At 42.2% G+C, this 144,179-nt stretch overlaps 3 protein-coding genes across 10 annotated transcripts; 2 read left to right on the top strand and 1 right to left on the bottom strand.

Moving 5' to 3' along the window:
- The first annotated feature begins 5,170 nt into the window (after nucleotides 1–5,170).
- Nucleotides 5,171–49,113, top strand: neurl1b (neuralized E3 ubiquitin protein ligase 1B). 3 transcript variants are annotated; one of them, XM_067384886.1, is made up of 6 exons: nucleotides 5,171–5,263; nucleotides 5,352–5,387; nucleotides 39,970–40,536; nucleotides 43,215–43,928; nucleotides 44,424–44,546; nucleotides 46,820–49,113. In XM_067384886.1, exons 2-6 carry the CDS (start codon nucleotides 5,381–5,383, stop codon nucleotides 47,065–47,067), a joined length of 1,659 nt encoding a protein of 552 aa, XP_067240987.1. In that variant the 5' UTR covers nucleotides 5,171–5,263; nucleotides 5,352–5,380; the 3' UTR covers nucleotides 47,068–49,113. The 3 variants fall into 3 exon arrangements, with proteins under 3 accessions (XP_067240987.1, XP_067240968.1, XP_067240977.1); XM_067384867.1 differs by having other exon boundaries at nucleotides 5,207–5,387; XM_067384876.1 differs by lacking the exons at nucleotides 5,171–5,263; nucleotides 5,352–5,387 and adding an exon at nucleotides 25,318–25,895.
- A 1,533-nt stretch (nucleotides 49,114–50,646) lies between these two features.
- On the bottom strand, nucleotides 50,647–120,719 carry LOC137019393 (ovoinhibitor-like). 6 transcript variants are annotated; one of them, XM_067384815.1, is made up of 30 exons: nucleotides 120,596–120,719; nucleotides 119,987–120,012; nucleotides 119,720–119,829; nucleotides 119,553–119,610; nucleotides 119,296–119,405; nucleotides 119,154–119,211; nucleotides 118,893–119,002; nucleotides 118,752–118,809; nucleotides 118,492–118,601; nucleotides 118,355–118,412; nucleotides 118,094–118,203; nucleotides 117,953–118,010; nucleotides 117,695–117,804; nucleotides 117,558–117,615; nucleotides 117,297–117,406; nucleotides 117,156–117,213; nucleotides 116,897–117,006; nucleotides 116,760–116,817; nucleotides 116,494–116,603; nucleotides 116,357–116,414; nucleotides 116,087–116,196; nucleotides 52,642–52,699; nucleotides 52,294–52,403; nucleotides 52,141–52,198; nucleotides 51,793–51,902; nucleotides 51,639–51,696; nucleotides 51,291–51,400; nucleotides 51,159–51,216; nucleotides 50,918–51,015; nucleotides 50,647–50,826 (listed from the first exon to the last, which is right to left on the bottom strand). In XM_067384815.1, the coding sequence occupies exons 1-30, from the start codon at nucleotides 120,633–120,635 to the stop codon at nucleotides 50,763–50,765; spliced, it is 2,412 nt and encodes an 803-aa protein (XP_067240916.1). In that variant the 5' UTR covers nucleotides 120,636–120,719; the 3' UTR covers nucleotides 50,647–50,762. The 6 variants fall into 6 exon arrangements, 5 of the variants coding, with proteins under 5 accessions (XP_067240916.1, XP_067240943.1, XP_067240933.1 ...); XR_010895012.1 differs by lacking the exon at nucleotides 51,159–51,216; XM_067384842.1 differs by lacking the exons at nucleotides 118,355–118,412; nucleotides 118,492–118,601.
- Nucleotides 77,751–81,359, top strand: LOC137017494 (uncharacterized). The gene is made up of 3 exons (XM_067381830.1): nucleotides 77,751–77,823; nucleotides 80,295–80,765; nucleotides 80,855–81,359. Exons 1-3 carry the CDS (start codon nucleotides 77,751–77,753, stop codon nucleotides 81,001–81,003), a joined length of 693 nt encoding a protein of 230 aa, XP_067237931.1. The 3' UTR covers nucleotides 81,004–81,359.
- Nucleotides 120,720–144,179: the final 23,460 nt, after the last annotated feature.

Here is a 144,179-nt window from a genome sequence, read left to right on the forward strand (position 1 = left end):
ATCTATCTATCTATCTATCTATCTATCTATCTATCTATCTATCTATCTATCTATCTATCTATCTATCTATCTATCTATCTATCTATCTATCTATCTGTCTGTCTATCTATCCCCTCCATCCCTCCTTCCATCCTTCTATTCATCAATCCATCCTTCTATCTATCTATCTATCTATCTATCTATCTATCTATCTATCTATCTATCTATCTATCGTCCATCCATCCTTCTATCTATCTATCTATCTATCTATCTATCTATCTATCTATCTATCTATCGTCCATCCCTCCATCCATCCTTCTATCTATCTCTCTATCTATCGTCCATCCCTCCTTCTATCTATCTATCTATCTATCCATCCTTCTATCTATCCATCCATCCTTCTATCAATCTATCCATCCTTCTATCTATCTATTGTGCATCCCTCCATCCATCCCTCCTTCTATCTAGCTCTCTATCTATCGTCCATCCCTCCATCCATCCTTCTATCTATCTGTCCCCTCCATCCATCCTTCTATCTATCCTTCTATCTATCCTTCTATCTATCCTTCTATCTATCCTTCTATCTATCTATCTATCTATCTATCTATCTGTCCCTCCATCCATCCATCCTTCTATCTATCTATCCATCCTTCTATCTATCTATTGTGCATCCCTCCATCCATCCATCTGTCCCTCCATCCATCCCTCCTTCTATCTAGCTCTCTATCTATCGTCCATCCCTCCATCCATCCTTCTATCTATCTGTCCCCTCCATCCATCCTTCTATCTATCCTTCTATCTATCTATCTATCTATCTGTCCCTCCATCCATCCATCCTTCTATCTATCGTCCATCCCTCCTTCTATCTAGCTCTCTATCTATCGTCCATCCCTCCACCCATCCTTCTATCTATCTGTCCCCTCCATCCATCCATCCTTCTATCTATCTATCTATCTATCTATCTATCTATCTATCTATCTATCTATCTATCGTCCATCCCTCCTTCTATCTATCTCTCCATCCTTCTATCTATCTATCTATCGTCCATCCCTCCTTCTCTCTATCTATCTCTCCATCCTTCTATCTATCTATCTATCGTCCATCCCTCCTTCTCTCTATCTATCCCTCCATCCTTCTATCTATCTATCTGTCCCCTCCATCCATCCTTCTATCTATCTATCTATCTATCTATCGTCCATCCCTCCATCTGTCCCTCCATCCTTCTATCTATCCATCCATCCTTCTCTCTATCGGCCATCCCTCTTTCCATCCATCCATCCATCCATCCATCTATCTCCGTCCGTCTGTTTCATTAGAATTTTAAACTTTTAGTAGTTTATTATTATTTAATGTCTGTAGTTTTTTTTCTCCATTTTTTAATTTAGTATTTTAACTTAATGTTGGATTAACAAGTAGCTGAACTAAAATAAGTTTACATTTTTCATATATATTATTTTATTTCATGTTTATTGTGTTGCAAGTAATGAAATTGTTTTTATGCTTTTAGATTTAGCTCATGATAATAAGTGTACACTGCGCATACTTGACTTGTTAAAAAACAACAAAACAAACTATAATTTCCCTACAAAACTATATTTGACATCACAGGTGTTCTGACCTAAATACATAAAAACTATAATATTAAACAAAACATAATTTATCTTTCAGGAGACCATTTTTTAAATGTTGGCATAAAAGCACATCCAACATAAAGAAGGTTATTATGATATGGTCATATAGGGACTGCTGTGAAATGTTGTTTACCAGAGAAATCCTGCTGATTTCAGTGACATATGCTCTCCTCACGGCCCAGACTGATCTTTTGTGGCTGTGAAGAAAGGGAGGCCTGCTTGTTGTCCATTAGTGTTTTGGGGGAAGGGGAAGAGTAACCTCCCACCTTTGACAAGAGCTCGAAATAAATCTCCCTCTTCAGCACAAACAAACACACAAACAGCACTTTATTTGCTAATTACTGTTGCACATATGGCTAGTGATATGAACAATCCAATAATCCTCCACAAGTATGATAACTATAATGATAACAATAACGATATAGCTCAAAAATCGTTCTAAATATAAAAGTATATCAGAGACAACACCACAACTATAATGATAATAATGATATTGCTGGTTTTTTTTTTTTTTCTAATTTATGAATGATAAAAACATTGACAGCCAATCAGAATCCATCCTGCTTCCTGAAGCAGTGTTTTGAAATCGGCCATCACTATATAAGTCATTATTTTGTTTTTTTGGCGCACCAAAAATATTCTCGTGACTTTAAAATATTAATATTGAACCACTGTACTCACATGAACTGATTTAAATATGTTTTTAGTACATTAATGGATCTTGAGAGAGGAAATGTCATTGCTGGCTATGCAGGCCTTACTGAGCCATGGGATTTCATCAAAAATATCTTAATTTGTGTTCTGAAGATTAACAAAGGTCTTACGGGTGTGGAACGACATGAGGGTGAGTAATTAATGACATTATTTTTATTTTTGGGTGAACTAACCCTTTAAGGAAAGGTAGGACTAAATCGATTTTGTGTAAAATCTGTTTTTATTTATTTTTTTATGTGTTTTGTGTGTTTTTCACGGCATTCACACTGAAGATGCTGCCACTCAGTGGGCGTGGTGTGAACTCTGCTATTCTTTAATACTGAAAACACTTGTAGAAATATCTTTATTTATCGTTCTTGGTGTTTAAAACGACAGACGACAAAACTGCAGCGCTTAAAATAAACAGAACTGGTGTTTATTGTAATATTTATTTATCATTCTTGGTGTGAACAGGCCTTCACAGTGGGTGTCATAATACTCAAAGGTCACTAATCGCAAAATGTTTTGCGTATAAATACAGATGGTGTAAATGACGTGTTGTTTTGGTTGTGTTTGTAGGTGCTCTTTATCCAGCTCTGTCTAATGCTGCTGTTAATCTGTCTCTGCATGTCATAATAAAGCAGCTTGAGGTGCTGCTCTGATGTCACAGGGATTCATTTTCATATAATACAGACAGAGTGTGAAATGAATGAGCATGACCTTAAAATACTTGAAAAACAATTTTTACATGGACAAATCTCATTGTACATATGCCATATCATCATAATAATAACATTTATAACTCAACAAAAGGTCAGACACTTCATTTATAGGCTTTTGAAATTGCTTGTTGGATTAAATGTAGCTTCTGTGTTTTTAAGACGCAGACGCCATTTTACACGGTCCAGGGTTTGAAATTAAATATTCTGACATTTGTGTATATCCTCTGCGTCTACAGAAGAGGGCTCTTAAGTTTTATTGTCTCATATATTAAGAAACATATTGCTGTAAAATATAAAAATGGAAAATTATCTTTATTATCAGGGCATGTTTGTTAAGGATAGTATCATTAAAATAAAACAAAAGTTCATTTGTATAAAAACATGTTCAAAAACGATTAAAGAGCGCCCTCTTGTGATAATCGGTAAACTTTAGGCCTATCTTTATTTTTATCTTTTTCTTTTTTTATTTTAATGTCACATGTTTAGACGTCCATATCTTGTCGTTAAATAACACAGTATGATTTAATGACAACAGGTGGACAAAGTTTCAAACCAAAATTAATATTTAACTAGAGTGTGATTTTGCTGATGTCACGTGTAATGGAATTTTACCGTAGCTTCACAATACTTCAGCAGATAAATTTGATTTTATTCACATACGCATATCGATTACAATTATTTATTTCATCAGTGCTTATCATATTAAGGGTATAACTCCAAAATATTAACTATAGGCCTATAAATTTAATTCTAACACTCAACAGAAATCAACAAAGTAAGAAATGCAACCTTCAGTATTGCAATAAATTCCTAAAAGTGGAATTAAGAGCATTACAACATCATTTGTTTTCAGAGGGCTTTGACCTATACAAACTACACAAACCGAAAACAGGGTGAAATCATGGTCAGATCAAACGAGTTCTCAGAAGAGAGGCTGTTGATGAAGGAAAAGGTCTTATTTCCATTTTAGACACATTGGCGGTCGATCGCTCCATGATCAGAAGAGAGGCAACAAAAGAAAATGTCAAACCCATTATTTCGTACCAGCCCAGGTCATTCAGGACACTGAACGATGATGCAGAAATTCCCTTAAAATCCCTCGATAACATCTGAGGAACCAGTTGCCAAATCCGCCGTTTCCACGCAGCTGTTTCCGCGGGTTGATTTTCCCGCGGATTAAAGGTTTGACATTTAGCATAAATAATATTTGACTGAAATTCTTGAAATAATTTATATTGCTAGACGTTAAGTTTTGTGAAGTAGGGCTTCTGAGCCTTATCACTATAGTGGTTTTAATTTTAACGTATGCCTATTTTAGGTATGGGGATGGCATATTTTGATATTTGGGATGTGGTCACCTAAGTGAAAAAATACTAATACTAAAATAATATTATTTATAGTAAATAATAGTGTTTTTGAACCATACTATAGTACTTGAATTAATGTATTGTGGTAATTCTGTAGTTGTTGTGGTAATATAACAACTATAGTAATATAAACAAATAATTTTACCCAAGTTTTCTACAACTGTAGTAAAAATTAAAGTATACTACAGTATTTATAACGGTTTATCAGATCAATACTACAGTATGCTTAACGCAGTGTTGTAAATAGCCTACTATAATATATACAGTATACTACAATTTACTATAATATGTTTCAAAAACACTATAGTATTTTTTCACCTGGGATATTTTTGATTGGCCAGTTTTGTAACGCAGATCTAGTAATCCTGTCTCTGAACTGTTTGATGTACAGAGACATTTATTTCATAAATTCCTCTGTTATTGTTATTTGTTAAATTAGGTCAGCTTATATTTGGTTAAAATTGAGATTCAAGCTGAACGCTGCATTTATAAGGAGAACAACAAGCGATTCTTTTAAATACCTTCACGATTGTTGTCTATGGTCGATTAAACCGACTTTATGTCAGCTTTAAGCAACATTAATATTAATTTTCGCATGAAAAGGATAGAAATTACCTGACATACGGAAGCTAAATGACATTCCCGCACTGACTGAAGCGATGACGCGCGCACCCGCTGCCAGTCAGGAGGACCGTTGGGGCGTTCACGTATGCGATTGGACAGCGCGCGAAAGATACACACAAACACGTGTAAGGTGTTTATAGCTTTCAAACTGAATTTAGGCGGGTATTTTTCGGTTTTCCTTCACAGACAGTGTCAGACTCCACCGCAGCCCATCTTGGGACAGTACTGTGACGACTTTTTGGAACAAGTTAGTTGCATTAGATTCTCACACTGTTGAATTGCAATAGTTGTTTTAATGGGGAATAAGGGATCTAACGCCGTGTTTTCAATTCAAGCGACACGAGTTGAGTGGCAAAGCAGCAGTATGCAAGGTGAGTGTCTCGCTTATTCGTGACTATACTAGTAATATAGGCTTTGTAAATAATTATGACGTATTTGATCAGTTCAAATGTTTGAATGTCACGGCATTAGATAAAAATATCAGAAGTGGCAACTCATCTCAAACAAATGTTTCTATAGCTTTTCTCAGAAAAAACTTTTTTTGCAATAACTTTTAGCTAAGTTACTTTAGTGGATGTATGACGTCAGTTCCCCTCAAGCAGAGTAAACACAGGTGAAATTAATCACACAACCACTGGACATGTACCTCTAACGGATTACAACCACAAAATGTCACAAATTAACGGACACTTTACTATCCCAAGAGACCACGGGAGAGAATTTGTGAATAATGGCAGTGAAGCGACTCAACTGACGATGGTAGGTCACATGACATTGAAAACAAGGCGGATATAGTACATCTGGATTACATTCATACTACACACATTCATACTATGGGCCTATAGAACTTTTTTTTGTTTGTTTGCAAAGTACTTTTTTGAAGATTACCTACTCAGAGAGGTCTGCCAATTTAGCGCTGTCAAATTAGCGATTTTGTCGCTAGATTTAGCGACTTCCCCGCCCCTTTTGATACTTTTTCAGAAGCCTAGCAGCAAATCTAACAACTTTTTGGACAAACCTTATCTAGATTCTGTGACCTGCCTACTGATTTATATATTAATATAGATCAGTGGACCCGCCAGTATGATGTCATCTAGCGATATTTAGCGACCAGTTTTAGCTACTTTCAACTGAAAGTATTTGTCAAAACTCATCCTATCTACCTTATTTTTAACTTAAAGTTGGCATGAAATCAAAATTAACCCTATTTACTTTGTTAGTGCATATTACTTGTCTTGTGGTGAACAATTAATCCGTGCAAGTTAATACACCGAAAAAAATAGTTTGTCGCGGTAATCTTTTATCAAAATCTGAAAAGTTATTTCCGGTCTGGAATGGTGTTCCTTCTCTGATAACGTCAGTTTAACGGCTTGTGTTGAAAATGCTTAAACCACTCCCCTGTAACCGTTAGTCTGCTGTGAGCGAGAGAAGAAGAGGAGGAGCACTAAAGTAAAACTCTGCCCTCTATTCAATATTCCGTTTCACTTGGAAATATGTCACAACACTGGAGAAAAGTCGTTTGCAACTTCCGGTTCCGGGACTTTAAGAGCAGACTTGACCATCATAACTTGAATGTGTGAGGGTACTGGTTTCATTCGATTATTTAATTTAGCTGTGCAAAATTATTTACGATAATTCCAATAGCATGTGACGACAGCATAACTTGTTTAAAATGTAAGTTATTCTGTATATAAACTGTGTTAAAGCAGTATCACACTTACAATTTTGTGTTGGCCTGAATATTATATATAATATAATAATTGCTGACCAACGCCAACAGACGCCAACAGGGAAAACCCACAAAACCCAACGTAGTGTGTGTTGCAGTCCATTGGTGTCTATTGGTGCATTGTATGTATTGTCCTTTACAATGCTGTCAGAAAAGCTTGTTTTGGTTAGTATTTATTTATTATATTTTTGGGAACACCATGAGAGAGAACACTGTTCCAGAAGTTTTCGGAGTCAAACAGGAAATGTCACTCCCACGATGAGAGAGGGGTGGCCACTGGCTTCTGAGATATGCAGAGTTGGCAAGGTTGTGGCTTTCCCAGGACCTTGATGAGAACAGTAGAGAGGGAAATGAGTACTCTGAGAAAGATCCCTTTCATTTAACATTATATAAGATTACATTAAATGTGATAATCTTTCAAAAAATAATTAAGAAAGATTATCCGCAATTTAGTATTAAGAACTTTCGAAGAGTAGTGCGGTCATCTCTTGATGGTGGCTTGATCTTTTACCCTACTATAGTTTGCACTTGATGACACAATCTTACCAGCAGATGGCAGCTAAGATCTCACAAGTGACTGTATAATAAACTCTTTATTTCTGTTGGATGTAATGAAAACAGTAATTGTATTTCTTTAGCAAACAACAACAATTAACACAAACTGTTTAAAACTAAACTAGACTAATGGTGTTCATTTTGAACCCTTTCCTTAAGACATCTTTTTAGTGTCCTTCTCTTTGAATGGTTGATAACTAATGCAGCATTATGCTTACACAAATTATAAAATACTATCCTGTTTACTTTCTCCAGCTAGACACAGTGCAACATTTCCTGTTGACAGCCACAGGTGCGGTTCTCGAACATGCATTCTTTACATACGTTTCTTTTCTTTTTTTTTAAACTCAGTAATGACTTTGAACGTACATTGTTTAAGGCTCTTGGCTCCAAGTCAGATGAGTAGTTTGTCTGCATTCCATCATCCATGAGTCACCAGCCAACGGCGCAAAAAACAAAACAAGAAAACCAAAAAGTGTGTTGAAGAATAAAACTGTTTAAAGAGTAACGGATTACATAGTTTAAGGGAGGATATATATTTGAATTCTTCAAACAAATAAATCATGCAAGACTTTGGCCAGCTATCCTTTAACGGTCCTGTTTTGTAGTGGTCTGGTTTGTAGCAGCCATTGTATGATCGCCAAGCAAACAGTCACATAGTTTAGAGAGGATTAACACATCCTAGATCAGGGGTCATGAAAGTGTCACCCAGTGAGTGTTAAAGAACAGACATCATTGTAGACAGCACAACAGGAAACAATGCATGGAAGAGTCTCATTACAATCTTTAAAATAAAGGTTCCAAAAGGGTTTTTTTTTTTGCAGTGATGCCATGGAAGAACCTTTTCTTTGTATGAAGAACATTATAAAAAATCTAAAAAACCTTTTGTGGGTTTTTTTTGGATGTTAAAGGTTCTTCATGGAACCATCAATGCACACGCACTACTGACCTAGCAAGGATTTAACTTCACCCATTCAGAAAAAAATATGTTCAAGACTCTGCAGTTTTCTTTTCAGTTCCAAACAGGAAAACTGGTGTGAAAAGGGACGTTCACACTTTCAGCAGGGGCAAAGCAAATAGAAGTGTTGTCGATTTGAAGCATGATTAGCACTGATTATTAACAAAGTTGAGCAGACCGTATTGCAAATTCATGTAAATGCACAGCGACGCAACTTTCCCGCGGAATTGGCGTTAGGGTTGTTTTTCATGTCCGTCAGTTGAAGCGACCCCAAATAACATGATATTTAGCCCCTGGTATGCAAACGTGGATTTTACCCACGGAACGCAATTTTTACCGGGGGACCGCCCTGAAACGCGATTGGGCTAGTTTTGATTAGCAATTGGGGTTTTGTTGTGAAAACCTGACAACCTTGCAGTGCGGATGCATTTTAAGAATTTAAAGATAGCTTACTTCAAAAACCTGTTCTTCTAATTTAGGATGATACAAACCTCAATAAATAATAGCTGATAATAAGGAAATCACTTACAATATAGAAGACTTTTTTTCAATGGTCACGGTACAAAATTTCATATTCTAATCTTGATGTCGATTATTGCATCTAAACAAGACTTTTTAAAAAAACAACATAAAATGGCATACATAGCCTATTTTAATTCTGTAATGAGTAAAACAGGATATTAACAAGAAAAAAATGTAGGGTAGGATGTTATGCATCAGAAATAGTTTGGATTTTGGGTGAAACAAGTGGGTCAAACCTCTATTATAATAACAGTATGCATCAGTTTCTGTTAATTAGGCCATGTTGACTGGGACATACAGGGTGAAAAGTAAATAAGGTTAAATGCATGTTGACTTTAAGCTCAGATAAAGCAACACAAAGTCTTCTTATATCCTAGACTTCACTCTTGTTAAAATGCATTTGTTCCTCAGCTGTCCTTACATTCCTAAACTTAAACAGAGTAAGGAAACGGTCATAGCACACATTCAGTTTAATATCATTCAGGGCAGCTGGTTCGTCCCAGTTAGTAATTTATAAAGTCAAGCATATGGCAGCACGGCGTACTGTGCTTGAAGCTTGTTGTTAATAATGTAAAACGATCCTTTGAGATATGAGATACCCTTAAACAGAGGAAGTTCCCATATTTACAGCTTCTTAAAATAGCCCCTGCGCACAGCACTTGGCGTGTATTAGTGTCCCGCTCTGAAGTGAGGGGCCCAGAGTTTTCCCACACATGGCTGAAACTGATGTCATGGTGAGCAGCAAAAAGCTGAAGGGAAGAAGGGCATGTATGCGCGGATGTTGAGCCCGGGCAGAGGAGCAAAAGGTGGCCAGAAACTCTGAGAAACCAAAGGCTCATTTCCCCTCATCATTTAACCAGTCTGCTGGGGAAACCATTACGTAATGCAAAAGAAACCATGACCCCGCTATTAACACCCTGTCAGCCTTTCATCTTTGCAGTTGTGCTGGGAAAACTGTGTTGTTTTTTCTCGGTGGGTGGACTCGCTACATTTATACCTGTTGTTGTACTCTCCCTGTATGGCAGGGTGGATCTTTCCTCAACCAAATACTCTGTGTGTTATTTAATTCTCCATATTTCACATACATTTACTGTAATACATGGCTTGGCAGTATGATAGCAGAAATGTATCATCTGATAGAAATTCTGCTTTACCATTTAAATGTAGCAGGACTGATTTACACCGATCAGGCATAACATTATGAGCACCTTCCTAATATTGTATTGGTCCCCCTTTTGCTGACCCGTCAAGGCATGAACTGAAGGTTTGCTGTGGTATCTGCACCATGATGTTAGCAGCAGATCCTTTAAGTCCTTAAGTTGCGAGGTGGAGCCTCCATGGATCAGGGAATTTGGAGGTCAATTCAACACCTCAAACTCATTGTTGTGCTCCTCAAACCATTCCTGAACCATTTTTGATTTGTGGCAGGAGCATTATCCTGCTGAAAGAGGCCACAGCCACCAGGGAATACGGTTTCCATGAAAGGGTGTACATGGTCTGCAACAATGCTTAGGTAGGTGGTAAAAAAGTAACATCCACATGGATGGCAGGATCCAAGGTTTCCCAGCAGAACATTGCCTAAAACATCACACTGTCTCTTCCGGCTTGCCTTCTTCCCATAGTGCATCCTGGTGCCATGTGTTCCCCAGGTAAGTGACGCACCCGGTCATCCACGTAATGTAAAAGAAAACATGATTCATCAGACCAGGCCACCTTCTTCCATTGCTCTGTGGTCCAGTTCTGATGCTCACGTGTCCACTGTTGGCTCTTTCGGTGGTGGACAGAGTTCAGCATGGGCACCCTGATTGATCTGCAGCTATGCAGCTCCATTCACAACAAACTGTGATGCACTGTGTATTCTGACACCTTTCTATGCAGCATTAACTTCTTGAGCAATTTGAGCTTCAGTAGCTCGTCTGTTGGATCGGACCACACGGGCCAGCCTTTGCTTCCCACGTGCATCAGTGAGCCTTGTCCGCCCATGACCCTGTCGCCAGTTCACCACTGTTCCTTCCTTGGAGCACTTTTGACCACTGCATCTCTTGTGGGGTGTTCCTGGTCTGCAGTTTTGGAGATGCTCTGATCAGAGGTATAATGGCGCTGGTATATAAAAACAGTATCCATGATGGACTGGCCATCTGTCTGAGGTGTTTTCCCTGCCTGAGACACTGGGATAGGCTCCAGCATACCTGTGATCCTACAAAGGAATGGATGGATATTGCAATATAAACAGTATATACTGTCACTGTGTTATGAATATGTAAATGATTTTGGTCATTTCACTCATCTTAATACAAAAGTTGGTGTTGAAATGTCCCTCTGAATACTGAATAGTCCAATATCTACGTGACTAGCATGACTTGGAAGCAAGGTTCTGAAATGGGGAAAACAGAGCGCTGTATCTAAATAGATCCTTCCTCTGCCTTTTTTGTGTTTGAAAAAGTCCCCTTCACAATACTTTTGTGTTAGGGAGGAACACTTCAAGAGGGTGCCAAAATAAGCAGATTTAATCGCAAGAAAACAAGCAAGCTATCTTCAGACTTCCACTGGTGCACATGCCGCAGCTGTTTCAGCGAGTCATGCGACAGTGATGTGCCTTGGAAACCGCCAAAACAGTAACGCTGACATGCACGATCCTATTGTTGGCCACTACAGCCATTGTGTTCCCCTCTCCAGGAGGCTTGTTCTACGAATAGGTCTTACAAGTATTTGTTACAAAGCTGTAGTTGTCCGTTTTGAATCAAGTAGTACTGTAAATGCTCACTAAAAATCAATCTATAAAAATCAATCTGTATAAGAAAGATAAGGTAAAACAGTATAGTCAATGCCAGAGATGAGTTTGAAAGTTTTTGACTCATTTTATCAACCTAGGCTCATTGAAAATACGAGAATATGGCGATTATTTTACGTTGCTTCTTGCATGTTTACTTACAAATAGTCAGTGAGTTGCACTAAAAGCGTGTGCAGTTTTATCCAAAACAGATGAACATGATTACGGTATGTCCAGTGAGTATTCCTAAAAGGTTAATGCTCTATTGCATTTGGCAAAAGCATACAACCCACACTAAACCTGTCCCTCAACCTTAAACGATAGTGTTAACAAAAACAAACATGAGATGCAACCATGCCATTTTAGCTGCTTCTTTAAACTCTTTTATCGCAACTCGTGTTTTACGGGGCTCAGTGCAATGCTGTACCAGGTGATCTGCCGAGTAAGTTTACTACATTAGATAGGCCACATATGGAGCTGGTCATGTGATGCAAACATCAAAATGTATTTGTTTACAAAACATGCACTATGGTAAAAGTGTTTTGAGGTCATTACATAGTATTTCACAGTTCCTTGCACAATACTAAGTCTTTATTAACTGATAATTTGCTCTCTAATCATAATTTGTGTGAAAAGGAATAAAAGTTGTTGATGAACAAGTGCAAAAATGCAAAATTCACTATACTTTTGCAATTTCAGAATAGAGCCTTTGTTAGGGTGTTAGCAATGTGAATTGTTTTTCTACAGGGTTTGGACAATGAAACTGAAAAGCCTAATTTTAGACCACAATAATTTATTAGTGTGGTTTAGGGCTTCCTTTTGCAGCCAAATACAGCACCAATTCATCTTGGGGAATGACAGATAAAAGTCCTTCACAGCGGCCAAAGGGATTTTTGATCCATTTCTCATCCAGAACAGTGTCCAGGTCAGTATGTGAAGCTGGTGGAGGAAAACGTTTTCTAAATTGCTCATAAAAAAAACATCCCAAAGTGGCTAAAAATATTTAGATCAGATGACTGTGGGCCATGGGAGATGTTCAACTTCACTTTCATGTTCATGAAACCACTCTGTCACAAGTCTTGCTGTGTGTATTGGTGCATTATGATGCTGATACACAGCACCTCCTTCAGGATAAAATGTTTGAACCACATGGTCCTCAAGAATGGTTTGGCAGACCTTGGCAAGCTCAGTAGGGAATGCCATGATATTGCAGCCCAAACCATCACTGATCCACCCCGTGCTTCACTCTGGGCAGCAACAGTCGGGTGTTCAGCCTCTTTGGGGCTTCTCCAAACTGTAACTCCTATGGATGGGGGAAAGACGGTGAAGGCGGACTCATCAGAGAACAATACATGTGTCACATTGTCCACAGCCCAAGATTTCCTCTGTTGGCACCATTGAAATCGATTTTTGGCATTGGCACAAGTGACCAAAGGTTTGGCTATAGCAGCCCAAACCATGAATATTGACTCCCGACGAAGTTCGAGAGTCAGTGTGTGCATTTAATTCTGCTGTGAGTTTTGGCAGCTGTGGTTTTATGTTTTTTGGATACAATCCGGGTTAGTACCTAGACATCCCTTTCCTCTTGCATCGACAGTTATTCCTGTTGGATGTGGTTCGTCGTCCTATGCAACGACAATACCCTGGATAACATAGCTCTCGATACGCCACAAAGACTTGCTCTTCTGGTCACAGATGAGCCAGCGTATTCTAAACTTAATTGGCAATCAATTGTTGAAGCTATTAAGGTGTGCTGACCCAAAAATCTTTTACAAACCTGGGTCAAGATTCAACCAGTAATCAGGCATCACAGCTGGCAAAGGGGCATGTCTGGCTTTGACATATTTCCATTATGATGTAATCAAAATGAAAATTATTATGGCTGGTCCTCAATGATAATGTCACTTTAATGTATTTGCACCAAAAAATGATAAGGATTTATGCTGATATCATCCAAAACCACACTTTACCAGGGGTGTTTCCAAACTTTTGGAGGGCAGTGTATGTCTTCCATTATGTTGTGTGGATATTGCTGTTGCTCTGCCAATTCAACCTTCACAATCGGCTCTTACTGATGGAATGTATAGTCAGTGAAGATTTGCCACTAAGCCGCACATGTATAGGAATGAAACCTCCAGCATTATATTGGCCAGTGTTTCAGTTTCATTGTCCAACCCCTACTTGTTATTGTTTGGACAAACAGGTTCATTAGAGTCCCAGTATGTACACTCTGCAAGAAATCAAGCCTGCAAGGCTTGCTCCTAGTACAACAAACCAAGACAGTACAAGTCATTTTAACACATGACACACATCACCTTCATTGAGAGCAAATTAAATGCCAATAAAAACTGATACTAGACTGTTTTAACTGCCAGTAACTGGTGCCGTAACTGCCAGTAAATGGTGCCATTTCTCACAGTTCCATTTACTGGCAGTTACGGCACCAGTTACTGGCAGTTAAAACTCTCTAATACCAGTGAATGTTATATGAACTGATTCAGCCATTAGTAGAATGAGATCGTTCATACACTTAGGAGCAAGACCAGCAGTTATACATCCTTCATGCCTGAGCCCCAAGGTCAACAAACAACATTCAAATGGGTGCTTTAGCCCAAAAATATCCTGCAATGTCTCTTTCCCATGGAGAGTGGTATGGCCCACCTCCCCTAAGGGCCCCAGTGCTCTGGTGACAGCTCTCGGGGTGTTGTTAACCTTGTGCAGGAGAGGTGACATGAGGCCCCGCGGGCCAGTTTGGAGTTGCTTTAAAGGGTATTAAAATAGCATTCAAAGGACAGAACAGCTGTGTTATCTAGGGCTTCTGAGATAAAGACTGTACATCTGTAAGTAATGACATCACTGTTCTGTGGATGCCCTTGTTTTTAAAACATTAAACATTCATAATCTGATTGTTCTATTGTTATAAGTTAATAAAAAAAAAAAAAACACCTATTGACACATACATTGAAGCAAAGGGATTAAACCAGGGATAGCAGGACAGCCGCTCTCCAGGACCGACGTTTAAACCTACAGTATTACTAAAATATCAAATTCACATCTCATTAATCTCAAATTCACATGGCTCCAATTAAATATTATGATGTGTAAGCCCTATTTAGAACACATGGCTACATTCCATTGACTTTCAAAAGCGGAATTCTCTGGAATACAGCATTGTGTTATATTAGTAGGAGGGGAATTACCATCAGTCCTTTGTCATCAAGAAGGACGGGACATTTGCTTGTACCTCTTTACATATGTAAAACTGCTGTTTTCCTTAGAGAAATTAGTCAACTGAAGACGTGTGATCTGTTTTCCACCAAGGATGTCATTTGTTATTTATGCTGGTTCCCACGTTAACCACCCTTTGACCTCAAGATATCAGATGCCGTGGTTTATGCTTGTTGTTGTTGGTGTCCATGTCTCACTGAAAAAGCAACTCAAATGGAAACATCCAAGGACATAGACATGCATGCTTTCTCCACATCAACAATGTATCCAATGTTTTTGCTTTGTAGGAATTTTTTTAATTGTCTGTAAAAAAAAAAAAAAAAAAAAAGCATTTGTGTCTGGGATCCATATGCATATACCAGCTACTGCATGCTGATCGCTTGTACTCTCTACATTTAGAAGTCACTGACTGCTCTCTCATATAGCGTCACATTAAAGCAATACAGATATGAATGAATTGACCAATACAGAATTGAACTGATGTGTCATGACACATGTCAAGTCAAGTCAAATTTATTTATATAGCGCTTTTACAATTGGTAATTGTTCAAAGCAGCTTTACATATTAGAAGCACAGAAAAAGGGAAGTGGTTAAAAATAAGCTGTACAACCAAGCGTGGTAATATTTAACATATACAAGATGGTGCTACATTAAGCCAATGTCGGCTGACTCCCAGGGGTGGAAAAAACCCCCTAGGAGAAAAACCCAGCGTGCTAGCACTGGGAAAAAAGTCCTAGGAGGGAAAAAACCCCTTGGAAGATATATATAATATATGTAAATGGATATGGAGATCAAAATCTGAATTATACATTTTTATTATAGAGATTAAAAATAGATTATATATAAATATATGCAAGCGGATACGGGGATTAAAAATCTGAATTATAGATGCAGCCAGAACTGGGTCTGTAGGCCCATTGTCTCCTGGGCTACGTTGTAGGCAGGTCCAGACGCAGGTTCTCCATCTGATCTGGATACGACCTGGATCCAGCACCCGGCAAACCTCAGGATAAGCAGAGAGACAGATATTAGCGTAGATGCCATTCTTATTCTGATGTACAGGTATATCTAGTGTTATAGGAAATGTTCTCGGTTCCGGCCGACCTAATTATTGCAGCGTAACAATCCTTTAACGGATTTGAAAAATGTTAATGTATTGATAATGTGTTATGTGTATGCAAGAGCAAAGAGATGTGTTTTTAGTCTAGATTTAAACTGACAGAGTGTGTCTGCTTCCCGAACAATGCTAGGAAGATTGTTCCAGAGTTTAGGTGCTAAATAGGAAAAGGATCTGCTGCCTTCAGTTGATTTTGATATTCTGGGTATTATCAACTGGCCTGAATTCTGAGATCGCAATAAACGTGAAGGACTATAATGCATTAAGAGCTCACTTAGGTACTGGGGAGCTAAACCATTTAGAGCTTTATAAGTAAGTAGCAAGATTTTAAAATCTATACGATGTTTAATAGGGAGCCAATGTAATGTTGACAGAACTGGGCTAATATGGTCATACTTTCTGGTTCTAGTAAGAACTCTAGCTGCCGCATTTTGGACCAACTGTAGTTTGTTTAAAAGCCGAGCAGAACAACCACCCAGTAGAGCGTTACAATAATCTAGTCTTGAGGTCATGAATGCATGAACCAACTGTTCCGCATTTGTCATTGAGAGCATATGTCGTAATTTAGATATATTTTTTAGATGGAAGAAGGCGGTTTTACAGATACTAGAGACTTTCAAATGAAAGATTGGTATCAAAGAGCACACCCAGGTTCCTAACTGAGTACGAAGATTTAATGTATGCATTAGATCTGCACGATTAATCATTAATTAAAAGATCACAATCTCAATTATAACACCCACGTGATCTTAAAGGACAGTGATTCGGCTCTGTCTATTAAACCTTTGAAAAGTATGATCACATCGAACATTCAGATCTGTGTTGATCCCGAGAGAGCAGGTATGAAATGGCTTCACAAACAGACTTTTCAACAACACAATATCATTATTTCTGCCTTACAATAATTCAGATTATCACAGAAAAATAACAAAATAGCAACTTTATTCCACGATTTCAAAACACTGCTTCATGAAGCTTCGAAGCTTCACGAATCATGTTTCGAATCAGTGGTTCGGATTGCAAATCAAACTGCCAAAGTCACGTGAACTATTGAAGTTTGGATGATATAATGAAGCCTCGTTTACTGAAATCATGTGATTTTGGCGCTCCGAACCACTGATTCAAAACAAAAGATTCATAACGCTCTGAAGCTTCATGAAGCAGTGTTTTGAAACCCTAGATATTGTGGAATAAAGTTGCTATTTTGTTATTTTTGGCACACAAAAAGTATTCTCGTCGCTTCATAATATTAAGGTTGAACCACTGTAGTCACATGACTGTTTTAAATATGTCTTTATGGACGTTTGAAAGTGTTAATTATCTTGCTGTCAATGTAGGCCTCACTGAGCCATCAGATTTTATCAAAAATATCTTAATTTGTGTTGTGAAGATGAATGAAGGTCCTTACGGGTGTGGAAAGACATGAGAATGAGTAATTAATGACATAATTTTCATTTTTGGGTGAACTAACCCTTTAACAGTTTTACATTTCAGTTACTGTGTGTGTGAAGAATGATTCATAGCGCTCTATTCTCCGGTGTTGTGTTCCATAGACTCTGTTTGAGATGTGTGCATGCTGCTTTTTGCAAGGCTTTAAACACGAGCAAATTATAAACTTTCATGAAGATTTAGAACTGGTTTGATTGAGACCGTGATTAGAGCGTCTCTCACAAGCTCTAAAAGATAGTTTAAATGAGAATGCACGTGTTGGCGATAATGCATAGATTGGCATTGTGTGAAAATGTGGAGAGTGTTAAAACAAAGTTGCCTCTTAAATATATAAATATCCCCACGGGTATAGATTTTTTACGCATTGCATTGATACATTGTATCGTTACACATTAGATCGATGTATTGTTACACCCCTAGTCTTAATGAGTGAGTCATTGAATCATTCATTCAAGAGATTCATTAAAAATTTTCAGCTCTAATTTGTGTGTATATTAGCTATTTAGCACCAGCTTTAAATGCAGCGCATCCAATCAGATTTCAGAGTCTGTTCAATTTATAATTGTCCCATAGTAACCAATGTTCGTTGGTTGTGCAATATCTTCACCATCACTAGGTGGTCTGCCACACTTGGACTGTTTTACCAGGTTCGGGTCAGTTATGTGTTCCTCTACATGGAAAAAGACTAATTTGGGAGGGTCATTGAAATATTTCTTTGGTATTTGACCCTTGTTGACCTCAGGGTTTTGTCGGGCAGGTCGACCTCTGTTGTCAAGGTTCACACTTACTTCTGTCTGTATATGTGTGGTGGCACATGACACTCAGAAACCTCCCACTGTTTGCCAAATGAACCTCTTATACTCTACAAACACATAACTTGAAATTTAAGACCTCGAGGACTGAAATAAGAGCATATTTGGGTAAATGCCAGTTTTGCCAGTCTGGATATGTAAAGCGGTTTCCCAGCGGATATCCATTGGATGTACAATCCGTTGCATCATTGTACTCTGAGTTAAAAAGGTCGGTTGCTTCATCATCTTTCTCAGTGTGATTGTGTACTAGCACTTGCCCTCCTGTACTCAAATATTCAACATTGTATTTCTAATCTTGCATTGGTTTTTTTGTTAAACTTGTGGCTAATTTGGACTTATAATTTCTTTGTAATCAAGGCATTGAAACTGTACTTTTCTATAGTAGGACACATTTAGTAATTTGCTTTATCTTATGGAGACCTTGAATGCCCAAGTACAAGAATGATGACAGTTGCTATAAGGACAATGCTATTCAGTCCCTCTGATAGTTATATTATAGTGAAAATAGGGTGAGGTAAGTTACAAGTGATCTAAATGGAGGGCAATAAAAATGGTATTAGAAACTATAGTGGTCCTGTCTTAACCTCAACCCTAACAGGATCTGGAGAACTGGTGTCTTGTGACTCATTTAAAGGGCATATTTTGAGAGTCTGAATAGTCAGAAGAGCATTTCCCCCAAATTAGGCTGTAAATGTTAATGATGTGATGTGGCTAAAATAAACTTTCAAAGAAAAACATGTTTGATGTTTACCACTAAACCAACCCCACCACAATACTGTTTTAGATTATAGTCAAATGATGGCATATCTGCACATCTGCTTTCTGAATAGACTTACTTGTGGTTTCGGTAGATCAAAATAAGAATAGATATTTACTGTAATATCTAGCCCACAAATGGCTTCCAGGTCATGTCATAGCTTTAGCAGCATAACCATTGATGTCAGTTGGTCATCTTGTTCTTGTTTCAAAATGACGTATAATAAAGTATATCCATATGTATTATGCATTGGATTTGTGCATTATTTTGCTGGAAATTTCAATATTCCACCCCAAAGAAACTTCTCACAATGCAACTCTAGCCTAAGAGTAGATGACCTATGTGTTATTTTATACAAAGATAAGAAAAGTTTGACATAAACCTAATCTGTGAGAGCTGAAATGTTTATTCTAATGTAACGCATTTATTTATGCAATGCAATGCTTTAATAAAAAAAGCTATATGTTCTTAAAGGTGTTATGTCAATGCCATTTAGCAGTCATTATGCAGATATATTTGACCTCAGAATGCTCCGCTTGACCAATCATAATCAATTATGCCAGAAAATCATGTAGTAAATAAAGGCCCCTTGAAACAGAATTGAATTTTTGTGGCATTTAGTCCATGTCTGTAAGTCTGAGGTCATTCATGCTAGTGTACTCCTAGATTTGACAAACTTTTAGCATTTATACTTATTCAAAATGTAAAATCTTTTCCTTTCTGCAGAAGGAATCCAATGCCCTCGGGGCATATCCAATAAAATGCACTTTGAGAAGTTCCCTTTCTCTAATACAACCTGCCTCTAGTAGCAAATAGCAAGTATAATTGAGTTCATTTCTGTGAAACTAATGGCTCTTAGCTATTTAAGAAGCAGTTGAGCCCATTAACCGTCCCAATTTTGAGTTTAAGTTTGAAATTTAAAGCATAGGAAAGAAACTGGACTTGCCAAGCCTTTCACTGGGTCTACAATAAAACTTCAGGAATAATGATAAAAGACTGAAAAACAAGTTGTTTAAAACAGTATTATTGAGTGCTGCAGTCGTGACGTCAAAACCCGGAAGACTAATTCACATTTTGCAATTTGCTTTGTATAGAAAATTGGCCAATTATCATCAAGTTACTTTTACTCTTAAATGAAAAACAAAAAACAAAAAAACCCTCTATTATAAAAACCCATAGGAAAATCTTGAGGGATCCAGTGGTGAATTAGTCTTTTGAGTTCTGACGTCACAACTCTATTAATGCTGTGGCCAAGGGAACAGAAAAATAATTTTTATTATATATTATTATATTATAAATCGTGGCTGTTGTATTTCATACATGCATTTAATGAAACCGTTTGGCCCACTTAGACAGTGGTTATGACTCATTTTGCCATTAGATCTGTGAATTTGGCTTTGGACAAGATTCCCATGCTGCTCAGACAACCGCATGCAGTTCTCCCAGTTGGCCATCTGCTTAGCATTTCTTCAGTGTCTTTGAAACTTGACGGGAATTAGAGTACTGCTAATGTAACACTTCGCAGTCCAAGGACTAGTCACTCCACCGCATGGCAGCAATTCTGATGCCATTGTCCAAGTCTTACCACACAGTGTGACAAGAACATAATGCTTCTACTCCGGCAAAAGAGCTCTGTTCTGGGGGTAACTTTGATATTATGCGCCATTTTCCTGCACATTTACAGTGGTCATGAATATGCAAAATCAAATTTGCCTTGATCTTTAAGAGGTTTTTGTACCATTAAAACATCCTGCAAGTTTCAGAACTTAAAACATCCTCCTCATAATAAACGAATAATAATAACGAAGCAAATACATTTGCATATGCCCGCCTCCAGAGCAAGACATCGACCACCTCCTCACACCATAGGCCCCAACTTAAATGATATTAAGCAGACTTTAAAAAATTACGTTTATCTCATATAACTTATAAACAAAAGTTGAAATTGCTTAAATTATTTTGATGGGTTAAAGTAATGCAAAAACATACTGTATGTTGCAGTGACTTATTGATCATACACTGTAAAAAAAATCCCAGTAAAATTTACGGTAAAAAACCAGCAGCTGTGATTGCCAGAACTTTACCGTAAAAAATACAGTAGCAACGAAAAAAAAAACTGAATTTACGGTAAAATACTGTATTTCATTAACTGATATAATGTTAATTTACCAACCTAATGAAGTACTAATATCTGTTTTGTACCTTTTATAATACACTGACAGTCACCAAACACAGTGGTGATAAGAGTCACATGATGAATCAAAGCTCATCACAAGCTGAGGAGGACAACACTAACATATAGAAGATGCACACAGTGTCATTCACACACACACTAAACACCATCATGGTAACATGCATGAAATTTTAAAAATGCAATAAACATTCATTTAACAACATTAGATGTAATATAAAACTCTAATATACATAACTGATTAGAAATAAATGAGAAACTAAGAAACAGTTATTTCAACGAAAATATATCACATGTGAAGTGTCACGCAGGGAATGTCAATTTACGTTTTTTCACTGTAAATTTTACAATGAATTGTTATTTTTCACTTCCAAAAACTGTGAATTTAATGGTATTTTACCGTAAAATTACATTAAATGTACCGTTAGATCTATTACAGTTATTCACCGTATATAGTACGGAATCTTTCTGTAAACCAATTGACAGTTTTTCACCGTAGCATTTTTACAGTCTTTTAATGTTAAAATCACGGTCATTTTTTATATTATTTTTTCTTGTACAAATTTAGTCTCCTGCCAAATAAAATCCTCCCTTTCCAGAACTGTCTGGTCGAGATGTTATTTCATGCATATTCTTTTTGTCGAGTCACATTGGCCTGATTGTCATCCCTGACCATGCCGACGGCTGCCAACGACACATGAAATCAGACTGACAGATTTGTGTTAGCTGTTCCTAGAGGAGAGAGGACACTGACAATAATGTCCAGAAAAAGGTTTGTAGACTGAGGTGCTGTCAAGACTGATGCGATCATGTTGTTTTTCTTTGCATGTCAACTTTAAACTTAGTGAAATTAATTAATAAATGAAGTCATGAACTTAACCGAAGGCGATTCTCCATAAAAGTCATTCATCCCCAAAATCAAACTAATTAAATTATATTTTGCTTAAAGTAAATGAAGCATATTTTTATTTTGAATATTTGCAACAGGAGCTGAATGTATGCATCCCATTGCAAGACATCATTCTATCCCAAACAAAGAGCTTTTATGTTTTATTCATGTGATGTTTTGTTTACAGTCTCCGCCTCAAACATTCTTCCTGTTTAATCACAGTTATTGCCGCATTTCCTTCTAGATCCATGACAAATGTTTCATGAGAATTTCATTGTGCTTTGGCCCTGCCTTAGTTTACATATGCTGTGGAGGCTCAGCAATCTGTTACAGAGAAATATATTCATATACAGTTAAAGGGTCATGGCATTAATTTATTTAATATATTCCTTCAGGTTCACTTACAATGTTAAGTTTTTTGCACACACACAGATTTTCAACCTTCATTCTGACCCTCTGTCTTTAAGATGCTTCCCCTTTAAGGCTTGACAGTAAATGGCCACTGTTATGATTGTAGACAGCATCAGTGATTATAATGACTTCTATTTCCTTTTGAAACGATGCTCACATCCGGTGTAGGCAAATGTCAGCCATTAACCCTTTAACTGTCACCCCCACTTTTTTTTTTAGACAAGAAAATGCACTATCCAAACTTAAATGGTTGTAATTCAAGAATACTTTGGAGTATAGACATAAGGCTGGTCTTGTTTTAAAGATGAAATTTGGCAGATTATTGTAGATGTGAAATAACATATGTAAGTGAAAAATAAAAGTTATAGAAGTTTAAGTTTATGAAAATATAAAATGTAAAAATATAATATTTTATATAAAATATATATTTTACAAAACAAGTTTTACTCTAAAGCTGAAAGGAAATCAAAGCCGAAAATCTGAACAAGTTGTGTTCCAAATTTCAGGTTGATATCTCAAAAAATGAGCTTTCAGTAAGATTTTGTTTGGGTGCAGTACCACACTTTTTCACTAGATGACAACCAAGCTCCATTACTGACCATATAAGGGCGCCTCCATTTCCATATATGGTTTGAGTGATCTGAACCATATATTTCTATTATTTTCATACAATTTATGAAGTAGACATCCTATATAGAAGTAGTATGGGAAGATTGGCAGAATTTGATATGAATTCAGCCTCTAATAAACATAAAAATAACATGTATGTGGGTTATAAATCGCCGCCACAATCATAAATGTAGTTTTTTTCTATTAAAAACATTTTTAGACCTTTTTTTCTCAAATAATTGAATGGATGTTATCGTTTGAACTCTTGGCATAAAAACAAACATGTTTCAACCGATCTTTAATGATTTTTCATGTTCATCACTATTTCAAAATAAAGGTCTGAACATTCCTTATGAGTATGAAAATATGCTTGTTGCAAATTGATAAATTACTGCTCCTCTGTAATTTATTTTGAAAATCTTTTGAAGAAAATTTTTTGGAAGAGATTCTAAGCTTTCAAATGATATATAGTTTGTCAAGATTAGTTTAGGTTTAGTATAGAATATGACTGTTTTAAATATGTAATGGCTGTGGGACGGTGACAGCATACATTTCGATGTAGATTGCATGTGAAAACCATGATTCTCTCAGAAATAGCTGACATTCAGAAGACAGACATGCTTTAATAATCCCCCAGAATTTCTTTGACATCCACAATGGTCCTTTTTGTCCTAAATTTGCTAGATCATAAGAGTCTTACCACATCAACCGTAACTAAAACTTTCTAGGCATTGGCGTTTTGAAATTATTTCACATGCATGAATATGGAACGACCGTGGGCCTTGTTACTGTCTGAACAAACGGTCACTCTAGTTGACGTACTGTGCATAATGCGAGCATAACCTCTCCTGAGAAGATCTGGGGCAGATTTAATAGCGTTTGGCTTGCGGCCGGCAATCATGGGCTAGGTCTGTTTGGACAAGACTCCTCAGAGACAGCTACAGCTCACAAGACAGGAAGCAGCTTGCATGGATCCCAGCGGTCAAGGTTGTGAGGAGATAGAATGGGGGTTGGGGTAGAGAGGGGATTTCCTCGTAAGGGCTTGTCATTTTCAAAAAATACCCACAATTATTCTGTAGCCATGAAATATTTAGTAATCTGTTTTTCATCTCGTTTTTCGTATTTGAAGTGCTTTGAAATCCACTGGCCTGCCTGATTGCTATCGCTGGAATGAAACATACAAAGTTTACAATACATTTAAATAACCATTTCTGGAGAAAAGGGAAATGGTAGAAATGAATGACATGCAAACAAAAACAAGTTTAATTCTTCAGAACCAGGTGATTTACATGAAACAAGTAATCATCTTTTTAACCTGCTCAGAGCTTTTGTATATAGTATATTTAATTATTTGAATGAAATAAGCTTGACCCACATCTATAGATATTTATTTAGTCATTTACAAACAGGGTTGCCGCGTTACCAAACTAGCCCAATGACTACATCCCAAATATCAAAAATCAAAATATGCAATATCCATACCTATTTGGACGGTTAAACTGAATGACCTTTTGACACTTTAAAATACTTTTATATGTTGCAAAACATAATTAAAACCTTTTGGATTTAATAAAGGAGATCTAGTTGCACTACCTTACATACTTTGGATGTCATATCTTTGTTTTTTATTAATAATAATAATAATAATAATAATAATAATAATAATAATAATAATAAGACCTTTGGACAAAAAATGACCCGTCACGTCATTGACCCAAACACAAAGGCTCTCTACCAGTGGCCCTACTTTACAAAAATTAACATCTAGCACAGTTTTATCATTGAGTAAAAGTATTTCAATCAAATATAGTCATGCAATAAAAGAGATTGTAAAAGAGATTTTAATCTCAGTGAAAAACTTAAACCCGCTGGGGGAAAAAATCAGCCCGTGGCGACAGTTTATAAGTATCTCAATTCTGCGGGAAAAAAGCAGACTTGGCAACCCTGTTTACAAAAAATACCATGACAATAGCCTATGATTTTTGGACATGCATAACGGTGATACCATGTTATTCTTTGGTGTTCCTTGGAGTACAATGTAATAAATATCGTCAAGTACCAAAATGTATAACATAGTTCCCCTACGTAGGAAATGTCAAATTATTATTATTATTATTATTATTATTTAAAGCTGAAAATTCTATTTTGATGCATAATGGTGTAATTTTTTTATTTATGCACAAATCAGTCAGGACGTCTTTGGTCCTTGCGTCGCGTCTCGCGTCATGAGCGTTGCGTGTTTAGACGGCCGCGTATCAAGTTATAAATAGTTCAACTTGAAAAAGACCCGCATTCACAGCTGTTTTGAACTCCAGAACGCGTCACGTGCTCAAGATGCATAGAATATGCACACATGCGCCGTTGCGTTGCGTCTCGCCGTTTCTATCAGCGTCTCGCGCAAATAGCGTTGCGTTTTAAAACGCGTGTCAAGTTAAAAATAGTTCAGCTTTTAAAAAGAGATCCCCGTGTTCACAGTTCTGTTCCTTCGCGAGCTTTTTTGAACGCGTCCGGTGAACGCCCCATGCTTTACGAACCGGCGTCGCGCACTAGCAATGTCGCCCGTTTTGTTGGAGCGTTGTAGATGGTCGCGTCGCGTCCAGTGTACATGGGTTGTAGAATGATGAGGCGTGGGGAGGGTTCGGCTGGCCAGTGCGCCAATAGACGCCGATGGCTTGGAAAGCCGCTTCTGTGCGCATGATAGTATGAAGACGCGGAGACTCTCAGACGCGTAGAGATTTCACACAGCTGTGATTGCGAAAATATTCCGGATATCTGATAATAAATGGACGGACCAGGAGCAGAAGCATTCGCGGTCCACTTGTCACCGAGGGAAAGCAATTATTGGAAATAATGGGGAATACAACACCCAAACCACTGATAGGTAAGAGATGGCTTGGTTGCCATGTCTTGCAACAGAAATCAGAAGCATGTTTGTTTGATTTAATGAGGAAAGAGATGTTTAATATCTTGATTATAACGTGCAAATATCACTCATGTATATGAGCTTCTGAGCTAAATTGGGAAGACAGTGAGCGCTGCGTAGGAGTGAGAAGATGACGGGTGATGTTCAAGTTATCCAGAGACCCTGCATATGTGATTCAATCTAATTCATTAATGCTTTCATATTCTTTGTTGTTGTTTGCTTATTTGACTATATGCGTTCAACAGAGAAGATGATTATATCTCTAATGACAGATGGGCTACTTATTATCCCTCATTAAAGGGAGCAGAAGAGCTCTTGCTGGTGATAAATTGCAGTTGTGCAGAAGATGAGAATTTCCTAATTTCTCTCTGTTGAATTCTATTTTTGTTCTACACACTCCTCCATCTCCCAGATTGAATGTTCACAGAGTGGGCCTCAGGCACAACATATGGACACACAGCTTCCATTTAAATGATAGATTCACCCTACTAGATCAGTGTATGTTCAAATAATGGGATTTCGATATCTGAAGTTACTTTATCTGCCTGCAGTTAAAATATATGCTCACAGTATACTGAATTTCGAACATATGTTAAAAAAAAGGTATTCTCTGACAAATGATTGAATAAATAAATATTTCAGATTGTAGGTCAATAATCACATAAGAAAATTTGTGATGTTGTTCATGTGTTTTCAACCCAAGGGCTGGGTAAATATAGGACAGAACACATGTTTGTTTAATTTTACCCAGAAAATTGGGTTGTTTATCTAACCTAGCATAATGGGTTGATTCATTTTTACTATAATACTTAGCTTTTTTTTTCTTCTTTTTCTTTTCTTTCTTTTTTTCTTTTTTTTTTTTTTTTGCTTCAAACTTGAATTTATGTTTCCGGATTAACTTAAATCCTCTGCTTTGCATGATAATTCATTTATTTTTGATACTATTTTATATAGCGTATCATATTTATAATACATGTAAGCTAGTTTAACAAATATTAGAAGTAAAAATTAAACATTTAGAAGTAATTAAAGTGTAATTGACCAGTCTCTGAAAAATGCGTGTACAATTCTGAGAACAAATTTTAACATCCTAAGTATTTATATTCTGTATCTTTTTGAATAAAATCCTAAAATATTATGCAAGGCATCAGGTGTTTCCATCACGTGAAAAGACCGACGCGAAACTCGTTTAGGTGACTCACATCACGCCCCTGTATGTTGCTTTGCATAAAATTAAATGATATACAGAACAATAAAGAATTTTTGATAAAATAAAACATAAACCTGTAATTTACTGAAGAGATTACTGAAGAAAAACTACTTAAAACGCTGGGTTGTTACGTCTGACCCGGGATCTGGGTAACACAAAAACTACCCAAACACTGGGTTGTTACGTCTGACCCGGGATCTGGGTAACACAAAAACTACCCAAACACTGGGTTGTTACGTCTGACCCAGGATCTGGGTAACACAAAAACTACCCAAACACTGGGTTGTTACGTCTGACCCAGGATCTGGGTAACACAAAAACTACCCAAACACTGGGTTGTTACGTCTGACCCGGGATCTGGGTAACACAAAAACTACCCAAACACTGGGTTGTTACGTCTGACCCGGGATCTGGGTAACACAAAAACTACCCAAACACTGGGTTGTTACGTCTGACCCGGGATCTGGGTAACACAAAAACTACCCAAACGCTGGGTTGTTACGTCTGACCCAGGATCTGGGTAACACAAAAACTACCCAAACACTAGGTTGTTACGTCTGACCCAGGATCTGGGTAACACAAAAACTACCCAAACGCTGGGTTGTTACGTCTGACCCAGGATCTGTGTAACACAAAAACTACCCAAACGCCGGGTTGTTATGTATGACCCAGGATCTGGGTAACACAAAAACCACCCAAACGCTGGGTTGTTACGTCTGACCCGGGATCAGGGTAACACAAAAACCACCCAAACGCTGGGTTGTTACGTCTGACCCAGGATCTGGGTAACACAAAAACTACCCAAACGCTGGGTTGTTACGTCTGACCCGGGATCAGGGTAACACAAAAACCACCCAAACGCTGGGTTGTTACGTCTGACCCAGGATCTGTGTAACACAAAAACTACCCAAACGCTGGGTTGTTACGTCTGACCCGGGATCAGGGTAACACAAAAACCACCCAAACGCTGGGTTGTTACGTCTGACCCAGGATCTGGGTAACACAAAAACCACCCAAACGCTGGGTTGTTACGTCTGACCCAGGATCTGGGTAACACAAAAACTACCCAAACGCTGGGTTGTTACGTCTGACCCGGGATCTGGGTAACACAAAAACTACCCAAACGCTGGGTTGTTACGTCTGACCTGGGATCTGGGTAACACAAAAACTACCCAAACGCTGGGTTGTTACGTCTGACCCGGGATCTGGGTAACACAAAAACTACCCAAACACTGGGTTGTTACGTCTGACCCAGGATCTGGGTAACACAAAAACTACCCAAACGCTGGGTTGTTACGTCTGACCCGGGATCTGGGTAACACAAAAACTACCCAAACGCTGGGTTGTTACGTCTGACCCGGGATCTGGGTAACACAAAAACTACCCAAACGCTGGGTTGTTACGTCTGACCCGGGATCTGGGTAACACAAAAACTACCCAAACGCTGGGTTGTTACGTCTGACCCGGGATCTGGGTAACACAAAAACTACTCAAACGCTGGGTTGTTACGTCTGACCCAGGATCTGGGTAACACAAAAACTACCCAAACGCTGGGTTGTTACGTCTGACCCGGGATCTGGGTAACACAAAAACTACCCAAACACTAGGTTGTTACGTCTGACCCAGGATCTGGGTAACACAAAAACTACCCAAACGCTGGGTTGTTACGTCTGACCCAGGATCTGTGTAACACAAAAACTACCCAAACGCCGGGTTGTTATGTATGACCCAGGATCAGGGTAACACAAAAACCACCCAAACGCTGGGTTGTTACGTCTGACCCAGGATCTGGGTAACACAAAAACCACCCAAACGCTGGGTTGTTACGTCTGACCCAGGATCTGGGTAACACAAAAACTACCCAAACGCTGGGTTGTTACGTCTGACCCGGGATCTGGGTAACACAAAAACTACCCAAACGCTGGGTTGTTACGTCTGACCCGGGATCTGGGTAACACAAAAACTACCCAAACGCTGGGTTGTTACGTCTGACCCGGGATCTGGGTAACACAAAAACTACTCAAACTCTGGGTTGTTACGTCTGACCCAGGATCTGGGTAACACAAAAACTACCCAAACGCTGGGTTGTTACGTCTGACCCGGGATCTGGGTAACACAAAAACTACCCAAACACTGGGTTGTTACGTCTGACCCGGGATCTGGGTAACACAAAAACTACCCAAACGCTGGGTTGTTACGTCTGACCCGGGATCTGGGTAACACAAAAACTACCCAAACGCTGGGTTGTTACGTCTGACCCAGGATCTGGGTAGCACAAAAACTACCCAAACACTGGGTTGTTACGTCTGACCCGGGATCTGGGTAACACAAAAACTACCCAAACGCTGGGTTGTTACGTCTGACCCAGGATCTGGGTAACACAAAAACTACCCAAACACTGGGTTGTTACGTCAACTGTAGTTTGTTTAAAAGCCGAGCAGAACAACCACCCAGTAGAGCGTTACAATAATCTAGTCTTGAGGTCATGAATGCATGAACCAACTGTTCCGCATTTGTCATTGAGAGCATATGTCGTAATTTAGATATATTTTTTAGATGGAAGAAGGCGGTTTTACAGATACTAGAAACATGACTTTCAAATGAAAGATTGGTATCAAAGAGCACACCCAGGTTCCTAACTGAGGACGAAGGTTTAATGGAGCACCCGTCAAGTGTTAGAGAGTATTCAAGGTTTTTTCGTGAGGAAGTTTTTGGTCCAAAGATTAGGAAATCAGTTTTTTCTGAATTTAATAATAAGAAATTTCTTGTCATCCAGTTTTTAATGTCAGCTATGCATTCTGTTAGTTTTGTGAATTTGTAGGTTTCGTCAGGGCGCGAGGAAATGTAGAGCTGAGTATCGTCAGCGTAGCAGTGAAAACTAACACCATGCTTCCTAATTATCTCTCCTAAGGGCAGCATGTACAGAGTGAAAAGCAACGGTCCTAATACTGAGCCTTGTGGTACCCCATATTTAACCTGTGATCGATACGACATCTCTTCATTAACTACCACAGACTGATAACGGTCAGATAAGTATGATTTGAACCATGCCAAAGCAATTCCACTAATGCCAATATAGTTTTCAAGTCTTTTTAAAAGAATGTTATGATCGATAGTGTCAAAAGCAGCACTGAGATCTAATAACACTAATAGAGAAATACAGCCACGATCGGATGATAGGAGTAGATCGTTTGTAACTCTAACGAGAGCAGTCTCAGTACTATGGTATGGTCTAAATCCTGACTGGAAATCCTCACAGATTCCATTTCTTTCTAAAAAGGAACACAGTTGTGTTGAAACTGCCTTTTCTAGTATCTTTGACAGAAAAGGTAGATTCGAGATTGGCCTGTAATTTACTAAATCTCTCGGATCTAGTTGAGGTTTTTTAATAAGAGGTTTGATAATAGCCTGCTTAAAGGTTTTTGGCACGTGTCCTAGTGTTAATGATGAATTAATTATATCAAGAAGTGGACCTACGACCTCTGGAAGCATTTCTTTCAGTAGTTTAGTCGGCATTGGGTCTAACATACATGTCGTTGATTTTGATGATTTGATAAGTTTAGATAATTCTTCCTCTCCTATAGCGGCGAATGATTCTAGTTTTACCTCAGGGACACTACAGTGCACTGTCTGAAGAGAAACTGTAGACGGTTGCATGTTTATAATTTTCTCTCTAATATTATCAATCTTGCAAGTAAAGAAGTTCATAAAGTCATTACTGCTGTGCTCTATGGAAACGTCAGCAGTTGAATCTCTGTTTCTAGTTAATTTAGCCACTATGTCAAATAAATACCTAGGATTATGTTTGTTTTCTATTAAGAGATTTGAAAAATAAGTAGATCTAGCATTTCTTATGGCTGTTCTGTACTCAATCATTTTTTCTTTCCACGAAAGGCGAAAAACTTCTAGTTTTGTTTTCTTCCAACTACGTTCAGCTTTTCTAACAGCTCGTTTTAGAGCCCGAGTGTGCTCATCATACCACGGCGTTGGATTACTTTCCTTTATCTTCTTTAGACGTAAAGGAGCGACTGCATCTAATGTGCTGTAAAAGAGAGAGCCAATAGTTTCTGTTGCAGCATCGAGTTCTTCTAAGTTGTCAGGTATACTAAGGCGATGAAACTGCTCGGGGAGATTATTTATAAAGCAATCTTTAGTGGCAGACGTGATTGTTCTACAATATTTATGGCTGGGTGGTGGTTTTGTAGCCTTGGCTAATTGTATTATACACGAGACTAAATAATGATCTGATATATCATCGCTCTGCTGTAGAATTTCAACAGCATCAATATCTATTCCATGCGACAGTATTAGATCTAGGGTATGATTACGACAATGAGTGGGTCCTGACACGTGTTGTCTAACTCCAATAGAGTTTAAAATATCTGCAAATGCCAATCCAAATGCGTCTTTATTATTATCTACATGGATATTAAAATCACCAACAACAAGGACTTTATCCGCAGCCAGTACTAACTCTGATAGAAACTCAGCAAATTCTTTGATAAAGTCAGTATGGTGCCCTGGTGGCCTGTATACAGTAGCCAGCACAAATGTCAACTTACATAATGTTACATAAAGCACCATCACTTCACTGGGTTGTTACGTCTGACCCAGGATCTGGGTAACACAAAAACTACCCAAACGCTGGTTTGTTACGTCTGACCCGGGATCTGAGTAACACAAAAACTACCCAAACGCTGGGTTGTTACGTCTGACCCGGGATCTGGGTAACACAAAAACTACCCAAACGCTGGGTTGTTACGTCTGACCCGGGATCTGGGTAACACAAAAACTACCCAAACGCTGGGTTGTTACGTCTGACCCAGGATCTGGGTAACACAAAAACTACCCAAACGCTGGGTTGTTACGTCTGACCCGGGATCTGGGTAACACAAAAACTACCCAAACGCTGGGTTGTTACGTCTGACCCGGGATCTGGGTAACACAAAAACTACCCAAACGCTGGGTTGTTACGTCTGACCCGGGATCTGGGTAACACAAAAACTACCCAAACGCTGGGTTGTTACGTCTGACCCGGGATCTGAGTAACACAAAAACTACCCAAACGCTGGGTTGTTACGTCTGACCCGGGATCTGGGTAACACAAAAACTACCCAAACACTGGGTTGTTACGTCTGACCCAGGATCTGGGTAACACAAAAACTACCCAAACACTGGAAAAATAGCCCCCCAAAAATGACCCAAAAGGCTCAAGCCAGGACAGGGGGAGAAAAATAACCCATTGAAGCACAATATGATGATCATCAAACCAAATATAAATGTTAATTTTTCACTCAACTTGTGCGGATAATATAATTTGTAAACAAAGCATTGTATCCAATAAGGAAAGAATGCAAAAGGCAGCATTTTTACAAGTGGTCTCAGCTTTGAGCTTTTATGAAGAAAGTAGGTTTAATGAGATATTTAATGGGTGGATTCTACATTATGCACCGTGTGCATGTATATGGAAAGGTTAGCAACGAGTCATGATGTGATTGAGTGGTGGTGCTGGAGTTCTGCTGCTCATTGAACCCAACAGAATATTCTTTGTTTTCATATTCACAAATAAAACTCTATCTGGTATCCATTATTTCTCATTGTTTGCTCAGTCCCCACCCTAGTAACCAGTTCTGACTAGAGCGGTTGCTTTAACAGCACAATGTACTGAATGCATACATAACTAACATAGCTGCATATATTGAAAGGTATGATGAATGATTCATTTTTAGGCAATGGTGAACTTGTGTCTTTAGTATGGTTTAATGTGCTTGAATGCATGGCTTGGCATGCAGTGCGAAGCTGATTTACAGCTCAGCTCAGAAACCCACCATGATTGGGTGCGTGGGACACAGTGCTGGATCAGGTCACAGTACATTTTTTGGAACAGTCTGGAAACACATGAATGTATTCATCTTGGTGTTTTCATCACGCTTTTTGTTTTGTCAATTTATTAGATGTTATTGCCCAACTGGATCACATGAATGTTGGTAAACATCTTAATCAATTAGATGTTTTTGCCCAACTGGATCACATGAATGTTGGTAAACATCTCAGTCAATGAATTTCAAGATTTATTCTTCAGACATTTTACAAAGCAGGGTTGAGATCTGAGGCCTGACGATATGTGTTAGCACATAAAATAACTAAAATGACCATTGCGCGACCAAATGATTTCAGTCCATTATATTATCTCGCATAATATATATGTGATGACTTTGGGGTTATTGTAATCGAGTAATCGAGTTAAAAGATGGTGCAATTTGGCTTAAAAATAGTACAAGCTATATGCATCTAGACGCAGACAAGAATCAGAACACCGATATGGTCGATAAGCTTTGTAGCAATATGCAGTTCTGTCATACTAAATTGCTGTTGTTTTCGCTTTTGCCAAATATTTAGGAAATCTTTAACACCCATAATGCACTGGGCTTGTTGCCGTCCAAGGCCACTGCTATGGATACACTTGACCAGAGTCAAATACCACACTGTAAAACTCAATAAGTTCAGAATACTCAAAACATTTGAGGAAACTTATTACCTCAAAACATTTAAGTTAACTAACTTATTTTTTTTAAGTTAGTAGAACTTAATTTTTTTGTGACAAGTGGGGCGGGGCCGAGAGCCATGGAAGTGGAGCAATGCTAGTGTGGTGCACAGGTGTCTCTCATTAACAATCACATCACTGGCATTCCTTCGCTCCCACAGTTCTCAGCCTCGCCCTACTCAAGTACATATAGTTAATTTACATAAACATCACATTCAAATCTTGGTTAAATGTTAGTTAGCAAAAAACACATGCTATTATAATTATCAAAGAGACTGTCAATATATACTTGCATGTATATAATCAAACAACATACAGTATATGTGGTCTTAAAAGTTTTGCAGCCCATCCTCAACCTAACCACACGGTCTACTCTTCACCAGAATGGTAACCCTACAAAACTAACATAACAGAACCCCCTGTCAATCCCAACATAACACAACATTAAACACTAACTTATGTCTCCCTATGTTAATCTTATGCAAAAACACACAAAATAACACTTTATTTCAACATTTAGACAGTCTGATGCAAAGCATGCTGGGAATTAGAAATCTGCTGCAACTAAAACAGTTTAGTTTACTTGAAATATGTCAGTGCTGTGAACTCAAAAGTAAAAGAAAGTTTTAAATACTCATAACTGTTAATTTAACTGAACTAATTTGTTTAATTTAAGTTTGTCCTACTCAAACGAATTAAGTATTTTGAGCATTAGGGTTTACAGTGCACCTTGCTTTAGTAGGAAATACTTCTTAGCAAACTTTTAGTCATAATGGTGTATAATGGGGAACAATCGAAGAATTCAAAGAGTAAACATTTGGTGGGAGTGAGTTAGTTTTGGTTTCAGCGAAGGATGTTGTAGACGGTGGCTAAAGACCACAAAGAATCGTAAATACGGAGAGAATGCCGTGATGGAAAATGTGAATAACCTCCATGTTTGTAGTCAGAAATCAGAATCAGAAATCAGAAAGCGCTTTATTGCCAGGTATGTTGTTTACACATACTAGGAATTTGTTTTAGTGACAGAAGCTCCACAGTGCAACAGAGTGACAGCGACAAGACAAGACACATAATAAAAAGAATAAAATAATAATATACAAATTTACAAGATAGACAAAGTGCAAAAAAAAAAAAAAAAAAAAAAAAAAAAGCAAAAGACAATATATATTATAGACAATTGTATGTACAATTATGTGTGCAAATTGAGATATAAATAAGTGTTTTAAGTAAATAATGTGTAATAGTGTTATGTGTTCCGTGTTTGTTAAGTGTTCATGAGATGGATTGCTTGAGGGAAGAAACTGTTCCTGTGTCTGGTCGTTCTGGTGCTCAGGGCTCTGTAGCGTCGACCGGATGGCAACAGTTCAAAGAGGGAGTGTGCTGGATGTGAGGGGTCCAGAGTGATCTTCTTTGCCCTTTTTCTCACTCTGGATAAGTACAGTTCTTGGAGAGTGGGGAGGGTTGTGCCAATGATTCGCTCAGCAGACCGGACTACCCTCTGTAGTCTTCTGAGGTCAGATTTGGTAGCTGAGCTGAACCAGATGGTAATTGAAGTGCAGAGGATGGATTCAATGATGGCAGAGTAGAACTGTTTCAGCAGCTCCTGTGGTAGGTTGAACTTCCTCAGCTGGCGAAGGAAGTACAGTCTCTGCTGGGCCTTTTTCACAATGGACTCGATGTGGTTGTCCCACTTCAGGTCCTGGGAGATGGTGGTGCCCAGGAACCTGAATGACTCCACTGCTGCCACAGTGCTGTTCATGATGGTGAGTGGGGAAAGAGCAGGGGGGTTTCTCCTGAAGTCCACGGTCATCTCCACTGTCTTGAGCGTGTTGAGCTCCAGGTTGTTAAGACTGCACCAGACAGCCAGCTGTTCAACCTCCAGTCTGTAAGCAGACTCGTCACCGTCCTGGATGAGGCCGATCAGTGTGGTGTCATCCGCAAACTTCAGGAGCTTGACAGAGGGGTCTTTAGAGGTGCAGTCGTTTGTGTAGAGGGAGAAGAGCAGTGGGGAGAGGACACAGCCCTGAGGGGCGCCGGTGCTGATGGTGAGGGTGCTGGATGAGAATTTTCCTAGCCTCACTAGCTGCTGCCTGTCTGTCAGGAAGCTGGTGATCCACTGACAGACAGAGGTGGGCACGGAGAGCTGAGTTAGTTTAGGCTGGAGGAGTGATGGGACAATGGTGTTAAAAGCAGAGCTGAAGTCCACAAACAGGATCCTCACATAAGTCCCTGGTCTGTCCAGATGCTGGAGAACATAATGCAGTCCCATATTGACTTCATCATCCACAGACCTGTTTGCTCGGTAAGCAAACTGCAGGGGGTCCAGTAAGGGTCCAGTGATGTCCTTCAGAAAAGCCAGAACCAGTCTTTCAAATGACTTCATGGCCACAGACGTTAGAGCCACAGGTCTGTAGTCATTTAGTCCAGTGATTTTGGGTTTCTTTGGGATGGGGATGATGGTGGAGCGTTTGAAGCATGAGGGGACTTCGCACAGCTCCAGTGATCTGTTGAAGATCTGTGTGAAGATGGGGGCCAGCTGGTCAGCGCAGGTTTTCAGACAGGCTGGTGAAACGCTGTCTGGGCCTGGTGCCTTTCTTCTCTTGTTCTTTCCGAAGACCTGGTGCACGTCATCTTCACTGAACTGAATTGCAGGTGTGGGGGAGAGGGGGGTTGTTGGAGGTGTGAATGGTGATTTTTCAAACCTGCAATAAAACCCATTCAGATCGTCTGCCAGTTGTTGATTCTCCACAGAGCTGGGGGATGGTGTCTTGTAGTTGGTAATGTCTTTCAGACCTTTCTACACTGAAGCTGTGTCAGCTGACTAGTCAACTGTAGTCAAACTGGATGACAGTGAACACAGTGTGTTAGGCCAGATGGGAAAACAAAGAAACTGCCATTCCGTCACTTCCACCTGAAGCAAAACGTCATCGCGTACAGGTAAGAAAGTTGTTGCCATAGTGATCCATACCATAATGCTGTTTAAAGAGTAGACAAAGAATGATAGAATTTTCAGCGATTAAACCTATTCTTACAATAACAGTTCTGATAATAACTGTCTGTCGATCCGACTGTCCGTGAGCAGGGATACAAAAATCTGGAAGTACAATCTGTAGTTTTCTCAAAAGGCCTGGAGCATTTTGCGTCATCCGGTGGACTTTTACTGACAAATTAACATGAATTTCTCGGTTCAGGTGACACAGTTGTTGGTATTGGATTCAGTCATGGACTTTTTTTAGTATGTATTGCCTTAATAGTATGTCCTGCCTTAATCTTGTATCTATTTTATTTCCTTTGTTCTTTCTGTTTCCACTTCTTGTTAGTTTCCATGGTTACTAATTTGTTTCACCTGTGTCTGATTTAGTTCTGTGTGTGTGTGTGTGTGTGTGTGTGTGTGTGTATATATATATATATATATATATATTATATAGCTCTGTGTTTTCTTTTCACTTTTCTTTGTTCAGTATCGTCTTGGATTATCTTATTTGGGTTTGAGTTAGGATATAAAGAGCTGCAATTTGGATCCACCTCTCCTCCTCTCACCTGCCATAACAGCTACTGTATTTAACTTCAGAATTGTAATTTGCAACCTGTGGATAAAATTACTGATAAACACTACTGTTTTTTTTTTTTTGTGTTAATTTTGCTTTGCCAACGTCGATGACAGCTTTAACTTGTCTATGCTGGCAAGGGATCATGGTATAAGTGGGATAATCACATCTGGTGTGCATTGAAGTCAAAGAACCACCCGATATGAATTATACACTCTAAAAAATGCTGGGTTAAAAACAACCCATGTTGGGTTGAAGATGGACAAACCCAGCAGTTGGGTTAAATGTTTGCCCAACATGCTGGTCAGTTTTAACTCAACTATTGTTTAAAAATCACCATATGGCTGACTTAAAATGAACCCAAAATAGGTTGGAAATTAAAAATCAGACACATAATTACTAGAGGCAACAATAATAATCAAAAGGTGAACATTTATTGATAAGCAATTTAATAAATGTTTATTGTTTGATTATTATTCAATAAACGTATTAATAAATGTTCATTTATTAAACATTAATAATTTCCGACATAATTTGGGTTCATTTTAAGCGAGCAATACATTCATTTTGAACAATAGTTGGGTTAAATAAAACAACCCAGCAGGTTGGGCAAACATTTAACCCAACCACTGGGTTTGTCCATTTTCAACCCAACTTGGGTTGTTTTTAACCCAGCATTTTTTAGAGTGTATAAATACTTATAAATAGCCATTCAAAACTCAAGGATTTGTCAGTGAAAGCGATTTTATAAAAAAAAAATAAAAATAAATAAAATAATTTTTTATTTTATTTTATTTATTTATTTATTTTAATTATCCTCATTTTGTCTTTGAATTTGTTGCCCTTTCCCTGCTCAGCTCTGTTCACATATAGACTCTTGTGTGAGTGCTAGAGATAAGAGTCTAGGAACTGGACAGTGGCATTGTCATTATCCACAGCTTCGATCAGATATCGTCAGCCTATATTTGGAAGCCACGAAAAACCACGCTCTGCTTCACAAGTGGCGTTTATGGCTCTCATCTCTCCTAAGCCTATACACAAATCAGTGGAGAGCTCTTTTAATCACAGTCTGTGAGGAGGTGACTGTATTTTATGACTTGTGCCTTCGATCTGTTGATGAAAGACACTCCAGGCCAGCCATTCTGACCCGTCCACTGACTCGGTGTTACGGAAGGCGAGCATGAATGAATGGAAAGTAGTTATCAAATGCATTCCATGTCTCTGTTACACTTACAATGTCTTTTGTGTCAAGAAACACGAAGCATGTCACGTTGCTTGTTCGTGATGTGTTCACTGATTGTCCGTACACAGAATAGAGCTAATCGGTACATAGACAGTTGTTTAGGCAGGAGATTACCCTGAGTAAAATGTAAAATTAAACACTACTGTGCAACTAAGGAAGAAGTAATTGTCTTATAATACTGTTATTTTCCCTCTTTATTTAATTGTGTAAATCTCCCAAGAAAAACAACTGAACAATGTAAGGCTGAACACCGTTACTGACAATCCTCATTTTGGCTGCGTGAGATTCTCCAGCTTTGTTGTTGTTGAGCTGTTAAAGCTCCGCCCTCTTCTGGAAAGGGGGCGGGGAGCAGCAGCTCATTTGCATTTAAAGGGACACACACAAAAACGGCGTGTTTTTGCTCACGCCCAAATAGGGGCAAATTTGACAAGCTATAATAAATGATCTGTGGGGGATTTGGAGCTGAAACTTCACAGACACATTCTGGAGACACCAGAGACTGATATTACATCTTGTGAAAAGTCCTTATTACAGTGCAATTACACAAGTAAGTACTGATTGATAGTAATTAACAACATGTACTTACTATATAGGGTTAGGGTTTGATAAAGGGTTTGAAGATACTTGTACTGCTCTGTTACATACATGTAACATGTAAGGACGTTGTAAAATAAAGTTTAACAGAAGAAAGTATGCACAGCTGTCAGCGCAAAAAAATCTTTATGGTCGTAAAATAAGTTTCTTTACGCAACTTCCTATTCTTTTGATTTTGATGTGAAATATAGCCCAGACATTTCTTCGTGAGATTCATCTAATGTCATATTTCTGTGACAGATGAGGTTAAAGTATGTGAAGAGCTATTTAAGACACATCCAGTGCTCTGCTCGTTCCTGGAACTGAGAAATCACATCACAGAAGATTTACTGCTGTTGATTTGCTCTACTTTGATACAGCGCAGTGAACTATGAGAGCTCTGTCAACACCGTCATCATCACACTCTTTAGTGCTGCTGATTATACACTGTTGTTTCCTGGAATAATGCCTTTTTAGTGCCCTGAAAAAAGTGCACTTATGCTGTTCACTTCATTTTGAGGTTATATTATGGAATCTAAAGTTTTAGATCACTAGTTTATTAATGATTTTTGAGTGAAATTTGAGTGAAAAGTTGTGGAGTTTCTGTGAGAACTTTCAACTTTTATTATTAAACTGAAAAAAAAAAAAAAAAAATTAAATTAAAAAAAAATAAATATAATTTATATTTTTATATATATATATATATATATATATATATATATATATATATTTTTTTTTTTTTTTCAGTAGTAGGAGAAATTGGTATTATTTTTAATTCTAAAACAGCTTTTTATGTCATTGTAGGTCTTTTATAATGCTAATAATATATTAATAAAATAAGTTGATAAATACATAAATCATATTACATCAGTATCCTATGTTTCTAACGCACTCTAATGTTTTGACTCAAACAGATGCCAGCCTACAGCATCGCCCGGTGGCCAGTCGGCAGTACTGCACAGTTTCCAACAGTGGAGCAGAGCGCCGCACATCTGCCCCTCCAATCAGCATCGACTCTCCCCGTTTTCACCCTCATGCCAAGGGCAAAAACATCCGTCTGGACACACAACTGCGGCGGGCCATCCGGAAGAACAGTTTCTGCAACGGCATCACCTTCAGCCAGCGTCCCGTGCGTCTGTATGAGAAGGTGCGCTTGCACCTCTCAGGAGTCCACACAGGCTGGAGCGGGGCTCTCCGTTTCGGTTTCACAAGTTTAGACCCTGGCGAGCTTGGCTTAGCTGACATCCCCAAATATGCTTGTCCTGACCTGGTGACACGGCCAGGATTCTGGGCCAAGGCTCTGCCTGAACGGCTGGCCATGCGGGACAATGTTCTGGCCTTCTGGGCTGACCGACACGGACGGGTCTTCTACAGCATCAATGATGGCGAGCCCATCCTATTTCACTGCGGGCTAAGTGTTGCCTGTCCGCTCTGGGCCATCATAGACATCTATGGAATCACGCAGGAAGTTACACTGCTGGGTGAGTCTATCTAATTCACTCCTGAATATTCAGTCCTTCATTAATAATGTTTATTAATGATCTGGGAGAATTATAGATGTCTCTGTTAAAACAGCAGTGGATCTCGACTGGTTTTGCTTCAGGATGCAGATTTTGCATCAAGTGACGATCCAAAATAGTACCAAAAAATGCATCAATCTGCAAAATTAAGAGTTCACCCAAAATGTAAATTCTGTCATCATTTACATCATTTCTTTATTTCTTTGTTGCACACTAATATTGGGGTCCAAACAACATTGAATCCTCTTGACTTTCATCATATGGACACAAAATATCTTCTTTTTATTAAACACATCCAGTGCTCGTTATAACTGGAAATAATCTAAGTTTCACCAGCTTCTTATCAAACCGTGTTTATCGCAATTTCAGGTGAACCCAAATTCAACAAAATTACCAGAATATACACAAATTTAATCGAAAAACCTCCTTTGATGGCACGAGGGTGAGCAAATGATCTTTTTTTGGGGTCTGGAAAGGAACTAAAGACATCGTTAAAACAGTCATGTGACTGCAGTGGATCAACCTTAATGCTATGAAGAGACGAGAATACTTTTTGTATTCTAATACACATATACATGCATACATGGACCATGTATACCACAAAAATACAAGTTTACGCTTCAAAGTTGAATGTTGATTCTCGTGACGGCTGAAAAAATACAAACTAATTCACCCTGGCAAACTTTGTAGACCACAAGTTTTCAGAACTGTAGACAGAGAAAACATCTAACAGAATTAAATAATAATAAAATAAAACTATAAACTCGAGTTAGACTGCTCTAGATAACACCGTGTCCACCAGCAGCACCCGCTCGTGTTCGCCCCGCGGGTTTGCCGTATGCCACTGGTTTTCATAAACTTGTGCAGCTGTAAGTAGGTCAGAGAAGGGTCATCTGGGATGTGTCACTCTGGCTGTCACACTTAAAGCTTTACATCAAATGAAGCTAAATGTAGATTTCTTCCCTCATAGTTACAGGCTTTCTTTCTCGCTCCTTTTCTGCAGCGCTGAAGGACATTGTTTACCTTCAGTCTGGTGGGATTATTGACCATGTTTGGTCAGGACTGCCATAGAGAAAGAGCTGAACACAGACCTATAGAGATGTTTGTTTTGCCTGGGTTTTCAGTCACTTTGTTGGCTCATGGAGATAGATTTATTGAGAGAGATTTATTGATCTGTGGTGGCAATGAGTTATTTCATACACATTGCAATTTGACCATGAACCATATTACACCATCTAAATCAGTGGTTCTCAATCTTTTTCAAGTGATGGACCTTCTTAAAGGATTAGTTTCACAATTTCCTGATAATTTATTCTCCTCCATGTCATCCAAGATGTTCATGTCTTTCTTTCTTCAGTGGAAAAGAAATTAAGGTTTTTGAGGAAAACATTCCAGGATTTTTCTCCATATAGTGGACTTCACTGGGGTTCAACGGGTTGAAGGTCCAAATGTCAGTTTCAGTGCAGCTTCAAAGAGCTCTACATGATCCCAGACGAGGAATAAGAGTCTTATCTAGAGAAAACATCTGACATTTTCTACAAAAAATAAAATTATATACTTTTTAACCACAAATGCTCGTCTTGCACTGCTCTGCGATCCACTGCTTCCCTCAAGATGTTATGAGGTTTTTCAGTTTAAGAGTAAAATAAGGTGTGTGGCAAATAGAGTAGTGAAAAGTACCACGTCGGTACTGAAATTTTAAAAATGTAATGCTTATAGCAGTGTTGAGTAGATTTGTAAACACCTCTGATTGGCCATTGTGTTGACGCACACATCAGATATGTCTGTGATTGGCTTCAATGATCAACACTTCAAAAACTGTAAATATTCATCAATGACGCTCTTCACCGAGCGCTGACTCAGATACACATGGTAGTGTTTGAAAGCAGGCATCTATCACAGACTAGGCATCTAATCGCTCCGACTTTCAAATTCAAACACTCCCATGAGTTGATCATTTTAGCCAATTAGAGGCATATCTGATGAGCGTGTGAACACAATGGCCAATCAGAGGTGTTTATGAATCCGCTCAACAGCGCTCAAAGCATCACATTTTTAAAATCTCAGTACCGAAGTCAGTACTTTTGACAACTCTAGTGGCAAACATAACTTGACAATACTTGGGTGTTTTGTTCTACAGCATAAACTGCATGTTGTTGTTGGCGCCGATAGCCTAGTGGGCAGCACCGACATATGACCCGATGCACTTCAGGCGACCCAAGTTTGAGTTCCGGCTCGTGGAACTTTCCCAATCCCGTCCCCTTCCTCGCTTCCTGTCCAATCTATACTATTTTATCACAATAAAGTAAATCTTATAAAATAAATCTTTAAAAAAAAAACGGCATTGAAGAACAAGTATCTTCAAATTATGTTTAGCCATATTTTACTCATAAATTGAAAACCTCCATTGTAAAACCCCATATGAAAGTCTTAAAGGAACCAGTGGTGAATTAGTCTTCTGGGTTTTGACATCATGACTACAGCTTCTTCTAGGGGGCAAATTGTGACAGTCGTACCTAGAAGTGGAAGACAGTGAAAAGGCGCTTCAGCTTCACTGCCGTTATTAGAGCAGAATAATTTAAAGTGCTTTCACTTGTTATGGTTTGTAACAACTCTCTGGTCTCCCTCTCCTCTCTCAGAGAGCACGTTTGCTGAGAGCGTGGGTGCCAGCTGTCTGAGTGCCGCTCGACTCAGCACCTATCTGCCCCAGAGCAACCACGACTCGGCCAACTACAGCAACAACCAGCTAGAGACCAACCAGGCCGCGGCAGCAAAGATTGCCACGCTACAGCTCAGCAGCTACAACCAGCTCATCCCCTGCTGCTCCTCCTCCTCCACGCCCTCTTCCTCCGTCCACAGGGCCGTCCGCGGCCTCTCCTCGCCCCTCGACACCGACCTGCACTTTCACCCAGTGCGAGGCCCTGACGTGGTTCTCTCCAATGATCGCACCGTCGCATGTACCCACTTTCTGGACAGCAGCAGGACTCTGATGTTCAGCGACAGGCCCGTCCGGGTGGGCGAGACTCTGTATGTGGAGGTGGGCCATCTGGGCTTGCCTTACTTTGGGGCTCTTCTCTTTGGTATGACCTCTTGTGATCCTGGCACGCTCAGTGCCGGGGATCTGCCAGCGGACCCGGAGGTGCTTCTGGACCGTAAGGAGTACTGGGTGGTGTACAGGGGTTTTCCTGTGCCAACGGCGGGCGACGTGCTCAGCTTTACCTTTCTGCCTAATGGGGAGGTGCATCACGGGGTCAACGGAGGGGCACGTGGGCGTCTCCTGTGTGTCGACTCCTCTCAGGTTCTGTGGGCCTTCTTCACGCTCCATGGGGCCGTGAACCGACTCAGGATATTAGGTAGGATTTCATAAAAAAACTTGTGTGAACTGATCCCCCGGTTTCACAGAAAGGCTTAAGCCTAGTCAGGACTAAAATGTATGTTTGAGCTGTTTTAATTGAAAGCAGCTTGAACATGCATATTTTAAAATATGCTTTTGTTTTGTCTCAAGATGGACACCTGTAATGAACCTCTAATTGAACTAAGGTCTAATCCTGGATTAATCTAAGCCCTGTCTGTGAAATCAGGCCAATATGTTCTTTGCACTACCAGTCAGAAGTTTGAAACATCAGTTCATTCTGTTTTTCTTTCTAGATCTAGATTCTAAATGTCCAGATTTAGAATCTAGATTTCTTTCTAGAATAATAGCCAGCAGGGCCAAAACTGTAATAAAATACAGCCTATAGTTTATCTATGCATTCTTAAATAATTTGTTGAGGTCATCTGAAAGAGATTTGTTGGTGGTTGTTGTAATAAAGATCAAAGTGGTAAACAGTGCTCTTTTTGTCCAAAAGGAACTGTTCAGGCCAGCCCACCCACCTCCCCGTCAGTGTCTCAAGGATCAACGCCTGATGACAGTGACTCTGATCTGGCTTTCAGTGTCAACAGATCCTCATCAGCATCTGAGTCGTCTCTGGGTGAGTCTCAACAAGCTCATTCATCAGCTCACATTCAGCTCTGAACCGCTGGAGGAGACAGAATGCTGATATGATGAAATAACTGATTAGTGTCGGCATGACATGAAAATTCACCCTGCTTCTAAATGCATGTTACTGATCTTTTTGTGAATGATTCATCTGTGCATGTTTCATTTTTAATGTTTAACTGAAAACAGTTTCATCATGACTTTAACAGAGCTGTAGGTTTGTTTTTTACTGCCAACATCCCATGCTAACAACACAAGCATTAAAAACTTCAGACGTCACATAATAGTTGGCGTTATTACTAGTGTTTGCTGAGCCAAGCATCACTTTTACTATTGCACATCCAGGGCTATGGTGGTGTCAATTAAACATCTATCACCTGGGAACACCCTAGCAACCACAGAGCAATACCCTAGCAACCATGCAGAACACCCTAACAATCAGACTGCAATGCTTGTGCCAGAGGAGCTCAACTCCCACTTCCACGAAGCATTGCGAATGATGTGATTGAATCAGTCACCTTACAGTCTTGTATAAAATGTTTTGCAATACTTATTTTTCAATAAATTTAAATATAATGCTTTGTAATTGTTTTTCTGCTTCTAAATGTCTATAAATCAATGTTTTCTTATTGTATCGTGTTTTTGTTTTTTTTACCTCCATTAGGGATTGCATTTATTGCCTCAAATCCTCAGTCACATCCTTTTTTACTTCAGTTTGCAATGTTATAATTTTCGAATCTCAGAGCTGGTTGGTTTGGTTCATGACGTAGAACTCCAGAGAATTAAAGAGAGTTTCAAATATTATTTTATTAATAATTTTTAAATATTTTGTTCATGAAATATGTTTCTAATTTTAATAGGGGCCAAACACTGAATATGTGTAAGCACCTATTATTATAATTGTTAATGATGTTCTTCTTCTTCCACTCTTGAAGTCTATGGCAGCCTATAGAACCGTATGGTCAAAAATTGTGAAATTTGGCACACTGATAGAGGACAGCCTGAACATAAATCTCAGCAAATATGGAGTCTCTAACTCAATCCCTCTAGCGCCACCAACTGTCCAAATTTGAACTCCCATTTACACGAATAACTTTTTCAGAAAAACATACTATTTCAAACTCCTCCTAAACAGATTTTTTTCACGAAAATTTAACCAGATCATCTTCAGACCATGGCGAAAAGTTATGAAATTCCAAAAAAAAAAAAAGTTATGGAACTCAAGTTGATTAGTCTATCCGTTCTCGAATACCACGCAAACAAATTTGACAAAGATCACGGCAAATTAACACAAGGCTATATCTCCGCAATGCTTTAGCATATTCAGACCAAACTGTGTGTGTGTTATGACAAACATGACCTGAGGATACCTGCACAGTTTCGGCACAGTGCCACCTAGTGGTCAGGAGATATGAAAAATGTCTATTTTTGCTTATAACTTTTGAACAGTTTGGCCAAAACAGGTCTCTTTAGATTCGGTGCAGAATACTGAATCGAAGGATATGCAGTTTTGCAATGTTGGCCTTTTTGGGCATTGGCTATTATGTATTTTGATGTAAAATGCTATCTTTTAAGAATGCATTGGTGTATAGTTACGCAACTTGGTAAGTGTCATCGGCACGATGCCGTGAAGCTAAAAATTTAAATTTTGAAAAATGCTAATAGCTTTGATTAATTTTGCTTATTGTAATGAAACTTTATAGATTTCTTGGGTCATGCCAAGAACAGAGATACCAAATTTGATAGTCGGCCAAACGTCCTGTCCCCCATTTAGATTTTCTTTAAAAAACAACTTTTTCTAACTACTCCTAGACCATTGTCCAACTTATCAAATTTGAGTCAGATCATCATATACGAAACCGTTTTCATATACCGCATCAACGAATTTGATAATGCCCAACTGCAGCTGAGGCTTTATCTCAGGAAAGATCTGACATGTTGACACCAAACTTTGTGTGTGTAATTGTTCCTCAACACTGACCACACCAGATCAATTTGGTGTGAGCGACACCTTTTGGTCAAAAGTAATAAGCAATTATGTCACATAACAAGTGATTGTATTGTATAAATCGTCTCCAAATGTACTTATTTTTGCAGTTAGGGTTCCTCATTCTGGCTCTGTGGTGCTTGCCCCTTAACTGCTGCTATATTTAAAGTATTGTTTAAATTGTTCTTTTAACTTCCAGAAGTGCTGTTTTGTGCTATGAATTAGGCTTTTTTTTCCACTGCAGCAGGTTTACAATGTTGTTCAATGTGTTGTTTCAGTGACAGCTCCCAGTTCTCCTCTCAGTCCTCCGGTCTCACCGACTCTGTCCTCGTCAAACGCGCCTCTGAGCAGCAAGATCAGCGAGTGCACCGTGTGCTTCGATCAGGAGGTGGACACCGTCATCTACACGTGTGGACACATGTGTTTGTGTAACGACTGCGGACTGAGGCTCAAGAGACAGATCAACGCGTGCTGTCCGATCTGTCGGAGACCCATAAAGGACGTCATAAAAACCTACAGACCATGAAGGACTCAAATGATTCAAAACTCGGTAGCTGTGACTAAACTTGTATTTAAGCCTGTGTATGTAGCTTTGATTTGTGTAGCATTAAGCTCTTGTCCGTATTTCTCTCACCTCATATTTTAAACACAGATCATCTGAAGCCAAATGTAATTGATTTATGGTTTATGAGGATTAACAAAGGTTAATCTCAATTCTGATCAGATATTTCTAGTGCCTTTAACGTTGTTCCTAAAGCAGCACCTAATGGATTAGACAATCATATCCGAGTATGAATTAAGAAAATAATTCAAAGGGACCTCAAGATAAGGAAAGAATGTGTAAGTGATTAATACACAGGGCTACAAATAAGATTTAATATGCTGTTTTAAAGTTTGATTGCTGTGTTAAAGTGAAGAAAGATTTGCATCATGACAGATGAAGGGTTTGGAGATTCGTTGCACTTATAACTAGAGGTAAGCACTAAAACACATCTGTCCCTCCGACTGAAGTCATTTCAGATGTGGATCTGGACGACTGCATCTTAATTCACAACAAAAATACTTGGTTTATATAATAGAGTGATGTGGTATTGTATTGTATTTAATGTCAGATTTAGTCAAAATCTGTCATTTTCTTCTTACCTTGACATTTTGTTCAGTGAGCAGTATAACAATCAACAGGTTTATTCTTTACAGTAATAATTTTTGGACTGTGAACACTACGGGCAGAAAAGCAAAAATACTGCTGCAAAATTATTGTAGAAATTGCAATCAGTGCTATCATTGATCAATCCAATGGATATCACTCATGTTCATCAGGGGACATTATACTTAATAATAATGTTGAAATAAATGGCAATGGTAAAACTATTTACATAAATACAAGTACTCATGTAATGGACCATATACTACCATCCATTAATCATCACTGAATGTTTTCTACCAAATGTAACAAAGAAATCTGCCAGTGATGACAAAAGTGTTCAGTGATAAAATATATGGTTGAATTTGAGTTTCATATTGTCAATAAAACTGACCACAGTTCTGAAGGTTATTTTTTTAATACAAATAATGGAGATTTCTTTGTGCTTTCCTTGGAGTGAGAAACTGAATTAATGCACAAAAATAACATATATAGAGAAAAAAATCCTCTACAGAATCCTTTAGTGGTTTAGAAATATTCAATAAATTAAATTTTACATAAGCAACCAAAAGCTTTCTTAGATAAATCAGACATAAAACTAATATTTCTTAACGTTCTGAATGTTATTAATTCATATAATTACTATTAATATTGAACATCAAACATTTTCTTTACAATCTGCCGATACCGATTATTGGCCGATATATCGGTGCATCTCTAGTTCAAGGATTGAATTAATTAACAGTCAAATTTCTGATGGCCATCATAGCTATTTGTATTTGCACAGGATACTGTTAAAAATAAAGATACTAAAAGGGTATTTTCACAGTGGTGCCACTGAAGAACCATTTTAGTTCCTCAAAGAACCTTTCAGTGATCAGCTTTTAAAAGAATCACTTTTTCTTAATGCGAAGAACATTTTAATAATCTAAAGAACCACTATAAAGACACCTGCAGTGGGAATGTTGAAGGTTCCTCATGGAAACATATAGATGTCAATAAAGAAGTTTTAATTATGAGTGTATCTTGATTAACTGCGTTCTGAGGTGAGAGAGAGAAATTCTAGAAATGAATGTTCGTGACATCATTTGTGTAATGCTGTCGCCCTCTGCTGGTGACACAGACACTTCATCCACAGCCTCCTCATTTTCTCTGAAAAATCTGTAGCTTTTTCCTAAATTTATACCGAGCTTAATAAAATATGTAAAATTATCTTGATTAAAGAACTTTGTCTAAACGACTTTATGCATCAACGGAATGCATATATTAACATTAATTATAAGGCTATAGCCAATAAATGAAAACTAAAACGTGGTTTCCACTGCTAATAAATGAATAGGACTAATACATGGGTTGTTTTAACCCAGTGGTTGGGTTAAATGTTTGCCCAACCTGCTGGGTAGTTTTATTTAACTCAACTATTGTATGTTAATTTCTATATGGCTGGCTTAAAATGATCCAGAATATGTTGTAAATTAAAAATCAGATATATAATTACTAGAGGCAACAATAATAAAAGGTGAACATTTTTTAATAAGCAATTTAATTAATAAATGTTCATTCTTAAACATATTAATAAATGTTAATTTCCAAAATATTTTGGGCTCATTTTAGGCAAGCAATACAGTATAATTTTTAAACAATAGTTGAGTTAAATAAAGCGAGTAGAAACACCTGTGAGAGTCGCGAGTCTTCAGAGAAAACTCGTGCCAGTTTAAAGTGAAAAAACGATAAAAAGAATCACAGTTTACAGACCATAGATAGTTCATACGCACCGTGTCCCGATTTGACAAATCTACATCGGACATGAGCCAGGAGGATCCTGTAGAGAACAGATCAACAGGTGAGATCCAAATTACTTTTGAAACCGAGACATTACATGTTCCTTGAGCTCCAGCATTGAAGTCGCAATAGTCTTTTAATCCCTATTGTGTCCTATATCCGAGTGAAACGGCTTCTCGAACAAGAGCCAATGTTGGGCGGGGCTTGATTTTGTTTGGTCTAATGTTGTTTTGTTGGACAAAAACAATATTTCAGTCATTTTTTTAAAGTGAACCACCCCTTAATTAGCAATATCCTAATATCAGTTGCTTTTGTAAATGAAATCATGATATTACTCACCTAGGACACAGAGAAGGACGATGACTCCACGTGCAAACATTGTTCCAGACTTGAGAGTGAACTCACTAAAACTGACGATATGATCAGTGATAAAATGATCCGCCTATTTATATCAGTACTCTTAATATTGGAGTGGATTAATCACACACACAGAGGGAGGTTTAATAAGCACTTTGAGTTTGATAGATTTATTTAATTTGGTTGTTAGGTGTGTCTGTGTACTGTAGATTGATTGATTGTTTGATTATGATCACCTGAAGATTTATAGTGTTTTGTATATAACCATTGAGAACAAGTGAATTGTTACACTGATGTTTTTTTTTTTTTGTTTGTTTGTTTTAATGTTAGTTTAATCTCTGATTCTGCCAAATCATTCAGTTCCTGTAAAAATGCTCAAATGTTTTCTTCAGCGCTTCATCAAAGAAAATGGTCTGTACACTTACGGTCGAATGGAACGCACTTGAGGTTTTTATTAGTGCTTTCTCTCTGTTAATATTTCTTAGACTCTACTTTTGACTATTCTTGTGTAACTTCTTTAGACACATCTAGACCAATCAAGAACTAGGCCTTGAACACACTTATACACTCACACATACAATTATCTATATTTCTTAATATGCCATATATGGTAGGTGTTGATCTTTGAGCACTGTGATTGGACGGCCTGGACATCGGTGATGATTCTGCTTTAAATACGACCCTTCTTCATTAATCTAACAAAAGCTCACACACCCTTAATGATATTCTGCTCTCTAGATATGATCCGTGTGAATCCTTCAAAGTAAATCTTCACCTATTTTATCTCGTCTTTCCAAGATTCAAGGGAGAAAACAGAACAGCTTCAATATGCAGCATTTATTCAAGGATTAAACCGTTACACATTCAGGTTATAATGAATGAGACACAATAATGCTGACTAAAGGTCTGTTAAGCTGAATTATGCTGCCATTCCTGTGTCACACCTGCAGACCTTCATCGCATCTGCCTTGCTTCACGATAAATATTTCAGTTTCTGATTCCCTAAAAAAAAAAAAGAGAATAAAGTGAAAATTTAAGTTTGAACGTGACTGTAATTCATTTTTAAACCTGCAGTACTTTGATTTAAACTCACCTGATGGCAGCATACAGCATACATACATTGTCATATGTTTTTCCATCAGATCCACACACAGGTGAATAGTTCAGTGGGCATATGTTAGATGGGTGAGGCTGGTCACAAAAAAAAAAAGTTATTTGAACATGGAGGGAAGTAATTCTACAATCGTTACACATTCAGGTTATAATGAATGAAACACAATAATGCTGAGTAGAGGTCTGTCAAGCTGAATTATGGTGTCATTCCTGTGTCACACCTGTAGAGGTTGATCACATTCACCTTTCTTCACGATTAAGATTGTAGTATTTGATTCCCTTAAAAAAAAAGATTAAAGTTTGAAAGTGACTGTAATTCATTTTTAAACCTGCAGTACTTTGTTTAAACTCACTTGATGGCAGCACACAGTTCGCATTTATTGCCGTATGTTTTTCCATCAGATCCACACACGGGATCATAGATCTTTGGGCATCCTTTAGACGGGTAAGACTTGCAGTCAGGCTGGTCACAAAAATAAAACATTGAATTATTTACAAATACGGGTTCATAGACCATCGGGCACACGATAAGCTCAGGTTCAGACTGGTCACATAAAGAAAACAACATTGAGTTATTTGAACATGGAAGGAAGTAATTCTACAATCGTTACACATTCAGGTTATTATGAATGAAACATGAGCACAATAATGTTGAGTAAAGGTCTGTCAAGCTGAATTATGGTGTCATTCCTGTGTCACACCTGTAGAGGTTGATCACATTCACCTTTCTTCACGATTAAGATTGTAGTATTTGATTCCCTAAAAAAAAAAAAAGGGGGGGGGGGGGGGATTAAGGATTAAAGTTTGAAAGTGACTAATTCGTTTTTAAACCTACAGTACTTTGTTTAAACTCACTTGATGGCAAGACACAGTTCGCATTTATTGCCGTATGTTTTTCCATCAGATCCACACACGGGATCATAGATCTTTGGGCATCCTTTAGACGGGTAAGACTTGCAGTCAGGCTGGTCACAAAAATAAAACATTGAATTATTTACAAATACGGGTTCATAGACCATCGGGCACACGATAAGCTCAGGTTCAGACTGGTCACATAAAGAAAACAACATTGAGTTATTTGAACATGGAAGGAAGTAATTCTACAATCGTTACACATTCAGGTTATTATGAATGAAACATGAGCACAATAATGTTGAGTAAAGGTCTGTCAAGCTGAATTATGGTGTCATTCCTGTGTCACACCTGTAGAGGTTGATCACATTCACCTTTCTTCACGATTAAGATTGTAGTATTTGATTCCCTAAAAAAAAAAAAAAGGGGGGGGGGGGGTGAAAGGATTAAAGTTTGAAAGTGACTAATTCGTTTTTAAACCTACAGTACTTTGTTTAAACTCACTTGATGGCAAGACACAGTTCGCATTTATTGCCGTATGTTTTTCCATCAGATCCACACACGGGATCATAGATCTTTGGGCATCCTTCAGACGGGTAAGACTTGCAGTCAGGCTGTTCACAAAAATAAAACATTGAATTATTTACAAATACAGGTTCATAGACCATCGGGCACACGATAAGCTCAGGTTCAGACTGGTCACATAAAGAAAACAACATTGAGTTACTTGAACATGGAGAGAAGTAATTCTACAGCCGTTACACATTCAGATTATAATAAATGAAACATGAGCACAATAATGCTGAGTAAAGGTCTGTCAAGCTGAATTATGGTGTCATTCCTGTGTCACACCTGTAGAGATTGATCACATTCGCCTTGCTTCTGGATTAAGATTGTAGTATTTGATTCCCTAAAAAAAAGGGGGGGGGGGGGGGGGGAGATTAAGGATTAAAGTTTGAAAGTGACTAATTTGTTTTTAAACCTGCAGTACTTTGATTTAAACTCACCTGATGGCAGCACACAGCGCGCATTCATTGCCGTATGTTTTTCCATCAGATCCACACACGGGTGAATAGTTCAGTGGGCATCCTTCAGACGGGTAAGACTTGCAGTCAGGCTGTTCACAAAAATAAAACATTGAATGAACATTTACAAATACGGGTTCATAGTCCATCGGGCACACGATAAGCTCAGGTTCAGGCTGGTCACATAAAGAAAATAACATTGAGTTTTTTGAACATGGAGAGAAGTAATTCTACAGTCTTTATTTATTCACCTCTCTCACTCCATCAGATACGGCCACTGTTAGTGTCAAGAAGGAAAAACAAGGATTAAAGTTGATAACAGGATCATATCAGCTGTATTAATGTTAATATAATGTCCACACTTGACAAAAAAAAAAATTGTATAGGCCAATTATAGTCAAACAGCAATACTGTGAAATATTACTACAGTTTAAAATAATGGTTTTCCTTTTTAAAATACTTTAGAATATAATGCATTTCTGTGATGCAAAGCGTCTGAACATTCATGTTACCTCTATGGCATTTCATATAGACCTTTAGCTTAAAAGCATGCACATTTGGAGAAATATTCTCTATGACCAAAAAAATTACGGAGTATTTTAAGTCTGTTTTGCTTCAATGTGAAAAAAATCCTGCAAAACGCTGGTGCGTTTCCCGATTCCAGTGTTAAATCTTACAGTTTTTTTTTATTTGTCCTACTTTAGCAAAGGTGAAATCTGACGTGGTAAATGATCCTAATATCAGTTGTTTTAGAGAATGAAATCATGATATTACTCACCTAGGACACAGAGAAGGACGATGACTCCACGTGCAAACATTGTTCCTGACTTGAGAGTGAACTCACTAAAACTGACGAAATGATCCGCCTATTTATATCAGTACCGTGGATCCTCCTCTGAACACAAGTAGTGCTTGCTGCAAATTACCTCAAGCTGAACCAGTGGTGTAGTCTAGTTTTTTGTAGTGAGTATACTGTGATTTTTCCCTCCTGGCCTCATACTAACCCGTCCCGGAGCGACACCCCATAAGCACCGTGTGGCTCAGTAATGCATATGGTATGCATCTGATCTATAGGCTAAAGCTCTATATATGAGAGCATTCTGAAAGACAGCTTATTGTGTGTGTTATCTACATGTCAGTTTATTATAATCAACAAAAGACTTTAACAGCCAGTGACATTTACAGCTGAAGAGACTCTGGACTGATTTTCAACTGTTTAGTGTCAATCCCCATCTAACTCAGCCAGTTAAGACAGCCTTAGATGTGATATTGAATATGGTCCTGGAGCATAAATTTTAACTGCTGGCAAGATTCAATGCACATTTAGGAGTGGAAGTTGCAACTATTATTACTCTAAAAATCTTTGGTTAAAAACAACCCAAACGGTTTGAAAATGGACAAACCCAGCAATTGGGTTGTTTTAACCCAGCGATTGGGTTCAATGTTTGCTCAAACTGCTGGGTAGTTTTATTTAACTCTACTATTATGTAAAAATTGCTGTATTGCTTGCTTAAAATGAACCCAAAATATGTTGGAAATTAACATTTATTAATATTAAATAAAATAATTAAGCAATAAACATGCATAAAAATTGTTTATTAATAAATGTTCACCTTTTGATTATTATTGTTGCCTCAAGTATTGCCTCATGTGTCTGATTTTTAATTTCCAACCTATGGGATAATTTTAAGCCAGCCATAGTCATTTTTAATCAATAGTTGAGTTACATAAAACTACCTAGCAGGTTGGGCAAACATTAAACCCAGCTGCTGGTTAACCCAATCACTAGGTTTGTCCATTTTCAACCTAACTTTAACCCAGCATTTTTTTAGAGTGTAACAATAATGGAAAGATGAGGCTTATCAGTATGTCACAATATCACCCTGTTTGGACTTTTTCTGTTTTGCAGAAGGTCCTTTAAATAAACAACAACACATCTCAGGTTCGTTTAAATAAATCCCCAAGATTTATTGATGGCTTTACAAAGTTATTATACAGGACACTCTATATATGGAGGTAACCAAGCCAGAGTTGAGCATAAAACCACACAAAAATAAACAAAAATCATAAAAAGAAACCTTGTGATTCACACAATTCATCAAAAGTAAATTACATGCAAAAATAGCTCAACTCTGCTCAAACACTAAACATATAGTGTCCTTGTAAAGTATAAAAAAAACAATAGGGGAAACACAAATTACAAAAAACACAAAAATGAAACTAGTCCACCCAAAGGTCCATAACCACATCTTTCAGCCCAATTACCGATTTAAATACCTGGGCGGACTAGACAATATACCCAAACCAAAGCATTCAAACAAAAAAAAAATAAACAAAACTCAGATACAACAAGAGCAACAATTGGGCTCCGTAGAGCTGAAACACACACATTAAAATACCTTTATTATTTATATCAAGACAAACACAACCTATTAAAATGTTATAGTGCTCCAAACAATCTCATACCCATGTCAAAGATCCAAAAGACAGCACATGCAAACCTCTTGCATATGAACCAATGGGCTCCATAGAGCTGAAATATATGCATTAAAACACCTTTATTACACTTCCTAAAAACAAACACCACATATTAAAACACTTTAAAGAATTCAATAAACTCATACCCATCTCCGAGATCCAAGAAAAATCCACACACGAACCTCTCGCAAACAAACAGTAAGAGTGTTGATCTATTTCTGCCTGCCAGAAACAAACGCACCTACCGTTCTCGTTCCTACCGCCAATCTTTATACATAGCTAGCCACACCCCTCAATACGTAACTTTACTCCCTCACTGTCACCTGCCACATTCCACCCCCTCCAAATGCATCGGCGACCCGGCGATGTAAAAAAAATAACTTAGGTTCTTACATGGTCATTTCTTACTTGGTAAATGGTATCATCATAGAGGATCTCCGAGGGCCTTCTACTAACTGAGAACCCCAATTGGTTTTCAGAGACAGGGGCAATATCCTCAGGGAACTCAGCACACAATGATCCCAAAGGATACATTTCTACCTCATCTCCTTCTACAACTTCATCCTGTGCATCAGCCCCAGGTATCTCATCAACTCCACATGTGGCCATCGGTGCACTTCTAAGCTCAGTTCTATGTACCTGCCGTACGGGGCCATCCTGTCTTACTGGAACAATAGAGTAAAGAGCCCCCCACTCCTTAGGCTGCTGCACTACTCTATACAAAGTAGAGTCCCACATATCCTGAATCTTATTACGACCCTTCACAGCATGTTTACGGGTGTAAAATAGAACACCTTCCTCAATACCCGTATCTGTAACTTTAGACTCTTGACTCTGATCTCGGAGTTGCCTCCTTGACTCCAACCGCCACCTCACATGATCATAAGCCCCCTCCAATAACTCCTGGTGCTCTTTCACCCATTCTTCTACAGAACTCTCCCCTTCCTCCCCTGCCTCAACACCCAACACAAAATCAATAGGTAAACGAGGTTCTCGCCCAAACATCAAATAATGAGTCCTACCAGTTGACTGATGAACTGTGATATTATATACATAAACTAACTGGGCAAGGTGCCGTGGCCAACGCCTCTTCAGGTCAGGGGAGAGAGTACGCAACAAGTCATGTAGTGTATGGTTAAACCGTTCGCACTGACCATTGCCCTGTGGATGGTATGGTGTAGTACGACTCTTCTGTATATTATAAAGCTTACAGAGCTGTTGTATCAGGCTACTCTCAAAATTCTGCCCTGATCTGAATGAATCCTATTAGGAGGACCGAACAAATTCAGCCAACACTTCTGCTACTGTACTAGCTCGCTGGTCCTTTGTGGAGAAAGCTTGAGTATATTTAGAGAAAACATTGGTTAATACCAATACATTTTCTCTACCATCCGCGGTTGGCTCTGGCATGGTAAAATCTATTGCCACTACCTTATGTGGACAACTGGCCTGAATGCTACCCATAAAGGGCTTAACCTTAGGTTGTACGGTCTTATCCAGAATGCACCTTCCACACTCATGACACCACTTCTCTATATCTTTTGCCATACATGGCCAATAACAGCGAGATCGTACCAACTGTAAAGTACGTTCCACGCCTTGATGTCCATGGTTGTCATGAAGACTGGAAAGCACATTCCGCTGCAAACACTGAGGCAGAACCAACTGAAAGATCTCCTTACCTCCGTCTGGAGCATAAATGCAATGATATAATACAGAATCTTTCTCCTTAAGCCTCTCCCACTGCCTATGCCAAACTTAACTAAATCCTTTGGACCCGGAAATTTACCTTTCTTCCAATGAACCAAGAAAGGCCCAATAACTGGAACCTGTTTCTGGAGTAATGCAAGATCCACCCCTGAACAACCTGGAAGAGTGACAATCTCAGACTGAACACACAAAGGCATGCTCCCCACATTACTTCCTACCCTGAAAGCTGCAGCTAACTGTGGCTCCATATACTGATGGGACAATGCATCAGCGCTGCCGTTACAAGACCCTGGGCGATACTTCAAAGTCAAATTAAAAGCAGCCAACTGGGCCGCCCACCTCTGCTCCACTGCACCAAGTTTGGCTGTATCCAAATATCGCAATGGGTTATTGTCAGTATACACAGTACAAGATGTACCCAACAAATATTCCCTGAACTCTTCGGAGACTGCCCACTTAAGGGCAAGGAACTCCAGCTTCATAGAGCTATAGTTCTGCATGTTTTTCTCGGATGGCCTAAGCCCCCTACTAGCAAAAGCAACTGGTCATGCTCTTGTTAACCAAAAAAAAACAAACAAAAAAAAAAACAGATACAACAAGAGCAACAATTGGGCTTTGTAGAGCTGAAACACACACATTAAAATACCTTTATTATTTATATCAAGACAAACACAACCTATTAAAATGTTTTAGTGCTTCAAACAATCTCATACCCATGTTAAAGATCCAAAAGACAGCACATGCAAACCTCTTGCATATGAACCAATGGGCTCCATAGAGCTGAAATATATGCATTAAAACACCTTTATTACACTTCCTAAAAACAAACACCACATATTAAAACACTTTAAAGAATTCAATAAACTCATTGTTACAATAGCTGGTGTGTAAAGCACACAACAAGAAGATATAGACAAAACAGGTCCTTTACTAGGAAATCCAACAGGAGAGATTAGAAACACACAGGAACATACACCAACGTATACACGAACGATACCAGACAAAACTACACAGGAAACACAGGGTTTATATACATAGAGACATGAGGGGATGATTGGACACAGTTGAACGTGATTAAGGTGATGAGTAACCAAGGTGAGTGACTAGTGGCGGGAAATGGAACAACAACAAGTCCAGAATGAGTCCAAAACAGAGTGTACATGTAACATATCGCCCCCTCCCGGAAAGGCGCATCCTCGCGCCGTGAGATGGTAGGAAGGAGACTTATAGAGGGCGAAATTCCGGGAGAGGGTTAGAGTATGGTGAAGTCTAGGGAGGTGCAGATGGTGGTGAAGTCCAGGGAAGTACAGGTGGTCAAGTCCAGGGAGGTGCAGGTGGTGGTGAAGTCCAGGGAAGTACAGGTGGTGAAGTCCAGGGAAGTATAGGTGGTGAAGTCCAGGGAGGTGCAGGTGGTGGTGAAGTCCAGGGAAGTACAGGTGGTGAAGTCCAGGGAAGTATAGGTGGTGAAGTCCAGGGAGGTGCAGGTGGTGGTGAAATCCAGGGAAGTACAGGTGGTGAAGTCCAGGGAGGTGCAGATGGTGGTCAAGTCCAGGGAAGTACAGGTGGTGAAGTCCAGGGAGGTGCAGGTGGTGGTGAAATCTGCTATTTTAGGTGCCAGTCAGGAGAGATGAATTCAGATGTTTATAAAAAGATGTGACCACACACTCAACTTGCAAATAGTTTATTTACCAACGTTTCGGCAAAAAGCATTTGTCAAGGTATAATTTCACTCCAAGTGGAAAGAGCATAAATAGACAATCAACAGGTGTATACAATTAATCCCAATCAAATATACAATCAATCAATTAAGTATTCTAAAAAACGGTCCAATATACATGACAAAAATAAATATACATCATCAATAGAAAATATCACCAACAATAAAAAGTAGAAGAAACACTTATAGAAAACAGCTTAGATCAAATTCAACATTCGGACCGTAAGGAGTAAGAGTTCTTAATGTATATATCCAATAGGCTTCACGTTTGAGTAAAATGCGATCAAGATCACCTCCTCTCGTGGGTAGAGACACTCGCTCGATACCTATATAATGTAAAGAGGAAACAGGATAATTAAATTCAACAAAATGTGCAGCCAATGTTTAATTCATGTTGCTACAACGAATCGTGCTACGTAAGATTTCCTGCATGGGCATGTTATAAGATAAATAACCGATTTAGTTTTACAGCTTATTATACCTTTAATAGGGATAGGTTTCCCAGTATGTGGATGTTTAAAAGAGGTGCATCAGTAATTATAACTACATTGGATACATGTACCACATCGATAGTTACCTTCCAAAATCGGTGTTAATATAGTCTGTGTTGTGACAGGTGAAGAAGGCAGATACGATCTCACCAGATGATTGGACAGTTTTTTAGAATACTTTATTGATTGATTGTATATTTGATTGGGATTAATTGTATATACCTGTTGATTGTATATTTATGCTCTTTCCACTTGGAGTGAAATTATACCTTGACAAAGGCTTTTTGCCGAAATGTTGGTAAATAAACTATTTGCAAGTTGGGTATGCGGTCACATCTTTTTATAGAAATCCAGGTGGTAGCCTTGAGCAGAGGAGTCCAGATGTTGCTCCAGGCCACAGCCAGGACGGCGACCCACGGCGACCCACGGCGGCGTTGCTGGAGGGAGGAGCCGAGGTGGTGAAACGCTCCAAACAACCTTGGGGAGGTGTGGAAGCAATGCAACCGATGTAGAGGGATCCATGAGCGAAGACAGAGAGACGAAGGAGCGGAGTGATGCTGATGACCTCTGAGTCAGAGCAGGGTACCGGAGTGCTGAGGTGGAGCTGGAACGACTGAGGGCTGAGGCGAAGTCTGAGGGAAGGCTGAGCCCATCGGAGCCGTAGGGGTGGAGGGTCGGAGAAACTCGAACGACCCATAGGTCCGTGGCGATGTGATGGCGATGTGTGACCTAGGCGGAGTCGCAGGACCGAGGGAGTCCAGTGGAGCCGAACGCTTGATGGTCACTGCTGTAGACAAGGGTGGAAGGAGCAGAGGCGGAGGAGTCAGGACGATGAGTCTAGGTGTAACGACGTTACCTGAGGCCAGAGGCGGAGCTGCAGGATCCTCATCGCCTGAGGCTGGCTCACAGCAGGCCCCAGGCGTAGCCACGCCAGTGAAAGGAGGCTGGTGTAGAGCTGAGGGAGTGATGTGAGACAGCGATGGCTGGGTAGCAGGCAAGGTTGAGGGCTGGAGAACTGGTTGAATAGCAGAAGAAGAGAAGTAAACAAAGTCATTATCTGGTGTCATATATCCTACACTTGTTTAGTTCTAATTATGCTCTTTAATGTGATGTGCGTTGTTTTATTTCTTTAATACAAAGTGTTCAGATTCTGCCGTTACATATTACACAAACAACACAAATGCTTGCATGCTCTTTTCAATCATGAAATCCGTCTAAAAATATTTTTTTTCACCATATAAGATTAATGTTGGGAAACTTAAGATACAGATACAGAGGCCACTTAATGTGATCAAATATAAACGCACTGTGTCCTGATTAGCTAATGATCTGATCTGCTTGATCGGATCATGGTGATCGCATATTAATGCAGCCTAAGTTACACATTAAAGAGCGCCAAAACGGTATATGTTTTTTTTATTCCTAAGTAAAATGGACAAAATATAAAACTTGAGACTTTGAGAAATATGAGACTTTGTTTCATGTCAAAAGCATCAAACCACAAATCATATTTTGTGATTTATTGGCTGGTTACGTATCCTCGCGCTTTTTTGAGTGGGTATACAGAAATCCTTGAACATTCCTAGTTGGTATACGACATATACCTGCGTATCGCATAGACTACACCACTGAGCTGAACCTCTCTGGAGCTCAAGGATGGAGATTAACCTGTTTAATGGGTGGAGAGGAATGTGGGAGCGGACAGGTGTTAGGAGATTTTTGGTTTCCGAAGGCGGAGCAGACAATGCGCAATTGCACGTGCAAGAATTTTAGTTCACATTGTATCTCAGCACATTAGTGGATTATTCCATAAAGGTAACTATATTCTCAGCGTTGCTGCTGACTTATGCCTAAACTACAGTTGTTTACTTCTAGGAAACAGTACATTTTTCTTGTGATGGGAAACCGAGGCTTTCATCAAATTGTGCCAAAAAATGGTTAATTACTCAAAGCTTTTAACACAGTGCACATTTAACACAGTGACATCTTGTGGCCATACTTGTTCTTTCCACCATATCTAAATCATCGCGGAGCAGATCTATGGTTTGAAAAAGCATGTGACCAAAGCTTCGGAAGTCTGTGACATACTGAATCGCTCTTGTTTTGAATCAGTTCTATCTAATCAGATGTAATCTCATCTAAATTAATTTGTGTCAATGAGACCACAACTCGTGTCATGTGTAACCTGGTCAACGGATTCACATATTGATCAATAATATAAAATATACAATGATGTGATCATAACTGACATGAGTAATTAAAAAAATATTTTTAGTGAGCTGTTTAACCCTTATGTTCTGTTCAGGGTCTCTGAGACCCCAATAAAACATGATTAAATGCATTTTCCTTTATGTATCAGCTGAAGCGCCATTTTTTTTCAAACCAGCTGTCTCGACTTTCCGATACTGCATGACGTTTGAAGCTTCAAACGCAATCAATCATGTGATATTGTCATTTCGATACAAGCATCGGTACAGTGTGTGATACACACCATAGTGCTTTGAAAACTGCGTCAGCGCATCGGAGCCCCGGTATCAACCGTCCCATCACTAAATTTTTCATTAGTATGCACGATTTGTGCGTTGGTCTGTAACAATGACAGATACATTGTGTAACAGCAGAACACCTTCAACTATCATCTACAATGAGTTCAGCTCGTTGTGCTCTTCCTTTGCGGTGTTTTTAAACTCTGTATTTTATTAGTTATCATTAATTACATCACTGCCTGTAACAACTGAAATAAACCTGTATAAATGTGTCTGCGGACTTAGATATATCTATGGTATTGTTCTTAAATTCTTGTTCATTTTGATAAGATGTAGGCCTATTGCTCTTCAAAAGGATTAATAAAATTCTTTATGTTTAAGCTCACCAAGGTTGCATTTATTTGATCAAAAATAGACAAAACATTAACAGAATAACATCACTGAAATGGCAGCTGTATATTTTCTTAACAATATGTTATTTATATATTAATTTATTTGTTATATGAAATCAGTATAATCTACTTTAACTCATTCAGGTGTTCTGGGATGCTTAGTTTATTGTGCAATTGAAAAATTAAACCTTGAAATAAGTTGTCTGCTCTCCAAAACGTTCTTGCTGGACTTTGATGTCAAACACGTCTCGAATAAGCCTGATGTCATTCACCGTGACTCATGCAACACACCCACACTTTCATCGGATCTAGATGAATCACAATAATGACCTATTTTGGATTGAAAACAGTGAATTTCGCCGAAAGGTGACAAGATTGTAAGTCCACAAGACCAAAACTGCATATGAAGGCCCTGTCCCAAATGGCACACTTCATAGCACCTTAATATTATAAAGTGACGAGAATACGTTTTGTCAATTCCCCCCCTGTTTTATGAATGGACTTGTGACTTAAGCGCCGCCTCCTTATTGTGAAGGGACACTCCCCGGCGGATGACACGAGTTGCCCGTGCTCTGCTTTATCCCCTACGGATGGGTCTCCCCGACCTTGGGAGAGGGAAGTGCTTTTAACTTATATTCATTTATTTATGTGTTCATGAATTGTTTGTTTTATGATGGGCAACGGGTAAGAGAGGGAAGTTGGGGGTTAAATGAATGAAGAAATGCGCCTTCCGTGTGTTCACGGTGTGCTGTGTAAGCGTGCTGTTTGAGAGCCAAATATTTAATGAATTGAGTGTGAAATTCACTGTGTGTAAATTCACTGTGTCACTCCTGCAGATCTTCATCGCATCTGCTTTGCTTCATGACAGAGATTTCAGTTCCTGATTCCCTAAAAAAAAAAAAAAGAGAGAATAAAGTGAAAATTTAAGTTTGAAAGGGACTTTTAACTGCTTTTAAACCTACAGTACTTTGTTTGAACTCACTTGATGGCAACACACAGTTCGCATTCATTGCTGTATGTTTCTCCATCAGATCCACACATGGATGAATAGTCCATCGGGCACACGATAAGCTCAGGTTCAGGCTGGTCACATAAAGAAAACAACATTGAGTCATTTGAACATGGATGTGGTAATGAAATAATTCTACAGTCTTTATTTACTCACCTGTCTCTCTCCATCAGATACGGCCACTGTTTGTGTCAAGAAGGAAAAACAAGGATTAAAGTTTATCATGATATGGCAAGAGGAAATGACACACAAAACTTGTCGTTTTGCATTGATTAGAATTTATGCTTCAAAATGTAAAAAATATCCTGCCTACTCGTTCATATCAAACATTTATATATTGATTTAAATTTTGTAAGACACATTTTGTCATGAAACAGCGTGGAGGTGTTAATCTTCATGAATAATGCTGTGATTCACACCTGAGAAGACAAAGAACCGCATAATGACCTGCATAATGAGCCCTTTCAGTCAGGTAGACAAACCCTCTGATAACAGGGTCATATCAGCTGTATTCATTTTAATATAATGTCCACTCTTGACAAAAAAAAAAAAAACATGATTTGTGATCTCATGCATGCATGTATTATTGCACATCATGTGAAGAAAATTGTATAGGCCAATTATAGTTTAAGTTACAGTACCAGTCAAAAGATTGGACACATTACTATTATAATGTTTTAAAAAGAAGTCTCATGCTCACCGTGCTGTATATTAAAATACAGAAAACAGCAATAATGTGAAATATTACTACAGTTTAAAATAACAGTTTTCCTTTTTAATATACTTCAAAATATAATGCATTTCTGTGATGCAAAGCGACTGAACATTCATGTTACCTCTATGGCATTTCATATAGACCTTTAGCTTAAAAGCATGCACATTTGGAGAAATATTGATGGATTCATATATGTTTGTCAATTTTCTATACAGAGGAGTAATATTTATTGTCATCACTATGGGCACTGGATACTGTGTTTTCAATTCATACTTGCAGCCGGAGGGCGCTCTGTGCACCTTTCATCCACAAATGACTCAATGAAGAACAGGCATTCCTTTAGACAAAAGTCTCATTTGTGTCATTAGTATTCACCAAGTTACACTTCATTTACTAAGAACTATCAGATTGGTCTTCGTTCAGAGGTTCTCTTTATTTTACAAAAAGCACAACATTGTGTTTTTACTCTGTAGGCTACACAAATAAAAGACACTCTATAGTTTCAACTGATATATTATTTCTGTCTCTATGACAAAAAAATGGAGTATTTTAAGTCTGTTTTGCTTCAATGTGAAAAAAATCCTGCAAAGCGCGCCGGTGCGTTTCCCGATTCCAGTGTTAAATCTTACAGTTTTTTAATTTGTCCTACTTTAGCAAAGGTGAAATCTCACGTGACAAATGATCCTAATATCAGTTGTTTTAGAGAATGAAATCGTCTCGGGTTACGAGTGTAACCCTTGTTCCCTGAGTAAGGGAACGAGACGCTACGTCGGATGACGTGATGGGAACCCTCTGTATTTTGTGTTCGTGAAGCACGCGGTGACGTCACGGATCAGGAAGCTATAAAGCACACCTGAACACAAAGCACGCCAGCTTCTGTAGGTTGTCTGAAGCAAGCGCACCAGGTATGCGGGAGATACGGCCACGTGACGTAGCGTCTCGTTCCCTTACTCAGGGAACAAGGGTTACACTCGTAACCCGAGACGTTCCCTTTCGTGGGAACTATCGACGCTACGTCGGATGACGTGATGGGAACGCAATCCCAACTACGCCGTCTCTCCAAGTGCCTGGCTGCTATCTCGTAGCACCCTGGCCCCCGGAGTGATATTAAGATGAAGATTATAAAATCTGATGAAGGTGTGCTGGGATGACCATCCAGCCGCACCACAAATGTCGTCCATAGAGACACCAGACAGAAGAGCTCTGGACGCGGCCATACCTCTCGTGGAGTGAGCCCGCACCATCAAAGGACACGGGCGCCCCACCGTCTCATATGCAAGTGAGATGGCCTCGACCACCCACTTGCTCATCCGCTGTTTAGATGCTGGGCCCCCTTTCTTAGGGGACCCATAACACACAAACAATTGTTCTGTTTTTCTCCACAGGGCAGCTCTGTGGACATACGCATCTAGTGCTCTTACAGGGCAAAGCAGATTCTTTCTTTCCTGATCCACATTTGTGAAAGGAGGCGGGCAGAAAGCCTCCAGTACAATGGGGCCTGGGACCCTCGTCGGAACCTTTGGAACATATCCCGGCCTGGTATGTAGAAAGGCTTTCACCATACCAGGCGCAAACTCAAGACAGGATGGAGCGACTGACAGCGCTTGTAAATCACCAATTCTCTTCAGGGAAGAGACGGCCAAGAGAAAGATAGTTTTGAGTGTCAGGAACTTGTCTGACACCTCTTCTATTGGCTCGAAGGGAGCCTCAGCCAGCCCTTGGAGCACAATAGTGAGGTCCCAGGTCGGGGTCTTTGTGCGCACCACAGGCCTCAACCTGAGTGCACCACGGAGGAAGCGTACTACTAGGGGGTCTCGACCCAGCGAGGAGCCCCCTACAGGGATATGATGAGCCGAAATAGCGGCCACATATACTTTCAGCGTGGAAGGGGTTAAACCTTCCGAGAACTTTTCCTGAAGGAACCGAAGCACGTCTGAGACTGAGGAATGGACCGGGTCCAAATTATGCTGTTCACACCACAGAGAGAACACTTTCCATTTGTATAAGTACAACTTCCTCGTGGAGGGAGCTCTGGAATGAAGGATGGTCTCCACAACCTCGGTTGGGAGACCAGTTTCTATGAGCCTTGCCCCCTCAGGGGCCAGGCCCACAGTTTCCACATTTCTGGGCGGGGATGGAGAATCGTGCCACCCACTTGAGACAGGAGATCCTGCCTGAGAGGAAGCTCTAAGGGAGAGCCGTGTAGTAGAGACATTATGTCTGAAAACCATATTCTGGTCGGCCAGTAAGGGGCCACCAATATTAGGTCGACCTTCTCCTGGCGAACGTTTTCCAGAACTCCCGGGAGCATTGAGACTGGGGGGAATGCATACAGACGTAGCCTCGGCCACGTCTGTAGCATGGCATCCAGCCCTAGAGGTGCTGGGTGCTGAAGTGAGTACCACAGAGGGCACTGAGCTGACTCCTCTGTGGCAAAGAGATCGACTTGAGCTCGACCGAAAGTTTTCCATATCAACTCCACCACCTCGGTGTGGAGTTTCCATTCCCCCGGTCTCGCGCCCTGCCTCGACAGGGCGTCCGCTCCCACATTCAACCGCCCGGGGATGTAAGCTGCTCTCAGCGAGAGGAGCTTCCCCTGGGACCATAGGAGGATGCGGCTGGCCAACTTTGATAATGGGCGAGACCGCAAACCCCCCTGATGGTTGATATACGAGACCGCCGTAGTGTTGTCCGTGCGGACCAACACATGACAGTCTCTCAGGTCGGGGAGGAAGTGTTTTAGTGCAAGGAACACCGCCATCATCTCCAGCTGATTTATGTGCCAGGAGCGCTGATGGTCCTCCCACAGACCCTGAGCTGAGCGGCCACTCATGACCGCTCCCCAGCCCGTGAGGGAAGCATCTGTCGTAAGCATTACACGACGACCAGAAGTCCCCAGCACGGGTCCCTGGGTTAGGAACCAAGGCTTCTTCCACATGACCAGAGCACGAAGGCATCGCCGCGTGACTTTGATCATGCGAAAAGGATTTCCCCTTGGGGAAAACCCCTTGGTCCTGAGCCACCACTGTAGGGGTCTCATGTGCAGAAGGCCAAAAGTAATAACGTTGGACGCAGCTGCCATCAGACCCACCAGTCTCTGAAACTGTTTTACAGTGAGTGACTGGCCTAACTTTACCCCTTTCACGGCCCCGAGAATGGAATTCACACGAGCAGGGGACAACTGCGCCTGCATCGTGGTGGAATCCCAGATTACACCTAAGTAGTTTGCAACCTGACTCGGGACCAGCACACTCTTTTTGGCGTTGAGCCTCAGCCCAAGCCTCTTCATGTGCGACAGAACAACATCTCGATGTTGAACTGCCAATTGTTCTGTTTGAGCTAATATAAACCAAACGTCGATATAGTTCAGCACGCGGATGCCCTGGAGTCTCAGCGGAGCCAGCGCTGCATCCACGCACTTCGTGAACGTGCGGGGTGAGAGGGATAGGCCGAACGGAAGAACCCTGTATTGGTAAGCTTCGCCCCCGAAAGCAAACCTGAGGAACTTCCTGTGTGAAGGATGGATGGACACATGGAAGTATGTGTCTTTCAGATCTATCGCTACAAACCAGTCCTCGGACCTGATCTGAGGGATGATCTGTCTGAGTGTAAGCATTTTGAACTTCAGCTTCTTTACGGATCGATTTAGCACACGTAAATCTATGATCGGACGCAACCCTCCATCCTTCTTCGGAACAATGAAGTAGCGGCTGTAAAAGCCCGACATTTTGCTGGGAGGGGAAACCCTTTCTATAGCCCCTTTTTGCAAAAGCGTCGTTACTTCTTGCTCCATCACCAGAGACTGCTCTAGGGTTACCACCGTGGGAAGCACCCCGTTGAACCTGGGCGGTCGTGAACCGAACTGAATTCTGTAGCCCTGTTCTATCATGAGCAGCACCCACTTCGAAACATTCGGGAGATTTTTCCACTCTTCCAAATATTCTACTAAGGGAACCAGTCTCTCGAGACTGGTCTCTGGTGTTTTTTGAGCACTTGGCTCGTCCATCTGATGCGGCGCACCGGCAGACAGGCGAATCACGTGCTGACCGACCCCCCTCGGAGGATCGGTGGAGACCGCTGCGCCCTGACTCACACTTGGTGGCAGGGTTGGCAGAACGGTCCCCTGAGGGCACCGAGGAGGACCCGATATCCGAATCCTCCCGGAGGGGGCTGCCCTCAAGAAATCCTGTGACGCTAGTGTCAGGACTTCTTCTTTGAAGCCTTCCGGGAGATAATGACGGTCCTCAGATCCGCCCTACCTCCAGAAGGCTTCGCCTGTGCCGCCCGTCCCGGTCCCCAGGCACTGCGTGGGGGAGTACGGGAGGCGACACTGGCTTTTTGCTGCGCTCTGTGCGCGGATGTTGCTGAGGAGCTGGCTGTCGGCCGAGGCTGCTCCCGCCCAGCAGCCTCGGGGGGATGAGCGCGGCGGGGAATGACTTTAGAGAACGCCGCCGTTTGTTTACGTGACTCCTGAAACCTGTCGACGACTGTTGACACTGCGTCGCCGAACAGGCCATCAGGAGACAGCGGCGCGTCCATGAGCGTATTTTTATCACGTTCCTTGATATCAGACAGATTCAACCATAGGTGCCTCTCCGTGGCCACCAGGGCTGCCATAGAACGGCCGATGGATTTGGCCGTCTCCTTGGTGGCCCGGAGAGCTAAATCTGTGGCTTTACGCAATTCGTGAATCGCCTCAAAGGACGCTTCCCCGCTCTGATCAATTTCCCCCAGCAGGTCGGCTTGATATGCCTGGAGGATAGACATTGTATGAAGGCATGCCGCCGCCTGACCTGCTGCCGAGTAAGCCTTACCCACCAAGCTGGATGTAGTTTTCAGAGGCTTGGTGGGCAGCGCTGGAGTCTTAAGGGACGACGCGGCCTCGGGCGAGAGATGGCTCGCAAGCGTCTCCTCTACCCGAGGCATCGCCCCATAGCCATGATTTTTTAGGCCAACAATATTGCTGTACAGCGATGTCTGCGGGCTGTACAGCCTATACTGTACGGGTCTCTTCCACGACCTCGACACCTCGGCATGGAGGTCGGGAAAGAACGGGAGACCCCGGCGCTGAGGCAGTGACCGAGGGGGAAGAAAGCGTTCGTCCAGTTTACTCTTTACTCTGGACTCGGCTTTCTCCACAGGCCATTCTATATTCAACTTTTCAACAGCCCTGGTCACTACCTCTAATAGCTCCTCATAAGCTGGTAATGTTGCTGGCGGTACATCATCGACACTCTCTACATCAACCTCCTCGGAGGAAGATATATTGAGCATCGGTGCCTCTCTTCGGGGGGAAGAAACCGCTACGCGTGCTTCCGCCACCAAAGGAGAGACACTGGGTCTAGCGGGTAAGGGAAGCGATAAGGCAGGGCCCGTCTCTTCCCCCTCCGCTAGATCCATCTGTGAACCCCACGAGTGCAGCCTACGCTGTGCCTCGGCAACAGCGGGACCGGACCCGCGGGGAACACTCGCCTCGGCGCCCTCCTCGAAAAGCGATCGACGCGATCGCAGCACTCTGAGGGTGAGCCGCTCACAGTGCACACAGACAGCTCCCTCGAGAGCCGCCTGTGCGTGCTCAACCCCCAGGCATTTTACACACATGTCGTGTGTATCCCCTTCCACAATGAAGCGTGGGCAGGGAGGAACACACTTTTTGAACTGCTGCTTTTCCGCCATAATATTTCTCTTTATATGTCTTTTTTTATTGTGCTTTGAAACTCTTGTCCTCGGACGAAGAGATCACTGTGTGAATATATCAGACAGACAAACAATAAATAAGACAAACGAGATACAGAGAGCGCTTGCTGAAGACAACAGAAGCTGGCGTGCTTTGTGTTCAGGTGTGCTTTATAGCTTCCTGATCCGTGACGTCACCCGCCTCTGACGTCACGTCTTTTCATTGGTTGGATACAGAGGTGCTTCACGAACACAAAATACAGAGGGTTCCCATCACGTCATCCGACGTAGCGTCGATAGTTCCCACGAAAGGGAACATGATATTACTCACCTAGGACACAGAGAAGGACAATGATAGTGAACTCACTAAAACTGACGAAATGATCCGCCTATTTATATCAGTACCGTGAACTCAAGTAGTGCTTGCTCCAATTTACCTCCTGCTGAACCTCTCTGGAGCTCAAGGATGGAGATTAACCTGTTTAATGGGTGGAGAAGAATATGGGAGCGGACAGGTGTTAGGAGATTTTCGGTTTCCGAAGGCGGAGCTTACGTGAATATTAATGAGTTTCGCAGACAATGCGCAATTGCATGTGCAACTGAGAATTTTAGTTCACATTGTATCTCAGCACATTAGTGGATTATTCCATAAAGGTAACTATATTCTCAGCGTTGCTGCTTACTTACTGCCTAAACTACAGTTGTTTACTTCTAGGAAACAGTAAATTTTTCTAGTGATAGGAAACCGAGGCTTGCATCAAAATGTGCCAAAAAAATTATTACTCGAAGCTTTTAACACATCAGCGACATCTTGTGGCCATACTTGTTCTCTCCACCATATCTAAATCATCGCGGAGCAGATCTACGGTTTGAAAAAGCATGTGACCAAAGCTTCGGAAGTCTGTGACATACTGAATCGCTCTTGTCTTGAATCAGTTCTATCTAATCAGATGTAATCTCATCTAAATTAATTTGTGACAATGAGACCACAACTCGTGTCATGTGTAACCTGGTCAACGGATTCACATATTGATCAATAATATAAAATATACAATGATCTGATCATAACTGACATAAGTAGTTAAAAAAATATTTTTTAGTGAGCTGTTTAACCCTTATGTTCTGTTCAGGGTCTCTGAGACCCCAATAAAACATGATAAAATGCATTTTCCTTTACGTATCAGCTGAAGCGCCATTTTTTTTCAAACCAGCTGTCTCGACTTTCCGATACTGCATGACGTTTGAAGTTTCAAACGCAATCAATCATGTGATATTGTCATTTCGATACAAGCATCGGTACAGTGTGTGATACATACCATAGTGCTTTGAAAACTGCGTAAGCGCATCGGAGCCCCGGTATCAACCGTCCCATCACTAAATTTTTCATTAGTATGCACGATTTGTGCGTTGATCTGTAACAATGACAGATACTTTGTGTAACAGCAGAACACCTTCAACTATCGTCTACAATGAGTTCAGCTCGTTGTGCTCTTCCTTTGCGGTGTTTTTAAACTCTGTATTTTATTAGTTATCATTAATTACATCACTGCCTGTAACAACTGAAATAAACCTGTATAAATGTGTCTGCGGACTTAGATATATCTATGGTATTGTTCTTAAATTCTTGTTCATTTTGATAAGATGTAGGCCTATTGCTCTTCAAAAGGATTAATAAAATTCTTTATGTTTAAGCTCACCAAGGTTGCATTTATTTGATCAAAAATAGACAAAACATTAACAGAATAACATCTCTGAAATGGCAGCTGTATATTTTTTTAACAATATGTTATTTATTTATTAATTTATTTGTTATATGAAATCAGTATAATCTACTTCAACTCATTCAGGTGTTCTGGGATGCTTAGTTTATTGTGCAATTGAAAAATTAAACCTTGAAATAAGTTGTCTGCTCTCCAAAACGTTCTTGCTGGACTTTGATGTCAAACACGTCTCGAATAAGCCTGATGTCATTCACCGTGACTCTGCAACACACCCACACTTTCATCGGATCTAGATGAATCACAATAATGACCTATTTTGGATTGAAAACAGCGAATTTCACCGAAAGGTGACAAGATTGTAAGTCCACAAGACCAAAACTGCATATGAAGGCCCTGTCCCAAATGGCACACTTCATAGCACCTTAATATTATAAAGTGACGAGAATACTTTTTGTGTGCAAGAACACGCCATTTTGTGTGTGTCCCTTTAAATGCAAATGAGCTGCTGCTCCCGCCCCCTTTCCAGAAGTGGGCGGAGCTTTAACAGCTCAACAACAACAAAGCTGGAGAATCTCACGCAGCCAAAATGACGAAAGTGTTCAGCCTTACATTGTTCATCAACTTGTTTCAGAGTAATTTGTATCAGTTATAATCAAACACATTACTCAAATTAATATTAACACACATTAACTAAATTCTGAAGATTAAATTAATAATTATTTACTTTCCGAATGTTATTAATTCATTTAATTACTATTAATATTGAACATTAACCTGGTTTCTTAGCATTTTCTTTACACAAAGCACAAATTCAGTGCATTTTCCTGCCCTTTTTTGATATCTCTGGATATATCCAGGACTATCGGCTGATAGTATATTTAAAAAAAATTGCTTTTACCAGCCAATACCGATTATTGGCTGATATATCGGTGCATCTCTAATTCAAGGATTGAATTAATTAAAGGTCAAATTTCTGATGGCCATCATAGCTATTTTTATTTGGATTTGCACAGCATACTGTTAAAAAATAAAGGTGCTAAAAAGGGGTTTACACAGTGGTGCAACTGAAGAACTATTTTTAGTTCCTCATAGAACCTTTCAGTGATCAGCTCTTAAAATAATCACTTTTTTCTTAATGTGAAGAACATTTTAACAAACTCAAGAACCACTATGAAGAAACATGCAATGGTAATGTTAAAGGTTCATTAACATATAGATGTCAATAAAGAAGATTTAATTAAGAGTTTATCTTGATTGATTAACTGCGTTCTGAGGTGAGAGAGAGAAATTATAGAAATGAATGTTCGTGACATCATTTGTGTAATGCTGTCGCCCTCTGCTGGTAACATAGACACTTGTTCATTCACAGCCTCTTCATTTGATCTGAAACATCTGTCGACTTTTCCTAAACTTATACCGAGGTTAATAAAATATGTAAAAATATTTTGATTGAGAACTTTGACTAAACGACTTTATGCAACAGCTGAATGCATATATTAACATTAATTATAGGCTATAGCCAATAAATAGCTGGGTTAAAAACTGGGTTAAAAACAACCCCAGTTGGGTTGAAAATGGACAAATCCAGCGGTTGGGTTAAATGTTTAGGTAGTTTTATTTAACTCAACTATTGTTTTAAAATGACTATATGTCTGGCTTAAAATGAACCCAAACTATATTGGAAATTAAAAATCAGACACATAATTACTAGAAGCAACAATAATAATCAAAAGGTGAACATTTATTTATAAGCAATTTAATAAATTAATTAATCTCATTAATAAATGTTCATTCTTAAACATATTAATACATGTTAATTTCCAACTTGGGTTGTTTTTAACCCAGCATTTTTTAAGTGTATGTAGTAAATTATACCTAGTAAATGAAAAACAACTCTCTCTTAACTTAATAGATAAATATATTCATATTTTTTATAGATCAGTCACATTTGGCCCACGCGAGCGTTGCTGTTTTTCCCGGGCTCCGTATGTTTAGCAGTTCGACTTTTAAAAAATGCGTTTCGATGCTCTTGCATATTGTTCCATTTTAGAACGCATCAGTGACGACATGCCACTCGCGATCGTCTTCATTAGCGCCAGCAGAATCCTGGATAAACATGAATACAGAATCTCCGACGAGGATTTGAGTAGAAATGTCACGGTGCAAACAAGAACAAGATGGTAAGATCCAAGTGCAGCGATGTTTATTACAGGAAACTCCAAGCATGTAATCCAGAGCACAGGCAAAGGTTAAACTCCACAAAAACAGTCCAAAACAGAAAGCCAGAGAAAACAAAAGTGCACGTAACAAAATACAATAAACCACAACCAAGGACAGAAACAACTCAGTATAAATAGACAGACACTAATAACATAATACAAAACAGGTGTGTGTAATGAAGTGATCATGAGATAATGAGTCCGGCAGTGCGTTATGGGTAATGTAGTGAATGCAATGGGTGGAAATGAGAGTCCGGGATGGAGTGCCCTCTAGTGGCTGATAGGGCACTCTCACTGGTGATCGTGACATTACCCCCCCTCAAAGGAGCGGCTACCAGACGCTCCACCAGTCCAAAAAAAACAAAAACACAAAAAACCCAGGAGGGAGGTGGACAGGTGGAGGATCAGGGGGAGGGATGGTGGGCCAGGACCAGAACCCCCAACCGAAGGCCAGGGGGGAGCCGGAGGAACAAACCACGGGGGGCTCAAAAGAGTCAGGGTCCTGGCTGAATGCCAGGGCGGCGCTGGAAGAACTGACCAGGCGGGTTCCCCGGGGTCTGGAGTCCTGGCTGGTTGCCAAGGCGGCGCTGGAGGAACTGACCAGGCTGGTTCCAGCGGGTCTGGAATCCTGGCTGATTGCCAGGGTGGTGCCGGAGGAACTGACCAGGCTGGTTCTAACGGTTCAGACGGCCTGGGCAGTGGCGGCAGGGCAGAAAGCCTGGGCGGCGGCGGCAGGGCAGAAGGCTTGGATGATGGCGGCAGGACAGAAGATCTGGGCGGTGGCGGCAGGGCAGAAGACTTGGACGGCGGCAGGGCAGTAAGCCAAGGGTGCTTCATGGCCATATCAGGGAGAGCAGACAGCTCGGTGACGGCCTCCGTGGCTGTATCAGAGAGAGCGGACAGCTCGTTGACGGCCTCCGTGGCCGTATCAAGGGGAGCGGACAGCTCGGTGATGGTACCAGGCTCGGGCTGCTCAGGCTGGGGCTGCTCTGGGACGGCAGCGTGCTCAGGCTGGGGCTGCTCTGGGACGGCAGCGTGCTCAGGCTGGGGCTGCTCTGGGACGGCAGCGTGCTCAGGCTGGGGCTGCTCTGGGACGGCAGCGTGCTCAGGCTGGGGCTGCTCTGGGATGGCAACGTGTTCGGACTGGAGCTGCTCAGGGACGGCAACGTGCTCAGGCTGGAGCTGCTCAGGGACGGCAACGTGCTCAGGCTGGGGCTGCTCTGGGACGGCAGCGTGCTCAGGCTGGGGCTGCTCTGGGACGGCAGCGTGCTCAGGCTGGGGCTGTTCTGAGAGCATCCTCCAGGCATGCAAAACCGCCACAACATAGAACGTGAGGACAGCCCTCTTGGCCATCACTGGACTGATAGGGAGAGCATGCCGTACTGGAGCGGACTCACTGGCTGGAGCTGACTCACTGGCTGGAGCGGGCTCTGTAGTCGACCCACTGGCTGGAGCGGACTCACTGGCTGGAGCGGACTCACTGGCTGGAGCGGACTCACTGGCTGGAGCGGACTCTGGAGTGGACTCACTGACTGGAGCGGGCTCTGGAGTGGACTCACTAACTGGAGCGGGCTCTGGAGTGGACTCACTGACTAGAGTGGACTCACTGACTGGAACGGGCTCTGGAGTGGAGTCACTAACTGGAGCGGGCTCTGGAGTGGACTTACTGACTGGAGCGGACTCTGGAGTGGACTCACTGACTGGAGCGGACTCTGGAGTGGACTCACTAACTGGAGCGGGCTCTGGAGTGGACCTACTAACTGGAGCGGACTCTGGAGTGGACTCACTGACTAGAGTGGACTCACTGACTGGAACGGGCTCTGGAGTGGACTCACTAACTGGAGCGGGCTCTGGAGCGGACTCACTGGCTGGAGCGGGCTCTGGAGTGGACTCACTAACTGGAGTGGACTCACTGACTGGAACGGGCTCTGGAGTGGACTCACTGACTGGAGCAGGCTCTGGAGTGGACTCACTAACTTGAGTGGACTCACTGACTGGAACGGGCTCTGGAGTGGGCTCACTGACTGGAGCGGGCTCTGGAATGGACTCACTGACTGGAACGGGCTCTGGAGTGGACTCACTAACTGGAGCGGGCTCTGGAGTGGACTCACTAACTAGAGCGGGCTCTGGAGTGGACTCACTGACTGGAACGGGCTCTGGAGTGGACCCACTGACTGGAGCGGGCTCTGGAGTGGACTCACTGACTGGAACGGGCTCTGGAGTGGACTCACTGACTAGAGTGGACTCACTGACTGGAGCGGGCTCTGGAGTGGACTCACTGACTGGAGCGGGCTTTGGAGTGGACTCACTGACTGGAGCGGGCTCTGGAGTGGACTCACTGACTGGAGCGGGCTCTGGAGTGGACTCACTGACTGGAGTGGACTCACTGACTGGAACGGGCTCTGGAGTGGACTCACTGACTGGAGCGGGCTCTGGAGAGGACTCACTGACTGGAGCGGGCTCTGGAGTGGACTCACTGACTGGAGCGGGCTCTGGAGTGGACTCACTGACTGGAGCGGGCTCTGGAGTGGACTCACTGACTGGAGCGGGCTCTGGAGTGGACTCACTGACTGGAACGGGCTCTGGAGTGGACCCACTGACTGGAGCGGGCTCTGGAGTGGACTCACTGACTGGAACGGGCTCTGGAGTGGACTCACTGACTAGAGTGGACTCACTGACTGGAGCGGGCTCTGGAGTGGACTCACTGACTGGAGCGGGCTCTGGAGTGGACTCACTGACTGGAGTGGACTTACTGACTGGAACGGGCTCTGGAGTGGACTCACTGACTGGAGCGGGCTCTGGAGTGGACTCACTGACTGGAGCGGGCTCTGGAGTGGACTCACTGACTGGAGCGGGCTCTGGAGTCGACTCACTGACTGGAGCGGGCTCTGGAGTCGACTCACTGACTGGAGCGGGCTCTGGAGTCGACTCACTGACTGGAGCGGGCTCTGGAGTCGACTCACTGACTGGAGCGGGCTCTGGAGTCGACTCACTGACTGGAGCGGGCTCTGGAGTCGACTCACTGACTGGAGCGGGCTCTGGAGTCGACTCACTGACTGGAGCGGGCTCTGGAGTCGACTCACTGACTGGAGCGGGCTCTGGAGTCGACTCACTGACTGGAGCGGGCTCTGGAGTCGACTCACTGACTGGAGCGGGCTCTGGAGTGGACTCACTGACTGAAGCGGGCTCTGGAGCAGACTCACTGGCTGGAGCGGGCTCTGGAGTGGACTCACTGGCTGGAGCGGACTCACTGGCTGGAGCGAGCTCACTGGCTGGAGCGAGCTCACTGGCTGGAGCGAGCTCACTGGCTGGAGCGGACTCACTGGCTGGAGCGGACTCACTGGCTGGAGCGGACTCACTGGCTGGAGCCTTTCTCCTCCTCTTCCTCCTTTTACGTGAGATAGACGATGTACCTGTGCCCATCTCCTCGGTGGACTCTGGAGCGAACTCACAGGCTGGATCGGACTCACTGGTTGGTAGATCAGGTGAGGTCCTCCGACCCCGATCTTCGAGGTAGAAAACGAAACCCCAAAAATCCAGGGTCCGGAGCCCCTCCAACTCATACTGAGGAAGAGGGTCATCCAGGCATCCATTGAATATCTCCTTTTGCGCTGCATCATTATAACGCAGTCCTCTTGCCATTGTCCAGAAAAACTGGGCAAAACCTCCTACCTCTGCTCCCTCCTGTCGCAGAGCCAATACTGCCCGAAACAGAGCCATTCGCTCTCCAATGGAGGCTGGAGGACGAATCCGAACACTCATGCTGCTGGATCCCTTGGTGGTGGTTTATTCTGTCACGGTGCAAACAAGAACAAGATGGTAAGATCCAAGTGCAGCGATGTTTATTACAGGAAACTCCAAGCATGTAATCCAGAGCACAGGCAAAGGTTAAACTTCACAAAAACAGTCCAAAACAGAAAGCCAGAGAAAACAAAAGTGCACGTAACAAAATACAATAAACCACAACCAAGGACAGAAACAACTCAGTATAAATAGACAGACACTAATAACATAATACAAAACAGGTGTGTGTAATGAAGTGATCATGAGATAATGAGTCCGGCAGTGCGTTATGGGTAATGTAGTGAATGCAATGGGTGGAAATGAGAGTCCGGGATGGAGTGCCCTCTAGTGGCTGATAGGGCACTCTCACTGGTGATCGTGACAAGAAACACCTGTGAGAGTCGCGAGTCTTCAGAGAAAACTCGCGCCAGTTTAAGGAGAAAAAACGATTGTGTCTTCACACATAAAAAGAAGCACAGTTTACAGACCATAGAGAGTTTATACACACCGTGTCCCGATTTGACAAATCTACATCGGACATGACTTTGTGTTCCACCTGTAAAGACGGTGTAGACATGAGCCAGGAGGATTCTGCAGAGAACACCTCAACAGGTGAGATCGAAATCACTTTTGAAACCGAGACATACAGAACATGTTCCTTGAGCTCCAGCAGTGAAGTCGCAATAGTCTTTTAATCCCTATTGTGAAACTGCTTCTTGAACAAGAACAAATGTAGGGCGGGGCTTGATATTGTCTGTAGGGAATTTATTGGATGGTTGTGGTTTGCTATTGGTGGATCTCATGTGAGTGACAGCTTGCCCCGCCCTCATCATCAGAGAAGAGATGTTATTCTGATTCAAGGTTACCAGGAACATGAATTTAAAACAGTAATGATGTGCACTGAGAGAAATCATTTACACAGTGGTGACAGGATAAAAACACTGGCAGCCAATCAGAATCCACTCAACTTTTAAGAGCTTGAGCATTTAAAGCTACAGTGGCTGTAGGGAAAACACCCTAGGAAGTAAAATTAGCTCAAATGTAATATTTATAGGGAATTAAAAAGAGTTGTTTAGATTACGACCGAGCAACTGATTCGTCCAGCGTTCATTTGCTCGAGCTGTATTAAGCTCTTGTAACGGATATAAATATCCAACAATCGTGAAAACACATTAGAGCAGGTAACTTGATCACAGTTTAAGACATTAAATCATAAAGCACATAATACAAGACACTTTCTTTTTGAAATCTACAAGAGATTTTATTTATTCTAACACAAACTAATCTAACTCAAAGGCACGCACATACACACACACACACACATACATACATTCATACGCGTTGCAGTAAGAAGGAAATGAGAGAGAGTTTTGAAAGAGAGAGAGAGAGAGAGAGAGAGAGAGAGGGATCTGATTAACCAAATTCCTATCAATGCATTTCAAAGACCAGAACGAACCATGAATCATTCATTTAAATGCACCAGTTCAGTTTTCGTCTGGAGGTACTTGCTTGCGTTGACTTAAAGAATTTCCCTCGTCGTGCAGAGAGGGGTTTCCCAAGTCGATGATTGGTCCAGATCAGGTCCGTGTGGAACAATGAAGGAAGTCTCTTTGTCGCTGGAGTTGAAGCGGCAAAAGTCGTTGGTTGAACTTTGCGGCGAAACTTAGGACACAAGACTTTCAGCGGTAAAGGAGAATTAAGTAAAGAAAAGAAAAGTGAGTGAAGGTTGGATGGCTTGAATGAGCGGCTTGTCTGTTCTTCTTGTTACTCCATTGTTCTTGGTACTTGTCTTGGCTTCTTTTACCAGAACAGAACCAACTCCAGTTCGTTTACTAACCCAACTCCTCTCGTTCACTATCTTGCAATATGATCATTTAAACTTAGTTGTTTGTCACCCCTCTGAGGAGTCCTGGCCAATCAGACATTGTCCTGTTTCTCTTTGGCTTTCCTGTGAAGTAAGGAAAGAAAAGGGTCTGGATTGTCTCTCTGTCTTCTTGGGTGACCCTTTGGTATGTCGCTTCTGCTATCAGGAAGCATGTGTCGTAAAAGTAATCAGCCTGGCTTTATCTGCAGACGGGCCGGAGCCGGAACCTCAATTCTGAATTAGAATTATGTTTTGAAAGAATCATCTGAATGATTCATTTGTCTGGTTCGTCCACAGTTCCTACAGTGGCCCTGTCCCAAATGGCACACTTTGGCCCTGTCCTAAATGGCACCCTAAACACTTGTGGTCTTCCTACCAGTCTGCACCTTTGTGACGTAACGCCGCTTTGACTGCCGGGAAGAAGTCAGCTGCGGAGCCATAGACTGAAAAAAAATGGACGACACAACTTCGCTCCCTTCCATTGTAATAAGTGTAGCCATCAGTGTGCCAATATGGCGCTGACATCTTGAGTCTTGAGTCTGCACAGTAGTGAGCGCAATATCAAGCCGCGATATCAAGGTCCTGACCACACTCTCGCAGAATCGGTTAATAAAGTAGAAGAACTCATTATGTCAGTGTGAAATAAACAGTTACAGAAATTAAAGTTAAAGCTCTAATCTCCTCCTGAAGATCCAGAAAAAAAGTTGCAAGTTGGTGAATGTAGATACTTGCCAGGTTATTTGTTACTATTCTGCTTTATTAATTTAATAAAACCCTGACACCTCCACACAAATGTGGCTTTTTGTTAATGACTGTACAGGATTTAGAGTAACAACTCAATGCCAGCTACAAAAGACACTGTTACAGTCACAGGCAATTCTAGTTGCATTTTTCAATTAATTTCTTAAATAATCCTTTGACTATGTTCTGGTCCGCCATCTACTGGTGAAAGTTTTAGTCCCAAACTTGATTGCCGATACAGTCTCAGTGCTTCCCACACATACCCTGCGTCTCAAACAGCTCCCTAGCTTCCTAGGTCGTGTATCAGTATACTATGTAAATAAATGTGGCCGACTCCTTGATCAGTGCCCTGACTACTGAACTAGGGAGCTGATTGAGACGCACGCATAGACTTTACTTGGGCGGGCCGCCCACGTATAATAACGGCCGTCCAAGTATATTTGGAGACACATTTTTGCTTTTATTATTTTATCCACAGAAACACAGACTGAAGACACTACACCTCGCTCGGACGTCACATGCATTTCTGAGCAGCGAACTGAGAGCCTTAGCTTTCATAACAGATGTTTGGACTTTGTGTTGCCGGGTGAAGTGCCTGTCAAGACTATTCTACACGAGACCAGAGCCAATATCACTACAATCGACATCACATCCATTGGCGAGGACAATGTAGAGAGGATTGACAAATGCATACGTTGGAAGAAGACTCGATCATTCTTCCGGAGAGTTCGTGAGGCTCTGAAGCTGCCGTTGCTCTGCAGCGGTGTGGACGCGGTGGAGTCTTTGGTGCCTCTAACAGACTCGACAGACTCTACAGAAGCTCAGTGTGATGACTCTACACAAACACTAGACCTTGAGGAGCTGAGCGATGTGGCGTTATCCGGTTCGGAAAGCATCCCAGATATGATGCTGCCAGGTGACGTGGTTTTTGAGCCAGCAGAGGCTTCAGGTATGATGGAGGCCTGGCTTGTGGAGATCATTTAATTTGAGGTCAGAAATGTTCCTAATAATTGTGTTATCTGATCTTCTTTGTTTCAGAAAAACCTACAGAATGGTCTATGAAGGAAAGGATCTGTTATTGCCTTAAAAAAGCTTGGACAGGTATAAAGCAGCACTTTCTTTTCTGTGCGGTCACCTGTGCCAGATACCTCAGACTAACAGCCGTCTCAATCGGCAAGTGGTGCTGATGCTAATGATGAGCATTATCGCGGCTGTCGTGGTTTGAGCACGCCCAAAAATAATAAATTATAATTGCATCATTTACTTTACAGCAAAAACATCCTGATTCCTGAAAGAGCTTGTGTATTTTGTACTAATCCTAAACTGAGTGAAAGAATAGCACAGGGTATCATAATCTGAACTTTTAAAATAGAATTACAGGCTTTCTTTTTAAAGACCAAAAAGTGCCTTCAATTTTGCATTATTTGTAACGCAGTTCTAAAGACTATCTATAATGTTCTTGTGGTAATATAAATATAATGACTATAAAAAAGAGTAAAAGACAGTCAATGTGATGAACGGTAAAACTCAAGCCTCTCACGTGAGCGTGTCACACCAGAACCAGAAGAGCTCAGACCAGTCCTAAAAGGTGCAGTAAGCAGTTTCTGAGAAAAACTGTTGATATTTAAAAATCAACCCAAACAAACACACCCCCTCATTGCTTTGCCCCCAAATGCATGAACATGCAATGCAGGAGTGGATGTCTCGTTATCATAGCTGAATTGAAGCAAAATAATAGGCTTGTTTGATATGAGCAAATCTCTGACACAGTGATCTCTCTATGGGTTATGTGAACGTTGTCATTTATAAAAAAAAAAAAAAAAAATATATATATATATATATATATATATATTAAAACATGTCTATAATTAAAGTAAAAATTATTGATATACACATCTTTCGAATGGAAATAAACAACAAGTACTTTGAGTGTATTGTTCGTTATGTTTATTTTCATATAAAAGCAACAGAAATTAAATTACATCCAGTTTATCAGCAACACAGCACACGAGTGTGAATCCCGCGATATCCGCATTTGATCTCGTGGGTTCTGATCCACTACGAGAACAGAGCCGTCTTGCCTGCACTTTTTTCACTCCTCCCCTCACTGCAGCCGCCTACTCTCAGCTGAACTTCAGGCGAGGCTAGGCGCATCTCAAACAAGCCTATTGCTTCATGACAAATAAAGACAAGAAAGAACAAACAAAACAAAACAAAAACAGAACATCTCTCTTTCTACAGTTTTTCTTCAAATCACCCTCTTTCACTCTCTCTCCTCCCCAAATGGGCAGGCCCCCTACTGCTGATTGGCTCTCTCCTCCCCCATCATGTTTTAAATATGACCCCTCTTCATTAATAAACCTGAGAATCTTATAGTACTACACTGTCTTTATATCTGCTTGATCATTCTCCATCAGCGCCCGTTTCCAACTGATGACTTTTAGTCTACCTGAAAATGAATCTAACAGGGTGTCAAAAGCTCACACACCCTTAATGATATTCTGCTCTCTAGATATGATCCGTGTGTGTAACGAAGCGGGAGTCATGATAAGATCCATCTGCAAGCTTTATTAAAGTAAGCGTGGTCGTACAGACAGGGTCAATCAGGATCAAACAGGAACAGCAAGGGACAGGCAGAATCGTAATCAGGGTACAGGCAGTAGATCAGGGCAGGCAGATATCGTTCACAGTCCAGATAACAATAAACAGTCCAAAGGCAGAAGGCAGAGAATCATGAACCAGAAACAGGCAGGGATCAATAACAGACAGGCAGACAGGATACAAACGCTCAGAATTGACACAAGAGTAATCAAGACCTCGCAAAGAGGTAGTGTGTGTGTGAGTCCTTTATAGTCCTGATAATGAACTGCAGCTGGGTGTGGTGATCAGTGTGGTGTGCTAGGGTGGATGTGGCAACAGGTGATAGGTGGAGTGAGTGCATGTGATTGACAGGGGGGATGATGGGAAATGTAGTCCGGAACTTGACAGGGGCAGACGGTGATCGTGACATAATGCCCCCCTCCCGGAAGGCGCGTCCTTGCGCCGTAGATGACACCAATAAGGGAGGGGGGGTGGGTGCATTGGAGATCTGACGGCTGACAGGAACGGAATCTCCGATGCAGGTTCCAGGACAGCCATGTGCTAAGTCAGGTGCTACGGGCAGCCACGGCGGGTCAGGGGTGTCAGAAAGCCACGGCGGGTCAGGGGTGTCAGAAAGCCACGGTGGGTCAAGTGGCTCAGGCAGCCACGGCAGGTCAGGCGGCTCGGGCAGCCACGGCAGGTCAGGTGGCTAGGGCAACCACGGCAGGTTAGGCGCCGTCCCAGAGCAGCCCGAGCAGCCTGCTGCCGTCACCAAGCTGCCCGCTCTCCCTGATACGACCACAGAGCACCCTTGGCCAGCCCTGCCGCTGCTGCTGCCCAAACGTCTTGCCCTGCCGGCGCCACCCAGGCCGTCTGTCCTGCCGCCGTCGCCCAGGCTTTCTGCCCTGCTACCACTGCCCCGGCAGTCTGAACCGCTGGAACCCACCTGGTCAGTTCCTCCAGCGCCGCCCTGGCAATCAGCCAGGACCCCGACCTTCTTAGAGCCCCCGTGGTCTGTTCCTCCGGCTCCCCCCTGGCCTTCGGTTGGGGGCTCTGGTCCTGGCCCGCCATCCCTCCCCCTGGTCCTCCTCCAGTCCACCTCCCTCCTGAGAGTTGTGGGGGTTTTTTTGTTTTGTTTCATGGAGCGTCTGGTAGCCGCTCCGTAAGGAGGGGGTACTCTCATTATCACAAATTGCAGTGCCCAAGTTTAGCCACCAGAGGGCACTCCATCAAGGACTTTTGTCACCTGTCTAAACTAATGCAACCTTTCAAGGCTACTTGAACCTCTTCTGCTTATAAAGAATAATAATGACAACACAACTGTGATTTAAAAGGAAAAAACATTTATTGAAATAAGTGATTTATAAGTAATGACAACACAACTGTGATTTGAAGATAAAAAAAAGGAAAAAGCTGTTTATGAAGTACAGCTGTTATGAGAGCTATAGACTATAGATAACTTGTTTATGTGTAAACAGTGAAAGAATTATGAGTGATAGCTGTTCATCTAAACAAAAAATTATGACAGACAGCTTGTTGGAAAATATGAATTGGAGTGATAACTATTCATGAAAAACAAATGTAAAAGAGACATTGGAGGAAAATAAATGTTTGATAACTCATTTGTAAAGCAGTGAAAAATGCATGATAATTTGTATATGATAACTGTTGATTGAAAACAAGACAAATGTTTTTTTGTAAACCCTAGTGAAAAAAAAAGTATACTTTATTGTATTTTAAATATATTCCCTTTTTCTATAGTACACTGCAAATATACTAACAAAAATGTACTAGCATTAAATATATAAAAAGTATATTAGTATCATATTTTCACAATGCAACTTTTAACACACTTTAAAATAATTGTACTTAAGTATATTTTCTAAAAAATATATTTTAGAAAAATATACTTGAAGTGTAAGTTCAGTTTATTTTTTAAAAGTGTGTTTATTTGCACTTTACAAAAATATATTTGAGGTATATTTTAACAGTGTGCTGAAAATGATCATTGTAACAATGCACTGAAAGTATATTTAAAAAATACATTATTTAGTATCCTGAAGTTGTAGTGTATCTAAAGTTAAATTTGAGTATATTTTTTAAGTTTACTTATTCATCCTTGGAATTCATTATATTACTTGTGCTATTTATTTCAGTATGAATGCATTACAAGCCCATTTAGTAAATGCAGTGTAGCCTATACAATTTCCAAATATGTGTAAATGTTTATTAAATTTACACTGGCAGAATCATTTTACAATCGTACACACAAATCTATAATAAACAAGACACCAGCAGCACAAGTAATGTTACTTGCGAAAAAATATGTCAGTGGTTAAACTTGTCGGAATTCAAATGTCTCTTCAACTTGGTCTGTGATCAATCAGATTTTGTTGCTCACTGCCTTCAGCCAATCAGAGCTGCTGACGTCACGGTTGTCGTCTGAATCTACTTGCTCAGCCACTCAGGTAAAGTATAATGTCGCAATGTATAATTTATTCAATAAAACACTGAAAGCTCAATACATCGCTCAATCTTGGGGATTCTGACTAACGTTAGTTCAATCAAGTGACATCGCAGACTGACCGTGATGGCGACGATAACCGATCTAATGGCCTACGCGATCGTGATAGAACCGGAGAAAAGTGCTGCTATTGGGAGTTGAGTTGTAGTCTACCAGTTAACAAACTTTATTTTGTTTTCTTTAACAAACAGAGCGATATTTCGGCTTGATATCTCCTTTTTGAGTTTGTGTGTGGTGGTTTATGGAACATGTTTGAACGCAGCACCAAAACATAATATGATTGGTCAAATCGGCCCGTATTCTGTATGATATTAATTCATAAAGTGTTTTATGCTTGACTATGTACCTAAAATATCGACTAGGCATGTGACGGTATCAAATTTTCATGTTGCGATTAATTGATGAAGCTTTCATCACGGTATACGGTATTATCGCGATATTAAAATAAGTTGCAAAACCATTTTTGTCATAGTTTAACAGGTTTAAGAACTCTTTTTGTAATAAAACAAAAACAACTCTGACTGAAATTTTAAAACAGATTAAAATGCAAAAGAATTAGGCTATAAAGAACAACAGATAACACTTTACTCTATTTAATGCATTAACTAAGATTGAGCAATAGCTACATTTGTTACAGAAAGTGTTTTTTTTTTGTTAATGTTAGTTTAGAAACACAACTGATCATTGTTAGTTTTATCTCAGGTCCATTAAATAAGTTATTTTGATTTTAGTAATGTTATTAAACAGTAACTAAGAAATTAACATTAATTAATAATAATTAATACTTTATAAGTATTTTTATTGTCAGTTTAGTGATAATGAATTAACATGTTAACTAATGAAGCTGTATGTTTTCAAAGTTTTACTGAACAATAACAAATAATCAGAACATTTCTAATCATTAGGGCATGTTGTAGTCCAGATTAAAAAATAAAAATGTTTAGGTTTGAAAACAAATATCCTTTTAAGTCGTTTTTAAGTATTCAGTATTTGGTGCTGTGATGAACAACACTGAGATTACCAAAAAATGAATGAAATTACTTTGTTTGCACGGTTTCCGTGGTAACCGCTGCACGCTGCTGTTCCATCAGCGCCCTCTGCTGTCGGAGAGTGAACGCGCACTTTCATTCAGTTCGTCTCCTTCACTGGTTCCGTCATGTGCTTCTCGTGCACGTTGGGATTGTTTACATCTGAGCGCGTGTCCTTTTGACGCAGAATACAGCGGTGTTGTGCATTTTATACGATTGATGGGTAAAGTATTCTTAATTGCCTTATAAAAAATTAATAATTGGTAATAAATTATTATTTACGGTATTCTGAAGTGCCGACGATTACAATATCGTGCATATTCATTATCGCGATTTATCGCATTACCGAATATCGGCATAAGTCTAATATCGACATGCCATTCTGATACAGTTCCTGCTGCTAATCCTCATTTACTGTTCAAAAATAGTATTGGTTCAATGTAGGATTTAGACAGACTATTGTAAACGTGAATAAAGGGTTGAACATATAAAGTGTCTTATATCTTTGTATATTCTGTCAACAGATGCTGTTCTTCACGCCATCAGACACAATGAGAAGCTCATCAGAAAATAGAATATAATGTGTAATTTGTATTTGTGTACAGAGGGTCACTATGGTCCAATATTTGTTTTTTCTTTAATGAAAAACATGGTAAGTTATGCTGAATCTATGTTAAGTTTAAATAAAAACTATTGGATTTGTCAATGAAATATGTCTCTTCATTAGTGATGTTCTTATATTTTATTTAATTGAATGGCCTTGAAAACAAATGCATTCAACTTTGGGAAAATGTGTTAAACTGTATTTAAATAGTAGCACAACTGTATTGTGTGAGATTATGTAATTCAAAGTACAGTAGTCAACATTTGAAGTGGATCAAAAAAGTTAGGACAACTTTGATTAAAGGTTTTGATCCGCTTCAAATGTTGACTATATTATACAAAGTATAAGTAGCCTAATAACAAAGTGTATTGTTATTGACTGCAAAGTGTGTAATTTTTAATTTGGAATAAGCCAAAGGTGAAGACACTCATAATTATTTTGTAATGTACTTAAATCACAAATAAAGTGTACTTATAACACAAAGTGTACTTATAACACAAAGTGTACTCATAACAGAAATAAAGTATACTTATAATGTCATGATCACCGTTTGTTCCTGTCAGTTCCCGGACTACATCTCCCATCATCCTCTCTGCCACTCACCTGCACACACTTCACACTAATCACTTATCACCACACCCAGCTGCAGCTCATTACACGGACTATAAAAGACTCATACACACACCACCTCACTGCTAGGTCTTGTTTTCACTTGTGTTACACTTCCAAGCGTTTCTCCTGTCTCTCTGTCTGTTCCGGTTCCCGTTACTGATCCCCGTCTGGTTCTATTGTTCTGTGATTGATCGCTGCCTGCCTTTTGACTACTGCCTGTTATCTGACTACGTTCCTGCCTGTCTCTGATGTTCCTGTTTGCCCCGTTTGACCATGCCTGTACGACCACGCTCAACATTTAATAAAGCTTTGCATATGGATCTCACTCTGAGTCCCGCCTTCGTTACATATAACACAAATAAAAGTATATTTATAACAGAAATAAAGTATATTTATAATGCAACTTATATTGTAACAAAAATATATACTTATAACACAAATAAAGTACACTTTAATATCACTAATCAAGCATGTAATTAGTCCCTACACAGACATATACTTAAAGTGTACTAAGTATACTTGAAGTTGTTCCAATTTAGTACACATAAGTATACTAAATATACTTAAAGTTGTATTTTAATACTACTTAATTTCAACTTAAATTTACTTAGTACAAAATTAGTTGTTCAAAAATAACACACTTTAAATGAACTAATCATTACAGTTTTTTCCAATTGCTAACACACAATTTTTCAAACTAGTCTGGTTTTATCAAAACACTTAACACAATTCACAAAACCACACACCCAAACTGCAAAATACCTCATATATCCTGCAAAATGAAGCACTGCAACCGAAACTACACAGAGCATTATCAAAATCAAACTTTTGCATGAAATGGCACACACTTCATTCATATTACCAGATTTTTGCCTAACCACCTACACACTGTTGGGCATAATGAAAAGCACCCCCATCTTTAGTATGCTTTGCCATAATACTAAAATATGTATCAGATTGTTCACATGCACAGAAATATTTGCAGATACACACACATGCTGTTGCAACATTTTTATTTTTTTTCCTTCACTACAGTAAACAAGTCAGTACAACATAAGCACAGCAGATATATTTACATGGGACTGAACAAAAATATTCTTACAAAAAAAGTAAACTGAAAAAGAAAATTTCTGAAAAAAAATATATTACAGTAAAAAAAAAAAAAACAAAAAAAAAAAGGCAAGAAAAATAATTAGGCAGCATCTTGCCGCACAGCCGGGTCTGGCCACAACGCCTCGTCAACATCACAGGCAATATCTTCCCTTGCCAGACATCGAGGGAAGAAGCGCCTTGAGTGCCTTATCCATCCCTGAATTGCACCCACATCAATCTCATCACATGCCTCTTCCATGGCCTGCACAAGAGGCATGCGCACAAAGGGCTGCCGGTCGTATACCTTCCACCGCCATGCCGAAAAGAATTCTTCTATGGGGTTCAGAAATGGTGAGTATGGTGGGAGGTATTGCACGAGAAATGTTGGGTGGTCAGCAAACCAGTTTTGGACTGGGGCTGCACGATGAAAGCTCACGTTGTCCCATACTACAACGTACCGGTTTCTTTGATGGTCTGCATCATTCATACGCTCTGGTGGTATGAGAATGTTGTGAAGTCTGTCCAGAAATGTGAGAATATGGGCTGTGTTGTATGGTCCAAGTTTGGCATGACGGTGGAGGACACCATGCATATTGGAGATGGCAGCGCACATTGTGATGTTCCCACCACGTTGGCCAGGAACATCTATAATGGCTCTGTGGCCAATGAGGTTTCTCCCTCTTCTTCTGGTCTTTGCTAGGTTGAACCCAGCCTCATCTATAAAGATGAACTCATGTGGGATTGCATGAGCATCCATTTCCAGTACTCCCTGAAAACAAAGAACAAAAATCACTCAATATGGTGTTATCCAGTACACTGGGAAACAATGTTGTGTGTAGTGTACTGCAGTCAATATAGTACTTACATCCACATATGCTCGTCTGAACTCTTTGTTTCTTTGAGAGTTTCTCTCAAACGGCACCTTATAAAGTTGTTTCATTCTGATTTGGTTTCGCTTGAGAATGCGAGCCAATGTGGACAGACTAACTCGTTGAATGTTGTTGAATAAGGTGTTGTCTTGGATGATGTGGCTTTGAATTTCTCGTAATCTGATTTCATTATTTTCCAAAACCAAGTTTACAATGGCAGCTTCCTGTACCCCGGTGAACATTTGGCCCCTTCCTCCACCATGGTGTCGGCTCTCAGTCCTTTAGAAAAAATAAAATAAAAATATATATAGGGCTTGGACAATGCAGCCTAGATATTTTCCCCCACAGTAGAGTACATTGTACAGGAAACTTGTACAGTTCATGAATGGCTGATGTCATACACTAAGTAAACAGGTGTCACCCAACTGATACACTATGACATGGGGTATACTACATGTGTACTACATGAAATTTTGGTTACATACCTGTTCTCCAGTCTAAAGGTCCGGATGACAGCGGCGACAGTAAAACGGCTCAAGTTTGGCTGCACTCTCTGTCCAGCCTCACGCATTGTCAACCCATGGTTGATGACATGATCTACTAAGGTTGCTCTGATTTCATTTGAAAGTGTTTGTCTTCTTTGGCCATGAACTCCTCTACCTGCTCTACCCCTACCTCTCACTCTTCCTCCCCCTCTTATTCTCAACCTCCCTCTTCCTCTTCCTCTCTCTGCAATGTCTTCCATTGTTGTTGTAAAAAAAAAAAGGTTCTCACCTGTGGTCTTTTTCATAGTGCTTACATCCTGATTGAAGTGTTAACAATTAACCACTGAGGTGTTTGGCCAGGTGGCACATGTAATTGGCCAATTAGCTCATGTAGTGTCATTTTGAATGGCAGTGTTTTGAAATGGCAAACATGTGACTTTATGTCAGATTGTTGTGTCTTATGCAGAGAACTGTATTTAGTGAATTTAAAAAGTGCTATTTTGAAATGCAAAATGTGTGTAAAACAGAAAAGGTGTTTAGACTTTTGGAGACTTGAGAAGAAGTTTTGCTCTCTGTGTGTCAGTTTAAATAATTGTGCTGTGCATGTCATTTTAGTGTGTTAGCAATTGGAAAAAACTGTAAAATACAACTTTAAGTATATTTTGTATACTTATGTGTGCTAAATTGGAACAACTTCAAGTATACTTAGTACACTTTAAGTATATGTCTGTGTAGGGACTAATTGCATGCTTGATTAGTGATATTAAAGTGTACTTAATTTGTGTTATAAGTATACTTTATTTGTGTTAAAAGTATATTTTTGTTATAATATACGTTGTATGTATTATAAGTATACTTTATTTCTGTTATAAGTATACTTTTATTTGTGTTATAAGTATACTTTACTTCTGTTATGAGTACACTTTGTGTTATAAGTACACTTTATTTGTGATTTAAGTACATTACAAAATAATTACGAGTGTCTTCAGAAAACACAAGCAATATACACTGAATATATTATTTTACAGGTAATAGTATATACTGTATGCTCAGTACCTTTGGCTTATTCCAAATATTAAACATTACACACTTTGCAGTCAATAAGAATACACTTTGTTATTACTTATACTTTGTATAATATAGTCAACATTTGAAGCGGATCAAAACCTTTAATCAAAGTTGTCCTAACTTTTTTGATCCACTTCAAATGTTGACTACTGTACTTTGAATTACATAATCTCACACAATACAGTTGTGCTACTATTTAAATACAGTTTAACACATTTTCCCAAAGTTGAATGCATTTGTTAGGCCATTAAAATAAATAAAATGTAACAACACCATTAATGAAGAGACATATTTCATTGACAAATCTAATAGTTTTTATTTAAACATAGATTCAGCAAAACTTACCATGTTTTTCATTAAAGAAAAAAAAAATATTGGACCATGGTGACCCTCTATACACAAATGCAAATTACACATTATATTCCATTTTCTGATGAGCTTCTCATTGTGTCTGATGGCACAATGATGACCGCAGAGACTCGTGAAGAACAGCATCTGTTGACAGAATATACCAAAGATATAAGACAGCATGTTCAACTCTTTATTCACGTTTACAATAGTCTGTCTGAATCCTACATTGAACCAATACTATATTTGAACATGTACTTCGTAGAGATGTGCAATGATTGGTGGGTATAAAGCTTTCCTTTCCACTTCCTGTGAAGTGATGCATCCATGTTCCATTTGAACATCTTTATATATCTATATTTCTTAAAATGCCATATATTGGTGGTGTTGATCTTTGAGCACTGTGATTGGACAGCCTGGACATCGGTGATGATTCTGCTTTAAATACGACCCTTCTTCATTAATAAACCTGAGAATCTTATAGTACTACACTGTCTTTATATCTGCTTGATCATTCTCCGTCAGCGCCCGTTTCCAACTGATGACTTTGAGTCTACCTGAAAATGAATCTAACAGGGTGGCAAAAGCTCACACACCCTTAATGATATTCTGCTCTCTAGATATGATCCGTGTGAATCCTTCAAAGTAAATCTTCACCTATTTTATCTCATCTTTCCAAGATTCAAGGGAGAAAACAGAACAGCTTCATGTCAAGTCACTTTTATTTATATAGCGCTTTTTACAATGCAGATTGTGTCAAAGCAGCTTTACATTGATAACTGGTACATAATTTGGCTGCACAGCAGCTCTTAAATAATAGTGTCAATGCAGGCAGATCAGAAGCACTGTTGAATAAATGTCAAGAATACTATTGAATATCAAATGTCAAGTGTCCCCAACTAAGCAAGCCAAAGGCGACAGCGGCAAGGAACCCAAACTCCATCAGGTGACATCAGGTGGCAAACAAGTGGCAAATAGGTGTTAAAATGGAAAAAAAAAAAAAAAAAAAACCTTGGGAGAAACCAGGCTTAGTCGGGGGGGCAGTTCTCCTGTGGCGAACAGTGCTTTGTTACAAATCAGGTTGCTATCATAAGTCTGATATGATCGCAACAATCAAAGTATTTATTTCAGTTCCATCCAGTTGAGGATCGTATTCATCACGCCGGTATGGACGGTTTGTTGAGGAACTGTGGCACTGGCTGTCGTGTTGATGATGTCTTCACAGTGGATGATCTAGTTGACTCGTTCTCTGCTGATACTTCAGGGCTGCGTTGTGGTCGTGTCATGGCACAGGTCCTTGGTCTCAGCTGGATACGGCCCAGATCCGGTTGACTACGGTAAACCTCGGGATAAACAGAAAGACTAATATTAGTGTAGATGCCATTCTTTTTCTGATGTAACGAGTACATCTGGTGTTACAGGAAGTGTTCCCGGTCCTAATTTATGCAGCCTAATAGTCCTTTAATGGATTTGAAAATATAAATTGATAATGTGTTAATGTGTAAATTAATTATGTTAATTATGTGTAAAGAGATGCATTTTTAGTCTAGATTTAAACTGTCAGAGTCTGTCTGCATCCCGAACAATGCTAGGAAGATTGTTCCAGAGTTTAGGTGCCAAATAGGAAAAGGATCTACCGCCTGTGGTTGATTTTGATATTCTAGGTATTATCAGCTGGCCTGAATTCTGAGATTGCAATAGACGTGAAGGACTATAATGCTTTAAGAGCTCGCTTAGGTACTGGGGAGTTAAACCATTTAGTGCTTTGTAAGTAATTAACAAGATTTTAAAATCTATACAATGTTTAACAGGAAGCCAATGCAGTGATGACAGAACTGGGCTAATATGGTCATACTTCCTAGTTCTAGTAAGAACTCTAGCTGCTGCATTTTGTATGAGCTGTATTTTATTTATCAAGCGGGAGGAACAACCACCCAGTAGAGCGTTACAGTAATCTAGCCTTGAGGTCATAAACGCATGAACTAACTGTTCTGCATTCTTCATTGAGAGCATATGTCGTAGTTTAGATATATTTTTCAGATGGAAGAATGCAGTTTTACAGATGCTAGTAACATGACCTTCAAATGAAAGATTGGTATCAAAGAGCACACCCAGGTTCCTAGCTGACGACGAAGACTTAACAGAGCAGCCATCAAGTGTTAGACAGTATTCTAGATTATTGCGTGAAGAAGTTTTCGGTCTAAAAATTAGAATCTCTGTTTTTCCTGAATTTAGTAGTAGGAAATTACTGGTCATCCAGTTTTTTATATCAGCTATGCATTCTGTTAATTTTGTGAATTGGTAAGTTTCATCAGGGCGTGAAGAAATATAGAGCTGAGTATCATTGTTACAGTAGACGGAGGACAGACACAGGTATAACTTAACACAGTCTTTATTTTGACCACAGGAGAGCAAGGAGAATGAAACAGGTGAGAGAACTGGTAGTAGAATGACTTGAACTGGGAATACTTGGAATAGTTACTGTCCTTTTCTTTGCAGGGAGTTAGACGCTGGAGACTGGAGATCGTTGGAGCACTTGGAAGCTGACGGGAACACACTCATGAGGCAGACGAGGAACACAATGGAAATCGACACAATGGAGACAGGTAGGTATGCGAAGAGGAGTCCTTGAGGTAAGCATAAACTGGTATGGTATGCAAACGAGACCGGACGTGGAGTGCTGTGAGTGTGAGTGTTTTATGGAGCTGCTGATGAGGGGAGTGATGAGGTGCAGGTGGCGATGATCAGTATTCTGGAGATGGTGCGCGCTGTGATTGGGTGACGTTGGAACCTGACGTGTCTGTGACAGTACCCCCCCCTCCACGGCCCGCTCCAGAGGGCCGAGAACCCCGACGCCGTGGTGGTCGTCCTCTTCCCCGCGGTGCCGGTTTCTCAGGGTGACTGTCATGGAAGGTTTGGAGTAAACTGGGGTCTAATATGTCGTCCCTTGGGACCCAGGAGCGTTCTTCGGGACCATATCCTTCCCAATCCACCAAGTATTCAAGCTGACCACCACGACGCCGGGAGTTTAAGATCTCTCTCACCTCGTACGCAGCTCCGTCCTCCACGATGAGTTCGGCGGGAGACACGTCAGGTCCTGTGGGAAGAACAGAGGGATGGTGAGCTTTGAGGAGTGACACATGGAAAGTGGGATGTATACGGTACCCTTGTGGAAGACGGAGTTGATAGGTGACCGGGTTGACCTGCTTGACGATGGGGAATGGGCCAATGAACCTGGGACTCAGCTTTCTGCAGGGCAGACGCAGTCTGATGTCACGGGTGGATAGCCAGACCATCTGACCAGGCTGGAATACTGGGGTGTTAGAGCGTCGGAGGTCGGCTACCATTCTGCGTCTGTGCAGGGCTCGTTGCAACTGGTGGTGAGCTGAGTCCCAGACCCTCTCGCTCTCTCGGAACCAGTAATCCACTGCAGGAACGTTGGAGGGTTCCCCATTCCAGGGGAACAGTGGGAGTTGGTAACCGAGTACGCATTGAAACGATGTAAGCCCAGTAGTTGACTGTCGGAGAGAGTTTTGGGCGTACTCAGCCCAACCCAGGAACTGGTTCCAAGAGTCCTGGTGGTCATGACAGAAGGTACGGAGGAAGCGCTGGAGTTCTTTAATGGTGGTGGGTTCTGGCCAGTTGGTAATGGATTCCACCTTCCTCTCGTCCATCCGGATGCCACTGTGGTCGATGTTATATCCCAGGAACGAAACGGAGGGTTGATGGAATGTGCATTTTTCGGCCTTGAGGAACAGATGGTATTGGCGAAGGCGGGTGAGGACCTCCGCAATGTGTTGGCGATGTTCGGCCTGGCTCCGGGAGTAGATGAGAATGTCGTCTATGTAGACCAGGACAAACCGATGGAGAAACTCCCGGAACACCTCATGAATGAAGTCCTGGAATACGGAGGGGGCGTTGACTAGTCCATACGGCATGACCAAGTACTCGTAGTGGCCAGTATGGGTGATGAAGGCAGTCTACCACTCGTCCCCCTCACGTATCCGGATGAGGTTATACGCGCTGCGGAGGTCCAGCTTCGTGAACACAGTGGCACCACGGAGATGTTCTAGGGCAGCTGGGACGAGAGGAAGGGGGTAACGGAACTTTACTGTAATCTTGTTGAGTGCACGGTAGTCAATACAGGGCCGCAAGCCTCCGTCCTTTTTAGCCACAAAGAAGAAACTGGAAGCAGCAGGGGAAGTGGATGGCCTGATGTAACCTTGGGCAAGGGCTTCCTTGATGTAATCCTCCATGGCCTTCTCCTCCGGGATGGAAAGCGGGTAGATTTTTCCTTTGGGCACTGGTTCACCCGGAAGCAGGTCGATGGCGCAGTCCCATGGCCGGTGTGGAGGCAGCTTGGAAGCCCGCTGAGGGCAAAATACGTCGCTGAAGGGGGCGTAACACTCGGGGATATTCACAGAACGTTGTTCAACAGGACTTTCGATGGCCGTGGCGCAGAGAGAGAGATCAGGTGAGGAGTTTGGTGGAACGTTCTGGTGTATATTGACGACATCCTCATCTACTCCCGGAGCTTGGCCGAACATCGCCACCACGTTGCGGAGGTCCTCCAACGCTTACGGCAATTCCACCTCTTCCTCAAAGCTGAAAAGTGCTCCTTTCACCAGCCCTCTGTCCAATTCCTGGGGTACATAATAGATCACAGTGGCATCCGGATGGACGAGGGGAAGGTCTCCGCCATTCAGTCCTGGCCCACTCCATCTTCAATCAAAGAACTCCAATGCTTCCTAGGTTTCTCCAACTTCTACCGCCGTTTTATCAAGAACTACAGCACCATTGTCAGTCCACTAACCAACTTACTCCGTAACCAGCCCAAGTCTCTGTCCTGGTCCCAACAAGCCACCAACGCCTTCGAGATCCTTAAAAGAGCCTTCACCACCGCTCCCCTCCTCGTCCACCCTAATCCAGATCTCCCATTCGTCGTGGAAGTGGACGCCTCCACCACCGGAGTGGGAGCGGTCCTATCACAGCAGCAGGGGACACCTAGTAGACTCCATCCATGCGCCTTCTTCTCCCGCAAGCTCAACCCGGCGGAGGTCAATTACGACATCGGTGACCGCGAACTCCTGGCCGTCAAGCTTGCCCTTGAGGAGTGGAGGCATTGGTTGGAGGGGGCTGCTCACCCATTCCAAGTTCTCACTGATCATAAAAACCTTGAATATCTGAAGGCTGCCAAAAGACTCAACCCTCGCCAAGCTCGCTGAGCCATGTTTATCTCAAGGTTCAATTTCTCTATCTCCTACCGCCCTGGTTCAAAAAATACCAAAGCTGACGCCCTGTCTCGCCTCCATTCCCCTGAGGAAAAGCCTGAAGTTCCTGAGACAATCCGGTTACATCCATTCCCTCCTCCAATGCCTCCACACGCACTCCGCCGGGTTGCCCCCAAGGCTTGCAATACGTCACACGGGCACGTCGCACTCCACTTCTGCACAATACCCACTCTTCACTTGGCACTGGTCACCCGGGGGTCAATGAGACCCTCTCGTTGCTCAAACAACGCTTCTGGTGGCCCAACATGACCAACAATGTCAGAAGGTACGTGCAGGGCTGCAGGGAGTGCGCCATCTCCAAGAGCCCACGCCATCTTCCCACCGGCAAGCTCCTACCTCTGCCCATTCCTGAGAGACCCTGGTCACACCTGGGAGTGGACTTCGTCACAGATCTCCCTGAGTCTGACGGTAACACCTGCATCCTGGTGGTGGTAGACCGCTTCTCAAAGTCCTGCCGTCTGATACCCCTGGAGGGTCTACCTACCGCTATGGCAACTGCTGAGTTAATGTTTAACCATGTTTTTTGTTATTATGGAATACCTGAAGATATAGTCTCCGACAGAGGACCCCAATTCGTCTCCCACGTCTGGAAAGCCTTCTTCTCCCTCCTGGGTGTGACCGTCAGCCTGTCATCTGGATACCATCCTCTGTCGAACGGGCAGACGGAACACAAGATCCAGGAGATAGGCCGCTTCCTGCGTACCTTCTGTCACGGCAACCAGAACTCCTGGAACCAGTACCTGGGTTGGGCCGAGTACGCACAGAACTCCCTCCGCCAAGCCACAACTGGACTGACACCCTTCCAGTGCGTACTCGGCTACCAACCCCCACTGTTCCCCTGGGATGGGGAACCTTCCAACGTCCCCGCAGTCGACTACTGGTTCCGGGAGAGCGAAAGGGTTTGGGACTCAGCTCATCACCAACGGCAGAGAGCCCTGCGCAGACGCAAGACGACAGCCGACCTTCGGCGCTCCGAAGCTCCAGTATACCAACCGGGGCAGAAGGTCTGGCTGTCCACCAGGGACATCAGGATGCATCTGCCCTGCAAGAAGCTGAGTCCCCACTTCATTGGCCCATTCACCATCATCCGGCAGATCAACCCCGTCACCTGCCGTCTTCAACTCCCAGCACAGTACAGTAGAATCCACCCTACATTCCATGTATCACTGCTTAAACCTCACCACCCTTCTGTTGTTCCCTCCACAGAACCTGACGTGGCAGCCGCCGAGCCCCCCCTTCCACTCATCCTGGAGGACGGCACAGCTTACGTGGTTCACGAAATCCTGGATTCCCGGCGACGTGGTGGTCAGCTTGAATACCTCGTCGACTGGGAAGGCTATGGCCCCGAAGAACGCTCATGGGTTCCCAAGAATGATATCCTTGATCCTATCCTGTTACAGACCTTCCACGCCAATCACCCAGACAGACCTGCCCCACGCCCTAGAGGAAGACCACCATGACGTCGGGGTCCGCGGCCCTCAGGAGCGGGCCGTGGGAGGGGGGGTACTGTCACAGACACGTCAGGTTCCACCTCACTCCCTTACCCACGCACTCAATCACCAGCATACTGATCACTGCCACCGGTGACTCATCAGCACTGCAATCAGCACCAGTATAAAGCCACCACACTCACACACACTCACTGTCCGGTCTCGTTTGCACTACGACATATGTATGTGTAGTAGACTTAAGTTCGTAGTGGGGGAAGGAAGAGGTCAGGGACGACGAACAACTGCTGACTGAGTCTTTATTGAATATCAAAACGGTTCAACAGAAAGACTGTGCAACGCACAACAACGAAAATAAACAATCCACAAAGGGCTTCACTCCAGGCTCGGCATACGCTATCCACAAGGGCTTCTCTCCAAGTTTGGTTTACACCATCCACAAGGGCTTCACTCTATGAATCTCGACTCGACTCAGTCAACAGTTCCCCTCTCTCTCACACGCTCCTGCTTCTCACGGCGTTTTATCCTGTCTCCGCGCCAATCACTGGAATGAGAAACAGGTGTTCGTGATTTGTATCCAACCCACTCACTTACCAAGCGTCTCCCGCTATTCTCTCCGGTTGCAGACCTCGCTGAACCACGCCCTCCTCGCCACATACCCCCCCCGCCCGACTCAGGCCGGGGAGCCGTCCGGCCTGCGCCCCCCCCCCCCCCAATTCTGGAGAGGAAATCGGCCACAGCCATCCGAACACCCGGCCTGTGGACCACCTTGAACTTAAAAGGCTGTAAAGCCAGATACCAACGAGTGATCCGCGCGTTGGTATCCTTCATGCGGTGGAGCCACTGCAGGGGAGCGTGGTCCGAACAGAGAGTGAATTCCCGTCCCAGGAGATAATAGCGGAGGGTGAGGACGGCCCACCTGATAGCCAAACACTCTTTTTCTACGGTACTGTACTTAGCCTCTCTCTTCGAGAGCTTACGGCTAATGTACAGTACCGGCCGCTCCTCACCCTCTATCTCCTGGGACAGGACAGCCCCCAGCTCCCTGTCCGACGCGTCAGTCTGCAACAGAAAAGGGAGAGAAAAGTCAGGAGAGTGAAGCAATGGCCCGCCACATAGAGCAGCTTTTACCTGGGTGAAAGCCTGCTGGCACGGCTCCGTCCACTGGACCGTATCTGGAGCATCCTTTTTAGTTAGGTCAGTCAACGAGCTGGTGAGGGCCGAATAATTAGGTATAAACCTTCTATAATATCCCGCCAGCCCGAGGAACTGTCTAACCTCCGTTTTGGTCTTGGGGCGAGGACAGGTCGCAATCGCTGCCGTCTTGTCAATTTGGGGACGCACCTGCCCATGCCCCAAGTGGAAGCCCAGATACCTTACTTCCACGCGCCCAATTGCACACTTCTTCGGGTTGGCCGTGAGCCCAGCCGCTCTCAGCGATCTCAGGACGGCTCTCACATGCTGCATATGCCGCTGCAATCATTACTATAGATAATAATATCATCCAGATAGGCAGCCGCATATGCAGCATGGGGCCGGAAAATTTTATCCATGAGTCGCTGAAAGGTGGCCGGTGCCCCGAACAGCCCGAACGGAAGCGTAACAAATTGGTGTAATCCGAACGGCGTCGTGAAAGCTGTCTTTTCTTTGGATAAAGGCGACAAGAGGATCTGCCAGTACCCTTTTGTTAAGTCCAGTGTTGAATAAAATCGAGCCGCACCTAGCCGGTCAAGCAATTCGTCCACCCGCGGCATTGGATACGCGTCGAATTTCGACACTGCATTCACCCTGCGATAGTCCACGCAGAAACGAACCGAGCCGTCGGTCTTAGGAACCAAAACTATCGGGCTCGCCCAGTTACTGCTGGACTCTTCTATTACTCCCATTTTTAGCATTGCCTCTAATTCGTCCTGAACTACCTTTTTTTGTGTTCAGGTAACCTATACGGCCGGCTGCGAACAACCACGCCCGGCTCCGTCTCGACATGGTGCTGAATGAGGTTGGTACATCCCGGCAGGGGAGAGAACACGTCTGCAAATTCTGTTTGCAATTTGGATAAATCAGTGAGCTGGGAGGGCGAGAGGTGATCTCCCCCCGGGACCAGAGCGAGAGATTGAGTTTTTACATTCGCCTCTGGTCCGAGATCATCCTCCCCGCTAATCACCGTCGCCAGCATCACTGATTCTGCCTCATTCCATTTTTTCAGGAGGTTGAGGTGATAGATTTGACGTGCCCCCCTCCTGTCGGACCGTACCACCTCGTAATCGAGCTCGCCCACTTGCCGTGTGACCTCAAAGGGTCCTTGCCACTTTGCAAGTAATTTCGAACTGGAAGTAGGGAGCAATACAAGCACTTTTTCTCCCGGTGCGAATTTGCGTAGGTTAGACCGTCGGTTATACAGTTGGCTCTGTTTGTGCTGGGCCTGTACCAAATTCTCCATTGATAGCCGCCCCAAAGTGTGGAGTTTTGATCTCAAGTCCAGCACATACTGAATTTCATTTTTGGCCTGAGATGGTCCGTCCTCCCAAGTTTCCCTGAGGACATCCAGCACCCCACGGGGCTGGCGCCCAAAGAGAAGTTCGAAGGGGAAAACCCCGTGGAGGCTTGCGGGACCTCTCGCACTGCGAATAACAGAGGTTCTAACCACTTATCCCAATTTTTGGCGTCCTCTTGAACAAACTTACGAATCATGGATTTAAGCGTGCGATTAAAACGTTCGACCAGCCCGTCCATTTGTGGGTGAAAGACGCTGGTCCGAACCGATTTAATGCCCAATAATTCGTATAGTTCGCGTAACGTACGTGACATAAACGCCGTGCCTTGATCAGTGAGGATTTCTTTTGGAATCCCCACCCGGGAGATTAAGCGAAACACGGGGCGGAACACGAGGTGGGCCGGGCGGACGAGACCTAGGAAGAGGGACAGGTCTAGAGAGAGAGGGGGACAAAAGAGAGGGAGAGAGAGGCAGCTGGAAGGGGGTTCGCCGCCCCCTTGGCACGCCACCAGATGGTCCTCCGCCAGTTGGATGGCTGAGTCCAGCGACGTGGGGCGGTGGCACTGGACCCACTCGGCTGTCTTCTTCGGGAGCCGAGTGATGAATTGCTCCAGCACCACGCGATCGACGACCTGGTCCACGTCGCTTCCCTCAGCCAGCAACCATTTGCGCACGAGTCCCGGAGCTGTTGGGCCAACGTGAAGGGCCGGCCGGACTCACCCAGGTCGAGGGAGCGGAAGCGCTGTCGGTGCTGCTCTGGGGTCCGACCGACCCGCTGGACGATGGCCCGCCGTAGGTCTTCATAGACCAGGAGGTTCGGGACGGGGAGCTGCTGTGCCGCCACCTGTGCTTCTCCTGAGAGGAGCGGAACCAGTCTCATCGACCACTGGTCCCGCGGCCATTTACATGCCTCCGCGGATCTCTCGAAGAGGTCTAAGAACACCTCTGGATCATCCAGTGGACCCATCTTATTTAAGGGCAGGTGGACAGGCACAGCGGGCTGCTCGGTGGGCTGTTCGGTGGGCCCCCGGGGAACCTCCCGGTCAATCCAGCTCCGGAACGCCTCGCGGTCCTCCTGCTGGGTCTGCAGAATAGCTTGGAAACACCACTCCTGGTCGCCTCTTAACTCCAGCAGGGCCTGTTGTTGCTCGCGGTGCAGGACCGCGAGGGACGCGATGATGTCCGCAAATGTGGCGGAGGGCGAAGATTGCATGGCGACGTGCTCACCGTCTTCCTTCCCGGGTTTCGGCACCAGTGTAGTAGACTTAAGTTCGTAGTGGGGGAAGGAAGAGGTCAGGGACGACGAACAACTGCTGACTGAGTCTTTATTGAATATCAAAACGGTTCAACAGAAAGACTGTGCAACGCACAACAACGAAAATAAACAATCCACAAAGGGCTTCACTCCAGGCTCGGCATACGCTATCCACAAGGGCTTCTCTCTATGAATCTCGACTCGACTCAGTCAACAGTTCCCCTCTCTCTCACACGCTCCTGCTTCTCACGGCGTTTTATCCTGTCTCCGCGCCAATCACTGGAATGAGAAACAGGTGTTCGTGATTTGTATCCAACCCACTCACTTACCAAGCGTCTCCCGCTATTCTCTCCGGTTGCAGACCTCGCTGAACCACGCCCCCCTCGCCACAGTATGCTTACCTTAAGGACTCCCCACGCCATATCTACCTGCTCCAGTCGTCTCCTCCAGCTCCCTCGTCTCCTGTTCCCCGTGTGTACTTACCTGCTTGTGTGTGTGAGTGTCTCCGCCGAGAACATGTTTAACATTGTAAGTTTAAGATTCTTTATTAAATATTCTTCCTTTATGCAAAACATATAGGCATCTGTACACTGTATAACACCATAACATAAATTATTAAATTATAATTAAAATGAACCGTACAAACCCAATCTTGTTTTTTGCTATTTATTTAGGCCTGTTTATTTATATAACAGATCTGTGTTTATTCAGTTCATTTCAATAACTGCTGATGTTGCAAACTGTGGTTAAGCTGTAAAGCAGCTCGAAAGAATTGACCAAGATTAGAACAATAGCTGTACAGAATCTTTACTGCCATACAATGTTCCTTAAAGACAAAGAAATAAAATAAAAATGTTAAAGAAAAACAAATAAAAACAACAAACCGATCGTGATCCATTTATATATCAATGTATAATTTTTACATTATCTTGTGTGTATAAAAAGCACGCACCCAAACTAACAGTGCTTGCTCTGCAACTGTTGACAAGTTTGAGATAGGGGGAAGGGCGCTTTGTTTAAAAAGTTTGTCACCAAAGCCATTAATCCAGAGGGCGGGAGACTCAAAATATTAGCCTAAGCTATGCACTTGATGAGCCCGATCACACGAAAATGCGTATCAATAGTACGAGTTTGTAATCTCGTAGAATGTATACGCCAAAATGAGTTTGGGCGTGCTTATGGTACGCAGTTTTTCGCGTGCATATGATACGCACTTTATGGCGTATTATACGTACGAACCCCCCACCCCCCACCCCCATCCTAACCAAGAGCGTATACACGCCATAAAGTGCGTACCATAAGCACGCCAAGTTTTGGCGTATATATTCTACGAGATTACAAACTCGTACTATTGATACGCATTCTCATGTGATCGTGTTGCCGTGACAGACCTTTTTGCGATCTTAGTGCTTTTTGTTAATTTTAACATTCTGATCTGATCATATGATATAAGCTGACGAAATACACAATTGTTAGACTCTGTTATGAGTATTTGCTGTAAGTTTCTTTATTTGTTTGTGTTATGGAGATTTGCAGTGTTTCGCTCCACTCCAGAAGTTCCGAATGGGATCAACCCTCCCCCCGCGCGTTTGCCAGCGTCTGCTGCTGCCGAGCAGAGTATGTGTGAAGTTTTGACTGGAGCGAGGAAGGATTTTTTTAAAAGTCGGAGCGTCGTGTTTTTTGTTTGTTTGTTTGTTTTTTTTAATCTGCAAGAAATGTTATGAGTTTGGCGTGTGGTAGGAAAAAAAAGTTTGCATAAGACACTACTGTTATGACAGAGACACCGGAGGCAGAGATAAAAGCAGTTTGGATGTTTATTTCAATAATCAGCAGAGCAAACGGTAAGTGAATGGTGAGTATGAAGATCTTGAAGGTGAATGAGAGGTAATACTGTCCTTTTCTTTGTGTTGCAGATGATGATAGAGGGAGACGCTGGAGATGGCAGACAGGAACACTCACACACACTGGCAGGTAGGAACACGAGGAGATCTGGAGACAATGGAGACGAAGGAGACGATGGAGATGATGAAGACAGGTAAGTATCGCTTTGGGAGTCCTTGAGGTAAGTATACAACAGGTTGTATCACAAACGCGACCGGACAGTGACAGTGTGTGAGTGTGGGGTTTAAATGCTGGAGCTGATGACTGTGGTGATGAACTTCAGGTGGCGGTGATTAGTATGCTGGTGATTGAGTGCGTGGGTAAGGGAGTGAGGTGGAACCTGACGTGTCTGTGACAGTACCCCCCCTCCCGCGGCCCGCTCCTGAGGGCCGAGAACCCCAACGTCCTGTTGGTCTTCCTCAAGGTCGTGGGGCAGGTCTGTCTGGGTGGTTGGTGTGGAAAGTCTGTAACAGATTAGGATCAAGGATATCATTCTTAGGAACCCATGAGCGTTCTTCGGGGCCATAACCTTCCCAATCTCGACGGCTGCCATGTCAGGTTCTGTGGAAGGAAGAACAGGAGGGTGGTGAGGCTTTAACAGTGAGACATGGAAGGTGGGATGAATTCTTTTATACTGTGCAGGTAGCTGTAACCGGTAAATGACGGTGTTGATCTGTCGAAGGATTGTGAACGGGCCAATGAAGCGGGGACTCAGCTTCTTGCAGGGCAGGCGCATCCTGATGTCCCTGGTGGACAGCCAGACCTTCTGCCCCGGATGGTAGGTTGGAGCGTGGGAGCACCGAAGGTCGGCTGTCATCTTGCGCCTGCGCAGGGCTCTCTGCAGATGGTGGTGAGCTGAGTCCCATACACTCTCGCTCTCCCGGAACCAGTAGTCGACAGCTGGAACGTTGGAGGGTTCCCCGTTCCAGGGGAACAGTGGGGGTTGGAAGCAGAGTACGCATTGGAAAGGTGTTAATCCAGTTGTGGCTTGACGGAGGGAGTTCTGGGCGTACTCGGCCCAACCCAGGTACTGGTTCCAGGAGTCGTGGTGGCCGTGACAGAAGGTACGCAGGAAGTGGCCGATCTCCTGGATCTTCCGTTCCGTCTGCCAGTTCAACTGAGGATGTTATCCAGATGACAGGCTGACGGTCACACCTAGGAGGGAGAAGAAGGCTTTCCAGACGTGGGAGATAAATTGAGGTCCTCTGTCAGAGACTATGTCCTCGGGGATTCCATAATGACGGAAGACATGGTTGAACATTAATTCGGCTGTAGTCATGGCGGTAGGTAGACCTTCCAGGGGAATTAGTCGGCAGGCTTTGGAGAAACGGTCTACGACGACTAGAATGCATGTGTGACCATCAGACTCTGGGAGATCGGTGATGAAGTCCACCCCCAGGTGTGACCAGGGTCTCTCAGGAACGGGCAGAGGATTGAGCTTGCCGGTGGGAAGATGGCGTGGGCTCTTGGAGATGGCGCACTCTAGTGATGCGCGGGTCGGCTTTTTTTCCAACCCGCGGGTCCCGCTTTTATGAAATTATTTGGCCCGCCCCAGCCCGCCCCGCACCACTGTATCCATTTTTACAACCCGCCCCGCCCCGCACCCGCAGCCATTAAATATACATACTAAAGTGACCACCCGTTCCGCATTTCGCGGGACAGTCCCGAAATTGGGAGCTTTGTTCCGCGTCCCGCAAGACTTAAGTAGTGTCCAGCATTTCATTTACGTCTTTTTTTTTTTTTTTTTTTTTTTTTTTTTTTTATCCCTGAAATTACAACACAACAGTAAGAAATATAATAAAAACTATGACTGGCAGGCATTTAAAAATCTGTTTGTGCAGCCGTCATATTCTAGCTGTGAAAATAACTAACCAATGCAATCATAGAGAGAGTGGACATCAACTCAGTTTACTCAGTAAACAACCAGCAAGGATTTATCTCACATAGCCTACTAGATAAGAACCTCAGGAGCTGCTCAAAGCTGCCTAAATCGATGATTTAAAGCATGTAATCATCCATTCTGATGGCAAATATTTTCAACGAACGGCAGCGATCAATCGCCACACACGGAAATGGTCGAGCACCTACGGAAAAACGAGATATTCTCCATTTGTTTTAACCAATACAAAATTGCGACGTTCAGACACGACTTTCTTCTCACGTTTATAGTTCATTTAATGCGGGTTATATGGCGTTGTTATAATGAAAAATGTCGAGAGCGCATTATTGTATCACGAGAGCGCATCAAATGCACGAGCAATCTCCGCTCACAGGCGGATTAACTGGACGCGCCCGCGCTCTCTCTCAGATATTACATCTGCGCGCTCAAAATTTGTCATCCTGCATGTGTAGCCGTGAATCTAGAATTTTCTGTTGTATTTAATGTTCTGTTGTATTTAACATTAAATTCTGTTGAATTTAATGTTGCCATAAGAGCAACATTGTAGTGTGGGCACCCAACGGCAGAAACATTAATCGGCGCGTATGCCAAGTTTGCCAACAAGTGTAAATCACTATTTACATTTTAATTCACAAATGTATCTGTCTCACGTGGTGTCTCGCATTGTCCAGCAAAATCACATCTACTGTCCTGCAACAGATCAATAGCCAGGTGGTCACCCTACATACTAGGCATTGTAATATAAATGAAAACAGCCTTTATTTCAGCCTGAAAGTGCTTGGAAACATCGCCCTGTAAACAGGCAACAACACACGATTATGAATATGAACCATAAATCAGGTCATATTAATAACAAGATAATGATAAACATTTTCAACATTTACAAAGCAGCGTCTGTATTCATCTAACAGGCTAAATAATTTTTTATTTCAAATTTGTATTGGCCAACAGTTTACAGCTACATAACCACTGCACTTTTGTTTTATTTAACACACGGAAAATATGTCTTGACATGCTGGAAGTGCTCATTTTGTGGCTCTCGTGTTTGTATATTTTTTCACACGAGTTTCACACGAGTTGCACTTCACGTCGTAGCGATAGCTACTGTCTCGATTGTCTCTTGCTGCAGTTATTTCTGAGAACCGGTCCCAAACATTAGATTTAGCAGCCTGAATTTTTTTTCTTTTAATTATGTAAATTCCCGACCTCAGTTTCTCCCACACCTCGTCTTCCATCTGCACATTTATTTCTCCGTTTTTGTTGTCGTGGCTGGCGCCGGGAGCTGCTTGGTGCGCCGCTTTCATGACGTGACGCCAAAGGTTTGGGGACATCACGCAAGTTATGTTGCTACGGCCTTCGTATTGTAACCTTATCAAAGAACCTAATAAAATATGAAAATCGATATTCCCAAATATTTAATATAGGCTATAGGGAATTGCACGCAACAAACATGGATTTATTTATTTATTTTGTTTTTAATGACCCGCCCCAACCCGCCCCGCAAATAAAGTGACAATTTCTTTACCCGCCCCAACCCGACCCGCGGGTTACCCGCGGGGTCCGCGGGTTATGTGACGACCCGCGCATCACTAGCGCACTCCCTGCAGCCCTGCACGTACCTTCTGACATCGTTGGCCATGTTTGCCCACCAGAAGCGCTGTTTGAGCAGCGAGAGGGTCTCATTGACCCCCGGGTGACCAGTGCCAAGTGAAGAGTGAACGGAGTGCAGGAGTGGAGTGCGTCGTGTCCGGGTGATGTAACGCAAGCCCTGGGGACACCCCGGCGGAGTGCGTGAGGAGGCATTGGAGGAGGGTAGTGTCTCTTCCGACCATTCGATGGGGCTCATGAAGATAGACTCGGGCAGGATGGTTTCGGGGTCTTCATTCTTTTCCTCGGGTGCATGGAGACGTGAGAGAGCATCAGCTTTGAGATTCTTAGAGCCTGGATGGTATGAGATGGAGAAGTTGAATCTTGAAAAGAACATTGCCCATCGGGCTTGGCGAGGGTTGAGTTGTTTGACAGCCTTTAGATACTCGAGGTTCTTGTGGTCAGTGAGTACTTGGAACGGATGGTTGGCTCCCTCCAACCAATGCCTCCTTCTCAAGGGTGAGCTTGACAGCCAGGAGTTCACGGTCCCCGATGTCGTAATTCACCTCCGCCGGGTTGAGCTTGCGGGAGAAGAAGGCACATGGATGGAGCCTACTTGGATTCCCCTGCTGCTGTGATAGGACCACTCCCACTCCGGTGGTGGAGGCGTCCACCTCCACGACGAATGGCAGGTCTGGATTGGGGTGGACGAGGAGGGGAGCAGTGGTGAAGGCTTTTTTGAGGTTTTCAAAAGCTTCGGTGGCAGGTTGGGACCAGGACAGAGACTTGGGCTGATGACGGAGCAGGTTGGTGAGTGGACTGACGATGGTGCTGTAGTTCTTGATGAAGCGACGGTAAAAGTTGGAGAAACCAAGGAAACGTTGGAGTTCTTTTATGGTGCTTGGAGTTGGCCAGTTCTGGATGGCGGAAACCTTCCCCTTGTCCATCCGGATGCCACTGTGATCTATCACGTACCCCAGGAAGTGGACAGAGGGCTGATGGAACGAGCACTTCTCTGCTTTCAGGAATAGATGGAACTGCCGTAAGCGTTGGAGGACCTCCGCAACGTGGTGGCGATGTTCGGCCAAGCTCCGGGAGTAAATGAGGATGTCATCAATATACACCAGGACGAACTTGTGGAGAAACTCCCGGAGCACCTCATGGATGAAATCCTGGAATACGGAGGGGGCGTTGACCAGGCCATACGGCATCACAAGGTATTCATAGTGGCCGGTGGGCGTGACGAAGGCGTTCTTCCACTCGTCCCCCTCGCGTATCCAGGTGAGGCTATACGCGCTGCGGAGGTCCAGCTTGGTGAACACAGTGGCACCGCGGAGGTGTTCCAGGGCCGCTGGGACGAGGGGAAGTGGGTACCTGAATTTCACAGTGATCTTGTTCAAGGAGTGATAATCGATGCAAGGCCGCAAGCCTCCGTCCTTCTTGGCCACGAAGAAGAAGCTTGAAGCAGCAGGGGAAGTAGACGGGCGGATGTATCTTTGGTTAAGGGCCTCTTTGATATATATTCCTCCATGGCCTTCTCCTCCGGTACAGATAGGGGGTATATGCGTCCCCTAGGCACTGGCTCACCCGGTAACAGATCGATGTGGAGATTACATGCCCAGGGGATCCACAATATAAACATAGATTCAGGGTCAGCCGTCTCTGTCGTTCTGCAGAAGATAAACGGGAGTTATCCACTTGCATGGGTTTGTTTGCTGGTTCTGGAGAGCTGACCGAGACCGGACAGTGAGTGTGTTTGAGTGTGGGGTTTAAATGCTGGAGCTGATGACTGTGGTGATGAACTTCAGGTGGCGGTGATTAGTATGCTGGTGATTGAGTGCTTGGGTAAAGGAGTGAGGTGGAACCTGACGTGTCTGTGACAACTACACAAATTTGTGTCTAACTAGACCAGCTAAAATATAGCCTATTGTTCGACCAAAAACATCTTATCAATTATTGAAGTAATTAAGACATGTAATAAAGTAATAAATTTAATTAAAACAGAAAGACGTATATTGATTCAGCCTTAAAGGCAGCGGAAACATGGTTTTGTTTGTTACGCACTTCAATCCATTCCACTCCCAACGTTCTTGTTTTTCTTCCTAATTATTAAATATAGGCAATTGGTTGATGAAACATTGATTGAAATTAAGATACAATTTCTACAAAACGAAATTCACTTTAAAGAAAGACTTACTATATAACAATACTTAATGAAGTGGTCAAACTTATGTCTGACCCGCTGCATTTATCTCCCAACATTGCGCATCCGTCATGCTATTCACTTTTCATAATGAACATAGCCTAGGTGAAATTAAAATAATAATAATAATAATAGGCAATAGCCCAATATTTAAATATAAATATGAAATATTTCCGTCATTTTTGGCGATAGCCTACAGATTGATGCAAGACTACAAATGGTCTACTTTTATTTGTGAACACTCACAATAACAACAAAACCTTGTACTTTTGAAAAATAAAATAAAATAAAAAACAGGGTGCGCTTTCAGCTGTCTCTCTGCGAGAATCTGAAACATCTCAATAATGAACTTAAACTAAGCTAATAATTGTACCTAAAAAGAAAGAAATATCTCAATTCGATAGGCTATAGGTCTGTGTTAAATAACAGGCGATCTATCCGCTAGAATGTGTTTATGAAATCATGGCTAGTGCTCGTTGCTGCTGTTATCAGTTCTCATGGCGCTCGTGCACACGAGCAGTTTTCACACAGACAATCGAGCGTTTCGTTCTGGTAAAAGCACAAAACAAAATGCACACAACGTGTCCTTGCTCTTGATGTGCAATCACTGATGAACACCTTTGGTTTTAATGAGTAAATTAGCCTAAATATTTATTCCTGATGGTATTTTTGTCTGCAATGTCACATTCACTAAACATTAGTCTACATATATAGCCTAAAGCCAAAAAAATCAAGAACAATAGCAGTTAATTAGAATTATTGCTCTTAATTCAGTCTTAATGCTGGACCGTTCTCATTTCGCTCCACATATGGAACTTGAAGGATTTTTTTTTTTTTTGCTAAGAGCAAACCAGAATGAAAATATTACATTTTTAATCCGTGTGTGTGTGCTCCTAATAAATAAATAGATATATACGTATATACTTTATACATAATATAGACTTTGTGTAAAGGTCTTTCTTTTCATTTTTGATGCATAGACTGTAGCCAAAGACTATCCCACGTTTTTAAATTAACTCACTTTACATTTTCTAAAGGTTTTTAAGGATGTTAAAATGTTATATTATAATGTTGTTGTTGTTTTACTTCGTCCTTTCATCTCTGTTTACAAACCGACATTTTATTATTACAGTCAATTTCCAATCTGTCCCTTTGCGCCACCTGGCGGTAGTTTTTTACACGCGACTGAATTTCAGTTAAAGCAACGGCCCTGCGGCGGCGGTATGCACGGCGGTAATACCCATTTTGGTTGTCCACCTACTGTACATAACCGAGACGTTCCCTTTCAAGAGAACTCGTGCTGCGTAGTCGCTATGGAAATGACAATACCAACGTCACCATATGAGAAAGTGACCGTTCGTGTGAAGCCGAGGCACACAACTTACAGTAACACCTGCACCCCTGAAGTGGAGCTGAGGTCTAGTTCATAAACCCCAAGAATGTGAGTGGTGAGGACCAGCCTGCTGCATCACAGACATTTTGCCATATTCTTTGTAGAGTGGGCTAACAGCCAGAGTTGAAGGCTGACCAGCCAACTCATAAGCCAGTGAGATGGCCTCAACCACCCACTTGCTCGTTCCCTGCTTGGATGCAGGGTACACTTTTTAGGAGACCCAAACATACAAAGATTTGCTTAAATTTAGTCCACATAGCATAGCTCTGAGGTAATAAGCATCCAGTGCTCAAACTGTGCACAGCAGATAAGCTTTTCCTGGTCCGACGTCATAATGTAGGAGGACAGAAGGCCTGCAGTACAATAGGTCTCACAGTATTAGTGAGGACCTATGCAAATTTGAGGCATGATGGAGATGCCGACAGGGGTTGAATGTCTCCAATTCATTTGAGAGATGTAATAGCAAGGAGGAACACTGTATAAGTGTGAGAAATTCTCTGAAATCTCTTCGATAGGCTCGAAGGGGGCCATAGAAAGGCCTTGAAACACAATGGCCAAAAACCCAAGCCGTACTCTTGTGCAAACTGCAGGTCTAAGCCTCAAAGTGCCACGGAGGAAACGAGTGATAAGCAGGTGTCTCCCCAATGATACCCCACTGAAAGGAGTGTGGTAAGCAGTTATGGCCACCATGTACACCTTTAGCGTGGAGGGGGATAACCCTGAAGAAAATCTTTCCTGCAGGAACTCCAGTACTGCGCTAACCGGGCAGTTGACTGGATCCCACTGGTGATTTTCACACCAAGAAGTGAAAAATCTCCACTTCAAGGTGTAGAGTTTCCTCGTGGAGGGAGCTCTGGATTGGAGAATGGTCTCAACAACCTCAGTTGAGAGACCGGAATCTATGAGCTGTGCCCCCTCAGAGGCCACGGCCACAGCTTCCATAACTCCGGGCTGGAGGTGCAGTATTAGACCGCCCACCTGAGAGCTGAGAGAGACGGTCCTTCCTGATCGGAATCTCCATGGAGACCTGTCGAGGAGAGATACCAGGTCCGAGAACCATACTACTAATAGCAGACGGGCCCTGTCCCTGCAAACTCTCTTCAGAACTCCCAGGAGCAGCGCAATCGGGGAAATGTGTACAGCGGTAGCCTCGGCCACGGCTGTACTATAGCGTCCAGAGGTGTTGGGTTTGACATTGAGAACCACAGTGAGTCGCCTCTCGAGACGCAAACAGATCCACTTGGGCTTAGCCATAGTTCTCTATAAGAGAGCTTCACCACCTCGGGGTGAAGTCTCCATTCCCCGGGCCTCTGCCCCTGCCTCGACAGGATGTCTGCTCCCACATTCAGATACCCTGGGATATATACCGCTCTGAGGGAGAGCAGTTTCCCTTGGGACCACAGGAGGATCTGATTCGCCAGCTTGAATGAGGGGCGTGACCTCAGACCCCCCTGAATATATATGAGACCACCAATGTGTTGTCTGATCGAACTAAAACATGATGGTCCCTGAGGTCTGGAAGGAAATATTTCAGAGCTAGAAATACCGACATCATCTCCAGGCAGTTTTATGTGCCATGAAAGATGATGGTCCTGCCACCGACCTCGAGTCGAGCGACCACTTATGATCGCCCCCCAGCCCGTGAGGGATGCATCTGTCGTTAGCGTGACGCGACGACTGAAAGCCCCAAACACAGGTCCCTGGGACAGAAACCAAGGTTGCTTCAATATGACTGGAGCATGTAAGCATCGCTGCATGACTCTGATTATACGAAAAAGATTCTCCCTCAGTGAGAACCCCTTGGTTTTGAGCCACCACTGTAGTGGTCTCATGTTCAGCAAGCCAAAAGGTATCATGTTGGACGCTGCTGCCATAAGACCTAACAGTCTCTGAACTGTTTGACAGTGAGTGACTGGCCTAGCTTTATGTCTGAGACAGTAGTGAGAATTGATGTTATGTGAGCTGGAGATATACGGGCGCGCATAATCACCAAATCCCATACCACGCCTAGATAGGTGGTCCTCTGAGCTGGAGAAAGCACACTTTTCTTTGCGTTAGTCTCAACCCCAACCTTCTCATATGAGCGAGAACAACATCTCAATGTTGAACTGCCATCTGCTCTGATTGAGCCAGAATCAACCAAACTTCTGTGTAGTTTAGAATGCGGATGCCCTGCATATGCAAGGGCGTCAGAGCCGCGTCTACACATTTGGTGAAGGTGCAGGGTGACAGTGCTAGCCCTGTCACCCAATATTGGAATGCGAAGAACCCAATATTGGAATGCTTCGTCCCTGAAAGCAAACCTTAGGAACTTCCTGTGTTGAGGAAATTGATACATGGGACTATGTGTCTTTTAAATATATCATAACAAACCAGTCCTCAGACCTGATTTGTGACACAATATATATTATTGTCAGCATTGCTAACTTGTGTTGATAGCTGATGCAGATCTAAAATCGGACACAACTCCCACATCTTTCCTTGGCACAATGAAATAACGGCTGTAAGAACCCCTGACTTCCTGCCGGGAGGAGGATCCCTTCTATAGCCTTCTTTCGCAGAAGAGTCACTACCGCTTGTGCCATCACCAGAGCCTGCTCGGGACCACCACTGTGCAGGACCCATTGTAGATATAAATGACAGACTTCACTCTGTCAGGAAATCTACTGAGGGTACCAGCCTCTCGAGACTGGCTCCTGATGTGTTTTGGGCAGTCAGCACAATGCCCTGAATCGGCGCACTGGCAGAGAACAACTGACTGGGCTGCCACGAAGAGCGCGAGCCACCCTTGGGTGACTCGCAGCGCCCCCCTGACGGGTACCATATAAAGAGGTAAGCGCCGTCTGGCTTTGGAGGGAAAAAAATACTCGGGGAACCAGCCTCTCGAGGTTGGGCCCAGGTGTGTTTTGTGCGGCCAGCATAATGCCCTGTGGGGGCACCGAAATGCAGACAGGCACCGTATGAAGAGGTGAACGCTGTTTGGTTTCGGTTTCGGCAAAGCTCTAAGCAGCAATGACGGTCCTCAGATCCGTCTTGCCTTTTCGAGGACTTCGCTTGCGAGCGTTGCCCCGCCTCCCAGATCCTTGGAGGGGAAGTATGGGTAGCAACACTCTGTCTGGTGTTGTCTGTGTGAGAAGTTCGTAACCGGCCTCGGCTGCCCACCCAGCAGCTACTATAACCTTTCTCATACCCACACATCACCTGATGTAAAATATATGGTATGAGAAAGGCTTATTCCATGACCCCGACACCTCAGTGTGGAGGTTGGGAAAAACGGTAAGCCGCAATATGGAGGTTGAGCTTACCTAGATGGAAAACGTTCATCTAATTTGTCTTTGACTTGCAGCTCTTGTTTCTCGGTTGATTTCGATATTAAAATCAAGCACGAGTGAACAAGGTTAGTATGGATATTTCTGCAATTCAATCCTCATCACAAATACTTTGCGGTACTTTGATGTCATATGCTGATAGGACAGTTTAGCAGCAAGGCATCTCGAACAAGCTGTTGTCATTCACCAAAGTCACGTTAACTATTGAAATTTCAAAACACTTATGACGTAACAAAGCCTGGTTTACTAAAATCACATGACTTTGGCGGTCCAAACCACTGATTCGAAACAAAAGATTCGTAAAGCTTGACGCTTCACGAAGCAGTGTTTTGAAATCGTCCATCAATACATATTGTGGAATAAAGTCGCTATTTTGTTTTTTTGGCACACAAAAAGTATTCTCGTTACTTCATAATATTAAAGTTGAACCACTGTAGTCACATTAACTGTTTTACATATGTTTTTAGTAGCTTTCTGGGCATTGAGAAAGGAAATTATTTTACTGGTGATGCAGGCCTCACTGAGCCATCGGATTTCATCAAAAATATCTTAATTTGTGTTCTGAAGAGGAACGAAGGTCTTACGGGTGTGAAACAACATGAGGGTGAGTAATTAATGACAGAATTTTTTCATTTATGAATGAACCCTTTAAATGGTAGTCATTGACTTGGAAAAAATACTATGGAAGTCAATGGGGTTCATCAACTGTTTGGTTACTGACATTCTTCAAAATATCTATTGTGTTCAACAGAACAAAGAAACTCATACAGGTTTGGAACAATTTGAGGGTGAGTAATTAATGACAATTTTCATTTTTAGGTGAACTATCCCTTTAACTATATATGTACTTACTATTCAGTTAGGTTTAGGATTAATATCAGTTGCATGCAATTATGCACAATTTGTAATACTATAGTAATTACATGTACCAAGCACACTGTAAAATAAAGTGTTACTCTTTAAACAGCGACATATAAACCACATGTGAGTTTAATAAAGATCAGTAATAACGCCAGAGCCTCAAGTCATTTTCACCACCTTTATTTTATTCAAACTAATTCAAGTACTGGAGAGGTGTGCAATGATTGGTGGGTAAGCTTTCCTTTCCACTTCCTGTGAAGTGATGCATCCATGTTCCTGTATTCCATGTTCTGTCCACTTCGCAGGGCACTTATGGTCGAATGGAAAGCACTTGAGGTTTTTTTTAGTGCTTTCTGTGTGTTAATATTTCTTAGACTCTACTTTTGACTGTTTTCGTGTAACTTCTTTAGACACACCTAAATAAAAGAACTAGGCCTTGAACACACTTATAAGAGAGGTTAGATATTTGAGTGTATATTTCTTGCATAACCTGATATTGCTGAGTTCAACATGTTCCTGGGTCAACATTTTTGTTAATCCTGGTACAACATTCAAATCTACCAGTCAGATTTGAGGGACAAGTTTACAGATTATGTCAAGTTTAGGCATAAATCATGAATTGGTGCTTCTACATCAGTGTTATTCATCTATCGTTTCCCTCTGATTTTTGGGATAACTTATGAGTAGGGTTAGGTTTAGGGGTAGGAATAGGGTTAAGACTAAATTTTTAGACTAGAATGTTGTTCCAGGATTGAAAAAATACGTAGACCCAGGAACGCATCTAACTCAGCAATATCAGGACGTGCTATATTTCTTAATATGCCATATATGGTAGGTGTTGATCTTTGAGCACTGTGATTGGACGGCCTGGACATCGGTGATGATTCTGCTTTAAATATGACCCTTCTTCATTAATAAACCTGAGAATCTTATAGTACTACACTGTCTTTATATCTGCTTGATCATTCTCCGTCAGCGCCCGTTTCCAACTGATGACTTTAAGTCTACCTGATAATCTAACAAAAGCTTGCACATCTTTTATGATATTCTGCTCTCTAGTTGTGGTTTGTGTGCCTCCTTCAAAGTAAATCTTTACCTATTTTTAGTCTCGTCTTTCCAAGATTCAAGGGAGAAAACAGAACAGCTTCAATATGCAGCATTTATTTAAGGATTAAACCATTACACATTCAGATTATAATGAATGAGACACAATAATGCTGACTAAAGGTCTGTCAAGCTGAATTATGCTGCCATTCCTGTGTCACACCTGCAGATCTTCATCGCATCTGCCTTGCTTCACGATAAAGATTTCAATTCCTGAGTCGCTAAAAAAAAAAAAGAGAGAATAAAGTGAAAATTTAAGTTTGAACGTGACTGTAATTCATTTTTAAACCTACAGTACTTTGATTTAAACTCACCTGATGGCAACACACAGCATACATACATTGTCATATGTTTTTCCATCAGATCCACACACGGGATCATAGTTCAGTGGACATATGTTAGATGGGTTAGGCTTGCAGTCAGGCTGTGTACACAAAAAAAAAAAAAAAAAAAAAGTTATTTGAAATGGAGGGAAGTAATTCTACAATTGTTACACATTCAGGTTATAATGAATGAGACATGAGCACAATAATGCTGAGTAAAGGTCTGTCAAGCTGAATTATGGTGTCATTCCTGTGTCACACCTTTTGAGGTGGATCACATTCGCCTTGCTTCTGGATTAAGATTGTAGTATTTGATTCCCTAAAAAAAAAGGGGGGATTAAAGTTTGAAAGTGACTGTAATTCATTTTTAAACCTACAGTACTTTGATTTAAACTCACTTGATGGCAACACACAGCACACATACATTGTCATATGTTTTTCCATCAGATCCACACACGGGATCATAGATCAGTGGGCATGCGTTAGACGGGTTAGGCTTGCAGACAGGCTGTGTACACAAAAAAAAAAAAAAAAAGTTATTTGAAATGGAGGGAAGTAATTCTACAATTGTTACACATTCAGGTTATAATGAATGAGACATGAGCACAATAATGCTGAGTAAAGGTCTGTCAAGTTGAATTATGGTGTCATTCCTGTGTCACACCTTTTGAGGTGGATCACATTCGCCTTGCTTCTGGATTAAGATTGTAGTATTTGATTCCCTAAAAAAAAAGGGGGGATTAAAGTTTGAAAGTGACTGTAATTCATTTTTAAACCTACAGTACTTTGATTTAAACTCACTTGATGGCAACACACAGCACACATACATTGTCATATGTTTTTCCATCAGATCCACACACGGGATCATAGATCAGTGGGCATGCGTTAGACGGGTTAGGCTTGCAGTCAGGCTGTGTACACAAAAAAAAAAAAAAAAGTTATTTGAAATGGAGGGAAGTAACTCTACAATTGTTACACATTCAGGTTATAATGAATGAGACACAATAATGCTGACTAAAGGTCTGTCAAGTTGAATTATGGTGTCATTCCTGTGTCACACCTTTTGAGGTGGATCACATTTGCCTTGCTTCTGGATTAAGATTGTAGTATTTGATTCCCTAAAAAAAAAAAGGGGGGGAATTAAAGTTTGAAAGTGACTGTAATTCATTTTTAAACCTACAGTACTTTGATTTAAACTCACCTGTTGGCAGCACACAGCATACATACATTGTCATATGTTTTTCCATCAGATCCACAGACAGGTTCATAGTTCTTTGGGCATGCGTTAGACGGGTAAGGCTTGCAGTCAGGCTTGTCACAAAAAAAAAAAAAAGTTATTTGAAATGGAGGGAAGTAATTCTACAATTGTTACACATTCAGGTTATAATGAATGAGACATGAGCACAATAATGCTGAGTAAAGGTCTGTCAAGTTGAATTATGGTGTCATTCCTGTGTCACACCTTTTGAGGTGGATCACATTCGCCTTGCTTCTGGATTAAGATTGTAGTATTTGATTCCCTAAAAAAAAAGGGGGGATTAAAGTTTGAAAGTGACTGTAATTCATTTTTAAACCTACAGTACTTTGATTTAAACTCACTTGATGGCAACACACAGCACACATACATTGTCATATGTTTTTCCATCAGATCCACACACGGGATCATAGATCAGTGGGCATGCGTTAGACGGGTTAGGCTTGCAGTCAGGCTGTGTACACAAAAAAAAAAAAAAAGTTATTTGAAATGGAGGGAAGTAACTCTACAATTGTTACACATTCAGGTTATAATGAATGAGACACAATAATGCTGACTAAAGGTCTGTCAAGTTGAATTATGGTGTCATTCCTGTGTCACACCTTTTGAGGTGGATCACATTTGCCTTGCTTCTGGATTAAGATTGTAGTATTTGATTCCCTAAAAAAAAAAGGGGGGGTAATTAAAGTTTGAAAGTGACTGTAATTCATTTTTAAACCTACAGTACTTTGATTTAAACTCACCTGTTGGCAGCACACAGCATACATACATTGTCATATGTTTTTCCATCAGATCCACAGACAGGTTCATAGTTCTTTGGGCATGCGTTAGACGGGTAAGGCTTGCAGTCAGGCTTGTCACAAAAAAAAAAAAAAGTTATTTGAAATGGAGGGAAGTAATTCTACAATTGTTACACATTCAGGTTATAATGAATGAGACATGAGCACAATAATGCTGAGTAAAGGTCTGTCAAGTTGAATTATGGTGTCATTCCTGTGTCACACCTTTTGAGGTGGATCACATTCGCCTTGCTTCTGGATTAAGATTGTAGTATTTGATTCCCTAAAAAAAAAGGGGGGATTAAAGTTTGAAAGTGACTGTAATTCATTTTTAAACCTACAGTACTTTGATTTAAACTCACTTGATGGCAACACACAGCACACATACATTGTCATATGTTTTTCCATCAGATCCACACACGGGATCATAGATCAGTGGGCATGCGTTAGACGGGTTAGGCTTGCAGTCAGGCTGTGTACACAAAAAAAAAAAAAAAAAGTTATTTGAAATGGAGGGAAGTAACTCTACAATTGTTACACATTCAGGTTATAATGAATGAGACACAATAATGCTGACTAAAGGTCTGTCAAGTTGAATTATGGTGTCATTCCTGTGTCACACCTTTTGAGGTGGATCACATTTGCCTTGCTTCTGGATTAAGATTGTAGTATTTGATTCCCTAAAAAAAAAAAGGGGGGGAATTAAAGTTTGAAAGTGACTGTAATTCATTTTTAAACCTACAGTACTTTGATTTAAACTCACCTGTTGGCAGCACACAGCATACATACATTGTCATATGTTTTTCCATCAGATCCACAGACAGGTTCATAGTTCTTTGGGCATGCGTTAGACGGGTAAGGCTTGCAGTCAGGCTTGTCACAAAAAAAAAAAAAAGTTATTTGAAATGGAGGGAAGTAATTCTACAATTGTTACACATTCAGGTTATAATGAATGAGACATGAGCACAATAATGCTGAGTAAAGGTCTGTCAAGTTGAATTATGGTGTCATTCCTGTGTCACACCTCTTGAGGTTGATCACATTTGCCTTGCTTCTGGATTAAGATTGTAGTATTTGATTCCCTAAAAAAAAAAAAAAAGGGGGATTAAAGTTTGAAAGTGACTGTAATTCATTTTTAAACCTACAGTACTTTGATTTAAACTCACCTGTTGGCAGCACACAGCACACATACATTGTCATATGTTTTTCCATCAGATCCACACACGGGTTCATAGTTCTTTGGGCATGCATTAGACGGGTAAGGCTTGCAGTCAGGCTGGTCACAAAAAAAAATGTTTTTTGAAATGGAGGGAAGTAATTCTACAATTGTTTCACATTCAGGTTATAATGAATGAAACATGAGCACAATAATGCTGAGTAAAGGTCTGTCAAGCTGAATTATGGTGCCATTCCTATGTCACACCTCTTGAGGTTGATCACATTCGCCTTCCTTCTGGATTAAGATTGTAGTATTTAATGTCCTAAAAAAAAAAGGGGGGGGGGGGGAGGATGGGTTGGGGGGAGATTAAGGATTAAAGTTTGAAAGTGACTAATTCGTTTTTAAACCTACAGTACTTTGTTTAAACTCACTTCATGGCAGCACACAGCAGGCATTCATTGTCATATGTTTTTCCATCAGATCCACACACAGGTTTATAGTTCTTTGGGCATCCTTTAGACGAGTAAGGCTTGCAGTCAGGCTGTTCACAAAAATAAAACATTGAATTATTTACAAATACAGGTTCATAGTCCATCGGGCACACGATAAGCTCAGGTTCAGACTGGTCACATAAAGAAAATTTTTTGAAAGTTTTTTGAACATGGAGAGAAGTAATTCTACAGTCTTTATTTATTCACCTCTCTCACTCCATCAGATATGGCCACTGTTAGTGTCAAGAAGGAAAAACAAGGATTAAAGTTGATAACAGGATCATATCAGCTGTATTAATGTTAATATAATGTCCACACTTGACAAAAAAAAAAAAAAATTGTATAGGCCAATTATAGTCAAACAGCAATACTGTGAAATATTACTACAGTTTAAAATAATGGTTTTCCTTTTTAAAATACTTTAGAATATAATGCATTTCTGTGATGCAAAGCGTCTGAACATTCATGTTACCTCTATGGCATGTTATATAGACCTTTAGCTTAAAAGCATGCACATTTGGAGAAATATTGATGGATTCATATATGTTTTTCAATTTTCTATACAGAGGAGTAATATTTATTGTCATCACTATGGGCACTATAGTTTCAATTGATATATTTTTTCTGTCTCTATGACCAAAAAAATGACGGAGTATTTTAAGTCTGTTTTGCTTCAATGTGAAAAAAATCCTGCAAAACGCGCCGGTGCGTTTCCCGATTCCAGTGTTAAATCTTACAGTAGCAAAGGTGAAATCTGATGTGGTAAATGATCCTAATATCAGTTGTTTTAGAGAATGAAATCATGATATTACTCACCTAGGACACAGAGAAGGACGATGACTCCACGTGCAAACATTGTTCCAGACTTGAGAGTGAACTCACTAAAACTGACGAAATGATCCGCCTATTTATATCAGTACCGTGGATCCACCTCTGAACACAAGTAGTGCTTGCTGCAAATTACCTCCAGCTGAACCAGTGGTGTAGTCTAGTTTTTTGTAGTGAGTATACTGTGATTTTTCCCTCCTGGCCTCATACTAACCCGTCCCGGAGCGACACCCCATAAGCACCGTGTGGCTCAGTAATGCATATGGTATGCATCTGATCTATAGGCTAATGCTCTATATATGAGAGCATTCTGAAAGACAGCTTATGTGTGTGTTATCTACATGTCAGTTTATTATAATCAACAAAAGACTTTAACAGCCAGTGACATTTACAGCTGAAGAGACTCTGGACTGATTTTCAACTGTTTAGTGTCAATCCCCATCTAACTCAGCCAGTTAAGACAGCCTTAGATGTGATATTGAATATGGTTCTGGAGTATAAATTTTAACTGCTGGCAAGATTCAATGCACATTTAGGAGTGGAAGTTGCAACTATTATTACTCTAAAAATGTTTGGTTAAAAACAACCCAAATGGGTTGAAAATGGACAAACCCAGCAATTGGGTTGTTTTAACCCAGCGATTGGGTTCAATGTTTGCCCAAACTGCTGGGTAGTTTTATTTAACTCAACTATTATGTAAAAGTTGCTGTATTGCTTGCTTAAAATGAACCCAAAATATGTTGGAAATTAACATTTATTAATATTAAATAAAATAGTTAAGCAATAAACATGCATAAAATGGTTTATTCATAAATGTTCACCTTTTGATTATTATTGTTGCCTCTAGTATTGCCTCATGTGTCTGATTTTCAATTTCCAAACTATGGGTTAATTTTAAGCCAGCCATATATATATATATATATATATATAGTCATTTTTAAGCAATAGTTGAGTTACATAAAACTACCTAGCAGGTTGGGCAAACATTAAAACCAGCTGCTGGGTTTAACCCAATCACTAGATTTGTCCATTTTCAACCTAACTTTAACCCACCATTTTTCTAGAGTGTAACAATAATGGAAAGATGAGGCTTATCAGTATGTCACAATATCACCCTGTTTGGACTTTTTCTGTTTTGCACCATGTCAATCTGTCATCATAGTTATGTGTAACAAGGTCCACCTTTAAATAAACATCAACACATCTCAGGTTCGTTTAAATAAATCCCCAAGATTTATTGATGGCTTTACAAAGTTATTATACAGGACACTCTATATATGAAGGTAACCAAGCCAGAGTTGAGCATAAAACCACACAAAAATAAACAAAAATCATAAAAAGAAACCTTGTGATTCACAGAATTCATCAAAAGTAAATGACATGCGAAAATAGCTCAACTCTGCTCAAACACTAAACATATAGTTGTCACAGATCCCTTGTCTTCCTGGACTCCATATCCCATGATCCTCCTGTTTCCACACCTGCACTCACTTCCCTCGTCTGCTCCTCATCAGCACTCATCACCTGCACCTGGACTCTATTGTCAGCACTCCCCATATATTGCACTCACTCCCTGCACTCCTGGTCCGTTCTCTGTAGTGTTTAGTGTATGTTTGGTGTTCCTGCCCTTGTTTATATTAAAGTCTTTATACTTTGTGGAAATCCGTATCTGCCTCGTCTCTCTACACCAGCATCCTTAACAGAAGAACGGACCATTACCGCTGGATATCCACAAAGGATAAGATGGGAATTTTCCTCATCCCCGAGGCTCCAACTCCTTCTCAGCCTCTCGCAATTACATCTGCGGCCGACCGGCTCATCGGGCTCTTCCAGGTTGGCCGTTCACTGGAGAGGTATGTGGAGGAGTTTGTAGAGCTTGCTTTCCTGACTAACTGGTCAGATGCACTTTTGAACGCCCTGTTTCTGGATGGACTGGACGATGACACTATCCGTTTGGATGAACCTGAAAATTCCTTTTCCTTGAGCGAAACCATTAATCTAATTTTATATTTAAACGGATCTAATTTCTTTGTCGATGAGGTTCAGGATAAGTGTCAATCCCGTCCAGTCCCTCCAGAAACAGAGGTGGCCAGGCCAGTTGGTCAGACTCCTTCTTCCTCCACATATCCCTCCAGTGAGCTGACTTCCTGGACCACACGGAACCCACACTCCTCCACTGGGTCCCGTAAGCGGAGGAGGAGGAAGCAAGCCGCCCCGGTCTCTCCAGAACCCGCTCCGGTCTCTCCGGGGCCCGCTCCGGTCTCTCCAGAGCCCGCTCCAAGATCTCCAGAGTCCGCTCCAGTCCCCACAGAGCCAGCTCCAGTGCCTGTGGGGATCTTAATTGTATTTGAGGGAATGAACGAGCCCTCAGCTCCAGCCGCCGCCTACGAGCCCTCAGCTCCAGCCGCCGCCTACGAGCCCTCAGCTCCAGCCGCCGCCTACGAGCCCTCAGCTCCAGCCGCCGCCTACGAGCCCTCAGCTCCAGCCGCCGCCGCCGAGCCCTCAGCTCCAGCCGCCGCCGCCGAGCCCTCAGCTCCAGCCGCCGCCGCCGAGCCCTCAGCTCCAGCCGCCGCCGCCGAGCCAAGTTCTCCAGTCGCCGCCGCCGAGCCAAGTTCTCCAGTCGCCGCCGCCGAGCCAAGTTCTCCAGTCTCCGCCGCCGAGCCAAGTTCTCCAGTCTCCGCCGCCGAGCAAAGTTCTCCAGTCTCCGCCGCCGAGCAAAGTTCTCCAGTCTCCGCCGCCGAGCAAAGTTCTCCAGTCTCCGCCGCCGAGCAAAGTTCTCCAGTCTCCGCCGCCGAGCAAAGTTCTCCAGTCTCCGCCGCCGAGCAAAGTCCTCCAGTCTCCGCCGCCGAGCAAAGTCCTCCAGTCTCCGCCGCCGAGCAAAGTCCTCCAGTCTCCGCCGCCGAGCAAAGTCCTCCAGTCTCCGCCGCCGAGCAAAGTCCTCCAGTCTCCGCCGCCGAGCAAAGTCCTCCAGTCTCCGCCGCCGAGCAAAGTCCTCCAGTCTCCGCCGCCGAGCAAAGTCCTCCAGTCTCCGCCGCCGAGCAAAGTCCTCCAGTCTCCGCCGCCGAGCAAAGTCCTCCAGTCTCCGCCGCCGAGCAAAGTCCTCCAGTCTCCGCCGCCGAGCAAAGTCCTCCAGTCTCCGCCGCCGAGCAAAGTCCTCCAGTCTCCGCCGCCGAGCAAAGTCCTCCAGTCTCCGCCGCCAAACCAGCTCCAGTATCCGCCGCCATACCAGCTCCAGTATCCGCCGCCAAACCAGCTCCATGCTCCTCCACCCACACATTGACTTTATTCCTTGGACTCCTCAATATGATCCTAAACCTCTCCAAGTATTTTTTGGGGGGGGGCCAAGTACCCGTGGGTGGGGGACATGTGGGCGCCACACATGTGGGTGGGCCTCTGACATGGCCTGCCAAGGCTCCTGACCCGCCGTGGCCTGCCAAGGCTCCTGACCCGCCGTGGCCAGCCAAGGCTCCTGACCAGCCGTGGCCTGCCAAGGCTCCTGACCCGCCGTGGCCTGCCAAGGCTCCTGACCCGCCATGGATCATGGATCCGCCCTGGAGACCTCCACTCCAGTCCACTCATCCCCCGGCACCTGCATGAGGTCTCCAGGGCGCCCGCCCCCCCTCCCGGTTATTCTATTTACGGCGCGAGGACGCGCCTACCGGGAGGGGGAGGTACTGTCACAGATCCCTTGTCTTCCTGAACTCCATATCCCATGATCCTCCTGTTTCCACACCTGCACTCACTTCCCTCGTCTGCTCCTCATCAGCACTCATCACCTGCACCTGGACTCTATTGTCAGCACTCCCCATATATTGCACTCACTCCCTGCACTCCTGGTCCGTTCTCTGTAGTGTTTAGTGTATGTTTGGTGTTCCTGCCCTTGTTTATATTAAAGTCTTTATACTTTGTGGAAATCCGTATCTGCCTCGTCTCTCTACACCAGCATCCTTAACAATAGTGTCCTTGTAAAGTATAAAAAAAAAACAATAGGGGAAACACAAATTACAAAAAAACACAAAAATGAAACTAGTCCACCCAAAGGTCCATAACCACATCTTTCAGCCCAATTACCGATTTAAATACCTGGGCGGACTAGACAATATACCCAAACCAAAGCATTCAAACCAAAAAAAATAAAATAAACAAAACTCAGATACAACAAGAGCAACAATTGGGCTCCGTAGAGCTGAAACACACACATTAAAATACCTTTATTATTTATATCAAGACAAACACAACCTATTAAAATGTTATAGTGCTTCAAACAATCTCATACCCATGTCAAAGATCCAAAAGACAGCACATGCAAACCTCTTGCATATGAACCAATGGGCTCCATAGAGCTGAAATATATGCATTAAAACACCTTTATTACACTTCCTAAAAACAAACACCACATATTAAAACACTCTAAAGAATTCAATAAACTCATACCCATCTCCGAGATTCAAGAAAAATCCACACGCGAACCTCTCGCAAACAAACAGTAAGAGTGTTGATCTATTTCTGCCTGCCAGAAACAAACGCACCTACCATTCTCATTCCTACCCCAATCTTTATACATAGCTAGCCACACCCCTCAATACGTAACTTTACTCCCTCACTGTCACCTGCCACATTCCACCCCCTCCAAATGCATTGGCGACCCGAGGATGTAAAAAAAATAACTTAGGTTCTTACATGGTCATTTCTTACTTGGTAAATGGTACCATTTGGTAAATGGTAGGGATTGGAATGTTGACCGGCTGTCCTTCTAGAGGATCTCCGAGGGCCTTCTACTAACTGAGAACCCCAATTGGTTTTCAGAGACAGGGGCAATATCCTCAGGGGACTCAGCACACAATGATCCCAAAGGATAAATTTCTACCTCATCTCCTTCTACAACTTCACCCTGTGCATCAGCCCCAGGTATCTCATCAACTCCACATGTGGCCATCGGTGCACTTCTAAGCTCAGTTCTATGTACCTGCCGTACTGGGCCATCCTGTCTTACTGGAACAATAGAGTAAAGAGCCCCCCACTCCTTAGGCTGCTGCACTACTCTATACAAAGTAGAGTCCCACATATCACGACCCTTCACAGCATGATTACGGGTATAAACTAGAACACCTTCCTCAATACCCGTATCTATAACTTTAGACTCTTGACTCTGATCTCGGAGTTTCCTCCTTGACTCCAACCGCCACCTCACATGATCATAAGCCCCCTCCAATAACTCCTGGTTGTCTTTCACCCATTCTTCTACAGAACTCTCCCCTTCCTCCCCTGCCTCAATACCCAACACAAAATCAATAGGTAAACAAGTTTCTCACCCAAACATCAAATAATGAGTCCTACCAGTTGACTGATGAACTGTCATATTATATGCATGAACTAACTGGGCAAGGTGCCGTGGCCAACGCCTCTTCTGGTCAGGGGAGAGAGTACGCAACAAGTCATGTAGTGTATGGTTAAACCGTTTGCACTGACCATTGCCCTGTGGATGGTATGGTGTAGTACGACTCTTCTGTATATTATAAAGCTTACAGAGCTGTTGTATCAAGCTACTCTCAAAATTCTCCCCTGATCTGAATGTATCCTATTAGCACGACCAAACAAATTAAGCCAGTGTTTCAACAACACTTCTGCTACTGTACTAGCTCGCTGGTCCTTTGTGGAGAAAGCTTGAGTATATTTACAGAAAACATCGGTTAATACCAATACCTTTTCCTTGATGTCCATGGTTGTCATGAAGACTGGAAAGCACATTCCGCTGCAAACACTGAGGCAGAACCAACTGAAAGATCTCCTTACCTCCGTCTGGAGCATAAATGCAACGATATAATACAGAATCTTTCTCCTTAAGCCTCTCCCACTGCCGAATAAGTTCCTTCGTGCCTATGCCAAACTTAACTAAATCCTTTGGACCAAGAAAGGCCCAATAACTGGAACCTGTTTCTGCAGTAATGCAAGATCCACCCCTGAACAACCTGGAAGAGTGACAATCTCAGACTGAACACACAAAGGCATGCTCCCCACATTACTTCCTACCCTGGAAGCTTCAGCTAACTGTGGCTCCATATACTGATGGGACAATGCATCAGCGCTGCCGTTACAAGACCCTGGGCGATACTTCAAAGTCAAATTAAATGCAGCCAACTGGGCCGCCCACCTCTGCTCCACTGCACCAAGTTTGGCTGTATCCAAATATCGCAAGGAGTTATTGTCTGTATACACAGTACAAGATGTACCCAACAAATATTCCCTGAACTTTTCGGAGACTGCCCACTTAAGGGCAAGGAACTCCAGCTTCATAGAGCTATAGTTCTGCATGTTTTTCTTGGATGGCCTAAGCCCCCTACTAACAAAAGCAACTGGTCACGCTCTTGTTAACCAAAAAAAAAAAAAAAAAAAAAAAAAAAACTCAGATACAACAAGAGCAACAATTGGGCTTTGTAGAGCTGAAACACACACATTAAAATACCTTTTACCTATTATTTATATCAAGACAAACACAACCTATTAAAATGTTTTAGTGCTTCAAACAATCTCATACCCATGTCAAAGATCCAAAAGACAGCACATGCAAACCTCTTGCATATGAACCAATGGGCTCCATAGAGCTGAAATATATGCATTAAAACACCTTTATTACACTTCCTAAAAACAAACACCACATATTAAAACACTTTAAAGAATTCAATAAACTCATTGTTACAATAGCTGGTGTGTAAAGCACACAACAAGGAGATATAGACAAAACAGGTCCTTTACTAGGAATTCCAACAAGAGAGATTAGAAACACACAGGAACATACACCAACGTATACACGAACGATACCGGACAATACTACACAGGAAACATACATAGAGACATGAGGGGATGATTGGAGACAGTTGAACGTGATTAAGGTGATGAGTAACCAAGGTGAGTGACTAGTGGCGGGAAATGGAACAACAACAAGTCCAGAATGAGTCCAAAACAGAGTGTACATGTAACATATTGCCCCCTCCTGGAAAGGCGCATCCTCGCGCCGTGAGATGGTAGGAAGGAGACTTATAGAGGGCGAAATTCCGGGAGAGGGTTAGAGTATGGTGAAGTCTAGGAAGGTGCAGATGGTGGTGAAGTCCAGGGAAGTACAGGTGGTGAAGTCCAGGGAGGTGCAGGTGGTGGTGAAGTCCAGGGAAGTACAGGTGGTGAAGTCCAGGGAAGTATAGGTGGTGAAGTCCAGGGAGGTGCAGGTTAGGGATGCTCACATTGACCGTTTAACCGTTAACCGAAAGTAAGAATTTTAACCGATTAATACTATCAGTTAAACGTTTTTTTTTTTTTTTTTTGCTGCATGGTTATAGAAAAATATGCTATATATACATATATGCTTATTTGTTAACTCGCGGGGCGTCACACGTGCCAGACATATTTCGCTAAGCAACAAGCAAAATGAAGCGAGCGAAAAGAAGTACTGACCATTTCGATAGAAAGGGTCAGGCGCGCCGTTGGCACGGGGGACAGAGGGGTCAGGATGACCCCCGCAGTTTTGCAAAGACAGAAATCGACCCCCGCACTTTTGATAAGGGCTGCTTCAATCAGTCACAATATATCATCTTTTAGCTTAGGATATTTTCTTTCAAATGAGACCATTTTCACGTTTCTGTGAGCTTTCGTTCATAAATAATCAACTGTTTTGTCGCAGATGTGAAGAAGAGGAAATGCGCTCTCGAACAGAGAAACACGCGATCTCCAAGCAATCGATCACAGCGTGCTAACGTTTTAGGACAGGTCGATGGTATATAAATCGTGGCCGAACGTTAGCGTTTGTCAATCAAGCAAAACTGTCCATTCAGAAACCGAGAAATTTGACACTTTAAGGTAAGAGGCTGATCTCTCAGACGCGCGAGCTGGCTTGACTGAAGTTTTCGTGAGGATTTGTAGTTTATGGACTGTTTTGAGTTAAAAGCATTGATGGCATCTATAAAAGAGATATCTAAAAAAGAAACGAAAATTATTGCCTCGACCGGCGACACAGTGGGGAGGACGCACGAGAGGAGACCTGCGCGTTTAATTGGTATGTGTATAGCTACTGTAATACTGCATTTACAAAGCTTATCAGTGGCATGCACTTTGATCACGAAAGTGAAAGTGCCTTTTGCGGTCGCATCGTGGTGCCCCCGTGTTCCCATTTCTCTCTATGTGAACCGTGAGCTCCAGTCCATTACCATTTAGGGCCATGGTACACTTAATTTCCCGCATTCCGCTTAGTCTCGTGCGCGAGCCTTTCAAAGAAACTCCTTTGCCCATGAGCGCGGAAAGACGCGTTCGGTATGCACACTTGCACCGTCCGTGGTCATAACAATAACAATCCTTGAGGTAGGCCTGCTATTTTTATTTGACGGAAAAAATGTCTAAAATACCGGTTGTTCAAAGCTTCAATGGATTCACCGTGTTTTTGTTTTGTCATCTTAATTTGTTAAACATTTAAGTGAAAAATATTTAGTGTAGGCCTATTTATTTTATGCCTTTTATTTAAATTATTTTTTTCTGTTGTCAGAAACGCTGCAGGTGCGTGACAATTTGATAATGTGAATCCAGGTTCTGTTGTTTATCTGTTCTATGCTGCTGTTTGCATGTTAAAATAAACCCGTGGTGGAAGACACAGACACTCGTCAATTGTATTTTTTATTTAATGTCATAGCCTATATATGTCATATTATCATCATATAGGCTATACAATATTATAATCTTATCGGTTAACGGTTAATAATCGGATAACGAGTGTCGGTTGTCGGTCGAGAAATTTAACCGAAATGAGCATCCCTAGTGCATGTGGTGGTGAAGTCCAGGGAAGTACAGGTGGTGAATTCCAGGGAAATATAGGTGGTGAAGTCCAGGGAGGTGCAGGTGGTGGTGAAATCCAGGGAAGTACAGGTGGTGAAGTCCAGGGAGGTGCAGGTGGTGGTGAAGTCCAGGGAAGTACAGGTGGTGAAGTCCAGGGAGGTGCAGGTGGTGCTGAAGTCCAGGGAAGTACAGGTGGTGAAGTCCAGGGAGGTGCAGGTGGTGCTGAAGTCCAGGGAAGTACAGGTGGTGAAGTCCAGGGAGGTGCAGGTGGTGGTGAAATCCAGATGGTATTTTAGAAGAAGAAACAAATGCACTGCCGTCTGAGGTGCCAGTCAGGAGAGATGAATTCAGATGTTTATAAAAAGATGTGACCACACACTCAACTTGCAAATAGTTTATTTACCAACGTTTCAGCAAAAAGCCTTTGTCAAGGTATAATTTCACTCCAAGTGGAAAGAGCATAAATAGACAATCAACAGGTGTATACAATTAATCCCAATCAAATATACAATCAATCAATTAAGTATTCTAAAAAACGTCTCGGGTTACGAGTGTAACCCTTGTTCCCTGAGTAAGGGAACGAGACGCTACGTCGGATGACGTGATGGGAACCCTCTGTATTTTGTGTTCGTGAAGCACCTCTGTATCCAACCAATGAAAAGACGTGACGTCAGAGGCGGGTGACGTCACGGATCAGGAAGCTATAAAGCACACCTGAACACAAAGCACGCCAGCTTCTGTAGGTTGTCTGAAGCAAGCGCACCAGGTATGCAGGAGATACGGCCACGTGACGTAGCGTCTCGTTCCCTTACTCAGGGAACAAGGGTTACACTCGTAACCCGAGACGTTCCCTTTCGTGGGAACTATCGACGCTACGTCGGATGACGTGATGGGAACGCAATCCCAACTACGCCGTCTCTCCAAGTGCCTGGCTGCTATCTTGTAGCACCCTGGCCCCCGGAGTGATATTAAGATGAAGATTATAAAATCTGATAAAGGTGTGCTGGGATGACCATCCAGCCGCACCACAAATGTCGTCCATAGAGACCCCAGACAGAAGAGCTCTGGACGCGGCCATACCTCTCGTGGAGTGAGCCCGCACCATCAAAGGGCACGGGCGCCCCACCGTCTCATACGCAAGTGAGATGGCCTCGACCAACCACTTGCTCATCCGCTGCTTAGATGCTGGACCCCCCTTCTTAGGGGACCCATAACACACAAACAATTGTTCTGTTTTCCTCCACAGGGCAGCTCTGTGGACATATGCATCTAGTGCTCTTACAGGGCAAAGCAGATTCTTTCTTTCCTGATCCACATTTGTGAAAGGAGGCGGGCAGAAAGCCTCCAGTACAATGGGGCCTGGGACCCTCGTCGGAACCTTTGGAACATAGCCCGGCCTGGTATGTAGAAAGGCTTTCACCATACCAGGCGCGAACTCGAGACAGGATGGAGCGACTGACAGCGCTTGTAAATCGCCAATTCTCTTCAGAGAAGAGACGGCCAAGAGAAAGATAGTTTTCAGTGTCAGGAACTTGTCTGACACCTCTTCTATTGGCTCGAAGGGAGCCTCAGCCAGCCCTTGGAGCACAATAGTGAGGTCCCAGGTCGGGGTCTTTGTGCGCACCACAGGTCTCAACCTGAGTGCACCACGGAGGAAGCGTACTACTAAGGGGTCTCGACCCAGCGAGGAGCCCCCTACAGGGATGTGATGAGCCGAAATAGCGGCGACATATACTTTCAGCGTGGAAGGGGTTAAACCTTCCGAGAACTTTTCCTGAAGGAACCGAAGCACGTCTGAGACTGAGGAATGGACCGGGTCCAAATTATGCTGTTCACACCACAAGGCGAACACTTTCCATTTGTATAAGTACAGCTTCCTCGTGGAGGGAGCTCTGGAATGAAGGATGGTCTCCACAACCTCGGTTGGGAGACCAGTTTCTATGAGCCTTGCCCCCTCAGGGGCCAGGCCCACAGTTTCCACATATCTGGGCGGGGATGGAGAATCGTGCCACCCACTTGAGACAGGAGATCCTGCCTGAGAGGAAGCTCTAAGGGAGAGCCGTGTAGTAGAGACATTATGTCTGAAAACCATATTCTGGTCGGCCAGTAAGGGGCCACCAATATTAGGTCGACCTTCTCCTGGCGAACCTTTTCCAGAACTCCCGGGAGCATTGAGACTGGGGGGAATGCATACAGACGTAGCCTCGGCCACGTCTGCAGCATGACATCCAGCCCTAGAGGTGCTGGGTGCTGAAGTGAGTACCACAGAGGGCACTGAGCTGACTCCTCTGTGGCAAAGAGATCGACTTGAGCTCGACCGAAAGTTTTCCATATCACCTCCACCACCTCGGTGTGGAGTTTCCATTCCCCCGGTCTCGCGCCCTGCCTCGACAGGGCGTCCGCTCCCACATTCAACCGCCCGGGGATGTAAGCTGCTCTCAGCGAGAGGAGCTTCCCCTGGGACCAGAGGAGGATGCGGCTGGCCAACTTTGATAATAGGCGAGACCGCAAACCCCCCTGATGGTTGATATACGAGACCACCGTAGTGTTGTCCGTGCGGACCAACACATGATGATCTCTTAGGTCGGGGAGGAAGTGTTTTAGTGCAAGGAACACCGCCATCATCTCCAGCCGATTTATGTGCCAGGAGAGCTGATGGTCCTCCCACAGACCTTGAGCTGAGCGGCCACTCATGACCGCTCCCCAGCCCGTGAGGGAAGCATCTGTCGTAAGCATTACACGACGACCAGAAGTCCCCAGCACGGGTCCCTGGGTTAGGAACCAAGGCTTCTTCCACATGACCAGAGCACGAAGGCATCGCCGCGTGACTTTGATCATGCGAAAAGGATTTCCCCTCGGGGAAAACCCCTTGGTCCTGAGCCACCACTGTAGGGGTCTCATGTGCAGAAGGCCAAAAGTAATAACGTTGGACGCAGCTGCCATCAGACCCACCAGTCTCTGAAACTGTTTTACAGTGAGTGACTGGCCTAACTTCACCCCTTTCACGGCCCCGAGAATGGAACTCACACGAGCAGGGGACAACTGCGCCTGCATTGTGGTGGAATCCCAGATTACACCTAAGTAGTTTGCAACCTGACTCGGGACCAGCACACTCTTTTTGGCGTTGAGCCTCAGCCCAAGCCTCTTCATGTGCGACAGAACAACATCTCGATGTTGAACTGCCAATTGTTCTGTTTGAGCTAATATCAACCAAACGTCGATATAGTTCAGCACGCGGATGCCCTGGAGTCTCAGCGGAGCCAGCGCTGCATCCACGCACTTCGTGAACGTGCGGGGTGAGAGGGATAGGCCGAACGGAAGAACCCTGTATTGGTAAGCTTCGCCCCCGAAAGCAAACCTGAGGAACTTCCTGTGTGAAGGATGGATGGATACATGAAAGTATGCGTCTTTCAGATCTATCGCTACAAACCAGTCCTCGGACCTGATCTGAGGGATGATCTGTCTGAGTGTAAGCATTTTGAACTTCAGCTTCTTTACAGATCGATTTAACACATGTAAATCTATGATCGGACGCAACCCTCCATCCTTCTTCGGAACAATGAAGTAGTGGCTGTAAAAGCCCGACATTTTGCTGGGAGGGGAAACCCTTTCTATAGCCCCTTTTTGCAAGAGCGTCGTTACTTCTTGCTCCATCACCAGAGACTGCTCTGGGGTTACCACCGTGGGAAGCACCCCGTTGAACCTGGGCGGACGTGAACCGAACTGAATTCTGTAGCCCTGTTCTATCATGAGCAGCACCCACTTCGAAACATTCGGGAGATTTTTCCACTCTTCCAAATATTCTACTAAGGGAACCAGTCTCTCGAGACTGGTCTCTGGTGTTTTTTGAGCACTTGGCTCGTCTATCTGACGCGGCGCACCGGCAGACAGGCGAATCACGTGCTGACCGACCCCCCTCGGAGGATCGGTGGAGACCGCTGCGCCCTGACTCACACTTGGTGGCAGGGTTGGCAGAACGGTCCCCTGAAGGCACAGAGGAGGACCCGATATCCGAATCCTCCCAGAGGGGGCTGCCCTCAAGAAGTCCTGTGACACTAGTGTCAGTACTTCTTCTTTGAAGCCTTCCGGGAGATAATGACGGTCCTCAGATCCGCCCTACCTCCGGAAGGCTTCGCCTGTGCCGCCCGTCCCGGTCCCCAGGCACTGCGTGGGGGAGTACGGGAAGCGACACTGGCTTTTTGCTGCGCTCTGTGCGCGGATGTTGCTGAGGAGCTGGCTGTCGGCCGAGGCTGCTCCCGCCCAGCAGCCTCGGGGGGATGAGCGCGGCAGGGAATAACTTTAGAAAACGCCGCCGTCTGTTTACGTGACTCCTGAAACCTGTCGACGACTGTTGACACTGCGTCGCCGAACAGGCCATCAGGAGACAGCGGTGCGTCCATGAGCGTGTTCTTATCACGTTCCTTGATGTCCGACAGATTCAACCATAGGTGCCTCTCCGTGGCCACCAGGGCTGCCATAGAACGGCCGATGGATTTGGCCATTTCCTTGGTGGCCCGGAGAGCTAAATCTGTGGCTTTACGCAACTCATGGATTGCCTCAAAGGACGCTTCCCCGCTCTGATCAATTTCCCCCAGCAGGTCGGCTTGATATGCCTGGAGGATAGACATTGTATGAAGGCATGCCGCCGCCTGACCTGCTGCCGAGTAAGCCTTGCCCACCAAGCTGGATGTAGTTTTCAGAGGCTTGGTGGGCAGCGCCGGAGTCTTAAGGGACGACGCGGTCTCGGGCGAGAGATGGCTCGCAAGCGTCTCCTCTACCCGAGGCATCGCCCCATAGCCATGATTTTTTAGGCCAACAATATTGCTGTACAGCGATGTCTGTGGGCTGTACAGCCTATACTGTACGGGTCTCTTCCACGACCTTGACACCTCGGCATGGAGGTCGGGAAAGAACGGGAGACCCCGGCGCTGAGGCAGTGACCGAGGGGGAAGAAAGCGTTCGTCCAGTTTACTTTTCACTCTGGACTCGGCTTTCTCCGCAGGCCATTCTATATTCAACTTTTCAACAGCCCTGGTCACTACCTCTAATAACTCCTCATAAGCCGGTAAAGTTGATGGCGGTACATCATCGACACTCTCTACATCAACCTCCTCGGAGGAAGATATATTGAGCATCGGTGCCTCTCTTCGGGGGGAAGAAACCGCTACGCGTGCTTCCACCACCAAAGGAGAGACACTGGGTCTAGCGGGTAAGGGAAGCGATAAGGCAGGGCCCGTCTCTTCCCCCTCCGCTAGATCCATCTGTGAACCCCACGAACGCAGCCTACGCTGTGCCTCGGCAACAGCGGGACCGGACCCGCGGGGAACACTCGCCTCGGCGCCCTCCTCGAAAAGCGATCGACGCGATCGCAGCACTCTGAGGGTGAGCCGCTCACAGTGCACACAGACAGCTCCCTCGAGAGCCGCCTGTGCGTGCTCAACCCCCAGGCATTTTACACACATGTCGTGTGTATCCCCTTCCACAATGAAGCGTGGGCAGGGAGGAACACACTTCTTGAACTGCTGCTTTTCCGCCATAATATTTCTTTATATGTCTTTTTATTGTGCTTGAAACTCTTGTCCTCGGACGAAGAGATCACTGTGTGAATATATCAGACAGACAAACAATAAATAAGACAAACAAGATACAGAGAGCGCTTGCTGAAGACAACAGAAGCTGGCGTGCTTTGTGTTCAGGTGTGCTTTATAGCTTCCTGATCCGTGACGTCACCCGCCTCTGACGTCACTTCTTTTCATTGGTTGGATACAGAGGTGCTTCACGAACACAAAATACAGAGGATTCCCATCACGTCATCCGACGTAGCGTCGATAGTTCCCACGAAAGGGAACTGTCCAATATACATGACAAAAATAAATATACATCATCAATAGAAAATATCACCAACAATAAAAAGTAGAAGAAACACTTATAGAAAATAGCTTAGATCAAATTCAACATTCAGACCGTAAGGAGTAAGAGTTCTTAATGTATATATCCAATAGGCTTCACGTTTGAGTAAAATGCGATCAAGATCACCTCCTCTCGTCGGTAGAGACACTCGCTCAATACCTATATAATGTAAAGAGGAAACGGGATGATTAAATTCAACAAAATGTGCAGCCAATGGATAATTCATGTTGCTACAACGAATCGTGCTACGATGTTCAGCAATACGCACTTTCAACTCGCGAGCTGTTTTACCCACATAAGATTTCCTGCATGGGCATGTTATAAGATAAATAACCGATTTAGTTTTACAGCTTATTATATCTTTAATAGGGATAGGTTTCCCAGTATGTGGATGTTTAAAAGAGGTGCATCAGTAAGTATAACTACATTGGATACATGTACCACATCGATATTTACCTTCCAAAATCTGTGTTAATATAGTCTGTGTTGTGACAGGTGAAGAAGGCAGATACGATCTCACCAGATGATTGGACAGTTTTTTAGAATACTTAATTGATTGATTGTATATTTGATTGGGATTAATTGTATACACCTGTTGATTGTCTATTTATGCTCTTTCCACTTGGAGTGAAATTATACCTTGACAAAGGCTTTTTGCCGAAATGTTGGTAAATAAACTATTTGCAAGTTGGGTGTGCGGTCACATCTTTTTATAGAAATCCAGGTGGTAGCCTTGAGCAGAGGAGTCCAGATGTTGCTCCAGGCCACAGCCAGGACGGCGACCCACGGCGGCGTTGCTGGAGGGAGGAGCCGAGGTGGTGAAACGCTCCAAACAACCTTGGGGAGGTGTGGAAGCAATGCAACCGATGTAGAGGGATCCATGAGCGAAGACAGAGAGACGAAGGAGCGGAGTGATGCTGATGACCTCTGAGTCAGAGCAGGGTACCGGAGGGCTGAGGTGGAGCTGGAACGACTGAGGGCCGAAGCGGAGTCTGAGGGAAGGCGGAGCCCATCGGAGCCGTAGGGGTGGAGGGTCGGAGAAACTCGAACGACCCGTAGGTCCGTGGCGATGTGATGGCGATGTGTCACCTAGGCGGAGTCGCAGGACCGAGGGAGTCCAGTGGAGCCGAACGCTGTAGAGAAGGGTGGAAGGAGCAGAGGCGGAGGAGTCAGGACGATGAGTCTAGGTGTAACGACGTTACCTGAGGCCAGAGGCGGAGCTGCAGGATCCTCATCGCCTGAGGCTGGCTCACAGCAGGCCCCAGGTGTAGCCACGCCAGTGAAAGGAGGCTGGTGTAGAGCTGAGGGAGTGATGTGAGACAGCGATGGCTGGGTAGCAGGCAAGGTTGAGGGCTGGAGAACTGGTTGAATAGCAGAAGAAGAGAAGTAAACAAAGTCATTATCTGGTTTCATATATCCTACACTTGTTTAGTTCTAATTATGCTCTTTAATGTGATGTGCGTTCTTTTATTTCTTTAATACAAAGTGTTCGGATTCTGCCGTTACATATTACACAAACAACACAAATGCTTGCATGCTCTTTTCAATCATGAAATCCGTCTAAAAATATTTTTTTTCACCATATAAGATTAATGTTGGGAAACTTAAGATACAGATACAGAGGTCACTTAATGTGATCAAATATAAACGCACTGTGTCCTGATTAGCTAATGATCTGATCTGCTTGATCGGATCATGGTGATCGCATATTAATGCAGCCTAAGTTACACATTAAAGAGCGCCAAAACTGTGGGTTTTTTTTATTCCTAAGTAAAATGGACAAAATATAAAACTTGAGACTTTGAGAAATATGAGACTTTGTTTCATGTCAAAAGCAACAAACCACAAATCATATTTTGTGATTTATTGGCTCGTTACGTATCCTCGCGCTTTTTTGAGTGGGTATACAGAAATCCTTGAACATTCCTAGTTGGTATACGACATATACCTGCGTATCGCATAGACTACACCACTGAGCTGAACCTCTCTGGATCTCAAGGATGGAGATTAACCTGTTTAATGGGTGGATAGGAATGTGGGAGCGGACAGGTGTTAGGAGATTTTCAGTTTCAGAAACAGTAAATTTTTCTTGTGATGGGAAACCGAGGCTTGCATCAAATTGTGCCAAAAAATGGTTAATTACTCGAAGCTTTTAATACAGTGTGCATTTAACACAGCGACATCGTGTGGCCATACTTGTTCTCTCCACCATATCTAAATCATCGCGGAGCAGATCTATGGTTTGAAAAAGCATGTGACCAAAGCTTCGGAAGTCTGTGACATACTGAATCACTCTTGTTTTGAATCAGTTCTATCTAATCAGATGTAATCTCATCTAAATTAATTTGTGACAATGAGACCACAACTCGTGTCATGTGTAACCTGGTCAACGGATTCACATATTGATCAATAATATAAAATATACAATGATGTGATCATAACTGACATAAGTAGTTAAAAAAATATTTTTTAGTGAGCTGTTTAACCCTTATGTTCTGTTCAGGGTCTCTGAGACCCCAATAAAACATGATTAAATGCATTTTCCTTTATGTATCAGCTGAAGCGCCATTTTTTTCAAACCAGCTGTCTCGACTTTCCGATACTGCATGACGTTTGAAGCTTCAAACGCAATCAATCATGTGATATTGTCATTTCGATACAAGCATCGGTACAGTGTGTGATACACACCATAGTGCTTTGAAAACTGCGTCAGCGCATCGGAGCCCCGGTATCAACCGTCCCATCACTAAATTTTTCATTAGTATGCACGATTTGTGCGTTGATCTGTAACAATGACAGATACTTTGTGTAACAGCAGAACACCTTCAACTATCGTCTACAATGAGTTCAGCTCGTTGTGCTCTTCCTTTGCGGTGTTTTTAAACTCTGTATTTTATTAGTTATCATTAATTACATCACTGCCTGTAACAACTGAAATAAACCTGTATAAATGTGTCTGCGGACTTAGATATATCTATGGTATTGTTCTTAAATTCTTGTTCATTTTGATAAGATGTAGGCCTATTGCTCTTCAAAAGGATTAATAAAATTCTTTATGTTTAAGCTCACCAAGGTTGCATTTATTTGATCAAAAATAGACAAAACATTAACAGAATAACATCTCTGAAATGGCAGCTGTATATTTTTTTAACAATATGTTATTTATATATTAATTTATTTGTTATATGAAATCAGTATAATCTACTTTAACTCATTCAGGTGTTCTGGGATGCTTAGTTTATTGTGCAATTGAAAAATTAAACCTTGAATTAAGTTGTCTGCTCTCCAAAACGCCCTTGCTGGACTTTGATGTCAAATACGTCTCGAATAAGCCTGATGTCATTCACCGTGACTCATGCAACACACCCACACTTTCATCGGATCTAGATGAATCACAATAATTACCTATTTTGGATTGAAAACAGCGAATTTCGCCGAAAGGTGACACGATTGTAAGTCCACAAGACCAAAACTGCATATGAAGGCCCTGTCCCAAATGGCACACTTCATAGCACCTTAATATTATAAAGTGACGAGAATACGTTTTGTCAATTCCCCCCCTGTTTTATGAATGGACTTGTGACTTAAGCGCCGCCTCCTTATTGTGAAGGGACACTCCCCGGCGGATGACACGAGTTGCCCGTGCTCTGCTTTATCCCCTACGGATGGGTCTCCCCGACCTTGGGAGAGGGAAGTGCTTTTAACTTATATTCATTTATTTATGTGTTCATGAATTGTTTGTTTTATGATGGGAAACGGGTAAGAGAGGGAAGTTGGGGGTTAAATGAATGAAGAAATGCGCCTTCCGTGTGTTCACGGTGTGCTGTGTAAGCGTGCTGTTTGAGTGCCAAATATTTAATGAATTGAGTGTGAAACTCACTGTGTGTAAATTCACTGTCACTCCTGCAGATCTTCATCGCATCTGCTTTGCTTCATGATAGAGATTTCAGTTCCTGATTCCCTAAAAAAAAAAGAGACAATAAAGTGAAAATTTAAGTTTGAAAGGGACTTTAAACTGCTTTTTAACCTACAGTACTTTGTTTGAACTCACTTGATGGCAACACACAGTTCGCATTCATTGCTGTATGTTTCTCCATCAGATCCACACATGGGTGAATAGTCCATCGGGCACACGATAAGCTCAGGTTCAGGCTGGTCACATAAAGAAAACAACATTGAGTCATTTGAACATGGATGTAGTAATGAAGTAATTCTACAGTCTTTATTTACTCACCTGTCTCTCTCCATCAGATACGGCCACTGTTTGTGTCAAGAAGGAAAAACAAGGATTAAAGTTTATCATGATATGGCAAGAGGAAATGACACACAAACTTGTCGTTTTGCATTGTTTAGAATTTATGCTTCAAAATGTAAAAATTATCCTGCCTACTCGTTCATATCAAACATTTATATATTGATTTAAATTTTGTTAGACACATTTTGTCATGAAACAGTATGCGTGGAGGTGTTAATCTTCATGAATAATGCTGTGATTCACACCTGAGAAGACAAAGAACCGCATAATGACCTGCATAATGAGCCCTTTCAGTCAGGTAGACAAGCCCTCTGATAACAGGGTCATATCAGCTGTATTAATTTTAATATAATGTCCACTCTTGACCCCCCCCCAAAAAAAAAACATGATTTGTGATCTCATGCATGCATGTATTATTGCACATCATGTGAAGAAAATTGTATAGGCCAATTATAGTTTAAATTACAGTACCAGTCAAAAGATTGGACACATTACTATTATAATGTTTTAAAAAGAAGTCTCATGCTCACCGTGCTGTATATTAAAATACAGAAAACAGCAATAATGTGAAATATTACTACAATTTAAAATTCCTTTTTAATATACTTTAAAATATAATGCATTTCTGTGATGCAAAGCGTCTGAACATTCATGTTACCTCTATGGCATTTCATATAGACTTTTAGCTTAAAAGCATGCACATTTGGAGAAATATTGATGGATTCATATATGTTTGTCAATTTTCTATACAGAGGAGTAATATTTATTGTCATCACTATGGGCACTGGATACTGTGTTTTCAATTCATACTTGCAGCCGGAGGGCGCTCTGTGCACCTTTCATCCACAAATGACTCAATGAAGAACAGGCATTTCTTTAGACAAAAGTCTCAGTTGTGTCATTAGTATTCACCAAGTTACACTTCATTTACTAAGAACTATCAGATTGGTCTTCATTCAGAGGTTCTCTTTATTTTACAAAAAGCACAACATTGTGTTTTTACTCTGTAGGCTACACAAATAAAAGACACTCTATAGTTTCAATTGATATATTATTTCTGTCTCTATGACAAAAAAAAATGGAGTATTTTGTTCAGCTGTTTACTTCTAGGAAACAGTAAATTTTTCTAGTGATGGGAAACCGAGGCTTTCTGAAGCATTTGAGGCTTTCATCAAATTGTGCCAAAAAATGGTTAATTACTCGAAGCTTTTAATACAGTGTGCATTTAACACAGCGACATCGTGTGGCCATACTTGTTCTCTCCACCATATCTAAATCATCGCGGAGCAGATCTACGGTTTGAAAAAGCATGTGACCAAAGCTTCGGAAGTCTGTGACATACTGAATCATTCTTGTCTTGAATCAGTTCTATCTAATCAGATGTAATCTCATCTAAATTAATTTTTGACAATGAGACCACAACTCGTGTCATGTGTAACCTGGTCAACGGATTCACATATTGATCAATAATATAAAATATACAATGATGTGATCATAACTGACATGAGTAATTAAAAAATATTTTGAGTGAGCTGTTTAACCCTTATGTTCTGTTCAGGGTCTCTAAGACCCCAATAAAACATGATTAAATGCATTTTCCTTTATGCATCAGCTGAAGCGCCATTTTTTTTCAAACCAGCTGTCTCGACTTTCCGATACTGCATGACGTTTGAAGCTTCAAACGCAATCAATCATGTGATATTGTCATTTCGATACAAGCATCGGTACAGTGTGTGATACATACCATAGTGCTTTGAAAACTGCGTTGGCGCATCGGAGCCCCGGTATCAACCGTCCCATCACTAAATTTTTCATTAGTATGCACTTTAAGCTCACCAAGGTTGCATTTATTTGATCAAAAATAGACAAAACATTAACAGAATAACATCACTGAAATGGCAGCTGTATATTTTTTTAACAATATGTTATTTATTTATTAATTTATTTGTTATATGAAATCAGTATAATCTACAGGTGTTCTGGGATGCTTAGTTTATTGTGCAATTGAAAAATTAAACCTTGAAATAAGTTGTCTGCTCTCCAAAATGCTCTTGCTGGACTTTGATGTCAAACACGTCTCGAATAAGCCTGATGTCATTCACCGTGACTCTGCAACACACCCACACTTTCATCGGATTTAGATGAATCACAATATTGACCTATTTTGGATCGAAAACAGCAAATTTCGCAGAAAGGTGACAAGATTGTAAGACCACAAGACCAAAACTGCATATGAAGGCCCTGTCCCAAATGGCACACTTCATAGCACCTTAATATTATAAAGTGACGAGAATACTTTTTGTGTGCAAAAACACGCCTTTTTGTGTGTGTCCCTTTAATTGCAAATGAGCTGCTGCTCCAGCCCCCTTTCCAGAAGGGGGCGGAGCTTTAACAGCTCAACAACAACAAAGCTGGAGAATCTCACGCAGCCAAAATGACGAAAGTGTTCAGCCTTACATTGTTCATCAACTTGTTTGAGTAATTTGTATCAGTTATAAACAAACACATTACTCAAATTAATATTAACACACATTAACTGAATTCTGAAGATTAAATTAATAATTGTTTACTTTCTGAATGTTATTAATTCATGTAATTACTATTAATATTGAACATTAACCTGGTTTCTTAGCATTTTCTTTACACAAAGCACAAATTCAGTGCATTTTCCTGCCCTTTTTTTGATATCTCTGGATATATCCAGGACTATCGGCTGACAGTGTGAAAATTTGCTTTTATCAGCCGATACCATTTATTGGCTGATATATCGGTGCATCTCTAATTCAAGGATTGAATTAATTTAAAGGTCAAATTTCTGATGGCCATCATAGCTATTTTTATTTGGATTTGCACAGCATACTGTTAAAAAATAAAGGTGCTAAAAAGGGGTTTACACAGTGGTGCAACTGAAGAACTATTTTTAGTTCCTCAAAGAACCTTTCAGTGATCAGCTCTTAAAAGAATCACTTCTTAATGTGAAGAACATTTTAACAAACTAAAGAACCACTATGACGAAACGTGCAATGGTAATGTTAAAGGTTCATAAACATATAGATGTCAATGAAGAAGATTTAATTAAGAGTGTATCTTGATTGATTAACTGCGTTCTGAGGTGGGAGAGAGAAATTATAGAAATGAATGTTCGTGACATCATTTGTGTAATGCTGTCGCCCTCTGCTGGTAACATAGACACTTGTTCATCCACAGCCTCTTCATTTGATTTGAAACATCTGTCGCCTTTTCCTAAACTTATACCGAGGTTAATAAAATATGTAAAAATATTTTGATTGAGAACTTTGACTAAACGACTTATGCAACAGCTGAATGCATATATTAACATTAATTATAGGCTATAGCCAATCAATAGAAAACTAAAACGTGGTTTCCACTCCTACTACAAAAAATAAATAAATAAATAAATAAATAAATAAATAAATAAATAAATAAAAAATGCTGGGTTAAAAACAACCCCAGTTGGGTTGAAAATGGACAAATCCAGCGGTTGGGTTAAATGTTTAGGTAGTTTTATTTAACTCAACTATTGTTTTAAAATGACTATATGTCTGGCTTAAAATGAACCCAAACTATATTGGAAATTAAAAATCAGACACATAATTACAAGAAGCAACAATAATAATCAAAAGGTGAACATTTATTTATAAGCAATTTGGTAAATTAATTAATCTCATTAATAAATGTTCATTCTTAAATATATTAATACATGTTAATTTCCAACTTGGGTTGTTTTTAACCCAGCATTTTTTAAGTGTATGTAGTAAATACCTAGTAAATGAAAAACAACTCTCTCTTAACCTAATAGATAGATATATTCATATTTTTTATAGATCAGTCACATTTGGCCCACGCGAGTGTTGCTGTTTTTCCCGGGCTCCGTATGTTTAGCAGTTCGACTTTTAAAAAATGCGTTTCGATGCTCTTGCATATTGTTCCATTTTAGAACGCATCAGTGACGACATGCCACTCGCGATCGTCTTCATTAGAGCCAGCAGAATCCTGGATAAACATGAATACAGAATCTCCGACGAGGATTTGAGTAGAAACACCTGTGAGAGTCGCGAGTCTTCTACACACCGTGACCGTTTCTCAATGTCAAGGAAGGATCCTCGGAAGCCAGAATTTCGAGGATGCTACGTCATCGACATCCGTCAAAGGACTGTTCCAATGTCGAGGATCCTCGGAATTTCAAACAAGGACTGAGTCCTTCGTTCGAAAAATATCCCATACACAGGAAAGGATGCATATGTGTATCCTTCGCGCTCTTCGCGCTCTCAAATCACCCACAATCCTATGCGTGCAGCTTTGCAATCTTGTTCAAAAATGTTTTTAAAAAATGTTGGACGTTAGCGGGCAATATGCTTTCAAATGTAAGTATATTTACGTTACCAAACATTTGTTATAACAGTAGTAAATATGTCAGATAAATAAAGTTTAACGTTTAAATGCCAGTACAAATTACTACAGTATTGATATTATAAATTATACAAATACAAATTACGTTATTGATGGCTAACTGAACCGGACCTGTTAGCTTGTTTGCCATCACCGGCATCCTTTATAAAAAACTACTTAAGT

The sequence above is a fragment of the Chanodichthys erythropterus genome, chromosome 1, assembly GCF_024489055.1.
Source record: "Chanodichthys erythropterus isolate Z2021 chromosome 1, ASM2448905v1, whole genome shotgun sequence".
NCBI lineage: Eukaryota > Metazoa > Chordata > Actinopteri > Cypriniformes > Xenocyprididae > Chanodichthys > Chanodichthys erythropterus.

Excerpts from the sequence above, each read along its gene's own strand:
- neurl1b (XM_067384867.1), top strand. The coding sequence starts at position 5,312 with ATGGGGAATAAGGGATCTAACGCCGTGTTTTCAATTCAAGCGACACGA. Across the intron at positions 40,537-43,214 it reads GCAGGAAGTTACACTGCTGG|AGAGCACGTTTGCTGAGAGC; the intron begins GTGAGTCTATCT and ends CTCCTCTCTCAG. Across the intron at positions 44,547-46,819 it reads AGCATCTGAGTCGTCTCTGG|TGACAGCTCCCAGTTCTCCT; the intron begins GTGAGTCTCAAC and ends GTGTTGTTTCAG.
- LOC137017494 (XM_067381830.1), top strand. The coding sequence starts at position 77,751 with ATGACTTTGTGTTCCACCTGTAAAGACGGTGTAGACATGAGCCAGGAG. Across the intron at positions 77,824-80,294 it reads TGCAGAGAACACCTCAACAG|AAACACAGACTGAAGACACT; the intron begins GTGAGATCGAAA and ends TTTTATCCACAG. Across the intron at positions 80,766-80,854 it reads TGAGCCAGCAGAGGCTTCAG|AAAAACCTACAGAATGGTCT; the intron begins GTATGATGGAGG and ends TCTTTGTTTCAG.
- LOC137019393 (XM_067384815.1), bottom strand. The coding sequence starts at position 120,635 with ATGTTTGCACGTGGAGTCATCGTCCTTCTCTGTGTCCTAG. Across the intron at positions 116,604-116,759 it reads AATGTGATCCACCTCAAAAG|CCTGTCTGCAAGCCTAACCC; the intron begins GTGTGACACAGG and ends TTGTGTACACAG. Across the intron at positions 52,199-52,293 it reads GAACTGTGTCTTGCCATCAA|GGAATCAAATACTACAATCT; the intron begins GTGAGTTTAAAC and ends TTTTTTTTTTAG.